At 38.9% G+C, this 144,179-nt stretch overlaps 7 protein-coding genes across 14 annotated transcripts; 5 read left to right on the top strand and 2 right to left on the bottom strand.

Annotated features, from left to right (window-relative positions):
• Positions 1-11,453: 11,453 nt before the first annotated feature.
• On the bottom strand, positions 11,454-39,790 carry baiap3 (BAI1 associated protein 3; the record flags this gene model as incomplete). The annotated part of the gene is made up of 33 exons (XM_079457417.1): positions 11,454-11,557; positions 12,477-12,682; positions 12,787-12,910; positions 13,006-13,126; positions 14,232-14,315; positions 14,395-14,466; positions 15,742-15,850; positions 16,052-16,131; positions 16,237-16,305; positions 17,906-18,121; positions 18,403-18,498; positions 18,664-18,807; positions 19,464-19,587; positions 19,780-19,931; positions 20,031-20,082; positions 20,464-20,561; positions 20,896-20,952; positions 21,298-21,388; positions 22,006-22,130; positions 23,124-23,241; positions 23,447-23,550; positions 23,634-23,726; positions 23,941-24,048; positions 24,135-24,240; positions 24,468-24,545; positions 24,648-24,692; positions 24,815-25,028; positions 25,402-25,468; positions 26,035-26,094; positions 27,560-27,667; positions 27,793-27,867; positions 31,217-31,304; positions 39,642-39,790. 33 exons carry the CDS (start codon positions 39,788-39,790, stop codon positions 11,454-11,456), a joined length of 3,537 nt encoding a protein of 1,178 aa, XP_079313543.1.
• A 12,317-nt stretch (positions 39,791-52,107) lies between these two features.
• Positions 52,108-57,348, bottom strand: ube2ia (ubiquitin-conjugating enzyme E2Ia). 3 transcript variants are annotated; one of them, XM_079456129.1, is made up of 8 exons: positions 57,266-57,336; positions 57,146-57,187; positions 55,973-56,068; positions 54,506-54,589; positions 54,269-54,341; positions 54,069-54,178; positions 53,031-53,110; positions 52,139-52,950 (listed from the first exon to the last, which is right to left on the bottom strand). In XM_079456129.1, exons 3-8 carry the CDS (start codon positions 56,036-56,038, stop codon positions 52,890-52,892), a joined length of 474 nt encoding a protein of 157 aa, XP_079312255.1. In that variant the 5' UTR covers positions 56,039-56,068; positions 57,146-57,187; positions 57,266-57,336; the 3' UTR covers positions 52,139-52,889. The 3 variants fall into 3 exon arrangements, 2 of the variants coding, with proteins under 2 accessions (XP_079312254.1, XP_079312255.1); XR_013786649.1 differs by having other exon boundaries at positions 52,141-52,366; positions 52,539-52,950; positions 57,146-57,308; XM_079456128.1 differs by having other exon boundaries at positions 52,108-52,950; positions 57,146-57,348.
• Positions 57,349-57,427: 79 nt separating this feature from the next.
• On the top strand, positions 57,428-65,522 carry il21r.1 (interleukin 21 receptor, tandem duplicate 1). Of its 2 annotated transcripts, none has more exons than XM_079455790.1 (8): positions 57,428-57,671; positions 58,580-58,692; positions 58,872-58,980; positions 59,134-59,321; positions 59,689-59,840; positions 59,946-60,196; positions 60,880-60,973; positions 62,701-65,500. In XM_079455790.1, exons 2-8 carry the CDS (start codon positions 58,635-58,637, stop codon positions 63,403-63,405), a joined length of 1,557 nt encoding a protein of 518 aa, XP_079311916.1. In that variant the 5' UTR covers positions 57,428-57,671; positions 58,580-58,634; the 3' UTR covers positions 63,406-65,500. The 2 variants fall into 2 exon arrangements, with proteins under 2 accessions (XP_079311916.1, XP_079311915.1); XM_079455789.1 differs by lacking the exon at positions 57,428-57,671 and adding an exon at positions 58,097-58,363 and having other exon boundaries at positions 62,701-65,522.
• A 251-nt stretch (positions 65,523-65,773) lies between these two features.
• Positions 65,774-69,152, top strand: il21r.2 (interleukin 21 receptor, tandem duplicate 2). 2 transcript variants are annotated; one of them, XM_079455521.1, is made up of 9 exons: positions 65,774-65,844; positions 66,019-66,120; positions 66,217-66,349; positions 66,424-66,590; positions 66,720-66,871; positions 67,038-67,203; positions 67,306-67,411; positions 67,490-67,574; positions 67,718-69,152. In XM_079455521.1, exons 2-9 carry the CDS (start codon positions 66,054-66,056, stop codon positions 68,243-68,245), a joined length of 1,404 nt encoding a protein of 467 aa, XP_079311647.1. In that variant the 5' UTR covers positions 65,774-65,844; positions 66,019-66,053; the 3' UTR covers positions 68,246-69,152. The 2 variants fall into 2 exon arrangements, with proteins under 2 accessions (XP_079311647.1, XP_079311646.1); XM_079455520.1 differs by having other exon boundaries at positions 67,035-67,203.
• A 441-nt stretch (positions 69,153-69,593) lies between these two features.
• On the top strand, positions 69,594-77,878 carry pdpk1a (3-phosphoinositide dependent protein kinase 1a). Of its 3 annotated transcripts, none has more exons than XM_079456908.1 (14): positions 69,594-69,738; positions 72,539-72,695; positions 72,843-72,885; positions 73,037-73,174; positions 73,263-73,407; positions 73,495-73,592; positions 73,823-73,898; positions 73,984-74,052; positions 74,470-74,566; positions 74,657-74,830; positions 75,370-75,587; positions 75,898-75,955; positions 76,105-76,257; positions 76,517-77,878. In XM_079456908.1, the coding sequence occupies exons 2-14, from the start codon at positions 72,576-72,578 to the stop codon at positions 76,631-76,633; spliced, it is 1,506 nt and encodes a 501-aa protein (XP_079313034.1). In that variant the 5' UTR covers positions 69,594-69,738; positions 72,539-72,575; the 3' UTR covers positions 76,634-77,878. The 3 variants fall into 3 exon arrangements, with proteins under 3 accessions (XP_079313034.1, XP_079313033.1, XP_079313035.1); XM_079456907.1 differs by having other exon boundaries at positions 69,599-69,738; positions 72,474-72,695; XM_079456909.1 differs by lacking the exon at positions 69,594-69,738 and adding an exon at positions 71,695-71,730 and having other exon boundaries at positions 72,474-72,695.
• A 759-nt stretch (positions 77,879-78,637) lies between these two features.
• Positions 78,638-86,732, top strand: kctd5a (potassium channel tetramerization domain containing 5a). Its single transcript, XM_079457205.1, has 6 exons — positions 78,638-79,055; positions 80,538-80,646; positions 80,793-80,884; positions 81,227-81,322; positions 83,626-83,751; positions 84,533-86,732. Exons 1-6 carry the CDS (start codon positions 78,834-78,836, stop codon positions 84,560-84,562), a joined length of 675 nt encoding a protein of 224 aa, XP_079313331.1. The 5' UTR covers positions 78,638-78,833; the 3' UTR covers positions 84,563-86,732.
• A 5,265-nt stretch (positions 86,733-91,997) lies between these two features.
• usp31 (ubiquitin specific peptidase 31) lies at positions 91,998-108,380 on the top strand. 2 transcript variants are annotated; one of them, XM_079456209.1, is made up of 17 exons: positions 91,998-93,616; positions 93,770-93,907; positions 95,154-95,248; positions 95,333-95,425; positions 97,681-97,816; positions 98,476-98,623; positions 98,809-98,983; positions 99,178-99,289; positions 99,439-99,533; positions 100,178-100,255; positions 101,200-101,329; positions 101,666-101,785; positions 101,958-102,183; positions 102,303-102,461; positions 103,697-103,849; positions 104,024-104,062; positions 104,149-108,380. In XM_079456209.1, the coding sequence occupies exons 1-17, from the start codon at positions 93,089-93,091 to the stop codon at positions 105,639-105,641; spliced, it is 3,918 nt and encodes a 1,305-aa protein (XP_079312335.1). In that variant the 5' UTR covers positions 91,998-93,088; the 3' UTR covers positions 105,642-108,380. The 2 variants fall into 2 exon arrangements, with proteins under 2 accessions (XP_079312335.1, XP_079312336.1); XM_079456210.1 differs by lacking the exon at positions 104,024-104,062.
• Positions 108,381-144,179: the final 35,799 nt, after the last annotated feature.

Raw genomic sequence — 144,179 nt, 5'->3', positions numbered from 1 at the left:
GGAAGCGTGATAGGAATGAAGTATAGATTACTGCAGTGCAGCGTCGGTGGGTCCTGGGGGGCACCGGTGTATTAGTTGAGCCACTGATGGTATTAGTGCGTCACAGGAGAGAGAACAGAGCGAGGGGCACACAAAGACGAACAAGTGTGGTGGTCCTTCACATTCAATTAAACCTTGCCCTGAGTAAGTCAGCACTTCTTGTTTACCAATGTACTTAGCTCAGACCGAAAGACGATGAAAGAGAGAAAGAGAGGTTGTGCTTAAAGGTGGTTTCCATTAGAAGAGACCAGTTCAAATGCTGGGGAGAGGCCAAAATACTTCTGAAATAAACTTGACTAATTCTGAGTCACGAAAATTATGCTTAAAATGGTTGATCGATTTTTCAAGATATGCTATCGGGTCAGTATATACCTTTGACTTGGGATTGAATTGAAAGTGTTTCAGTTGAAACCAAAATGACTCAAATATATCGCCATCTGAAACTGGTATTGCGTCATACCTTTACATGGATGATGCAATCACAACAAAGCTTACATCACTGTGCTGAACAAAATTGCTTTATATCATCAGCTCCAGCTTTTGAACAGTTTTTTTCATTAGCTTCTATATCAGCTCTAGAAATACAGTGTTGCAATATTGCGAAATAGTATGTGACTGTGTACCCAAAGTACTTGTAGTATGAACAGTGCAGATAACTTCAGTGCAGATAAGTGACTTCTCACTTTCAGGGAAAGTGGAGCCCACGGATTCTTGCAGACTTTTGCTAGACAATGACAAGAGATGGATTTGATCAATATTAACATGTACAGTATACACGCTTTTATCCAAGTGAATCTTCTCAATACATTTTATTTACAGTACATTTTGCTGATTTGTAAGCGTTACATAACAGGACATTTGTAAGCTGTTATATGCACAATATAGTTCGATATAATGTAAATACTAAAAATCTTGGAAGGTAAAAAAATATAAAGTATAGCTTGCACGTGGTAGTCAATCAGTTTTGATTTTCATATTTTTATTCAGCACATACATTTTTTTTTTCTAAAGCATTGTAGATCAGTGTATTTCTTATTATACTGTATAGTTACGCTGTGTCCGAAATCGCATACTGTGACAATACGTACTGAATTTGAGAAAGTACCTACCTATCGACCGTTAGAACGGTATGTTAGGCCTATAGTATGAATAGGATGTGAAAACAGGCATGTTTGACCCATGACGTTCAAATTTTTAATCACAAAGTCACTTCAGATCGTTCCAGGAAGTTATGTTTTTTCTATCAATTATTACTTAAAATATGTTATTTATTAAACGATTTACGTCTTTAAATGTGTTAAAATTTTACCTAAGTTAGTCTGTTCTGCCGCAGCTTGTGCGTTACTAACTTCCAGGATCTATTTGGAGGCTCCATGAAGTACCATTGCTGTGAAAAAACTGTTCAATTGGAGTCAACAGAGTTCGCTCTCAACGGCTCTGGGGATATCCAATAGTAGGTGTCTAACCAATGCACATTCACAAATCTCGGAGGAAGAGGTGGACCATTTCTTGCCTACAGTTTTTTGCATACTGGGCTTTCCCACATACTGTCTTATTATACAGGGTTAGACTTACATTTTTTGGTATGTGATTCTCTGACAGGAGTTGGAGAAGGAAGTTACGCTACACGTATATACTGTATAAAAACTGTAGCTTCCTCTGCACAATTTTTAACTGTATTTGTTTATAGGCAATGTTGGTGTTTACACTCATGTCACGTCCAGCAGCACTCGGGTTTGGCTCTACGGTGTTTTTTAATATCTACACGATTCTAATCAGATTCAGTGGGACATTAATAGAAAAGTTCTGGTCCACTTGTCACGCTTTGAGAGCGCTGAGGCAGTGATGTGCGTGTGAAGGGACTGCAGAAGAGCCAGGCAGAATGTCTCAGTATGCTAGGCATAAACATGTGGGCAAACCTCACCACAATAATGGACAAACCGCAGCTCCCCCTCTGCTCCACCCTGCAGAACAAACATCCACCGCATCAGAGTGCTCTCAAAATGCCCATCTCCGGCTTTAAAAACACTACCCAAAGTCTCCATTTTTGTCTTGAGGGCATCTGTATCTTTCTCCACACCATTGCGAGCAGAGCCCAAATTTATCTGAGGGTGGGGAAAACAAATCAGATTTTGTTTGATCGCGCTGAAGGAAGCGGGCCAGCGTTAGCTAATGAATTTCACAAGCTAAAGGCCCCTGAGACTATGAAACGTATGGGCTGCCTGGCTCCTCTCTACACCACTGGCTTAAAGCCATTCTGCTTCAGAAACAATATCAACTGCAGAAACACAACTCAGATCAGGCTCATGTGATCCCATGTCTTTGTGTATTTACACAACTATGCCAGACAAAAAGTCTATATGGATTACAGGGACCATGTGTTTATGGATGTAAATGCCCTGCAGCTTGATCCAGACAACATAATGTTTATATTCCAGACTGACTTGCTCCTCAAGCCTGAAGCTATGGAAGCTGTGTCAGCTGCTATTTGTCATTATCATCACGAGGGCTGAACAATATATATCTAGATATGACTGTGAGCTACAAACGTTAATAGGTATTCGTTACATACATACATATACTGTATAGTATGTATTATTTCCAATCTTTCCTCAAATGTACATTACAAATGCAATGTAATCTACAAAAAAGTAATATAATAGATGGTGTAGATACAAATTCTACGCGCAGGGGTGGGCCAAGTGGACCACGCTAACCATAAAACAAAGCTTAAAGGTATGGTTCACCAAAAATTACAATTCTGTCATTCATCATTTACATCCTCAAATTGTTCAAAACCTTTATACATTTCCTTTGTTATGTATAAAAAGATATTTTAAAGAATGTGAGAAACTAAACAGGTTTTACCATAGTGATTACCGTAGTAAACCTTTGTTCATACTATGGTAGTAAGTGGTGCTCCAGGAAGGATTGGGTACAAACATTATTCCAAATGTCTGTTCATCAGAACAAAGAAATTGATATTGATTTGGAATAACTCAAGGGTGAATAAATGATGTTTATTTTTGAGAGAACTGTCCCTTTAACACCTTGGCTTAAAATCATGACTGTAATTACTTTGTCACACTGGGAATGAAAGGTCAAGTTAAGCAAACCGTAATTAAATCATTCAGGTATTCAATACATTCTACCCTTTGACATGGCAAGAAGCGAATAGTTTTGTGTTGTGCACACAGGGTGATGAGCTAAAGTAGTGTGTACTTGGCTTTGTCTCAGTATTTGTCCTCAGAGGAGATTACAGGATTGGATCTGCACTTCAGCAGTCCTCTGAGCCGAGAGGGACATGGACGATGGAAAAGGTTGAGCCAAGCCCCCTAACACAGGCCCAGCTGCATTCCTCAGGGGTGAGCTGTCTAATATCATTCTGCTCCCTTTGACAGCAGCTCTGGCAACCACAAAGGAGTTGCTGTGCTGGCCCATCCTCACCCCAGCTCTACCGACCTTCCTTTCTGAAACTCCTAATTATCCCGACGCCACTGCCAATCTGCAGCCCACCTGTGGCCCCCCGCCAACAGGCATTTCAACAGGTGTCTCCGTCCAGCTTTTATCATCTCGCATCTAATTATGAACCCACATACAAAGCAAACGCTTTCACGTGTCATTTCTCTTAAAAGGACCCGCGAAGAACTTTATTTCATGTGGTACTCGGATCCATATGCTTTTCTCCACTTATTCATTAAACTGCAAAAACGTTTGCAATAAAATGTTTTGTTTTAATAGAAGATCACTTTTGTGTGGCTTTGAAGGAATATGTATTGTATTTCTCTCTCACACAAGGTTGGAAGTTCCCTGTTAGAGGAGTCCAGTTCCCCAAACTACAAGTTTTAACATGAGAGATGTAAAGTGAACCCTGTGGTTAATGACAGCCCAACACGTAAATCTCAAATAGAAACGTATCCCCTGTGATATCATTACTAAACCTGAGGTGTGGGCCGTTCAGATAGATCTGAGGATCTGAGGCTGCCCAGGTGTAATTGTGCGGCTTTGGGGGGTACAGTTGGCCTGCTATTGATGTAAGTCTTTACTGCTACATATTTGAGGGAGGATTATGAGTGTGTGAGAACAGATGTGGGACAGGGGATCAGAGCGCTGTTAAATGTACCTGCCAGAGCCAGATACAAAGCCGGGACCCACCCCTGAACGTGGCCCTCTGCCAGCATTCCTCCTCCCCAAAACACTGACACTAACAGAGAGACAGAGAGAGAGAGAGAGAGAGAGAGAGAGAGAGTTGCAGGAACTGATCATGTTATACATCACTCTTAAGTAAAAAGTATTAATAAATATACTTTTTATTTGTGTCACCAAAAGGAATTGAACAGACTCACAATCCTCCATAGATTGGGCCAAATTTACAGCTTTTTTGAATGTTGCTATGTTAAACCGTTACGTGTTTTGAGCAGTGTTTCCGTCTCCAAGCCTTAAATTGATGCCCCGGGAACCTGTGGTTTACATTGAATTTAGCAGTTAAACTGGTGTAATCCGGTCATGTATTGTCACAATCACACTAGACTCAGAAGGCATCTGGAAAGGTCATGTCATGGCACGTTGATCTTCTTTTGGTCACACGTTTCAAGTAATACGAATTCACAGGTCAAAGTTTGCCACAACGCAGTCAAATGTTTTTATTCTTGCGTTTCTGGTCTACCGCATTGACCTATGAATAGAAGTAAATGAAACAAAAAGTCTAGTGAGACTGTGGCATATGTTTCTAGAATTATTCACAGCGGTTTTGCACAGGGCTTAACCAATCAGAATGAAATGCCACAACCGTCCATTTTATAGGCCATTTGTCAAGACGTTAACAACGCTGGTCCAGAAGCACGTCCTGTTTCAGTTTTAAACACTAGATGTAGAACAAAATGATAACAAAACATTTAGAACTTAATTAAAGCTGTTTAACGGACATCTTTACGACTTAAAAACAACTATGAAAACAAAACAGGAAGTGCTTTTGTTTACGCCTTGCAAAACGATCCAAGCTATTCTAACAGACTCTTGTTAGGTGGTATGGTTTTGTTTTTTTAACAGCGCGAAAAAATCTGGTGCTGCGTGCTTTCCACCTATTTTTCCATTTACAAGTACGTTACTGTAATTGTGTTTTCAAACTAATGAACAAAAAGAGTTTCTGTGGTAATCATTAACATGTGTGGTAATGGATCAAGTTGTATTTAACCAGAATGTTCTTCTTCGAGGGGCGACGTCAAACTTTCTTTTAGTTTCTTTTAATCACAGAAAGACATGGATGAATGATCACCTAATTTCCTCCGCAAGCAAACAAACAAAAAGCATGCCGATGACAAAAAATATGATCATTTAGAAAATCCTGTTTCTCACAGCCCTGCAGTTCCTTTGCATAATTTAATAAGCAGCGAGTGGGCATTTATATCAGAGCATCCCATCTTTTCTACCTGCCCACTCATTCTATATAATATTTATGTAGGAGTGAAACATGGGCCAGTACACTCTGTTCTTCATTAGTCCTGCTTTGGAACAGTTTACATTGCGCTCGCTTCCCCACGAAGAGATCAGCATCCAGGACCGTGTCCTCACCGGCCCCTGAACAATTGCGCGGGGAGGGGGTGGGTGACACAGTCCCACAGTTTTCTTAACAGCGTTACATCCAGGATGGATGAGTATCATGTGTCCATCACAACCAACATACGTGAGACGTGGAAATGTAAGTAGCCCTTCCTCCAACACAATGCTAGCACTAGATCAATGTGGGTCACGGTTAGACCTTTTATATGTTAGTAATGTAAAATAATGGTTTTGACGACATCAGTTCCGGTATGTGATATCCGGGGAACATATCCGTATCCTCCCCCCAGAACACGTGAATGAGCATGTGAGTGAAGAAATGCATTAGTCAGTGAGTGCTCATAATAAATACCAAGAATTATTCATTTTTATGGCAACCATCCACTTACCTGCCATTTAGCGATAACATTATTTCACCTTATTAATATTCATGCGCCAAACAGGAAATAATGTGCCATCCATTTGCTTGTAATCTTCCAATCAAATATAAAAATGTAACTGATTTATTCGGATGTTTTCGATCTTAGAGGAACAGTTCACCTTAAAATTTAATTTGCCTATATTTTACTCATCCACAAGCCGTCCTCTTTCAGCTTATGAGAATATTAAAGGTACTATGTGTATTGTTTTGGGGATGATCTATTGACAGAAATTAAATATAATATACATAACTGTGTGTTCAGAGGTGTATAAAGAGCTTACAGGATGAAGTGTTATGATTTAAGGACCTTAGAATGAGCTATTTCTATCTACATACACCACGAGTCCCCTTGCATGGAATTCGCCATGTTGTTTCTACAGTAGCCCCAAACGGACAAACTGCTCGACAGAACACGTTTCGTAAATGTATTATCTCCTTCGGCAAAGAAACGAAAAACTCTTTGTCCTGTAGCAGCCACCAAAGTGCTTTAAAGGGGAGGGGTGAAGTGAGTTGTTTGCAATTCATAGCCTCGCCGCCAAATATTCTTACACAGGATCTTTAAATCATATCCGGGCCCTTTCCAGTTTAGTAATGGCGATGGATAGAGACCCAATTTTTTATGCTCCAAATAACGAGAAAAAAAAACAGTACGATCACACTTCTCCCTGAAAAGGGCAGCATGCAGGCTCAACGAATCTCATCTTTTGAGTCTCATCGGTTCTTGTGGTCACAAGGCACCCGACAACAAATGAGATCTAAAGATGAGATTCGTTGAGCCTGTGTGCCCACAATTTGAGTAAGCACAGTGCTAAATTAAATAGTTTGAGGCTAACTAATGCGATTATTAGAAATATGCATGTGCCACATTTGCCACTAAATGCATATTTTTATGAATGCCTTAATTCATTACATTTCAGGCAACCAAAGAAGCACAATTTTTCTGATCTCCTGATAATAAAATTGGTTATTATAGGTACTTTTTATGTCTCTTGTGTACTTTTCTTCCCCAAGAAGAGCATCCTTTGTAAAAACAAGGGCCACTTTATGACAGCTGCACCTGTGAGCAACACCCTGAAACAACACCCGTAAATCTGTTATTTTGTTACACCCAAAACTGAAAATAAGTAAACAGCATGCTAGGCCCATGTGTAATAGATCAATCACATCAGGTGTAATAGTCTATACAGAGCAAGACCGCCAGCAGGAGACACTTAGCGTGTAACAGCCCATGGGTGACTTTGAGACACAGGCAGGTCTCTTATGAGCAATATTGGGCAAGTTACTCTGAAAAAGTAATCCATTACTAGTTACTAATGACATATTCAATAGTGTAATTAGATGACTGCACAAATGACTCTCTCCAAATAGTATTTAATTACTTATTATGATAGCAAAGGATCTAGTACAAATTGAAATATCAGTACTGTATAGCACTTACATGTATAGTTATAAATATGTAGTAAAAATAAAGCAAAATAATATTTGCAATTAATGCATATTACATTAAGTGTATAATTTAAACACATGCATGTATTGATAAAGCTTTACAGTTTTAAGGTTTAATAGGTTAATGTTTGCACTACAGTAATGCTGGGATGCGTTGATATAAGAATATCATCGCATATTGTACAACAATTATGCAGTATCTTTCTTATTTCATATTGTTTGCTTTTGGTGGTGGGGGTGAACGATGACTGTTGTTGACATGCTTTGTGAGATTCACCCACTTGCTCTTCAAGTGAATGTGCGTTCAAGAAAAGCTCCACTTTTTCCTACGATCACAGTAGCTGCACAGCAGTGGTTTCACAATACACTTCAAAGTCACATCTCATTTAACAATGTGTAATTATACATTGCAAACAATATGCAAGACAATATTGCGTTCCAAACTTTGCGTCAGATGAGAAGTATAATAAGTATGTATAATAACTGGAGTTAATAAGCAGGTGTCTGTTTTGTTTAATTTTGCGCTCATAATTATGATGCTGCACCTGACACCTGTTCCAGTGGGCGTTTGCCATTGAAGAGCTCTTTAGAAATAAAGAGATAATGCCATCAGACACAAAGGTTTTAGAATAATTGATATTTTCTTAATGGATGAGAGGTGCATATAATTCTATGACCCTCATCACCCCTTGTTGCGCCATCTAGTGTTTGGTAAAAGTACTTCAGACAGGAATGTTGAAATCTATGAGGACATCTGGTGGTGACTCTTTTCTGCGTGTATTTTGACCTCGCATTAATAATTTATACATCCGTGGAAAAAATGTAAAGACATTTCCAGTCTGTTGAATTTCAACAAAAACAAACATAAATGACGTGAAGTCATCCGACAGCAATGTAAAAGACTGACGACACGACCAGACACATGAAGTGATAAAAATGTTCAAGGTTATCGCATAGAAAATTATTTTTGCATTTTTCCTAAATACAGGTAGAAATGTCACTGTAGAAGAGAATGTGAACTTGATTTACTTGCAGTATTTGAGGTGTGAAAAATACAGAGCATATTTTCTGCTATTTCGACCTGTTTATCCAGTTTTATTTTCTTATTTTGTTTTTGCAAATAAATGGAAATAGAAACAATACTTTTATTTGAGATTTGATGGAAATATTGTTAGCAGTTCACAGAATAAAACAGAAATAATAATTGTACCCAAACACATACAATATCTATAAAGATTAAATTCAGGAAAAACTGAAAAGAATAAGGAAACGGTCTCAAATACTTAGTTTGAAGACAATTTAAGAGGATTTTAAGTTTTGGTTGGTTCTGAAGAGTATAAAATGTGAGACACATTTGAATATAACATGTTGGGAATTCTGTGTTGAAAGATATGTTTTAAAATCTGCAATTCACAATTTTTAAAATTCTTAAAAATAAGCTGCCAATACTTTCAGCATCCCTTGAATTGAAATTCAGATTTCCAGAGGCTTCAACTGCTCCCACTTTAACCCATAATTATTGAGAAAAAATGTAAAACAAAGTAAATCTTTGCTTTGCATCTCCACACTGACCATGTTCAAATAAAGTTTTCACATTCAACAGATTTCTCTCAATAAGCACTTTCAACTCTTATTGTTTCTTTATTGAAATCAAGGTGCACGCAGCCACACACGTGCATGCACACACACAGCATATACACCATTGTTTGAGTCACAAAGAGGACAGAGAGCTGTTGTTGATATCACATTCTTTAGTATGTTTCAAGTAGAGCAGTAACATCACTGTTGCTGTGTGTTGCAGTATGTTTCACCAGCCTTCGGACTTCATTTGTTAACAAATGTGGTCTACGGGCTAATATCACGTGGTGTGAAGGTCAAAAAAGAGAAATGCTGGTGAAGAAATGTACCACACCAAGAGGTGATCTATTACCAGATAATATAGAGAAGAGATTAATGCCACGGCAATTCTTACAAGAGTCCAGCTTTTATCACAAGAATACCTAGACATTCAAAAGGTGGTGCTGAAAAGCTTTTGCGATGTGAAAATTGTAGTTACATTATAACCTCTTTTACTGCCAATGAAAACGATTAACTTTGGCAGCGAGAAACACAATAGAAGAGAACCATCTGAACACTCAACCCGTAACTCGAAAAACCACTTGGCAAATACATCCTTCAGGAAAGACAACATCTTACGGAAATGCTACGATTAAATCTCAACACAATCCAATGTGTGATTCAAGGACAAATACTTAACATTCACAGTTTAGCGACTTTTCTGTAGTATTTTCCTTGATACGAGAGAACAGAGAACACTTTCATTAATAATAAAGTAAACATTATCGTATCACTATCTGCTGTATGGTTATGTGAACAATTCACCACACTTTTCTTGACTTTCTTGCCTAGGCCAGGTATACACATGCTTTAGGAGTGAGAACTGCATTTATATTTGGGTGTGAATCCTCTATAGCAGTGGTTCACAAACTGTGGTAAGTACGAGTACCACTAGTGGTACCTGAAGAGACCCCTGGTGGTACGTGACACGACAGGAATTAAAATGCATCTACTCGAGGTTAAATCAATGAAGCGAGTGTTACAATTTGTTTTGACGCGCTACTTTAATACAAGGTGCCGCAGCAAAGTGTGAGTCACTGTTTGTTATACACAACTGTTCTCTAGATGTTTAAGTATACGTGTATTAATCTTCTGTGTTAAATAGGCCTATTCTTTAAACATTGTTTGTCTTTAATATAGGTTTGTAGTCTTTCTGCAAGTCCCCACAAAGTTAATAAATCCCCCTTGTGAAATATTGCAGCGTTTATTGCAAATAGTTTATCAGGTTATTCTCTTTTAAAAATGTGTGCCCTCATAATCTGTAGTTCAAATCTGAAGATGCATTTCCTTCCTGTAATAACTATCCATCTTAAATGGCGTATGTTAGACTGCTTGGGCGGAGCATCCATTAACTCCTCCCCTTCAACTGTCAGCCTGCTGCCAGTTACATTTCAAAATGCAACGGTTGCTTTTATCCATCCAATCGAATCGCAGAGAAAGACGGAAGCCACGTCCAAGGTTTATCTCATTCGAAATTCCATTTCACTCGGAAATGCTTCAAAATACAGAAGTAAAACCGATCGACCCTTCCGCTTCACGGGGACTTTAATAGTCATTTACAGAGCCCTGTTTACAGTGCACCACAGAAATGTGTTTCGTGTCCACCATTACTGCTGACTAACATGAAAAACATGGAAAAAAAACTTACTTTGTTTGAAAACAGCTGGTAAATAAAAAAGTGTTTGTATTATTAATAATACGTAAGAATCGGAGGACCAGGAGTAAAGATAAAGAGTCACTGCTCTACTATTAATTTGAGTCTTTATTCATTGTTTTCTATGGAGGTCATTAGGTTGTACTTGGAAAAACTTATTTCAGCTTAATCTGAAAAGTTTGAGAACCACTGCTCCATGGCATTATTTTGTGTGTGTTCATAATACAGAAGTCACTCTTGAATTTGCGAACGTTTAATACCATTACTTCTGTTTTGTCAGCTATTGTAAGTGACAAGTGTGTACATGGCCTCTTAAAACCAACGTATATTCAGAAAGTCTATTACTGTACTAGTTCAGCCTCCTCAAGTAAACATCTGTGTATAATGTCTCCACGCTGAGTATTTCAAGGCTCCAGGTTTTCTGAGTTCAAGTCTTAATCTACGTCTCCGGTAAACGTTAGAATACAAATCAAAAATCTTCCTTTCAAAATAGACCCTTCTACTACCAATCAAACAGTCTATTAACAACAAGCTCCATCAGGAGGGCTTTAACATTAAAACAGTGATAAAATACTGATCTTCAAACATGATCATTTACCTTTTTTGGACAACAGTGAAAAATACACATTTAAAATAGTTTGAACTTTAAGAGTAAACAGTACAACAGGTAAAAAAGACCACCAGCAGAAGTACAGTACGTGCACTACAGGGGAAATATTACTCTTCCTCCATTGACTTCTCGATCTCCTTCAGCTTCCGCACAAACTCTTGTGCCTCTCGGTCTCCTACTCTAGCCTCCAGCATCTTCATGATTGGCTTCTCTGTATGAAGAGAAACAGCACAGTCTCAAATGAATCCATCAAGAATGCTTGGGCGTCAGAGCTTCCAGTAGGGAATGACATGTGTAACTTAAAATATGTTGAGAAGGGCAAAAATGCATCGCATAGGCTAATAAGCGACAGATACTATATCAAGTAATGTCAAAACAATTGTGAATTATTATTATAAATATGAAGAGTTTGGTTCCAAAATGAGAAAACTCCTTTTCATTTTTAAATCATGTTTTTTATTTTGCATTCCAATTCATATAAATCAAACTGCAGTTGGTTTGTTTTGATTTAAGCCATAATAACAACAAAAAATACAGCTAACTAACAATAAAACACAATAAAAACATGATAACATATTAAAAACCATAAAAGTATTATGTACTTTTGGAACCAAACTCTTCATATTTTAAATGTTAAAGCAGCAATTCCCATGTTTGCCTCTTGACTAAACTAACCATTGACTTTTGATTAAAGGAAGGAGGCGGATTTTAGTAATTTAGTCTTCTTGATGTATATCATTTCATTTTTATGTACTTAATAAATATTTTTACTCATTATTATATTATAGTAAATAAATATAGTTTATTCTATGGTAAAATAACATCTTGTTTTATTATAATTAAATGATTTATTTATTTTTATGTATATATTTATTTCTACCTAAATAGTTACAAATAGCAGCTTTAATGTTACCACTCAATAGTAATTAAACCCCATGTCACAATAAACAATCTTTGAAAAAATTTCAAGCATAAATTGATGGTGCCCAAAAACCTCTGTTGGTCACTGGCCACTGTTTATATATTTTTGAGTTTCCCTTACACAGAAAATGTGAAAACCCAGAAGACAATTTCTATTGTTTAAGGAGGAACTGACTTGTTTAGTAGCTGAATAAAGCTGACAAACGTACCGCTCGGTTTTTGGCGGGACAGATGGAGGATGACAGGCTGAAGGGTCTTTCCAGCGGGCGTGGCGCCCAGTCTGCCCGGCCAGCAGAAGTCACTCAGTGGAGCTACAGCCTCGCCGGCAAAATCGTTGGTGGACAACCAGTCATAGTCCATCACAGTGAAGGTCAGACAGGCACATCTGTGTCTGTACTGCTCTGGGCTGACATGGCTGTCAGTGCAGAAGCAAAAGCTGGATCGCTCTGAGGCATTTCGTATTACAGATTCAATAACAACCATGTTACTACTACAACATATAAACACACTGACACTTACAAGTAAAAAAGCTCATCGAAAACTGGGTGCAGGGTTTTGAGCTTCACTTGAGTACGTTGACTGCGCGACGTGGGGAAGAGATGGTGAGGACAGAGCTCCACTATGACGAACGGATCGCTGAGCCCTAAATTCAGAGAAGAGAATTCACATCCAATTTAGACTCAGAGACTCGTGTCAGAGAAAAGAGAGAAGCGGAGCATTTCTAAAATTCATACGTACCGTTAGCATCCAGAGCAATGAGATCGGCTGCATGCAGTATCTCCACAGTTAGTCTTTGCTCAGGGGCGTCATAGTAACACTTCACACTGATACGACCGAACCGACTGTGCTTAAGGATTCTCTGTGAAACAAATGACAGGAGATTATAGCACATAATACACCTTAAAGATGTACCTTTAGTTTGACACGGCACACAAGATCTCTCCTTCTTGTGATTCAGCTGACTCATTTTCAACAGAGGCCCTCTAAAGCTAAGCTGCCTACCAAGATTATTTGGCATTATGCAGTATTGCATGTGCGCTCCAACATGAAGGTTGTTTTAAAAGTACACTTTGAAGGATATAATTTTCAGGCAAATTCACTTTGGCCAGTTTTAGTGTGTCCTTGTCCACACAAATACATTTTTGTTTGAAAGTGCATCTTCTCTTTATTTTGCGCTTCTGTCCAAACTGCGGTGAAGCTTTTTTTAATGGAATATAAGCTTTTGAAAATGAAGATCTATTCGAAAATGACATTTTTGCTGTAGTGTGGACTGTGAAAACAGATTCTTAGTGACTGATGCATTTTAGTCACGCAAAAAAGCAAGATGGTAGACGTAGCTGGACTACTTTCTAGTTTTAGTGTGGATGAGCAGCTATGGGAAAACGCAACCTGATCTCACAGGAATTCGTAGCTATTTTACAGAATTGTGCGATTATAAAAAAAACGCAATACTTAAACCCTTCCCCTTCTCACTGGCGTGAAAGCAAATCGTCCAAAAACATCCATTAACATACAAATTCTTGTGTATAGGCCACCTTACAATAGTTATAGTCCAATTCTTGTGGACAAAGAACTTCTTTTTGTGCAAATGCATCTGGATTAGTGTAGATGTCGCTTTAGCAACTGGTTTAGAAAGTTGAAACTTGTCAACCTCATTTTTAAGCACCAATGTAAATATATGCAAAGACAACACAGACAGAAGTTGTTTAATTTCAAGCATGTTTTGGTTTGGATTCTGTTAATGAAGACATCTGCCCATGTAGGCAGCAGACATTGAGTCGGCTCACCAAGTCTTGTGACACAGTCGGAGACTTCGCTCAAAATCTAGTCAAAGAGGAAATGACGGATGTAGACTTTTAATCATCAGAGGAAGGAATAATATCTGTGATGCTCCTAATCAACACCTCCTCTCTCTGCAGAGCAGGAGCTAAAAGCTGTGGCACCCCAGCGGGACTCCCACCCACCTGCTGGGAGATTTTCTCCAGGAAATACTGCTCGATCAGCTCAAAGGACGAGCATTTGTTCAAGCGCAGCTCCTCGTCCAGGGCCTGGTGGGAAGAGAGAAAGCAAAGCAGATGAAGCAATTCTTGTTTGTTTGGTCATTGGTCGGAGATGAGAGATTCATACCTTATAATCTCCACTTTTAAGATCCTCCAGGAGCAGCCCGTCTCCATCAGCGTGAAAAAAACGCACCAGTGCCTGTGTGAAAAAGGACTTGCTATTAATTGGCACCGAGGTGTCATGGTAATAGTTTGATTTAAAGTACCAAACTGAATGTCATTCTTTGTTTCTGCTGTGTGTTGACTTCATGGAGACCTGTACACATTATCCTAACGCATTTGAGATTTGCTATGCTAGGAGATCAACTATATGGCGGTTCATCTGTTGTGAGCCCTTGCCAGTTCCTTTTTTTGGGAATACTGGATCTCACATATTGTGATTCCTAAATTCTCTGTTGAGGTTCAGTCAGGAGCATTCATGAATATCTGATGTACTCCGATGATTTCGTGAGTGAAACCCATTACTGTAAGCTGAAGGAAATCAGGCAGGGAGATCGGCGCCCTTTAAAGTCAACTCGTAATGAATCTTTCATATTGACCAGCCTTGACTAAACCGATATGAAATCACAAAACAGTATGCTAATATGCTAATAGCATTTAAGACTAACACCCTGTATGCACTTACACAAGTGGCACGATGCAATGTGACAAAATACTGTAGAACCAAAGATTAAAAATGTATTCTGTCCCCACTGAATGTGGCACGATGTCATAGCAAACAAATTGTTCTTAATAGTTTGTAATGTATTTTGTCGTGTTGTCGCCACTCGCGTGCGGTCTGCAACCATATGTCTCATTTGCATTGTGAATCTAGGACTAAAGGGCCGTTCACACTATGACGTTAACAATAATGATGACTATAATTGTCTTAGCATGCACATCAACGGTTGATAATGTTATGTTACATTTTAAGCTAGCCGTTCTTACAGTCACAAAGACAGATGTACAGTAGGTGTACAGTCTGTTGCTTAAGACTTCGCAAAGAAAATAAATTATATGTTATTAAGACAAATTTCAACACACTTCTGTATGAGTCAATTTCAGCTTCAAGACATCAGAGAGAGCAAACAGCAGTTTACTCAGGAACCATGTGCCGGAATGTTTTGTCATTCATGAATTGAAAAAAAGGCTGTGAAAGTGAATATTGTTATAGTTGTGGCATTGACTCTACTATTCTCTTAGATTCTACATTTTTATATATCCTTATAGTTTCAACTATCTTAAACACTGTGAACGCCTCATTAACCAGTACAGACCACGTGTGGAAACAAATGCGACCATCAGTGGGCACTATAAATTCTTGCTGAAGTCCCCCCCCTAGTTGGCAATCGGCACCATTCTCAACACATCTAAGGAAACTGACAATGACTGGTAAACAGATCATGCCATGCTTTATGACCCTTTCTGTGCTGACCTCTACTGTGTACTGGAATCGTGTGTAGAATTCCACCTGGACGCCCCTGTTCTCTGCCACAGTGTCAAGGATCATCCGCAGGAGCAGCTCCCACAGGCTTTGCAGAACCCTGCGATACACGACAGCCAGAAAGATCACGGACAAGCTGACCTCCTTCACACAGCCATTTTCATCTTCATAGCGCTTAGGTTCACTTGGAGAACCTGCTACTACGTGTAAATCCCCATGTCATTACTGTAATGGCTACAACACATGCCTCTTAGGTCTGCCTTAGGTTGTTTCACTTCAATGAAGAAAGTACAATAATTACCTTGTTAGATTGTCTTTAACCAGTGACTCGTTGAGGATGACTAGAGTGTCATCAAGGAACTTCATCAGGGGAGCAACAGCCTGAAGCAGATCATCAGAAAGCACACGGACATTGATTTCAGTACACTTTAGAGCTGAATTAGGCATGACTGAATTATGCTAATATGAAATCATCCATTTACATACCTCATCAGTGTTAATGGAGTCTGGAGAAAGGCTGATGTGTTGAATGCATCTTCTGAGTTCAGGAAGCATCTGTGTAAAACGAGCATGACATTTATAGAACGTTCCGGGAACCTCATTTTCACCATTGCTCTCAGATAGGTTCTGTATGTCTACAACAAGCCCCACGCCCACTCACCCAATTTCTAAAAATCACTTGATTTCTGGTTGTTTTAGCTTATTTTAATGCGGGTTTCGTTTTTTATAATTTGAACTCTTGTTGAGCCCCCTACTGTAGTGGTCCTCAACACAGGGGCCATGGCCCACAACGGGCCTCAGCTGATTTCCAAGGAGCCTCGAGATTATAAAAATTGTAAAATTATACAACGTGAGCATTGAAATCCAAAAAAACAAGATATTTCTTATTATTTGGCCATTTTTGTAATAAATAAATTATATTTTCAGTTATAAAATGTGCTTGAGTTAACTCTTTATTTCAGTAAATCTTTTGTTTTTGTTGAGATTTTGTGAGTCGAAGGTGTTATATTGAATATTGTTATATTGAATATTGTTAAATCCAATGGGAGTCAATGGAGTCAAAAAGGTTGAGGACCCCTGGCCTACTGGGTGATGCTACAAGCATTTCTCGGTCACTTTCGGTTTCTACTTCTGTGTTGTTGCAACAGGTAACCAGGTACGACTCTGTTCGACGTACCCTCCATAATTTCATGTATCAACAAACAGTTCGTCTTCGCCATGGTACAACATACAGTTTTTGGCGTTTCATTTATTTTCTAGAATTGTTGGCATCTTTCTTGTTTCCAAAATGTCCTTTCTTGCTTGAAGCCATGTCTATACCGCACTTCGATAATGGGACTTAAACAGGGAGTACTCCACCCATCTTAATCCGATTTGTGTTTACTACGATGATGAGTTTAGACGGATTGAGCTAATCAAAAAGTTCTGTTTACATGGTCCATTCTTAATCAGAGTAATGTCTTAATCGTGTTAATGTCGGATTATTGTTGTCCATATAAATGTGGTCACTGATTACCATAGTAAGGACAATTATTGTCTTTTAAACACAAAAAGAAGATTTTTTTAACAATTTGGGAAAACAAACAGTTTTGGGGCACCTTTGACTACTATTTTATGACTATCCCAAAAATCTCAGTTGCTCACATTCTTCTACATATCTTTCAACAAACAACAAACATTTATATATGTTTGGAACTGCTTGAGGTTGAGTAATTCATGACAGAGTATCCCTTTCACATTGCTTACTAATAACACGTCACAATAGAACAACATGTTTTCCACAATCAAGTAAACCTGAAATCAACTGTTACATAAAATCAGTTTCTTAAGTACAAATGGCACCCAATTACGGCTTGATATTGTGCAACTATCAGCCATAACAATTATCTATTGGCTCTGTTACTGGAAGGCAGGACTTAGCGAAGGCAGGACCCCGCTAGACCTCCCGTATAGTGTTGCACTTTTCCACATTAACAGTAATAGAACTGTAAAATCGACAATCTTCTTTGGTTAGGGCCAGTCATTCAAGTGTGATTATGGAGCTACAGGAGGTTGTCTATCAGCAAAAAGCTTTAACACCTAAAAGTCACATTTTGCTTAAAACATAGCATTCACAGTAGCAGCTGTTTGACGTAACGTTTGTGTGTGCCCTTACCTTATCAGTAAGGTGCGTGATCTGACGTTTGGCCTCCCTCTGCAGGTCAATGTCAGCATTGTACAGCTGCCCGTTCAATGACTTGTTGACCTGTTCCTTCCCTTCCAACCCGCAAGACTCCTCCATGGCCTGTTCCACCCCCCGCCAGTCAAAGTCCCGCGGCAGACCCCCCAGAAACAGCCGCACATGCTCGGTGCTATTCAGAGCGATGCAAACCTGCACAAGAGCAGCAGCCGAGAAAATGAGGAGAAGGGGAGATTTGAAATTAGGTAAAAAGTGGGGAAGAAAGTAGGAAAAATAAAGAGGTCTAAACAGGGGGTGGGCAAGAGAGAAAGCATGTGATGCTAAATGAAAAGGGGGGGCTCTAGAGAGTTCAGACATGCAGCGACACAGAGGCGCCGCTGAGACGTCAGTGTTGTCAGGGAGAAGCACTCAACGCTGACATTTACTTCACTCGTAATAAAAGCCAATTCCCCCCTCCACCGCCCACCGTGTACCTGCACGATGAAGCTTTTGTGGTCTCTTTCCAGCTGGTCCCTCTCAATCTTGCGCTTTATCAGCTCGGCATAACACACCGCTTCGCTGCAGAAATTCTGCCGAGCACCAGAAAGAATTGCGTTATGTGGGTGAAACCATCAATTTTCCTTTCTATTACTAGTATGCTTTTTATTTGTAGTGTTTTTGACCATAGCTCCCCAGCTGCGCGAGTTTAAACTGCATGCTTATGGAAGTGGAGCTCGGAGCGTAGTGGCACTCACGTCCGTCAGCCGTGTGATGAAAATGAAGGCTCCCGCTGAATCGGGCCATGCCAGCTGGGCCCAGAACTCTCGCACCTGGGTGAAGCATTCTGTAACATCCACCGCCGAGGAGCTGTGTTTCGTCTGACTATGGATCGGCTCCAACTGTACATACACATTCAAATACACTTGTTCAAGTAAAACAAGTTACGCTTTGCTGCAGATGCACATTTACTTATGTATTTGTACTAGGGATGGGCATTTTTATCATATTTTATGTACTGAGTACTGGACAGGTTTGGAAAACAAGTACTTGGGGGCGTGGTATGATTGAGGGGCGGGGCGTGTGCGCCATGACGATAGTAAAAAGATTTGAATTACAACACTGATACGAAATTGTTGATAATACTATGGCAAGATTAAGTAAATAATTAAATCAACACTGTTAGGTTATTACAAATTCACCATGTGTTTTTATGAAAATACAGTAAACACAGAAATATCAGCATCATCTCTTGCCCTGTCATTTTTAATTGGTCAGGGTTAGTCATTTTAACTTTTCCTTAGTAACCACTGTGCCTTTTTAATGTAATTTGTCTTATCACTCCATCCTTTGCATGCCGTTTCGTCCCAATCGCATGTCAAGTACTCTATACTTTTCCATATTTCTGTAGTGGAACATGTAGCAAGGTTGCCGAGCCCCGATATTGAAAGCGTTATTATTGCCATCAGCCACCCTGCTGTCTTAGCCATCGGCATTGATCATCCCATACGAGTTATTCACAATTAGATTTACTTCAATGGTTTGACCCCCAGCTCACCTGATCCATTTCAACGGCTTTGCGGATTCTTTCAGTAGACCTTTCATGCACAATCTGCAACCATTTGTGAATAGAGGTCTTGAACCAGTTGTGAAATCCAGTCAGAGCCAACATCTTAGTATCTCTGAAATGACCACATTCAGATGAACACTTAGCAACACTCAGAGTTAAAACCATGCCACTTACACATACAATGATCTAACAACCCCCAACGAAAACGATCTCCCTCGCTCTATAAAAGCCTCTTTCCATAATAACCCAGAAAATGAAAAAGCACTCAACCCCCGCCGATGTTGAGAAGAACCCAGTAACTAACTTGAGAGGCAGGAACTCCCTGAAGCGCTTAAGGGTCTTCATAGACATGAAGAGCTCGAACAGGGTCTCTCCCATCGTCTGCGTGAGCCGGGAACTTTCCTGCTCCAGGTTCCCACAAACCCGCTCCATCGCGACGCTAACGTCATCTGCTACCTGGAGACGCGAGATTAAAGTTGAATTTCCATCGCCCGACCCAAGCAGGAATTATTTTTAACAGAGATCTGTGAGCATCCCCAGGGCTCTCAAACTTACAAGTTTCTCTAACTGCCGGTAAGAGATACTGAAGAAGTCGACTTTCACAGAGCTAAAAGAGAAGACAGAAACAAGGTGTAATTAAACCATAAATTGTTATTTTTTCAAAGATTGTTGTTGTAATTCAGCCCTGCATATTCAATGAAAACTGAAGCGTGTCGTTTTATGTTGAAATACGTTCAAATTTTTTTTTCTTTCTCAGCTTATTATGTGGATTGTTTAAGTTTGTAACACGTTTACTCTGTTACATTAGCCCAATATCATGAGAAATAAGTTTGCTTAATGCTCTGCTCAGCTAGCTCACCATAGCAATTTTGGTGTTTCTCATGATGACACTCAAGATGTCTCTACCACATAAGCTACAGGAATCCATTGTGCAATTTCATTCCGTGTCACCAAATAACCCATTTCAGCGTTAAACAACACAATTTACCTGTAATATAGTTTGTTGTACACATTTTGGCCTCTCTGAACATCAGCACATACTGCATCAACCACCAGAACCAAACTCCTCATCTGTTCCTCCAAAGTCTGTGAAGACATGCAGTCACGTGAGCTAGAAAACCCCGGCCTGACCAACGCTTGCTTCTTTGGTTAAACTAACAATTAAACTCCATGAGCCTTATCCACAGCACTGTGTCTTTTGCAGACATAACATCCCAAAAAAAAACCAAATAAAATCTAGACAAGCATTACAGAATGCTTGCTTTACGGTATATTCCATGCTGGCTAATATAACAAGTGATAAGAAGGAGGTTATAAGAAACTAGATGTGCATTTTCACAGTTTATGGTCTGCAATGGCTAAATAACTAAAATTATATTGAAAACACTTTGGATTGTATATAATAATCATAAATACTCACCCCTTCATCTGGTTTAATGTTTGATATTATTCCTTCATACCACTCAACGGTGCCTTTCTAAATTAAAGAATAAGAAAACAATATGTTATAAATGATAAACTGAATACTATACTGTATACAAATAAAGGTGCTTTAAAAGATTCTTCGATGCCGTAGAAGAACTATTTTTGTCTAAATGGTTCCATAAAGAACCTTTAACATCAGAGTATTCTTCAAATTATCAAAAGGAAGGAAAGCAATGGTTCTTCATAGAACCTTTGACTTAATGGTTCTTTGTGGAACCGAAAATGGCATTGCTGTGAAGCACCTTTTAAGCACCGTTATTTTTACAAGTGTACCATAATATCGAATTTTCTGTTTAATTGATCAAATGTTTCTCACTGCTGGTCTGGATTATCATACCTTTATAACTGTCGCTATTTCCAAGTGTAGTTCATTGCGGTTTGAACACACTGCTCTAAAAGCTGCCATGGACTGCATGTGACCGACACTCCTAAAACACAGAAACCATAGATCAATAACCAAAAAACATATAGTTTGAACTTCAATAAATGTATTGTACTGTGTGTCTCTAGGAACGTGTGTACTTGTAGTAGCAACACAGAAAACCCGTCAGGATGTCAATTTTTATGCATCCCGCTATCCAATCCAGATGGGTCGGAAAGGGCATATCACCACAAGCTCCTAGACACAGCTGCTGCAATTGACTGCAGAAATATTTGAATTCAAATGGATTTTGGTCGTTCGGTCACAAAATCGACCGTACGCATGTATTGTGCACAGTATGTGTGCACGTTTATGATTTTTTATAGGGTTGTTAACCTGGGTTAGTACAAATGAGAACAATCTAACTGGTCTAAATGGTTAAAATTTTCTTGTCAATATAATTTTTTATCAATATTTCCTGATTACCGATTTTACACGTGTCATCTAAAGGAAAGTGGTGAATGAAATGGGAAAACATCTGTGCGCTTTCTCTGTCTTACCCCAATATTTATTTTAAGTAGCATTGTTTGATAATGCTTCTGAATTTGCATGGTTTTGTGCATGCTCTCTACATACAGTTTAGCTTCACCAGGGTTTAAGAAATGATTGTGAATATAAATTTACCTGAGCATAAGCTCACAGCGTATGATGGCAGCTGCATTGTTGCAAGGGAACACTTGACGCATGCTCTTCATTTGAGACAGGCAGTAATCACAGTAAAGCCTGAAGCTTTCTGCCAAGAGACCCTCCTGCACTCAGAAACACATAATGACAGATTAGACCCAAATAAAAAGAATTCACTCCAAACTAGAGCCTTCAATGTTTCAAACTCCACAGCCTCTTTCTTCAGAGTCTTTCAGCAGAGCGCTAGAGTCATCACCACTCGCTGTGTAACAGCATGTGAATGTGACCTTCAGGGTCAGTGAACTGCAGTACTGTACTGTGAAAACAGCTAAAACAAATACTTATTTTACAATTCGTACAGGTGTTATATCATTTGCAGTATTGACAGTATACTTAAAACTACTTGGAGAAATGTAGTTAAAAATCTTATGACAGTTTAATATCGTTACTGCCCTTCTGAAACCTTCTATTTCCATATTTCAGGATTTTTATTATTTTTGCCATAAATCATTATTATTAGTCAACGTTTATGTTTGTCACTGGGTTTTGCAAATATCTAACCAATTGAATCATTTAAATAGTACAGGGTTTTTTCCATTTCATGGAAACAGCAAATATGGACATCCGAGGTTTTGGAAGGACTGCAACAATATAATGAGCTTATTTCTAAAAACAGTCCGTTTTTACAAATTTCCCAAAATCATTTTATTTATTTATTTAATCATCATGTTTTTATAGTCTTTTATTATGTTAGTCATGTGTATTTTTGGAGTTCATGCCTTTCATTGTGTTCATTAATCATATACTGTACATTGATCATACATTAACCGAGACATTTAACAATGATAAAAACAAAAATTTATTGTTTTATTAACAGTCTTCAAATTAATACTGAAAGTGTTACTTTTGTTGAAACTAGTAACTTTGTATTAGCACCTATTTTACTATTGCTCTTTGTATGATATATGGCTATTGCTCCCCGAACTCTTTTTTAAGTCGCTTTGGATAAAAGCGTCTTCTAAATGTAAATGTAAGTAGATAAATATTTTACTTTTGAATGAAAGAAATCAATTATCATAGGATCAAAGTCAACACTGGCAGCTCTAGTAAAAACCCACCAGCTCGCCCTGCACGCCGGCATCCTCCCACTCCGCCTCCACTGTTTTCAGCAGCCTGAGGAGCAGCGCGTAGCTCATCCGCTGAGAGCGGTGGTGACTGCTGTAACACTGCCAACGGCTGCAAACACACGCACAAACATGCGCTTTACACGCTAGTGTCAGTCTCACTGTTGGCAGGGACTTGTAGCTGTGGCATGCAGCGATTATCAGGATGGGTCTCGGTGTTACTGAACCAGCATTTGCTGTTTTCATGCTGTTTTGCTTAAGCTGTTAATAAACACATCATCAGGGATCTCACCACAGGTTTAACATTTGATACGCACATGATAGCCTGCTGTAGGGGAGAGAGGTCGGCCTGCACTGCATGATGGGAGAGCACGGTCCAAGCGGCCGCGCACACCTGCCCGTTCCAGTTAAAAGGCTCTTTCTGCAATTAGAATGGTTTATGGTCACAATAAAACACAAATGACATCACATGTCAGGCGATGGCGTATAAACAAAAAACGCAACCTTAATTTGATAATGTTCGTACTCCAGAATTTGGCTCAGCATCTTCTTGTGAATGCTTACGTTGGAGGCCATTTTACTCAGCGGTGTGTCTCTCTGTTAAGTCAAAGGACGTTTGGTGAATACATACTGTGGAGATGATATGAATATTAACCTTACTGAATACTTGAGTTGAAAATGAAAAATCTGCCATTATTTGTGCTTTTGAGAGCCTTCTCAAAATCTCCTTTTGCCTTCCATGAAAGAAATACAGTTTTGGCATAAAGGAGCGAAATTGTGAGCAGACGAGTGTTCAGGTTACAAGCAGGACCTGTGTGGTAAAGAGTCGAAGAATCAGGTGACATTCTCCTTGAACTTTAGAGGCGCTCGACCTCGGCTCCAACTTGAACCACTTATCATAACCAACAACCGGGATCTCCTGATGAGAGACAGAATGTGATATGAATGTAGATCTCATAAGAAAGAGTCGCCACCGCTGTAGGGATTTAAGCATGCTGAGCTCACATTCAATGGGATGTTGATGCAACCCAAGAAGTCGTCAGCATTCTCCTCACTTCCAGACGCAGCTGATCCGTTGGATCGCACTGATTTGGCAATTTGCTTGAAATACCTAAAAAACAGTTTTTAAGAAATTGATGAAGAAATTTTAAGTATGAATCTTTTTAGCAGTAAGAATTGAGCGGAGCATTATTGGTCAAGTAAGACTGCGTTTACTAAAAAGGAAAGTATTGCCAGTTTGCGATGTTCCAACAGTGCATATTTACACATATAGACGCTAGACTGTTGTGCCATACTGAACAAACACAGATATGTTTTAACATATCTAAGATAAGCTACCTTCCCATTCCTCTGAATCCACTGATTTCATTCAGTTTCTTACAGGCTTCTGCAACAGAAACATCGTCATCGTGATCCCTAGAGAGAAAAAATAACAAAAATCATTAGACGAGAAAAACAGATTGTAGTTTTAACGCCGAAAAACATTCTCGATCTGAAAGACACGTTGATTCATCTCACCATATGTCCAAATGCAGAAGGTCATTGTGAACATCGTCAATTTCGCTGTGAAAAACAAACACATTTACAAACGCTGTCACAATTCCAGTATAATTGGCAGAATTGTCATTTTTACTAGCATATCATTCAATCAAATATTTTCTAACTGTTGTTAGCAAGGTCCTTACAAGACAAAGTGTTCGTTCCACACTGGATTGAGGGTCTCGGGTTTGACGTCGGTCACTTGGATATCCCTTCCCGCAAGAACTTCTTTAACGCTGGAACGCTTGTCCAACTTTTCCCGTCTCTTACGAAAACTAAACTTCCTCTCTTTCTTCTCCTCTGTGTCTTTGGGCGATTGTCCCAGGAGAATTCCCAGCATGCAGTAGGGGTCACTGTAGCCTAGACGGCACCCGGTTCGCCACAGATAAACATGATGGTTAATTCAATAAAGGTTACGATAAAGTGTTCGGAGGTACAGAGAAACAAATGGCCTGCTTTATTAACCGAAGGGACCCATTCATTACAAACCCGCAAAAAAGACTAAAAGCCCTGCAGACTAAATAACGTCTAAAATGAATGCATAATTTCCATCATTCCTCTGGAAAAACTAATAAAATGTCCTTTGATGATTTTATGAGGGATTTACATATTACGTCTACATTTAGATATTATGTCTTTGCGACCTTTTGTTTTGTAAACGGCATCAAAAGGACACAATGTTAGAGGTTAAATAAACATACCGAACAAGTCATAAAAGGCATGAACATCTTACCATTGGCATCTTTTGCCATCAGATTCTTGCCTTTCATTACAGAGACCCTGAGAGAGAAGTTGGCTCTCTACAAAAGAACATTGAAGACATGGATTGGAGTGGCACCACAGCAATAATAAAAACTCAGAGCAAACATGTTTCGTTGGTCGGGGCCGCGGCCCCTCAGGTGAGCTCACAGTGAAATAAATGCAAGCGTGTCGCACTATAGCTCAAAGACCTGTCTGGAGCAGAGAAATCAATAGAATTTTCTTTCTCGTATGTCAGGTGTAAGTGTATTGTGCATGACACGAGCGGAGAGAGACCGCTGTGTAAATGATGGCTCGGATCATTGTAAAAAACATTCAGATAGCATTTCTCTATTCTCCTGGAGACCTTTCAAAGAAAGCAACGGGACCTGCTTTTACGGCGAGTTTTCAAGGTTTCTCAGACAGAACTAATCTGAAGACTTTCTGTCCTTGATCAAACGTCATGGTATAGTAAGAAAGAAAAACATGAAATCTGTCCATAAAGAAATAAGAATAGGGTACTTGAAGCTGGAACAGTTAACTCTGAATGCTGGGATTGTCATGGCCATAGTTTGAGCAGTGGTGCATTGTATGTTGTATGGCACAAAAACCTGTGTGAGACCCTCACCTTTGATTCTCGAACTCTCTGCAGGATGATGTCGTGTTCCTCTTGACCCATATCAAAGACCTGAGAGAGACCGTAGATGGTATGTGGTGGAGAAATAAAATGAAAGACCAGTAAGGGAAAGGGGATGTATGCAGGTATAACTGGAAAATGTCACATGTGAGGTGAAAGGCATCTTGAACATGCACGCTACTGTATCTGACAGTATTAGATGGACAAGATCCTGCAGACATTTAGTTTGAAAGATTGGTTTAAAAAAATAGATTATCTCTAATATTTTTACATAATAGAGATGATTTTCATAAATATTTACACTATTACTCATTACCCCCAAAGCCAAATGTTATTCAGCCCATAGCACAATATATCATGTCAGTCCCATGTGTTTTGTGTGGAGAAAGAGCATTGTTTTGGTTTGAGAGGCCATGCTCTCTCTCCGGTGTCGCATCCTTTAGCCCCGCCCCCTTGTGTCCCTGTTAGCGGCCCATTAGTGTTAGTCTTGTCACCAGCCCTGGTCCATCTTTCCCTTAGTGTTTCATTCCCCTCACCTGTCTCGTGCAATCCTCCTGTTAGCTTTCCTTTAGTGTTTCATCCATGTCACCTGCCGCCACTCTCCCTCTGTCATCAGTCCTTGTTAGTGTTTCCCTTTTTCAAGCCCCAGTTGCCCTCTGTCTCTTGTCGGTTCATTTTGCACATTTACTGATCCTAGTCTGTCTTTTGCATGTTTAAGTAGGTTCTACAAATATTTACCAGCTTTTCAAACTTATATTTTTACATTTATGTTGAGCTGTTTTTGCGTTTTATTTATAGATTTAATTCAAAATACCAAATAAGATTTTCAACCAGTACAGTCAAACCTGTTTTTGGGTATGATACTGCAAAACCTTAGAATTTTAGGTTGCCTTGTTTATGCATTGTTTATAAAAAAACGGTTTATGAGTTTATACCTGTTGTACAATTACAAATGTTCACTATTATTCTTGGCTGGATCTTTCATGTATGTGGTAGTGGTAGCGGTAGCAAAAGATTAGCGGCCACAGCAAAATTTCATCTCGTCTTCAGCAGAAACCTTTTCCACATCACACATTTCAAACATAAGACCTCCATATGAGAGGTCTCAGAATGGATTTGTGCTCCTCTGGAGTGAGAGGGGTTTCATGGGTGTAATATAAGCACCAAACATCAATCCCCATTGGACATGGGCTTTGATGTTTAATCATGTCTGAGACAAGAGCATCTGCTCCAACTCATAATACCAACTCCAAGTAAACAAACCCCCTCCACCCCCACCCAAACGCTACCGTCAATTCCTTCACAATCCCTTCAGGCCCACCTCCCTCCCTTCAAATATCAGGAGTGCTTTGAAAACAAAATGTGAACCAAACGTTTCTGTCTATTTCATTTCTTTTAGAGCAGACTGTGTTATTATCTGAAGTGTCACAGGACAAAGGATATGCACCCCTGAAGTGTTTGATCTTGTATGTGTATGAAGTGTATGTGATCTTTTAAGGAAGTAAAGTGTTTGCACCTTCTGTAGATAGTTGAAAATGTCCCCTTCATTGGTGACATACTCTGGCGATGGCACCCCAACCCGATTGACCACCGTATAGATCGCCTCCTCATACAACAAGTCGAGCTAAAAGACAACAATTTCTCATCATTGTGAAACCTCTTTAGAAAGGACATGTAACCCGTGTAAAAGTGATGCCACAAGATTGGTATTGCTTAAAAATCTTTTGTAAGTTGAAGTAGGAGACTCACCTCATCCCTGGTGGCTCTCTCTGGAACAATGACCTGATCCTTACACTCTGGGGGTGGAGGAGCACAGCTCTCCTCCTGTAAATGCATGAGGACGGGGAAACCAATGGAGACAAAGATGACAGGTGAGTTAATCAATGAAAAGCGGGGATATCATTATTTGTGTTTGACAATGAGCTCAGAAGAAGCTCGGTGTGCATGTAAATTTAAGAGCTTCAATGCATTGAGAGAGCAATGAGCCTGGGAAAGAGGATTCATGAGCCCTTTAGAATGATTTTTAATCAGACATTTGTAATTCGGCCTATTTTGTGAGTTCAAAGATGGTGTGAAGAGGATCTGAACAGTTAGAGCAATAAACTCATTGACAGACTGTGTTAGATATTGATACAACATTGACATTCTTTGGTAACGCTCATTTGGATCAAATGCACTAATCGATGGATTGGCATTAGGTATACGATTCTTGATAAAACTTAGATAAAAAATTACCACGTTACCAAAAGTACCACGGTTGACAATATTGGAAGTAAACTGAACATGCATATTGTAGTATCATCACTGTACCGTTGTAAATTTATCATCACTGTACGGTAAATTTAAATGGATAGTGGACCTAAAAATGAAAATGATGTCATTATTTACTCACCCTCTTGTTATTTCAGACTTTCTTACCTACAAAGAACACAAAAGAAGATATTTTGAAGAAAGTTGGTAACCAAACAGCGTTGGGACCCATTCAATTCTATCGTATGGACACAAAACCAATGCAAATCAATGGCCGTTACCAACGTTCTTCAAAATATCTTCTTTGTGTTCTGCAGAAGAGAGAAAGTCATACAGGTTTAAAATGACAAGAGGGTGAGCAAATGATGACTGGGTTAACTATCTCTTTAAGAGCCTAGAAATGTTGACAAAATTATGGCTACAGTCAACAGTGTCTTATTTCCAGATTGAGGCGAATGTGTAGAAACAGTGTCAAGAGACATTTGTTACTTTAAGCAAGACATTTTAGCCACAATCCATTTGGCCATGAACTGGATTAAGAATATTTCCGAATATCTCAAAGAAGCCCAAAATAACAGTGAACAATTTTCTAGCACCGACTCTTGTCAGTGTTCATAAATCTAGAGCTGAGAAAACATCGAGAAACTTATCGAGGTGGGATTCACAGCTCTCTGAGAACATTGCTGCTCTTTAATGTCACAGAAAACTAGAATCATCCAAACAGCTGCTGAAAAAGCATACCAGAGAAATGTGGTTAAAGATGGAAGAAAGAAAACTTAACAGCATTAATGAGCGACGTTATTTTCGCAGACAGCAAAATGGTGAATCCTGACATAGAAACCTCACACCAGACGTGCCATATGGTGGTGGGAGTATCATGATGTACAGCCTCAGAAATGGATAATGTAGCTTACTGTGATTGTGAGGATAATGAACTCTAATAGTGCTGTGTGTCACACAATAGAAGCGCTACACTAATGCTTTTTGTTAAATACTTTAAAAACCATTCATTCTGCATGGCATTTACTCTGCTTTACTCCCCCATTCGCATTTATTCTTTATTGTATGGCATCCAGTCTGGGTAAAGTCTGGTTTATTTTTCATACTCATACCATTTCGTTTGTAGCACCAAGCCCCTGATGGAGTTATATTTTGTTCTTACCGTGATGAAAAGCACAACGATAAATCTATCTTGACTCGTACAGCAAAATTTACAGGAGAATGTCAGGTTGGCTTTCCATGTGATGAATGTTAACTCTTTCCCACCAGGCGGCAACATTTTGATCATTTGCACAAAACTTTGAATATTTTCTACTATATGTGACCCTGGACCACAAAACCAGTCTTAGGTCACACGGGATATTTGTGGCAATAGCCAACAATACATTGTATGGGTCAAAATGATAGATTTCAAATTTATGCCGAAAAACATTAGAATATTTAGTAAAGATCATGTTCAATACAGATATTTGTCAATTTCCTACTGTAATATATATATATATATATATATATATATATATATGTGTATTTTTGTGAGTTGATGCAGCAAAATCGCAACAAAAAATGGCCGGAAGCACGCCTACAAACTTGCACTCGCTGCTGGCTGCTCTTTGGGAATGGGGTATATGCACACAGGACGATAAAGTACTTTCGCTAAAATATCTGCCAACTAGGTCACTTCAGCTCTCTTAGCACTAAGGGGATTTTTCACCAAGTGATAACCATTTGTTTAGTAAGAATACGTTTACAATTTGGCAATCCAACAGCACTACAGTTAATCGTTGTTAAATGCCTCTATGTTCTTGCCTGTAGTAAGTGCAAAAGTTCACTTTGCTTTTTTCCTATTTGTTGATGGCTCATGAAGAGGCCAAACCGTGATCCTAACCTTTATTTTCGTACCGAAATCCCCTATGGCCAGTCAGTGATTTATTTGCATAATTTGTTCAAATATTAATGTCAGAGATTCCATTAGGCTGGTGACTGTAGTGTACACATATGATTAATACAATATATCAAATGTGACCACTATTGTATGGAGATCTAAAGTATGGAAAGCAGGAAAAACGTGTCAAAAATGAGGAAGTGTTGTGTCATAAATGACTTAAAAATCTTTGGGTGTAGGTCAAAGGGCACAACATTAATGACCATGAGCATGACAGAAAATCTATATCAGAACAATGCAACGTGAAACTGTAGTACTTCCGAATGGCCAAGTCAAAGTCTTGACCTTTATTCGTAATGAAATGTTGTGGCGTGACCTCAGGTAAGTAATTCAAAGAAGCCTACAGACGTGAAGCGTTTTTTAAAATAGAAAAGCCTTAAAATTATTATCTGGGAATGATTACCACCCACACAAAGTCAATGGTGGATGTAATTGCTTCTGAAGAATGTGCCACGGCCCTTTAAATTTCAATGTTTACATCAATTCCTACAAAAACGATGAATGTTGGATCAATGAGTTCAATAAAAAATATATATTTTACATAATTTACTTGTAGATCTATTGGACTACAGTATACAATTCTGCAAAGTCTTTCAACTGTGAATGTACAATATGTACAGCTCTTTGCAAGTGGTAATGACATTTTTATCACCAAGAATAAGTCAACATTGATAGCTGCTTTTTCAACATTTAAAGCTAGAACAGTGGGAGAGGAAGCTCTTCAATAAACATCGAATTCAAGCACATTAAGTCTGATATTGCCTTAATATGAGGGAAGTGAGCGTGAATTGCTCTGCTCTATTGAAGGAAACATGTAATATCTGAACCACCAGCAGTCTATACAGTATGTCACTTCTGTGCAGAGAAACACGTAGATAAAAACGTTGATTCTTAATCACTTCAGATTATTTGGTGGTGTGGTGACCGTTGAACCCTGGTTAAAACAGAAATGTTCAGTCATCTTGTGAAGGATGTGGTTACCTCAGTTTGGGCAGCAGACAGCAGACTATCCTGTTTCTGGAGGATTTTATTCATGCGGTCAAAGAACTCCCCGTTTCCCCTGGCAACCCTGGAAATAGAGATGGATCAGTTCAGTCGTGAAACATCTCGCCCTTGTTTATTTTTAATTATACAATGTGCCTTCAAAAGGAGCTTCCCTGCCGACAGAATCGCAGGGTTTGGGTCCCTGATCTAATACGCTGTATTCAGTATCACACACTGAAAGCTCATCTGGAGGTTATACTCATTCGCACTATAATAAGATGAGCTGAGCAACACTGGGAGCTCATTGACAGGCATCTGGCAAATGCTTGTTTTGGTTGACATGCAATTACTTGAACATAGATAAATGTAGAAGTCAAAGCTGTCAAAATGTCAAATTTATGCTGAAACCGAGAGCGGTGTTGACATATACAATGCCAACAGTAAAAAAATATATTTTATTATTTATTCATATTAGGGATGCACAAAATATTATCTGCCATATCGGTACCGCCCGATAAACTATCGTTCTTAATGGCATTGTATCGCCAGATAATACAATTTAGGCCGATATATTATAGCCTATAAAATACTGTACAGGACTGTCTTTCTCCCGTGATCATTCACTTACTGCTATTAGCAAAACATTGTTGATGTAGGTACAGTATTTATTTATGTAAATTATAGGAACAAATTGATGAATTAGACTGCTGTCTGAATGCTTTCTGTCTAGAAACCTGTTGTTTTGGGTTGCTCGGGAAGAACATCTATAATTTGTTTGTTGAATAAAAAATATACCAGAAAAGTTTGAAGGTTATATAATCTTTTACTAGTGTAAGGTAGGCCTGGTACATGATTTTCAGGGGAAAAAAGAAAACTAACGGTTGCCTTGTTATCTGCAGTGAATGTTTTCATATAACAGCCGTTGTCCACTTTTTGCCTTTTTGAAAACAGCTGGTTGTGACTTAAAGCCTGTCGTATTGCCTTACAGAAGTCCTGCGCTTGCAAATAATAATAATAATATCATTCATTCTGTGCAATTATGCAAATGTGTTACTAATGACCTGTAATGGTTGTAATATAGTTAATGTCCTCTTTGTCGTATATCTGTATATTGGTCAATATATCGCATATCAAGAATCATCGGTTATCGTTATCAGCCAAAATGTACATATCGTCGCATCCTTAATTCATATAGTTTTTAAGCAATACAGTGACATTAAAACTACATTTACATTTATTCATTTGGCTTATCCTTAGCAACTTACAGATGAGGAAAACAACAAGCGATTCAAGGCAATAAACACGAAAAGTACCAGGAAATACAAAGCTACAAAAACAACACAGTCTAAAGGATGTAAAAGTGAACTTTAATATCCTACACTAACCATAATCTAGAAAAACTCATTTTAAAGAGTAGCCTTACCACTGACAAAGCATTGTTAAAAAGAAGACGACAGAGAGTGAGATCACTAGCTCCCTGACCACATCTCTGACATTTTTTATTAACATTCTTACTTTTTGTTGCTATGACATTGGAATTATTTGTTTATTTTTTCTTTGATATTTAATTCCAACATTTTTGGTTATTGTGTCTATGTCACTTAAACTGTAATTCTCACAAAAATGCCAAAATAATATATTTTCTGTACTGAGCAAATATTTAAAACTTTACTTTAGTTTTCGAAAAGAAAGACCAAAACTCTGCTCGAAGTTTCTCTCTCTCTAAAATTGTATTTTACTACAAAAGTAGTAAGTACTCAATACACCATATTTAGGTTAGCTATACATCAATTTGTGTGACAATAGTAGTAGTAGTTTAGATTTAACGTAACATTATCGTCTGTTGGTGTTGGACGCAAATATAGCCTATGTATAATTATTGTTACAGTTATCTCAAATCCTGAATTTATCTCTCGAATGCAGACCTTTCTGTCTTAAATCGGCATGTCATTTTTCCAGAAATTCTTCTCTATTCTCCCAGGGAGTGCACAAATTTACAGTGGGGTGCATGGCTGATACCAAAAGCTTGTCGGACAAAGCAACAGGAATGAAGGGGGCGGGGTTTTGCGAAGACGTTTAACGCCTTATTGTAGAGAACAGGTTTATTATTGTGTGTGGTGTTCCCTCCAGACATCTCTAGCAAGAGTTCCTTTATAAAGCGCACATTTAACCAGATAAATTTGACTAGCACAAGCTAAAACCATCAAAAATCCAACATAAACCAAGACGGAAAGCCATGCTGGTCGCCGCTGGTCTTTTCAGCAGGGTATGTAGGCTAATCCGTTACATTACACGTCTGAAAGAATGAGCTCAGAAAGCAGATCCCGTTCAGCCGAGCGCAACAAACAAACATGGTGAGGAACATTGAGAGCAGATTGCTGAATTTGTTGAGGACCTTGTTGCTTGGAGTTAATCTACAAAACGCCTGTTCTCACTGGGGATTGAGGTGACAGGCCAGCACGTTCCTCTGACAAGCCTCAAAATCAACAGCTTGAAGCACGCCTGAGAGAAACAGCCTCCGTGGAGATAAGAAAGATGATGGACATTTTCTGTCCTCATTAGAGCTACTGCCACACCGTTCAAATCATCAACAGTGCAACAAGTAAACAACCGCGTCCTGCCGCCTCCGATCGAGCCTCATCTTCACTGTTCAACTTCATTTATGGTATTGTGAGGCGGTCCGAAGGAGGGGGCGGGAGACGTGCTTCTCCAGCAGAGCCGGGTGAGCTCCTGGACCCTTGCCATTTGCTAATTTTCCAGACCCCGTCGTCATGGTGATGATAGCATGTTCAATGCGGGATTGGTTGGCAGACCGAAGCATCTAGGGAATATCGCCCATCTCCCCTGTTCTGCCCTGCCTGACTTCAGTGTCGAGGAATGAGGGAAGAATGCATTAGTATGGCCATACAGCTGTCAGACCCCCAGTGGTTCTCGAACCCCCGTCTCTCGATATTTATTCTCCCTAGGGCACTCCAATCCGTTTTCCTATCAACAGCATCAGAGCAGGTGCAGATTAGATACCTATGCCTCTACTCCCCACCTGCCCAGAAATCCAGCAGAGCTCTTATGGGATTCCCTCATGAGATGAATCAAGGGTGACACTTAGAGTATGCGTAAATATACACTAAATGAGACAGCATATTACATAATTGTCTGAATGGTCTGGGACTGTCTTGACTGATTTATTCAGCGCCGTAAAGAAATAATAATGACAAATGAGATCTCTTTAGCATCTTGAATTTTCTCCTAGATAGCACAGTGATTAAATAGAGTCAGGTGCAGTAAGCAGCTTAGATCATTTGCCATTTGGACTTTGACCACACCCTCTCTGTCAGCCAGTTTAATGTGAGCAAACCAAAATGCATAAAATGGATCACTAGAGCAATTCTGTTTCTGACTTGTTGTAATTCTGACTTGTTTTCTGAAAAAAAGAAAACAAATTTTAGGGCTGTCACAAAAAAAGTGTTTTTCCTCATAACACCTATTTGAGGGATAGACGCTTACAGCAAATTTTCCTGTTTGCCAGGTTTTTCTCATGAGAAAAAAGTCTTGACATCTTCAGAGTTCAGAAGAGGTCTCAAGAATGTTAAAAATGCTGCCATATTGTGCCATTTCAATGTGAATTCAATTTTAAACGTCCTTATCAACATTTATCCTTTTGGGGGGGGAGTTTTGGGGGTACTTTGACTCTTAAAAGGACAGTTCACACAAAAATGAAAATGCTGTCTTCATTTACTCACCGTCAAGTTGTTCAAAATCTGTATAAATGTTTTTGTTCTGAGAAACATAGAGAAAGATATTTGGAAGAATGCCGTCATATTGACTTTCCGCGTCCGCAGTGTTTCTTGAGCTAGCCCAATCGTGGATAACTGCGGATAGACGAGTTCGTCACATGCGTGGATTGAGTGGATTTGGGCTGCACACAGACAGGGTGTGCGGACAACCGCAGACACTCCTGATGACGAAAATGACGTCACGCAGGCAGCACACGGAGGCAGGCGGCCTGACTATACTTTTGCCTTTAGGGTGCTTGGAGTCAAAACCACTTGGTGCTTTTTTTAGATGTCCAATCAAAGCTTATTAAGATTTCTGTGCTATTATTTCTTGAAAAGTGATTGCATGGGAGGCACCGATTATTACAACTTCTCTGATTCTTACAAGTGCAAGTGACACACAAATACACACACATATACAAGCCCACAAACAGGCATAAAGCTTATTTGGTCGTCCACATTTATGTTGCTAGGAAACAGACTTTCCCTGAAGCTTTTTATTATTTTAGAAATACTGTTTATTTTCATTATTCAGACTTTAAAGCTCATACTGGAGAGCGAAAAAAAAGTTCTACTGACATCGCACACACAAACACTTCAGAGCATGAATGCTTGACTGTGGTCTAAACACACGCCTAAATACAGCTTGGCAATTACGAATCAGATGTATGCCATGGAAAATTTAATGTTAAGAATGCAATAACCATTCTTTGGTTGGGGCGACATTCAGAGAGAAAATATTCTGCAAAGTTCACGTAGAAAATAAAAATAAATCTTGACCATGTAATAGGAAAAAAAAATCCTGGATGGAGCTCATTACCTCTTATTCTATCCGGGCCCTTCAGGTCATACCGTATGTGATTACATTCATTTCTAATGCTGCCGCCAATCACTCACATTTCTCGTATTTCCCCAGTGCATCATAATACCAGATTTTACTCTTAACCAGGTCATTTAAATGTCTGTCACAGTCTTAGTTACACATCAAGGCTTCTACTGTTTTCCGTCTCACAACACTGATTTTCACATGAACATAAAACCAAACTACATCAGCTCCCTTGTGTCTTCAAAAGTAAATGTTTATGAATGATTAAGGTTGAAAAACACTTAACCTCAAATGTGTCGTTATTGTCTGGTTTTTGTTGTTTGTCATGTTCTGGTTGTTTCCAATTATTTGTACAGCTTCACAGACAGCGCAGTATTAGTTTGGTAATTGCTTTGCCGCAGACGTAAACCAGAGGAGTAAAATTACACTAATATGAAAACTTCAATATGAAGTATTACAATATTTACACTATTTATATTCAACTCGGCTATGGTAGCTAACAAGGGAAGATTCATTTATGCTTGCGTCACATGATCCACGAGGCAGGAGACTCAAATGCAGGGGATCAGAAATGTATTGACAACAAAAAACCTTCTGTGTCCAGGAGAAGAAAATCTCAGGAACTCACACAGGAGAGAGCCAGGCCCACACGGGGAGAGTTTGACCAACTGAGGAAGAACTGAATGCGGGGAGTGATGTGCCTGGGTGTAAAAGGCTTGGAGTTCGAGGAAGCCAACAATAAATACTGCGGGGCAGAGGGGGAGAAATTGCCCCAAACTGGGAACAAAACAAAATGAGGGGGAGGAAATTATCAGATCATCTTCTTTATTTGTATTTTACAGTTACCACTCTTATATAAACAAGATTTTAACTATTTAAATACTTGAACAGTTTAATGCACAGGTACTTCCAGTTTCCAATTGAACTGACAAGAGGAACTGTCATTTGCACCTGTCTGATCAGATTTTACACAGACTTTAACTTGGCAAATGACAGTGGTATCTGTGGGATAATCCACGGCTAGCCGTGCATTAAACAATTTTAATGCACTTTGTGTAGGCAACCAGGTTATTAGTCTCCACGTCGTGCACTAAAATCTTTTAATGCAAGGCTAGCCATGGATTACACCTTACTTAAATGACATTACATTTTATACTTATCAAGCTGCTTAACGTTGAACCTGCATTATGAGTCACACACAGTATTAACTGTTCCTAATTTCAAAGTTATTATTGTATTAATGTTCATTATAATACTATTAATGATAACCTTTTGGTGTTGCTAAGGGGTTACTGGAGCTCTGCGTACGGTGCTGTGGGGGTTCATAATACTGAAAAGGTTGGGAAACACTGCTATAGATCAATAGTGACAGACCGACCTACCTAGACGTACAAAAAATCACTTATTCAGTTAGGCTATATTAAAAGGTTATGGTGTGGCGCTAGTGATTTAGCGCCTCAAAAAATCCCCCACCTCCTTTTAAAACGATGACAAATCGCCCCCTCTGGATTTCACCGTGAGCCTGGGGTCTTATCCGCTGTGACGAAATACAAAATCAAATAAGCGTGCGTGATCAGACACTACCAAGACAAAAGCTATTACAACTTGTCTGATCTAATCAATAAATGACAGGAAACCCTGACTTTGGCAATACTATACCTCCTTGTTTCTTGCAAGCATCTTCCATAAGCTGTAATAAGAGTCACCTGTGAATACGGTTCACAGGAAAGGGAGGCTCTGCTTAGCATAATTTGCATAATATTAATGAGTGAGTGTCTGGGTTAGAAGTATTAGTTCTCTTCTGTGCTAATGAAGGAGACAAACAGCTTCCTGCAACCCTAATGATGGCAGTGATACAGCCGGAGGCAACGGTGGTTCACATTAGCTCTGAATCTCACAGGACTGAATCGGGGGGTGGGGGGTACATTCATTGACCACAGCTAGTTACATTTGGCCAGCAATCACTCTTTTATAAAAAAAACAATAATGAAGACGCGTACATCAAATCAAGCACAAAACAATCGCTTAGTTCTGCGCTGCACGTAACAGGTGTTTTTCCCTCCTGGACAGAAGAGGTGCAGTCATTAAAAATAAAGCAGCTCATATTTTAGGAGCAGCTGTGATAAACAGACGTGTTTCGGTTGCTATAGAAACACAAGGTGCATATGCCCATCATTACGTTTGGCTTTGAAATCAGTAGAAAAGGATTCAAAACGAGAAAGGCTGAGAAGAAGACTGCAATACAATCGACTTTGTTTCTGGACGCGAATCTTGCAAAGCTGTTGGTTCATGGACGTGACTTGCGTTGTGTACCTCTGATTGACTGCATGAACTAAAACAAGAAACAAGATCTATCCATGTAGCGGCGGCAGAGGAACACTTAAAACACGTTTGGCTGTGCTAAATTCGTAGCCTGTGGTATTACGACGCTCTGTGCCTTTCGTAAAGATCAAACTTTCATTCTCAATTAACCACAGAGACCGAATCACGTCTGTCTGTGGCTCGTGGAAATTGTCTGAAAACCAATCCTGAATGATTAGGAATAGTCTTGTAAAACTGCATTGAGCCAGAACAGTAATTGTTTCACGATCCACACAAAGGCCACTCTTGTACGTCATTCTTAACACAGATAAAATTGAAATGTGATAAGAGCAGCGTGTCAAGATTGAGTCATACTCAAAGTGTGAATGTAGTATAGATGTAGTAGGCGTTCGAGAGCATAATGAGTCACTGGCCTGTTCATAGACTGTCATTCCACCATCTGTTGAGATCTGCGGGAAGTTAATAGATCAATATAAAACTTCAATCGTTAAACACATTGAAACAGAAGGACTTCACTATATCGACTGTATCAATAAGGGAAAATACAAGTTCGTACAGGCACCTTGCAAGGGTTTGATGTGCAAAGGTTTCCTTAATGTGTTGACATTTTCTATTTCAATTGCCTTTAGTTTTACAGCCCGGTAACACTTGACAGTTTGACAAAACCATGGACGAAAGCATGACAAAAAGGAAGACACTCAAAATGTATAAATTCAAATTACTGACTTTGCATGTTCGGGAAGTGAAATAAAAGGTGAGTGTTTGTGTAACCCATAAACTGACGAATGAGCCCTGTGAAGCCTTGGTTTGATTTTATAATCACTGGTTTTAGCCACTTTCCAGTACCACAAGTGCCTCACGTGTTCTTATCAAGAACCATCTTTTGCACTGTACGGTTCTACAATTGGCTATTCTTATTTAGTACATCTCAAATGTCTTGAAGCTACTAGACAATTTGTTTAGATCAGCTGAAAAAGGGGAAAGAGTTTGAAAAATGACAGGATTGTTTTTTAAACTTAAGGGATTGCTACACAATCTTTTGGGAGAAAGTTAGCATTAACACACAACATTGCAGTTAACATGCAGTTGTCTCACACAAAGTTATAAAACATGGGAAAACATGTTTGTGAAAAAAACTGGTGGGTCTTGCAAAGGAAAACCCCTGCTGTATGGAAGATCATGGATTGGGTTAAATTACTTTTAAAACACTGAAATGATTAAAATGACTGGCAGTTTTTATCATCCGTGTAAGTAGCATATTTGGTCAAATAAAACAAAGCAGAAACTGATCATTTCCTCATATTTCCAGTGTGCTGTTAGTAATATCGATCGTGTGTGCTGCAACAATAAAAGTGCCCATAGTTAAATTGATTCTTTGTGGGCTGTAATCTAAAGCGTTTCCAAAAATCCTTTGTGAATCTTAAGAAGTGTCCTCCTACAACACCTGTGCAAGTTTTAGTTCAAACTTTTAGTTTTTGCTCTTAGTGTGTCCCTGACTCACCTGTGTATGGTGGTGCCAGAGCGCCGAACAAGCGTTGGGGGACTTCCATCACCGCTGGCCGCGGCAGGGGGCTCTCTCCTGGTCCTCAGAGACTGGCTCCTCTGCACCTGCCTCAGTACACTGCTCTTCAGATCCAGCAGTGTCGACATGATTGTTCACGACCTGCAGCAGAGACCACATACTGCATCAAATCCACGGCTGGAGAATGTAAAAAAACATCTCGAAAAGAAGGGTGTGGAAATTAAAAAGAGGAAACAATTAACCCAGCGTCCACCTCTCAGGCCGACCATTGGTTGTGCTTGGGGATGAGTAATTACAGGCATCATCCCTCCCCTTCGTAATCCAGTTATAAACACACTTTGCATAGGGTGCACGCTGCTCCTGTCCAGCATTAATTGACATGTGTGTCAGGCCCATTTGTCTGCGGCCGCGGCAAGCGGTCACTGGAGTGAGAAGCCCAGCCTGCAATTACTCTCAATGTCACAATGCCGGCAGATTTTTCACCTGACAACTCAAAAGTGGCACAGACGGCCGCCACAAGCTCTTAATTCCGATTGACTGGAATCAGAGGATTATGGCCGGTGCTCTTAACCTGAGGAGTTTGAGAGCCGTGAACAACAGCCACTTCATTCTGGGTTCGGAGTGAGCATGACTCACTAACATACAACACTTAGTCAATGAGAGAAAGGCAACTTCACTAGAGAAATTGTGGGGAAAAATGAGCATTGAAAGTCATGAGAGAAAGATTCAGAACAAGTGGTTGAAAATAATCTTGATTGAGATGCAGATGTGCAAACACTCCTTTCATCTCATGACAGATAGACCTCCTTTGTCAAATTTCTAAATGTTTCGAGGAGGAGTCTAGCCCACTGCTGTATCAGTTATCTATGGATCAACGCCATAAAATACAACAATGGCACAATGTTTTTCTTCTGATATGATCTAGCATGATTCTGGGGGATTATATTTAACACTGCAAATCAACTGGTCATTGATAATCTGGTCACTGACTGGTCTAGATTGTTTTCCAGGGTTCATGAAGCTCAAGCTCATGACTGACATCCCTCAGCGTGAATAACTCTGTGGGACAAGAGGAAAAGACATGTTTGCTTTTCACATCCCCATAATTTGACCAGACATGCATCGGGGGACCAGACAGTGGTTTTGCAGAAAAACAGCGTCTGTCCCCACACAGCGCACATACCACCGGTTGCCGTGCTGGAATCGAGTGCTGCGCATTGAAAGATGTGCGTTCACCTGAGCATACCGGTGGCGATTAGCACCAGGCCGGCAAACAGCTGCTTCCCAGAGGGACCATCTGAACTGGATGTCACTCCGTTTCAGTCATCAGCTCCCATGAAAGGTGAGAACTGACATGCTAACCGAAACAACGCAACAGCTGCCAAGGGACCACCGGCATCCCGACTGGTGGTCCCCGCTGAGCGCTCCGACCTTTCCATAGACTCTTGCTATGTGAGTGACACCGTTGCTCAATAGAGAGACAGTATACCTGGCAGTCAAAGGCTTCTCCGCTGGGGATAGAGGGGTCTCTATGGTAACGCGGGAGCGAGACGAGCCGCCAGCGCAGGTACACAGGATTCGACAAAAGCAGCACAAAGCATGCTCTTGTTTTTGGTTCCTTCACCTTTCATCAGTTAAGCCGGTGATGGTGACCAGGGGATTATGAGGAAAGAGTTAACATCTTTAAGTTTTGTTGGATGACACATTCCTGAACTCACAAGAAGTCAAAGTTAAAGAGGCTGTCACCAGATAAGCAATATTACATTTATGCTTCCATCTTTTGCTCTTCTCAGACATGCAGTGAAGGACTTTAATTTTAGACTTTATCGATTTCAATACCTCCAATTGTTACAAAATTGTTTTATTGATTTCATAATGTTCCTTCTTATACAGTCATTCATATACAGGGACTGAGCAGCTGATTTAACCTATAGATTTTCACTCACATTCATATAGATAAGTTAACCCAATGATTTTTGTCAAGTGAAATGAGGCGGGGTAGCTGTAATAATGCTTTCAATGGTCTGCCACACAAACTGCACCAGAGCCCCTTCCTCATCCCTTATTTACTTGTGCCAAATTCTTCCTACCAAGATATGCAGGTCAAGAAAGACTACAATGAGACATTCCTAGTATGTATATGTTGTATGTTAGATGTGTGCTGCACTAGGTCAGTAAGTAAATCATCTCATATGATTCTTTCATTATTCATTTATATGGAATAACTGTTTATAAAATCAATAAATGCAACAACAGCATATGGATTTGTGTTGAATAAAAACAAGTCCCGTCCTCTATAATTAGCATTTAATATTTCATTTCTCTCAGAAAATGTTGATTGTGACTTCCGGTTCACGACTTTAAAGGTTTTATACTGTATTCTCCCATGTATAAACTATATGATGGACGGTCACGTGACAAAAGTTGTGCTCCGTTTGGTAGACAGCTCTCCCTTACCTATTCACTGTTACCTATTTTTCATGTTGCTCTGAGCAAACCGTTTTTCATTATAATTTGTGATGGCAAACCCTGTGATTGTCATAGAGACATCTTCTCTCACAATGAAGTCTTTCTGGATAAGCACTATGAGACAGCCCATAACCGTGTCTCCAATATTTTCTAAATTGCAGAAATGTCAAGTGTCCTTCTCATTATGAAGCTCTGAATGTTGGGCTAAAGGTTGCCTGTAAGAGTGCCGTTTTCCACATCGGCAGTGAAACGATATACACACACATATTTAAATATTTTAACCTGCCAAGCCACAGTGTAATTCAATCAATGCAGTCCTTCGGCTTTATCAGACGCACAATTCTTTCTCGAAATATGCCAACACCATCGGTTGCGTGGGTGTGGAATAGCCCCAGCTTTTCCCCGGGGTGAGAGCATTCAGTGAAAGTGTGAGGCAACATCCCATCAGTTTTTGAACCTGACTGACAGCACAAAGACAGGCGCTCGTGAGTTCAGGGCTGATGCTGCAGGAATGTGACACAGGTTTTCTGGCGTTGTGCCGAAATAAAAGGTCTTCCACAGTGAATTCAGTCAGATGGGGGAGGTGTAAAGAGGGGAAACGGGGCACATATCATTACGATCCAGGTGCCGATAAGGGCCAATAATCCTCCAGGCTCTGATAAAGGTGTAGGGCCATAAGGGGAGATATGCCAGCTTATTTCCCACCAGGCCATTTTCTAAGAGCCGATCTGGAGTGTTGATCAACGTTAACGTCAGGCATAATACCGCACAAACATTTTGCAATTGCGATCGATCGAACGTGAAGAATAGGGCCGTAGTTTTGTTTTTCAAGGCGACGTTTGAGATGTTTACATGCTTTTACGCTCGCCATGTGATGGAACAAATTGGATAGACGTTAGATGACACAGTCTGTCCGTCCCTGTGAGGTTGTTGTGTAACTGAACACTGACAGTAAGGGAAATGTTTGCTTTGTTCCAAAAACTAAAGAGTTTTACCACTTAAAATCTGCAACCGAACCATCATGGCAACAAGAAATTGACTAGTTTTGAAATTAACATCTGCACAGAAGACTCAAATCACTAACTCATTTCAAGAGACAGATGTTAAAAGAATAGAAAATTTCACTTTGATATTCTAATACATTTTTCAACTTTTCAGTTTTGAATAAAATTGTTCTACTCATTTTTGTTCAATGTTCATCAAATCACACTCAGGTCAACAATCTCCATGCCGTGTAGGCAAGTTTATATATGTAACGGATAAATAACCAACATCTTTAACTATATCAGTGCAAAACTAGTTTGGGCTCAGGATCGTGAATGAGAAAGCTGCAATGAATTTTTATTAAACATAGAAAGTTGAAAATCTCTTACTGAAACCACGGTGAAATACTGAAGTCAACAGCAACTTTGAGAAAACTCAAATTAGACAGTGAAATGTCATTCGTTCAAATGTCGTACAAGTGTGCCGGTTGATTATTTGGTAAAATGAGGGGTAAATCATGTCGAGCCGTCGTAATTTTAAAGAGAAATGAGAAAGTCAACAGCTCTAATGGTTTGAGTCGAAGGACCCTTAACCTCAACAACATGGCATGACTTCAGCACATGAAATGCCGAGAGGTTTTTTTAAGTAATGCAAATCCACAAGTTTTTTCTATATCTCCAGAAAGGCATTTACAACCTACAACTGACAGAAGGAGTGCTGTCTTTCACATGTGGCAGGAATCTCTTTTCACACGCCTGCTTGAGCCCCATTAAGAACTGCACAGATTTAAACTGTCAATCAGGAAAGTCTGTACTTTCACATTGTGGGAGTCCAATTGAAGGACTGTTTTATTCTCTACGGTGAATGTAAAAGAAATGTAATGCCTCAACAATATTGAAATGTTCCTGAGAATTTAAACAACCACGAATAGGAAAGACAGACATGAAATTATTTGAATTTATTTCTCTCAGATCAACAAAGATGCAATTGTTTATTAAATAATGTTTTTGATGAATAATCCCACTTCATCAAACTACTTACGAAGTGGTGAAATATTAAAGTTTCAATGTTTCTTTTGACAACTGACATGTTTTTGCACTCTGAGCTGTGTTTAAATACATATCCATCACTTGATATATAATTCGCTTCTTGGATCGTCAACCTTGTCTTGTGTCTATATGTGCTGTTGTCTTGGCAACTAACTCCCTCGTGGACCATTGCGCCATCAAAGCGTCTCCCAGGGGAGAATAAAATACGCGTTAGCATTAAAATGAGCATTTTTCACCGTTTCTTATTTTTAGAGTGAAAACAATTCACTTCGTCTTAAAAAATGCAAGGTCTTAAAGAAAATGGCTATCATTTTAGTCTTATGCGCAATTCATTACTTTAATAACAATGAGCAAAGGCACTTGGTAGGAAACAGACCAACAAAACTTAACGATGTCGGTTACATTATAACGTATTCGACCACTTTTGTCAAATTGTTAATATTTACACAGGCTACTAAATGTGTTAAAAGCAACCTGATAGTTTTGTGTTAATGCAAATCGTTGTCAGCCATGCTAGAAAAAAAGTGCTTTTAACTGCGCCCTCCGAGCCCTACTTCAGCATCCATAACATCTGTTGCGACATGACTACAGGTGGCAAACTACTATAAAACATATGCACGACCAGTCAACAAAGGTTCACATTAGATCACATTGTTTAAAGAATGTTTTGAATGTCACAAAAATGGCGAAGAATTCACAACAAACCGACTAATAATAAAATAATGTAGGCTTGTTAAGATTTAATGCAAACAACGTGTTTTTTTAACTTGCGCACTTAGAAAACAGATAAAGCAAATAATACCTCGCATCTATTTGTATACAAAATGCATGCGTTATAAATGAAAACACATCCAGATCAATATGAAGCAGCTCACCTGTGGATCTCTCATTCACTGATGCGCGATGCTCGTGCGACTGTTTGTGTGCGCCTCAGACTTTTCTTCGCCCATGGAAATCTACGCGACTGCTCGCTGGTATACCCCTTTAAGATGGGAGATGTCAATTTAGCAATGAACGTTAATTTGTCCTCATCTGATGACAGGAAAACGTTTTAATTTCTCCAAGACTATTTCCTCTCCCCTCGCGCGCTCCGGTATAATCCATATATGGTCATGGGAAGTGGAAGACCACTTTGCATGCCTGGAGCAGTTGCCGAGGGGCTGTCAGCCCTGTGAAGAATAAAGAGCTCTGCCACGTTGTTTTGGAGTTAAAACAAGAGCATGTTTACACATTTGTTTGTGTGAAGACCCCAAAAGTAAACCTGTCTGAGGGCATTGTGATGAAACATAACATATACGTATGCTGGTATAAAAATATTTGCCATTTACCAAAGACAAACAGACTTCTGCATCTATAATGTACAGAAAGTGTGAATATTTTCACATTTACATCAAATGTGCATTTATTCAAACAGCAGATGCTTTATCCAAAGTGAGGGAGCATTCAACGTTTGGTCTAAAAAAGCAGTGGGAACAATCAGCATGTTTACATTAGTACTAATGCTAGTGTCGAACACAAAAAAGGAAGCTTTGCAGAAATTTGTCATTTCTCTTTATATGGAGCACAACAGACCCTGTGTGAGCTTCAGTATTGCCTGCCAATATCAAAGGCTGGACCGCTTTCAGTTTTATAAATCGTGATATGCTGAAGCTCAACAATTGAGCCTCCCTTTTTTGCCAGCATGTCAAAAATAGGGCGAATTTATGTGAAGAACCTCCGTGACACCTCTAAACTATCGTTTCACTGCTGTTCCACTGGAGCCCGTTGAAAAAAAACCCAACTGAGGCTTGGCATTTATGTAGGTCTCCTCTATTTTGTTCCAATTAGGCAAAACAGTAGGAGGAGGTGCTATCGTGCAGACAGTAGAACTGAGAGATTTATTAGCATGAGAAAAAAAACATGGTCCCGAGCTCTCAAACGTGCCAGTGCCTTGTTTTCAGACACATAGCCTACGTGAGAGAATAGGATGAAACGTGACGCTCACAGTCAGGGGGGCCAGAACAAGAACTGAACATTGCGGATTCTTTTCAAATGACTCCTCTGATATACCAGAGAAAAATGACCTGCACTCAAAGACCATCAAAAATATCATTTATTCTGGACTCTTTTAATAAGGACAAAAGGAGAGGGGGGTTCAAATTGATCCTCCAAGCATGATTTTTAAGCTGTTGTTGTAATTGATTATCGATTGAGTTATTGGTTAGACTCTCCTAGCGTGTGAAACTACACTGGCGAATGTTGACAAAGCTCAAAACACAGCACTGACAAGTCAATTAAAAAAATGAAAGCACAATCATTGGCAAACTGCGGCTGTTCATTGCATTTAATGTCCCACACCGGAGCATTTGGACTTAAGATGAGCATCAGGTTGTTTAATTACAGAGCCAATCCTTGGAGCTCGTGTGAAGTTCTTATAAATATATCTCAAACTTGATAAAACCGAAAGGCAAGAATCAAGTCATCTACGGAGGAAGCTTCAGAATTCCCGACTATGAGGCAACGCAAAGGTGTCACTGGCCCCCTGTCCTCGCTCCCTGCGCCACCAACAGCACCCCTCACCCATCCACACCACCCACGTCTCCATCGCCTTTCCTCGCTACTATAAATAGGCTCGGACACATTAATTACGTAGCTGCTGGGGTGAGGTGCCTCTCAACACTGAAATTATTCTTTACCACAGCCAATAAAACAAAGCACCAGCCAGGCATCTCGGCAGAGGGTTTCCAAATGGCTGGAAGATGCTGGTACCTGGGTAGAAAAAGATGTGGGATTGTTTACTTTCATTGGTTTCACGGGGATGCTTTGAAGCTTAAATAGCGGAAATGGACGAGGATTGGCATCAAGACTCTATGGCTCCAGAGTTATTATAGTTTTGGTTTTATTCATATTTTTAAATTAGCTTTTATTTTTTTATTAAATTTGAGTGTTAATTCTACGTTCAGTTTTAGCAATTTTAGCTTTTTGTCATTTTATAATTTATTGGAATATTTTTGATGCTGCTATATAAGATTAATTCAGATCCGCAGGTGTTATAATCCCACTATTTCAGTATAGTTGAATTGTCCAAAAGGACATTTCCCATACCTTATGCATGACAGAGGGAGCACTTAAGAATATGAATATAGGAAGAGGAGGTCTGAGGATTCACTGGGTCCGTCGGGTAGGCATCCATTCTAGAAATACATAATTTATCCCCCAAACACAGAGGAAGCCTACCCGCTATATAAGATTAATTCATTTTTATTTCGTTTTTGTTTATTATTGTAAGTTTATTTTTGAGGCAACATTTCAATTTTTCCTTGAGTCAAATTTTTCCAAACACTCTAGGTGAATATTTAATTTAATTTCCTTTTAAAAAGGAAGAGTTTGCATTTATCAAGCCATTGATCCATGTTCAAGGGCTACACACGAAGAAACAATTTGAGACTGTATCGTGCAAGGTTCATTCTCTCTGAATGCACATGAAGTGGCCAAATTTGAACGGGATGTTTTGTGTTGTGTTCCTGCAAATACTAAGTGCATATAATATGAAGAATTAAGGCCTGCACTTTATGAATAGTCGCTGTTTCCGCAAATTGATGGGTCCTTTGAAGCTCTTGAGGTTTCCACTTCCACCATCCCACTTGTGAAGCCGTGTACTGTTTTGTATTCAAATGCAACCCAGTTTTAAAGGATCAAATGAAAAGCTTTCCACACAGAACGCACTTCAAGCTTTTATGGGCAGAACTGCAATATACAGACATCATCTGTGTATAATTGCAATCATTCATAAGGTACTAAGGGTTTCTTTAATGCCATTAAAGCAATCATGACCAAGCCATACGAAACATTACATAATTGGAAGAAATACAATATGATGTCAGGTGTAAAAATAGGTTTTCTTTTAAAGATGTGCTTAAAAGGTTCTTCACAGCTATGCCATAGAAGAACCATTTTTATTTCCACCAAGAAGCATTCAGTCAATGGTTCTTTAAAGAACCCTCTCTCTCCTACCTTTTTATAATATTTTTTGTGAAACAGAAAGGTTCTTCATGGAACCATTTAGATGAAAAAAAGGTTATTCTATGGAGTGTAGGATGCTGAAAAGAATTAGAGAGTTATTTCCAAATGCTTCACAGTCATCAAACACATGCAAGTCAACAAACAACAGAGTGCTTGTAAACAGCCAGATACACCAACATCATCACGCTGGCAAATATTCATTTCGTAACCACAAATTGCAGAATTTTCAAACACAGCCACATGATATAGGCTATAAATTGTAAGGTGTGTTAGACCCCCTCGAGTTGGTTCACAGTTGTTTTTTGATCAGAGGAAACCGTTCACATTGTCTGTTTCCATGGGCACATCATTAGTGCACCGCCCCAGCTGCTTCAGACTATTTGAAGCGTCTGTTGCACAGCATCTTTAAAAAAACAACAGCTTTACTTTTAAGACCTGTTGCAGAAAGGTCCACCAGCAAGGCTTTTTGGTAGAAATGTGTTTTGAGAAGTTTGTGCATAAACAACCTGGGTTCAAATTCATTAAAATGTTGGTAATACGTTGAAATAACATTCTCTCAGGAAACTGTGTTAGTTTACTTAAAATGAGAGTGAACAATACCTCTAGTCTACAGCATTTATTCGTCTTAATTTTAACATTTAGGAATAAATGTCAGCTCACAGTCATGTTTTGTCAAGAGAAAAGACCGTATTTTCTCCCCCTTGGTCTCCTTATAATGATATTTAAACACCTGTGTAATTTCCCATTACGTTTAACAATGGATATTAAATGAGGCAACTATGGCTCCTAAACCTGTGAGGTGTTAGGGCTGGTGAAGAGGACTCCTGAGTCACATGTGTTTTATCATGCGAGTTATCTGCTTTTGTAAATTAATTCTTTACTTGTTGAATTAGTAACTTCGTGTATATTTGATCACCTTAATTTGAATACGGCAATCATTTTATATTAAAAAATTTGTTATGAATATGATGGGTCATGTGGACAGGTGGTGGGGTGGATGGGGAGAAGTTTGGTGACTTCAGTGTCAGTGGGGCGAAAGAGGAGAGATCAATGTTTGAAGTGAGGGTAGTTATTTGTTGCTCACGTGATGAAGAGTTGTTGTTGATTTTTTTGATAAAAGATTACCAGTGCAAATACATTTTTCTATAATAATGGTGTGCACGGAAAAATCGGATAAATAAGAGGAGGTTATGCGAAAACTCTATATTAACCCTGAAATGAGGGGAAACTCTGCGTTTTCCATTTCAGAATGCGAGGTATGTCAAACCCGAAAAAGCGGGGTAACTCGAGCACTTTTCTAAAAGAGAGGAAACTTATACTCAGAGTCAGCAGCCATAGTAACTAACTCTGTGAACCTAACCTGGTCGGGAGATGGTTTGGTAAAGCTAAGAGTTCATTTCGATCTTCTCCCACTTTTAAAGTGCAAGTGGTGTAACTCCTTCATAAATAGTCATTCATGGCACACATTTTGATCACACAGAGACAAATATGTCATATTTGCTTTTATAGATGATTCAGTATGAAGAGGCTGCATTCATTCATAGGGATGTACTTTGATTTCAGGAGAACAATTTAGGACCCGAGTAGGATACAGGTGTCCTATAAACCATGACGTCTAATTGGCATAATCAGAGGACTCAAGTGAGAACATATTTTTTTATTATTATTTCTGTTATTATATTCATTTAAGTATTAATTTATGTGTTTATCGGTACATTTCCTTTTCAGCACATCATTAAATCCACTGTATGCAGAGCAGAAAGTGCGCCTCGATCTCAAGTGCTTCCTGCCGCCATGTTGCTTTTTATGGTGCCGTTGCCATGGTCATCAGAGCTCCATTGATGATGTTTTTTTTTATAGTCATGGTGTACGCGCTTAAGCCAGGGTTAGCCTAACCGGAGAAAATTGAACTAAATCAAATTAGCTGTTCTGAGAACAAAAACTCAAGTTTCTTATTTCTAAGTAAATCAACTGAGTTCAAGGTTTAAGTTGGTTGGACCTCCTTATTGAAACAGGCCCCTTGACTCGAAATGGAAATCAGGCGGAGACGAATATCAACTTTTCTAAAGGGTTTATGATTGCATTGCAGAAGCATACTTTCCATTGTGTGTTAATCTAATTTAACCAGCTCAAAGATAGCAATTATTAAAACCCCTGGGGTTCATGCACAAATGACTTCAAAAGGTTCTGAGAATGTATTTTAAATTGCGCAGTTTGGAACCAGAGAACCATGCAGACACATTTGAGATTTTCTAGGAAATGTGATGTGTGCTTGTCCAAGCAAATGCTGTCATGTTGTGTATGGCTGCCAAGGCTTTACTGTGCAGTGACTGACTAAGGGGTTCAGAGTGGTTGGTAAAACAGTTCCCTGTGGATTTAAAAATAAAAACTAATAGCTTAATCGTAAACAAGTCAAATACCTGTGTAAAGATAGTCTTTATACAGCTCTGAACACAGTTACGTAAATCACCTTTAAATGTAGAAGACTTAAGTTTACATAAGTAACAGTGATTCATTAATTAGTAATAAAAAGCTTTACAAATTAATGATCCAGACTGAAATAGTGTTTAAAATCTAGTGGATTCAAATTGGTAAAAATCTTCTTACAAATTATGTTTTACACCAATTATTCCCTTCACTCCTTCAATTACCAGCCTAAAATCTGGCATCAGGTCTTTCTTTTACCCTCTACACACTGACAATATGCCTCACTAATAGTTTCTAGCTGGATTTCTTACAGATCAGAACGTGAAAATTGTGCTGAAAATATTCATAACTGCCAGGACACCCTCGAGTCTTGCATTTCATCAGTCTATCAGCAGTCTTAACAAGCTCACAGAGCAGAAAGCCGCTATTCCTGAAAACAAGCACAGCGAGAACACCATACCGAGTTAATGTCAGAACTATTAAACATTTCTTTTCTGAAGAATTCATCATTAGCATAGACATTGTCCAGCTTCAGCATTTTACTTCACTAAGTGCAGGGTTCAGGGCAAGATACTGTTTTACCCTTGATGGATATGTGGGACATTTTCGCATGGGCACAATACCTGGCTGTTAGATCCCTTCAAGACAAAAATCACAAACCACTGCCCTTTCTAGAAGGGGTCCATGCATCTTCTTAATCTGATGGGCTGATTAAATTGCATTTTACAACAAGTGAGATTTAGGTGCTACCCCATTGTCAAGCTGAAGTAGTGCTTTAATGAAATTACTCTCTTCTGCTTGCAACAAAACAACCTCAAATTTGGTCCACCATTAAGCAAATTGAAACTTGGCTGAGTGCGAGCTTAAAGACAGACCAACATACAGCACTTTGAGAAAAAAAAAAATCAATACTCAAGTCAAGATAAATGACACTTTTGCGAGACTCTCATCAGTCCCTCACTTCACTTGTCCTGACTGTCTGAAAGCACTTAAAATTGAGCTATCAGGCTGATTATCTATAAAGTGCTCAAAATTACAAGATGAATCTAGTGTTGGTGCCAGTAAGCAGATTGACCTTTAAGGTATAACTGAATATTTTGCCATTTTTGGTTTGCCTTGAAACCTACCATCTGTACAAAAAGACTAAAACTGAAAACAGTGGTCAAAGGGTCCACATCTTGAATTGCTGAAGTAATTAAGCAATAGTTTACATCACAGCTTTGTCATCGTCCACCTTGTTGTATAAAATCATTAAGACGTTTTTCCTGTGGAACACAAAAGATATTTTGAGAAATGTGATTGTGTCCATAAAATGGAAGTCAATCAGGCCAATGTTGTAAGGCTACCAACATTCTTCAAGATATCTTTTTCTGCAGAACATGAATGAAACTATTCAGGTTTGGAATGACAAGAGGGTAAACAAATGACAAATTTCGTTTTTGGGTAACCAGTCGATTTAGTACTGGGATAAAATGATAAGGTACTTACCTTTCAAAGCTGATTGGAAATGGATCCATTCATGATTTGACACTTGCGGCCACACAACTGGCTTTGTATAAACATTTTTATTTACTCTATACACTTACATGAACAAAACACCATATAAACACAAAGAGACTGATGCAGCGCTTAACTAATTTGCCATCCATTTGATTCAGAGGCCATTTTACTAAAGTCATTTTTTGTGGTACACAGACGGCCGAGGCAGCACAACGCTAGCATACTGAATGGTACATGCTTAGTACACTGCCTGCATCAGGAATGGAAATCTTCCTAAAGACACCAAGTTAAAGTAAAGAAAGTATAAAAGTATCATTTTACAGCAGTGGAAATACTGACAATAATAGCAAGTTTTAAACCATTAAAACCATTAAATAGACTAAGGAGGCCAGTCTGAAAGGAAAAAAAAAGATCAAGTGAAATGTAAGCAGTTTTAGGCTCATACCTCTGTCTGTGGAATATAACTTCTTCTGTATGTGGATGTCGTTTGTTGTGCCTTTTTGTTAAGCACTTTTACCAAAACCCCCCCCCGCCCACAAAAAAAAACCCTTAGACGGTCTAGCGTGATGCTCATTTGCTGTGGAGTCACAAAGCAAATTCTACATAAGTCCAAATTTCAAACTCCAAAGAGAGTTTGTCAGGATGAGCATCAGTGGATCAACAATGGCACGACACATTCATTTCTTTACACCCAGCAGGAAATTAGTATGAAGTGAATATTATTTGTAAAGGGGAAGTAACAGGGGGGAGGAGACCTGGTCAAAACCATTCCCATTACAGCAGAAAATCTTGATGTTTACGGCGAGAACTTTTTGGCTTGCGCTCTGACCCTTTTTTCATATTCCACTCTGTTTTGGCTGAAACAAATGTATCAAAATTCAAGAGATTCAGAAAATGCAATAAGCGTTACAGGATATATTGAATAGGAGGTGCATACCAGTAAATTGTGTACGCCTCAGCCTGTGCAGGGTCCTGGATATTTGGTTCGTTAAGGAGTTCTTGGATTCCTAACAAGATCTTAAGACACAACAACAAGATGGATAGAAAGAGAGATTCCATAAAGTGTGGCACTTTGTGGGATAATACTGCCCTCTTCAGGGATGGATTGTGTTCACCACTCGGATAAGCAATTTTGCAGAAAAACAATATATAGCTTAAACGCCACTTGCATTATACTTTTGAGGTAGAATTATGATTGTTGTATACGTTTTCGAATGTGAAAAACAATAATTGTATATAAATAATTTGCTTGTAAAGCGGTGACACGAGGAATACCATTTTCAGGTCCAAGCATCCATTCATTTCAAGTTGGGCTACAGCTTAAACAGCAGTTTAGGAGCGGTGTTTACTCATAATACACATTTAAGCGAAACATGTATTAACTCAAAAGTATACAGTACACTACAGTCACCAGGCTCGCAGACCTCCGACATCAATATTTGAATAAATTATGAAAAATCGAATCGCTGACTGGCCATTTCGGATTTCGCTATGAAGATAGATGTTAGATTTCCAATAGTTTTACAGGTCGCCATGAGCGTTTATTAGCATTTTTAGTTTTTGCCAAATAGCATTTTATTGAGCGTTTGGACCCGGAAACAGTCTATGACCTTCTATATATGGGGGTGCATGATGTCAGGCTTAACAAGCCCATATGTCCAACCATACATCTCTTTGCTCAGAGATTGTGGGGATTTAGCCAAATAGACATTTAAAAAAAAAACTGGGTGACAATTATTTAATGCCTTAATTATTATTACTAAAACCTAAACTATACCTGTCAAAAACATTCTAGATGTTAAAAATACACAAACACATATCAGTCACAGTAAAAGTAGAAAGAAAAACATCTGCATCTAACACCAACCTAATCGAAGCATTGACGGTCATTCTAAAACCGCTACTATCGCCCGATAACAAAAGTAAAACTCACATCGCTGCTTTTTAATGTGGCCCATCAATTTCCACGTCTTACCTGCTTGATTGTAATGGCAGGCCTCCAGTCTTTGTCTTCCTCTAAAATCGACAGGCATACAGTACCAGACGGATATACATTTGGGTGGAACAAAGGAGGTTCAAATTTACCTAGAGAAACAATTATCACAACGATCATCCCATCATGAACAGAACAAACTGAAGGCAAGTAATGAAGGTACAACAGAACATGAGATTTACACTTTGGCGGAGAGGAAGGGTAGTCGTCCTTGAAGAGCATCCGAAGTTTGAACAAGCCTCCCTCCCACGGCGTCTAAGAAAAAACAATGCCCTTTTTGATCAGGTATGCCAGTTGTCAACTGCACTACACAAACAAGGATAACTGTGTGTGCTCCATACTGTACACTTTAACCTCACAACATTATGGAACATTCAACAAGCAATAACTATAATCTTTTTTCCAAACTGGACCCATACCCCTTTTTTTCCAGGAATGGCACACTCCCAATTCATCAAGTTCATAGTTCCATCTGGGTTTTTTGTTGGTACAGCTACAAAACCCTGTAAAACGAAACAATGGGTGTCATTCATGAAACATTCGTAAATGTACAAGTATTTATTTGAGTGATTTGCACGTAGGACCTTCCTGAAAACGCTTCTCCAGGTTCACAAATACTTCGTAAACGTCAGATTTGATAGTAAAACCGATGCATGTTAATGAATTCCAATCATTCGTAAATAAGGCGTGCATGCACACTCACACAATTAGCATAATCCCCGCCTATGAATTACAGATATGCAATTAGGCATCTAGCAATGCTGTGGATTCCAATCTCAGGGACGCCATATTGCCGAACAATAAATTAACGTGTCCACCAAAGCATTTTAAATAATGCCTGGTGCTCTTCTGAAAATAACCAGCTGATGCTCTGCGCGTTTTTACAGAGACGCATTGGTTGCTATGATTAGGTATATCGATGGCAGTAACATGTTACAAGCTTCTGTTTTTGAAAATGATTACGGAATATAAAAATGCAATAACCAGCAATGTTAACTTCATCATTGTTTTGTTGTACAAGTGTGATGGTTGTTCAATGTATTGTTTGTCCCGCCTCTCCTCCACTGTGATTGGGTAAAACACAGACCTTTCCCTTTTAACACAACTGTCCAAAGTTAAAGAGTAAACTAAAAAAAGACATGGCCAAGGAAGTCGTGAAATATTGATACACAGTGCACGAAATGCAGTTTAATCCGTTTGTCAAAAGAAACAGAACATTTCAATGGTTTACACACCATTAACAAGTGGTAGGGAGCAGGTGTATATTTTTTCGTACCAACTAACATTTTTTATGAATCCAAAAATTTAAGTCAGAACAACTTTACGAACGATTTACATAAATTAGTTCTACTCGTTGTTCATGAATAAGGCCCAATGAACTGGAATTGTTTGAATAAAACCGTGGGTGGCTGCAAGATTGAAAACACCAGCCTTGTTGTATTTTTAAGCTGTACACCCCTACGGTTTCACTAATTAGATGAGATTCAACTTTATTGTCATTACACATTAACAAGTACAGTGTAACGAAATGTAGTTTAGGTCTAACCAGAAGTGCAGTTAGCAAGTGCAGGATATACAGTTAGAATAAATACAGAATACAATATTGATAAAATATTATACAGTTATGAAAATATTTTACAGTAGGTATGTACTATGAACAATATATAGAGATGACTATATACTATGAACATTAACACTATGAACATTAATGTACAGTGTTACATTAATGTACAATGTAATGATTTCTTGACTATAAAAAATATAGAGTGAAATCATACAATAATAGTTTCTCCACTACGGAAAGTACCCATTCGCATTTTTCACAAAAAAACAAACCCACAATTCCATGCAAAGCAAGTTCAACAACAAAAACACTTTTTACTTACAAAAGGATGGTCTTTCCGCCAAGCCTTTCGTTCTTGAGCGAGACGACTTAACGCTATACCAGACATGACTTGTGGGCCACCAAAGTGTACAGAAACCTGGAACACAACAACGGTTTTATTTTTAGTGAAGCAAGCTGCATAGTAAAGCCATTCGTATAGTACACAGGTAGATTTATCAGACATCGTGATCTGGATCAAACTGAAACCATAAAAATAGCATCACATAATATTTACTTTTTATTTATAGGGGGAATTCAGGTTGATTGGGACACTTTTAGCCATTGAGGAGTGTCAAAGTGTCCAAATCAACCTGAATTCACAATACATTATATTTGTAGCAACTGTAATATGTGCAAAGGCAAAACAAACGTTGCATTACATATTTAGCGTTATATGTAAAGCGTTATGTAATGCTGAACATCGTTAGTTAAATCATAACAGAAGAAATATAAAAGAGTGACTTTTTATTAATCTTTTAAAAACGGCTCGTTCAATAAACACGTCACGAAACGAGATGATATTAGTCAGTGCGCATATATTTCGGATGAGTATTTTCACACCGCATTGCAGAAAATAAAGCGTTGCGTTGAAACCATACTAAAGTGTAGTAATATAAAGCAGTTTAATTTCACAATTTTACGAATAGGTGTCAAGCCAGTCCTTATCAGTACACCAACCAAATAACCACAAATATTTGTTTGGAAGTTGTTCAGTAGTTCATTAGCAACGAGAATCGTACAGATTACTTGTAAAATTGGCTCTTCGCTGATCATTGGGGATCTTATGCATGAGATAAGTTTAATAAAGCGCAGTGAATAAATTGGACCGGTCAGGTGGAAAGCAATGTGCGCAGTTTCACAGCGATGCTGGACACCATCATCTTAACTGCGCACTTCTGCCGCTGAGTGAATTTGCGACAAAAGTGCTCGGATCATATAAATATAAAGACCATATAAATCCCCCAAAACGGCATATAGATCTAATCAGCGATCAGTTTATTAACACATATGCTTCGTGGTTTGTCATCCTTGTATCGCGTGCGATGTGTGATGGGTGTTAGCCTAGCACTGCTAGCTAGCAAAAGCCGCAAAGAAAACCAGCGCAAACTTCATGGGGTCTCCAGCCGCGTAAATGTTCGGATTGCGCTGTTTTTGTGTGGATGGACAGACGTACCTCTGATCCGTGAAGATGGGTGCTGATCTCTAAAACCAACGCCTTATAATTGAAAATTCGTGTTAAACTCAAAGCGAAAATCTAGCGAAGTTTCCCTCCTGGAAAAAAGAAAACATTTACCAGCGATAATTAGGACCCGGGAGCGCACACACGCATCTGCCTGAGCGAAATGTTCAACGATGTCCATATATACTGACCGGCTGAATGAAGTACTTGAAATAATTGCAGGTTAATGAATTACAAGCTATTTTGTATAAATACAGGTTAATGAATAACACCTGCACTGCTAATTTAATGTAAAAAAATCAACAATTAGTTTGTTTAACGAAACATTTTTAATTATTGCTTGATCGAAACATACGGATATGAATGTATGTTGATGGATTTGTGCAATAACAGGAATCGTACTTTTTGATTTGTAATTTATTTGATAGAATCCCACTAATTTAAGGTTTTTAATCAGGCATTTCTTGGACACCTATAGTTCCCAAGCCAGGTTACTGTTGATCATGTTCCACTTCTTATGGTTTATATGTAAAATGTATATAATTGTTTAATTCTCTTAACATTTCCCTCTATGTTTTTTCTACATCTGTCATGTGTAGTCTCAGTTTAAATGTTTTTTGATGTTGATGTTTTTATTGTATGTGTCTTGTTTGTGTGTGAGTTTATTTTTCTGGACATTGTTAAGCACTTTGGTCAAACAAAGTTGTTTTTGCATGTGCTAAAAATATCAAAATTAAAATGAAATTCAATGAAAATTCCCTCCTACGTTAAATGTAATTTTATTATAACATGAATTACATCAACCAAAACGAAAAATAACACATTATCACTGCTTTGCATTTTGCATTGACTTTATTTTTAGCCATACCAATCTATTTTAACATACAACACACAAACCACATCTGTCTGAATCTGATGACATTGCATTTCAATCTGGCCCCTCAAGTCAGCAACTACACAACAGGAAAGAGCCTTAATTGGCATCGCATGGGGTGGAGCGTTTGCAAATAAGCTTTTGTTAAAGCCACAACCACATCCTTAATGTAATACGTTCGTCATAAGCACTCTGACTGTGCATGTAGATCACAAGATAGGCACAGTGTAAATGTCAGGACGCGTACAATGTACTGGTTTATGACTTAGAGTTGCAGTAATTCATATTTTCATCTGAAGCGTATATTTTTGTGAACATTAAATGGCAGTATCATTACGGTAAGAATGTTTTAAAATCTCCCTTCTCCTTTTTAGTCACTTTCACCTGTCTACTTCTGTTTTTAACTCAGCGCCTCTCAACACAAGTTGTTTTGCTACAGCTTTTGCTGTTACAAAGTCTGATCTAGATTTCATAAACATTTGATTTCATCGGTATATTTAATTTTAGGATTTTAAAAAATACAAATGTATTAACATCTTTGTTTTTCATTGCAGTTTGTATGTGAGCTCTGTAAAAGGTGTTTGAGCAGAGCTGACCACAGATTCTTCCATGATGGCTCTATGGCAAGCCATAACCTTATTTATTGTTTGTGGACTTATAGAGTGCAGTAAGTTTTTGACATCAATTATTACAAACATCTTATGAAGTTTCCTTTATTATAGTTTAAAAATATCATACTATTAGAACTTTTTTGTCACAACAGTAAAATACCATGCATGCATGTTTTGCATTGTGAAGAAATGCTATTCTCAAATAAGTACATTTCCCCTGTCATACACTTTGCAGATGACAGCGTGTGCGATGTGACCTGCACTACAGACTTCATCTCCACATTGAACTGCTCTAATTCTGACTCGGCAGGAACAGCATCGTGTTACATTGTGGCCAACTGCAGGTACAGATCTAGCACATCGTGTTCTTACTTTGAGTCCTATCAATGTGGAATGACGTTCATAGATGCGTCATATAACATTGCCTTCAGTCTTTTCACTGTTTTATTATTATTGTTGTTTGTTATTAAGACGGCCTCTGTTGTCATGTTTTCCAGTGATGAATCTGGTCCTGTGGATGGAGACTGTAGCATGAAATCATCACAATCCTGGTGCACAATAGAATCAGAAGAACTGCAGATGGTTATGAACTATGATACCTCTTGCTCTATAACAGCAACACCGATGACCGAACAAGGCGGTGCAGAGACCTCAGTAACTAAAAACATACTTTTATACAAATCTAGTAAGTAAATCTATATTAATCAAAAAATTTAAGCATCATGCACATGAAGGGCCCAAAAGTCCCATATGCTATTTTCTTTACAAATTATATTAACAAAACAATTTGAGAGGAATTTTGAAAAAGGTCAAATTTATTGATGCATTTGCAAAGCTTCGTATTGTGCAAGGAAGTTAACTTGAGCAATGCCACTTTTATTTGCTTTTTTATTTAATTTAGTTTGCTTTTTACTTTTATCATACGGTAGCTGTGTTTGAAATACTTAAACTTTCTCTTTATTCCCAGTTTCAAGTAATGTCTGTATTTGTTAATGTGAAATCACACTGTAATATTATTTGCAGCATTCCCTGACGTGTTTCTTTTGTTACAGTTAAGCTTATACATCCTTACAACCTAAACGTTGAAAAAATGGATGGAGGTTTCAATCTGACATGGGACGTGGTTTATAGGCTTATCGAGCATCAACTGTATGAAAAATTATACTACAGAGTACGGTTACGTATCAAAGGGGACTCCATCGAAGTAAGCATTGAATTATATTTTCCATGGACACAAAAATATGACACCAATCTGATACATTTTGGATGGTCTTCCTGAAAAGTAAAATGTGTGCTGATTTTTCAACAGAAGGCGAACATTTTCACAGATCAAACCCAGCAATCAATGGTTATTGCCAGTGATAGACTTCTGCCGGGCCGTCGGTATGTGGCCGACGTCCAGGTTGCTGTGCATCCCAGTTGGTTTAAGTCCATGTGGAGTGAATGGAGCAGCAGTGTAGAATGGACGTGTGATTCTCCTGGATCAGAAGAATATTATTTCCTGCTGTTGATGGCAGTGCCTATTGTGGTATTGGTGGTGCTCTTGTACAACGGTAAACTGTGAGTATTCAGTTTGTGAGCTATAATGACAGCAATAAAACCAAATCGGACACCGAGGCCGCTTTTTGAAACTTTAGGGAATTATACAGTTTTCTCACATACCGATTTGTGGCATGTGGAGAAGTGAAGAAAACATTCTCCTTATGACTGAAAGTTTATTTATGAGTCATGTGAGACTCATAAAATAAGTCATATGTCAGCGGGACCTTTATTAACTTTTGCCTTTCTAAGAGGAAACCATTTTGATATCTTCAGTCATTCTTAAAAATCTGAAAGATAGTGTACCAAGAACTTGATAATCCACGGCAGCAGAAGGACTGAAAGCACACAGATAAATTGATAGCACCTCCTCTACAAGACGTTTCCAGTAATCGACATGACTCCTTTTACCGTATATGAATAGTCCCTCTCACCTCCCACATTGACAAAAACCACAAGAGAAGCAGACATGTTCATGCAGACAGTCTATTTTCATGTAGGTCAGAGAGTGGAGGAAGTCAAACCTACAAGGTTGCAAATGCATCGAAGTCGGCAGCTTCTCGATGCACAATGCGGTGCTCATGCTGTTTCATTTTTTTAGCACATTTACAGTGTGTGAAAGTGAACGCAAAATCACTCTGTTTTGAATGCATTCACCGAACTACACTTTCTGTCCTATAACAGTTTGTCTTTTTCACATACAGACGGGGAATCAAAAAGATGGCTTTATGGGAACACATCCCAAGTCCCCAAGACTACTTTAAACCACTTTACCATACATATCAGGGAGACTTTAAGGTATGCTTATTTTCAATTTTACTTTCAACCAGCTCGCTCTATACATTGTAAGGGGACTTTCGTGTCTCACCTCACTCGTGAGCGGGGAATGTGACATTTAGCGAATGAGTCACTCTGTAGGGTCTTCAAAGAACAGGGGCTCACTCATAAACATTTGGGTGAGACTTTGTGACATGTGCAAAACGAAAGCAGCTTTCCCCTCGAATGGAAAGTTCTATGAGTTCAAACTCAAACTCCGATATGGTGGGTAGATATAAATAGTTGTTTTTAACAAAAGGGGAAATTGGTGAATATTCCACTGGGTAAAGGGAGTTCTTGCTCAAAACAAAAATATAGTTGTGTTTGTGCTAAAGAGCGCATAAGTAAGATTTGTATAGCACCAGCATTGCTGGCATTGTGAAATTTGTCCGATTTGGGAACTAGTGAGATTCAAGGATTCGTTTTCTTTATCTCCGTTGACCGTTGTTACTGAGGAAATGGTGTCAGCTATTTGGCCTGTGAACTTGTTCAACTGTGAAGGCAAATTTGTTCCAGCAGGGGACAGTAACATGCTCTATTTGGAACTGCAAGTGACAGTGTCAAGTTAATAAAGTTTGCTAAATATTTGTACATAATTCTATTTAAATTGGAAATGAGTTCCCATAAAATAGGAAAATAAGTATTGCACAGGAAAAGAGTATTTTAAAATTTTCTTAATATGTGAATTGCTCCATGGCGCCTCACACTATGTCACCCTCACATTTCCAACACACCATAATCTAACATATATTTCAAAGAAAATTGCAGAATATTGATACACGCCTTTTAGCCGATAAAAATATATTTTCACTTTGTGTAATTGTGAAGTTTATCTTCTGTAATATCACTTAGCCAGTTTTCATTTTGTGTAACACCTCAAACTGTTTTATCATGTTTTACTGGTATTTTATTAAGACCTTCAAATGGCAACTAAACTTAGTATCTTTTTTTATGCTTATGCACTGAACATTTGCACTGAACATTTGCACTGTAGGTGGTGCAGTGTTTCAGTTGAAGAACACTGTCTGTGATCCTTACTAACAAAAATATATAATGAATATGTTGAAAATATTATATCATGGATGCAATATATGAAACAATACATTTCCATTTATAAGAACCAAGTGCTTGCTTATATTTTTCAATATTTGAAAATAGCAGTTTCTTATCTGTTGTTGAATATTTTGTAATATTCAAATATATTAAACATGTATTATTTTATATAATAAATGATATAGTAACATTTTTCTTTGCACAAGGGTGACCCTGCAAACTCCAATAGCTTCAATATATTTGATATCACAAAATGTACCTGGAAATGTAATGCTCCTAAACTTCAGAAAATATTTTAATTTTCATCTATCATAAATAGATTTTTAACAACAACAAGGAATTATACAGATTATGCAACTCCAGGATAGCTATAACTTGGCTTTGCAGACTCGATTTAGCTCGTTGACAAAATGTTAAATGTTCTTTCATTTGAAAAGTTGCTCTAGATAAAATAGTTTATATCTTCATAAACATAATATTCAATGCACAATATTGGCATATAATGCAAAACATTACTTAGTTAAATATCTAATCACTCAAGACTACAGTACAAAAAGTCAAACTTGACATCATGCTTCCCTTATTGTTCAGCTATGTGATTGTTTTCATGAAATAAAAACAATATTTACTCATATTTACTCCTCTGTTTTATTCAGAAATGGGTCGGACCAGTCCTAACCTTCAACAACTTTGATGTTCTGGAGAAGAGCACCACTTTGCTGGTCCTTAGTGACAGGCAGCAGACTGAAAGTTCAGACGAACCTGCTAACAACAGGAACGCTCAACAGCCAGACTCCAACTCGTTCAATGCCGCCAGTCAAAACTCATCTAAATTCTACTTCCACGGAAGCAGCAGTCATGTTTCCACTCACTCCGGTGGCCACATATCAATGGACACCGTTACAGTGTCTGGCCAGGAGGGCCTTGTGGCCGACTGGTCCGGTGAAAGTCACAGACGGAGCATTGATGACTTTATCGGGGCAGAAGCTGATCAGAGAGCGGTTGAGACGGCCGATGGCCGGCCGGGGGCTTTGTTACATGATGGCAGGGGGAGAATACAGGCTTTAGACTGTGATGATTGGCATATACACGACCACGAATTGGAGAATGTTGAACAGGTCTCCCTGTTCTCCTATAGTTCGAATGAGCACTCTGATGATGGTTACCCTCAGATGGGACTGGATTTAGACACCATAGATAGTGGCTTTCTGGAATCAGACTGTTCCAGCCCGTCGGGATTCGATGGGAAGGATCACACCGAGACTGAGTCACTAGACAGAGTGGGAGTCTTCGAGTCAAATTATGTCAAACAGTGGGTGACTTTCACAGCTGTCCAGGTTGATAACAGCACTGAAGACTAAAGGCTTGCACAAAAACACATTATGTTTGGACCTAATGAGCTCATAAAGTGCTGTTCTTGTGTTTGAACTGTGGCTCAAACAATTTGCCGACACAAAATCAGCTGTGTGCTCATTTCCAGGACAATGGTTTACATAGACGATCCTAAAGAACAATACAGACGAAAGAGGAATAGAAGTGTAACTAGGGACATTAAATAGTATGCCAAACATGTCTGTATGCATATGTTTCAATGTATCTTTTTGGGGGGGGGCTCATATCACCCACACACATCTTCTGTGGGAGTTTGGGACATTATCTTTGAACTTGTCAAGTCAAGGCAACATTATTTATATTTACAGGTCAAATATTAAACCGAATATAAATTCCTATATGCAATATTGATTAAGTAAAACTTAAAAATTCTTATTCTGAAACAGCCAAACTCCAATGAAGGAAAAAAAAACTCAGGAGAACCCAGGCCCCTCTGCACAAGCTTGACAAGGCTTGATAAAAATAAATAAAGTTAATAATGAAGTAAATAGATTTAAGATTATCATTAATAATCTAATAGCAGTTGAAATTTTGTAGTGAAGACGTGTCAAGTCGCTGCGTCCTTCTTTATCCAGCTATATCATTTTAGCTCTTGTCAGGTCGCCGCTTCCCATTTTCCACTCTACCATCAGGTCTGGGCATGAACTGCATCCTTCCCGCTGCGGTAATCTTGGAACAATGAGACAAGATGGCTGAGAGAAGAGTACTGTTCGGCACTCTTTGATGCGACAAGTACATCAGTTGTTATCGGAAATGTTCCTGGTTCTGGTTGATCTTACTAATGCAGCCTAAACCCCCAGAGGATTTATATGATGGAAGTGTGCAAGATTAAAAAGATGCGTCTTTAGTCTAGATTAAAACTGACAAGAGTGTGTTTGCATTGTACAGTTGTAAATATATGAACCTAAAGGTAAAGAAACTATTCCAGTCATAAATTTAGCTATACACTAGCATGCATGTGCCATCACAAACAGTAACTGACAAAGTGTTATGTAGTTGTTTTCTGTTTTACTGTATTCTCAAAAGTGTGTAATTATCCAGCACCAGCAAACTAGACCTAGATAGTGTGTGAAATAGGATACTGCCAATGCATTTTCAGTGTACTGGCTATGAGGTTAGAACACTGACTGGTTCATTTTTTTCAGAGAAATACATTTATTAATATGTCAGCTTGTGGTTATTCTGCTTGTGCACACAGTTTTGCAATTGTTATCATTTTTTGCTGGCTTGAGCTCACAGCAGAGCAAGATAAGGTTGTCTGAGAGCCATGCATAAAATGCCACCCTCCTGATAATACAACGGGTAATTCTACATATCTGATCTTTTGTACAAATGATATGCTGAACACAGCAATCCTAATGTCTTGTTGTTTTGTCTTGAAGTATTCGTTTTTGTTTTGTTGTGTGATGCATACAAATAGTGCATGTGGTATTTGTTCCTTTTATTTAATTTTTTTAATTAAATTTTATATTCCTCGATGCGTTAGTTTACCCCAAAATAAAATTGCAGTTAATTTACTCACCCCCAGACCATCCAAGATGTGGGTGGCATTGGTTTTTCAAGAAGATATGTATGTTGGTTTAATGAATGAAAGTAAAATGAATGAAAGTCAAAAACGCTAATACCTTCAATAAGAAATAATTGACGAGACACAGGTTTGAAATGACAAGACGGTGAATAAATGATGACAGAATTGTCACTTTATTATCCCTCACTTTTTTAAGGAAAATGGTTTCTTTACATTCTTTTAGTAAACTCATCTTATCCAGGTTTTCACTTTAACTGTTTTGTTCTTTTCAAGGCAATTGATTTGCTTGGATTTTGTCAATAATATAAACATGAATCTTGAAATGCAACCTCTCAAATTGAATCAAACCTGAGAAAAAAGTTCTCACACCAGATTTAGTGACGTATGAAGCCACTAATGAAACACACTGTGTGCGTGAAACTTTTACCAGTCTGTCACTGACGCCATTCAGAGAATACACCTTTGATGGAAGGGTAAATAAAGAATATCATTTCTGGTTTAAAACTTAACATATGTTTGATTGTTCTGTTGGTATTAAAAAAAATTACAGAATGAAGTTAACTGTCGAATTTTCATGACATGAACAGATACACTCTTTGACACATTGCTGTAGTTAAAGGTGAACCTTTCAGCACTTTTGAAACAGGTGATTGCTGCATTACATTAGTGTTAATATTTTTGATGTTGGTGAACCGGAGAACTGTGATGGCACCTTAACTGATCAGAGATTTTAGATAACTTCGAGGTTAAAATCTCCTACGTAAACAGGAACTGCCGTGTATATAAAGCCGGCGTGGTTTCTGTGTAATGCTCATCACTGTCTCAGATGTCACCTTTCAATATAATGTCATATTTCTCTAAAACTCCAGAATACATTTGGGTAAGTCGGCACAAGACTGTCTATTCTGGTGTATATCAAGCTTTAAACTCTCGCATTTATCTAAAAAAGAAGATTAGAAGATTCAGATGAAATATACAAATATATTTTATAAGTTGAAGATAAAAAATCTTGTCTTTAATTGTTAACATGATAGTAAGTTTTGTCAATGTATAGTCATTTAGAGAATCAGGCTGTACAGAACCAGAACAATGATGCACACTGGAATTCTTTGGATTTTCTGGACGTTCTCTCTGCAACCTAAAGCCAATTCACATGGTAAGTGATATATGTCGATTCCGCACAATTAATATAACGCATCTATTTCAGACTTGCATTTCCAAAGATAACCGTTTATCTGGTTTTGTATTTCAGCTTTCACAATTCAGCACACCTGTGATACAGATTACTGGTATTCCATCACCTGCTCTATCCAACTACCAGTCACACCCTCCGGAAATAAAAACATATCATATTGGCTGAAATTGGTCTTGAACGACGAAGACCAGTAGGCACACTGATTCAGTAATTCATCGATTTCATGCAGTGCGACCGAATGCTAAATGTGTTACTTTTCAACAGGATATTTACATGCCCACTTCAGATAGAACATAAAGTTCACAGATGTGTTTTAAATCGAGAAGATACATTCATGGATATAGATGATTTTACTGTTACACTTTATCATTCGGAAAATAGCCAGAATGATTCATATTTGTTGGATTCTTCCTTCATTCCAGCGAAAAGTAGTAAGTACATTTATAGAACACGTGCTATAAACATTTGTAATATGTTTGCTTTTGATTTGTTAACCATTTTATTTGTCGCATGTCATTTGTCGCATGTCAGACTTTTAAAAAGTCTCTCTCTTTTCTTAGTAAAACCAAATGCCCCATATAATATCACATTACAGTACGCAAATGGAATCTATAGTTTCAGTTGGGAAAATGGATATGAAGATCACGTGTACAAAAAGGCTCTTCTGTTTATATACAACTTCCTGTACTACAAGGATGGGCATCATGGCAATGTAAGATTTGTGAGATGATTTTTCTGGAGGTGTAAATGTCATTGGAAGAACCGACTCATTCTTCTAAGAGAACTTCCTCTGTCACAGCCACATCAAAGAAACAAATGTATCACTAGCTGTCGTTTTTTTGATGACTTGTCTTCTATGAATTTATTTTTTCAAGCAGACCAGTGTTCACCCGGATTCTAAATCAATTGAGATTGATGAAACACGTTTTGATCCTGATTCTGAGTACATTGCTATGGTAAGGACTAGGATAAAGGAAACTCATATTTATAAAGGAAAATGGAGTGAATGGAGCGTTGTGACTAAATGGACTACAAGATACAGAGGTATAGTGTATTATATAGATTCAATGAGTTCTAATATCTGTCTCGGTCGTCGTTGTAAGATCGAATCACTGCTAATTTGATTCTGTTTCTGTATTTTTCAAGATAAACCCAACCAGTCAACCGTAAGCCAAATCAACGTCACGGTTGCTGTTGGAACATGCGTGGTGCTTGGTCTAATTATTCTGGTTTTATATTTTCCTGCTGCAAGGTAACCATTTTTATTAATGGGGGTTGAAATATGGAAGAGAACTTGAATGAATACATAAATATATTTTATTATTTATAGAATGAAGATAAAAGAAATTGTGTGGGTGCCAACACCAGCAACATACTTTCAGCCCTTGTACACACATTACCAAGGCAATTTTCAGGTAAGATAATAATGAGAGAAAACAGCAAAAATGTAGCACATGTATTTTGACATATTTATTGTCAGGTTAAAATAACTAAAACAAGGCCCTAGTCTTCTTGTCGGTATCATTTGGATTCAAAATATAACCTGTTTTTTCCTAAGGGTTGGGTTTTGGCAAAAAGTCCTATGCAAGATGTTCATGTTCCAGAGGAATGTTCAACAATTGACAAGATCGCAGAGGTCATAACAATATTGCAGGATCAGGCAGAGAAATCAAACGCGTATCCCCTGGCGCAATGCCATACACCTTATGTGGGTCCCTCAACTGAGCTCTGGGCCCCATGCCAAACGTTTGATATGAGCAGCGAGACAAGTATCCTGTGTGAGGATTTTTCTTTGTTCTGTGAAGCACTGCCTGATAAAGTGGACAACCTCATGCAGAGCCTAACCACAGCATGCTTCGCTGAAGATGAACTCTCTCTGAAAGCTTCTGTACTTAGTCTCAAGAGTCTTGAGAGCCTTGGGAATGGTGAGCCGTCTGAAGCACCAGTCATTATTACTCCAACATCTGTGTGCTTCAAGCAGGATTACTGCACTCTCACGGACACTCCCACAGGCCCTGTCCCCACCTTCAACAGAGATGTAGAGCTGAATGGAGACCTGTCCAATGATTATTCACATACTCAATAGAGGACATTTCACATTTAAACGGAACGGACAATAGACACCTGTACGTAATCTGTCCGTCTGTGCTTTAATTGTTTTTCGTGTGAATGTAAAAAGTGTGGTGTTTCTTCTTGTGGGATCCCAAGAAGTGGAGATTTGTTGGTTGTATATAAAAAAGCATATTAAACACCTGCGGTGATTCCAATGATCTTAAACTGGCTAGTGCCTATAAGTGCAATACTTTTTCAAACTGTGGCCATGTGCCTCCAAACATGGACCACGGAACGCATCTGAACAAAGGGGGGCCATAATTTCAAGCCACCCGGGGGGGGGTTGGTCGTCCATATGCATTGAAACAGACAATATCACTGAAATATTAAATAACGTTGCGGAGCACTTTATTTTTTTCCGAGCTATTTAGAGCTCGTCGGAAGTCCGTGGTGGAGATGGACGCTCCGGGTCTGTTGTTGAGGCCACAGTGGAAGCTGGAGTAGTTTGCTCATTTTGTTTTGCCAGTTTATTTGTAAAAAATCTGATATTGACTTCTGTCTCTTCATTGTAATGCCGCCAGCGGTTAAACAGGTGCCCGCCGTTGTGGTGAATAGTATTGTTTGGCTCGTAAAAACACAGATACAACTTAGGCTTTTATTCATATAAGATAGTTTGTCAGAGTACAAAAGTTGCCCGGGCCGTGCCCCCCCCGGCCCCCCCAGTTCCGCGGTCTATGCCCCCTATAGACAGTAGAGGAATTTCTGGGTGGACACGGCCTAGTAAATATACTAGTGTAACAGCCTATAAAAGTTCTGTTACAATCTTTGCTGTCTGTTGTATATAGTATGCAGTGTCCTTCACCCAAACGGGATTTGCACATATTTGGTGCACTTAACATGAAACTCCTATGAACTGCTAATAAATGGTGATTTAAATGGTGATCATTTTGGGAAAAGATACAATCTTCTTATAATATAATGTATTTAAATTTCAATATTTCTTATTAAGATTTTACTACCAAGAATTGGGGCCTCGGAGCTCTTGGTGGGTCTTGACCTTCAAAAGTCCGGGAAGCTCGAGTGATTTAAATACGATTTTCGTAAACTTCATGCTTATTTAAACCACGCGTCATGTAAAGCTACTATATATTATGTGTAATGTTGTGTTTAATTACATCTCAGATTAATGTCAGGCCTAATTCAAGCAGGACAGCGCAGAAAGCCACCCTGGAAGTGGCTGCAAACCCTTTTTGTGGATATCAAAACGTGTTTGACTTGAACAAATAATTCAATAACTAAGAAATGAAATGGTGCCTTCGTGTTTTACATTCCCTGTGCTGCACGGCCCTCTGCTGTCAATAGTACGTACTGCGCGCGCTATCAAAACACTGCATGAGAGGTTGTTGTTGTGTGACGTCAGAGCTGGCAGGATCGAGGCAGCAACGGCCATCTACTACGGCTCTGTAATGACAACATTACTGACACATCTGCCTATAGACGTCCATGGCAAAGACCCAGAGTCAAGCAGTGAGTACTGTATACGATGACTTATATCACATGTATCCCGACTAACAGTATATGGCGAGGTGTTCACCGGAAGCGCACCTTCATTTACTGTTTTTAAATTAGCCAGCTCGCTATGTCCTTCTAGCTAAGCAGTTTGATGTTCTGTGGAGATGTTTAAACATTTACTTATTTTGATCCTTTCGCTAATTGAATCTAACTTATTTCTGTCGACTTTGGGTTTTTATGGAGTGTAACGTTAGATGGTACGCATTTTCACGCGTAAGCATAAAAACGTATTTTTTTTTAACATCAAAGTCGCAGTTTGTACGTTTTAACGTTGTTCGTGACGCCGTGTGTAGTGATTTGATTATGTAATTCAGCTTTTAATTGGCCGGTGTTGTTTTGACATGTAGTTTGTCAGCTGACAGGCTAAAAAAACAAACAGGAGCCCTCGCGAACATGCCAGAGGAAGTGACGCAGCAGCGTAGAGACGGTTATTGATGGACGGTCACCTAATGAAAGTGGTTTCACTAAACAACAATGTAAATACGTTTAACACGAGCTTGGCCAACGCAAATAAATTATACATTAATAATATTTATTATAATAAAAAACATATGTTGGTGCACTGCAAAATTATTCTGATGTCTGTTTTGGTAACGTACAATTCATTTCAACCTACTATCTTACGTATCTTTAACAGGTTTTCGTTATTATACATTTTAACTTATTTTTTATATCTTACATCAACACCACTCATTTACAACAATTTAAAAAAAGTACATTTTTCTTTTCTCACTGTTTCCATGTAAGATAGACGCGTTTAGTTCATAATGCAGCTCATAAATACGCTCATGGGAAATTCATTGAACAAAACCCTGTATTTTGAATGGCATTCGTGTTAATAAACCTTTACAAAAATTAACCTTACTACGAATGAAAAAAAAGGTAACCAACCATGCTTTGAAAATGACTACGATAACACCACGGATAGGGAATTTGTTTACTTTAAGTTGGTCCTGTACAATATACACGTGGTTGATTCTAAGGATATTTGTCTGATGCTCAAATGCAAAGATGTTTCTATTAAAGTATTTTTAAAATGCCATGATAATTCGTTCCTCGAAACTAACTTCATATGACAAATGCAACTGTACAATGAGCATTGTGTTTAAACACCTGCATCAGGATGTTGTTTATACGGCTACAGATTTTGATAATCAACCACAAGTACCTGAAGGAAATATGTGCCACGGTGCTTATACATGCAGACTACAGAATGAAATATTTAACTGAAAGCCAATGTGTGCTGAAATACATGATCTAAAATGGTTTGTCTTGTCACATATTAGGACACATTGTGTGTCCTGTTTATTGATAAAATGATAATAATAGACATTGTGTACATGTAGAGTCTATTATAGAGTCTCGTCTATGTTCTTCTATCTTAAAACAACCCTTGTATAACGTACAGCTTTGTAGCTTTCCTTTAGAGTCCTTTATGCCAAGCATTCATATTTAAACTGGCACCCTGTCCACCTTTACTATGCCACTGTCAATTTTTACTTCAAAGCAGCTGTTAAAGATCTTATGTTTACTTAGTACTGTATTTGCTTATGCAAAAGGAAATTATGAGATTATTATTTTAAGTACATTCCCCGTGACTCATATTGGGCATCCTTGTTCATATACAGTACTGTAAATGCATTGCCAGTATTTAAACTTGTGATCTTAAAAACCCTTTTAAAGGCTTAAATAAGTTTGGTTGCCACATTTAATGTGTGACTAGGCACGTGCCTATTTATGCATTAAGTAAATTATTATTATAACGATTTATTTCGTAAAAACAGAATATTCAAAAATATTTTTAAATGTATAAGAAAGAGGAGCAGCCAACTAGTGCATATCCTTTTGTGTTCTTTTAATGACGTTTAGTGAGTATCATTTTCAAGTGTTCATGTTTTTTGTTGATCACAGTGGTAAATGCAGACAGAGTTGACATCACTTCATTAGGTAATCGACTGATTTTGTTCTTAAAGCTTCTATAAAGTACAACATCCATTCCATTTGGTCTGTGTCAGTTACGGGAAGGGGGTAGGTCCTCTTTAGTTTCTGTGGTTATGTTTGTTTGGCAAAGTAGTGTTGGAGAAGTGCCCTGTGCGGCAGGTGTCTGGAAAGTACCAGGTTTTATACACTAATAACAGAACCTTTTAGAATAGGTTTTTTTTTCTCTCGCAAGTCGCAACACCTTTCATAGTAAACAAATAAGGAGTAATGAACTTGCTGTGGGGATGTAGATCCTCCTGTATTTGCATTGCTTTGTGTGTTATCTCAGAATTAAAGCTAAAGCTGACTTTAACTGATATACGCAGTAGACATCCTGGATGTAATAAATATATATATATATATATATATGTGTGTGTGTGTGTGTCTGTGTGAGCCTAAACCAGCTCAGATCTTTATTCTGTAACATGTGTTAAGATAATCTTGCAGTGATATGATATAATTATGTTACACTTTAACTTTAAGTTTTGGTGGATTAGTGTCACCAGCGTAAACAAAGGCAGGTCTGAGTGAATGAACGCGAGCACTCGTAATCCAGGGTGTAAACAAACGCAGCCCTCCCTCTGCGGAAGCTCTACTGTACTTTATCAGCTGCTCGCTGCCTCCAAGGTGGTTTTGTTCCTTATTGCACGTGCACCTGCGCGTCTCCGTTTGTGTCATGTTTGCTCTCTGTGCATGTTTTGCTTGTTTAGTACGATGCTGCTTCCATCCAGCCTAGCTTGATGTTGTGTTCCTGTGCTTCCTCATCAATGGTAAGGACCCAGCTGAACTCCAGCCTTCGTCACCGTCTCAGTATGGAGGTCAACAGCGGAGAGACAAGCCGGCCAAAGACGCCTTCGCTCACTTCTCCCCAATCGCGCAAGAAGGATGACTTCACATTTAGCAAAATTTTGGGAGAGGGGTCCTTCTCGACGGTGGGTACAATTTTTGAGCTGATTTTATGCTCAATACACCTGCTAACACACTATAGCGAGAGATACTTTTCGTCAGTAACATAGAATAGCATTGCATTGAAGGCGTATACATTTCTGGTAATTGCAGACAATATTTTATTTTTGCAGGTCGTACTTGCTAAAGAACTGTCCACAGGAAGGGAATATGCAAGTAATGGGCATCCTATGTTATTATACATATTATATAAACTAGAAAGTACATGCACAAAATACAAGCTCTCCTCGCAGTGTATTTATTAGGGATGTTAAACACATGACAACATAAAGTAAACATTTAATCTCATTTGAATTTTGTTTTTCAGTGAAGATTCTAGAGAAGAACCACATACGCAAAGAGAACAAAGCACACTATGTTATGCGGGAGAAAGATATATTGTCAAGCATTAATCATCCCTTTTTCGTAAAGCTGTACTTCACATTTCAAGATTCACATAAGTTATGTATCCTTTATATACGTTTGTTAAAAGATTCTGCTTTGGAAATGTGACACATGACCTGGTTTACATGTTCTTAACCTTGAATCTTCAGATTTTGCTCTCAGTTATGCTAAGAATGGAGAGCTTCTTCGGTACATACGTAAAATAGGCTCATTTGATGAGACTTGCACAAGATTCTACACTGCTGAGATAGTATGTGCACTTGAATATCTGCACTCAATAGGAATTATTCATAGGTATGTATTTTAAGTATCGATATGACTTAAATTGTATCAAATGTATAAATTGACATTTTTGACTTTGAGTTTACATTTCTTATTTAGGGATCTTAAACCAGAGAACATTTTACTGAATGAAGAGATGCACATTCAAATAACAGATTTCGGGACTGCAAAACAGTTGCTGTCGGACAGCACTCAAAGTAAAGTAGAAATGACAAATATTTCGTTTTTCCTTGTTATTCTTCTGGTTGTTGTTGCTGTTGTGTTGTTAACTTCCTTAACTCCTCTTGTTATCTGTAGATACACTTTTAACCGTCCTCAAGTAGCATAAATATGGGACGTCTACATTTTATGTTGATATTCACCATTCACGTACAGATATGAAAGATGTTTTTACTCGACTGTAACGTCAAGATTATTGTCTTTACAGAAAGAGCAAATTCTTTCGTTGGGACTGCACATTATGTTTCTCCAGAGCTGCTGACTGAAAAATCAGCTTGCAAAAGGTTGCCGGCATTCTGATTTGTTACTCTTACTTTTGAATGATATAATGCATTTAGTTCACGTTTCTTTTTTGTGGTACTCTTTAAGCTCGGACCTCTGGGCACTTGGTTGCATAATCTACCAGCTGGTGGCCGGATTACCTCCGTTTAGAGCCGGGTAAGTCACCGATCAGTGCACCTTCGGCTCCTAATAATGTAGCGGTGCATGTTTCAGCCTTGCACTTCAACTGATGTGCTGGTGGTTGATCACTGTTGTAATCGCAGTTTTAAAAACATGGTGTGAAATAACAGGAAGTGTTGGCTTTGCTGTTTATGACTTGTTTGTGTAGACAGTACAGAGGACTTCTGAGGAAACCCCAACCGCTATGTCACATGACCCTCCTGCCTTTTGGTTACATTACAACCAGTAAATTGGCTTGGACAGCCGTTTAAAAAAAACCCCACTGTATTGTATATCCACATGAATGTAAATGAACGCTTCTCTCACTCGATAAGAGTTCTCTTGCAAAGATGCCTCCAGATGATACTATACTATATTTAGCTCAACTGCTTGTTAACTGTTGTGTTTTAATAGGAACGAGTACTTGATTTTCCAGAAGATTCTAAAGCTGGAGTACAAGTTTCCTGAGAAGTTCTTCCCCAAAGCTAAAGATCTGGTGGAGCGGCTGCTGGTAATATTTTTTGTTTTCATCTCGAATCATTAGAAGAGAAGAAAGCATTCCGTTCAGTTTAATCTTATTGTTTTGTCTGTGGTTTCAAAGTGTTCGGACCACACAAAGAGACTGGGATGTGAGGAAATGGGTGGGTTCAATCCTCTGAAAAGCCACATGTTCTTCGTGACAGTCTCATGGGAGAACCTGCATGTTCAGACTCCACCCAAGCTGACTCCTTACTTGCCGGCCATGGCTGAAGATGATGAAGATTACTATGGAAATGTTAGTTTGCCGTTTATTTTGGATTATCCCTACAACTTCAAAAAACATTTTGAAAGAGTGAATTTATTTTAGTTTGATAATTTTATAAATTAAACTTTCAGAAGTTTCTTATAGATTTTTTAGCTCTCAACAGGGGTAAGAAATGACCTCAAGTTGTTCCAAATCTGTATAAATAATGATTAAAATGTTACAGTTATTGGGCACTTTTTACTATCATTGTCATTTTTCCTACTATGTTAGTCACTGGTGGACAAGAACTGTTTGGTTACAAATATCTATTTTATTTAAAGATTTGGAACAACTGGTGATTAAACGGGAATATTTTTTTTTAAGGTTGTGCGTTCTTGCAAAAAGATTGTTTATGGATTTATAGCTTTAAAGATCTTAAAATATTGCTTCCACTCAAGAAATACATTGTGTAATTCAAATGTTTTTCATATTGTATTTAAACTTGTAGTCCAAATGGTTTTGAAATGTAGTGCTGTGTCTGTTTTACTAAGACAAACACTGAAAATCTTCTTTTGGTTTGAATCCCACAGTATGAAGATCTTCTCAGCCAGTTTAGCAGCCTTCAGGTTGTTCCATCCAGGTCTTCCCAGGCCCTCTCAGTCCCGACCACTGTTCTACCCCAGAGATCCTGCAGCAACATTGAGCAATACATCCATGATCTGGACAGCAACTCATTTGAGTTGGACCTTCAGTTCTCCAGTGAGGAGAAACAACTTCTCCTTCAGAAGCAAAAGAGTGGCAACCCTTGGTATGTTTTTTTCATTTAAAAATGTGGTTTCTTGTTCATAAACATATATTTTGGTTAAATATTGAATAGTGCAGTGCGTGTCATAGCAGTATAGGGATATAAGAGATGCATGAATGCTATCTGTAATAACAAGGTTTTATTGCTGTGCAGGTGTGCGTGTGCTAATAATTATCCATTTTTATCTCCTTCTGCATTTCCTGTGGAATTTTTTATTGCATGCTGTTAAAGAAACTCAACATCATTATGGTTGTGTGGTTTCATTCAGAATAACTGTTTGTTATTCATCTGCATATTGTTTTCTCTTTTAAAGGCATCAATTCGTCGAAAATAATTTGATATATAAAATGGGACCAGTTGACAAAAGAAAGGTAACGTTTCCCTACCTTTTTCTTTTTTTATCTTTAATGGTTTCATTGGTAAACGCAGGTGCATGTTTATAGAAAAGTGAGAAAGCTTAAGGCGTCCCCTGCTGTCGGCTGTTGATAATGACAATGAATATTGTCTGTTTTTTTCACAGGGACTGTTTGCTAGACGCAGACAGCTTTTGCTGACTGAAGGACCACATCTATATTATGTGGACCCTGTGAATAAAGTACTAAAGGGGGAGATCCCATGGTCTCCAGAGTTGCGTCCTGAAGCCAAGAACTTTAAGACATTTTTCGTGCACACGGTAAAAATCCAAACATCCTAAAATACCTACTGTACAAGTATAGTATGCATTTAGTTTGTAGGTCATCCTTTTATAGATTTTTGGCTGATATTTCATTTCAACCCTGGTAATAAAATATGAATATACTGTACCGTTGAATTTACTGTATATGGTATTCTAAGGTCACGTGTCAATAATACCATATTGATACCCTAGTAATATAATTGCTTTGTCTGCTTAATGCTGCTGAATTTGATTTAATGGTTTTGCTTGTGTGCAGCCAAACAGGACATATTATCTAATGGATCCTAGTGGTAATGCAGACAAATGGTGTAAGAAAATCCAAGAGGTGTGGGGAACAATATACAGTACTACTAACATCAGACTCAAGGTATGACGGGGCATCAGAGGACAACCACAGTCAAGTCTTCATGGTCAGAGCCCTTCAGGTCAAGAACCAGAGAGAAACTTCTTTGTGTGCTTGTACAATTCCTAAGTCTATTGCACCAGTGTTCCTTTGTGAAAAGGGATGTTTTGCTCACTCGCTGTGTTTCTCATATAGCTGTCATGTAAAATCAATCAATACAGCAAATCTGTAAGTGGTATATTGTGTATGTTTATACATAGGAAATACCCTTTAAAGCTTGGGAAAACAGAAACAAATATGTTGCCTTGTAAAATAATTCCAATTGCTTTTGGCTGCTTCCCCGGTTGCTGTCATAGCTTTAGTGGACCAGAGACACTCAGATTATCCTGCAGGTCAAGTATATATTTAAATGAAATTGAAAAACATGAAAATATTATATTTATTCTTTTAGACATCATATTTACACGTGTAGGATCCACTGGTAGTTGAACAATGAATGCGCTTCTTTGCAGTTTTAGCATTCTTAATCATTATGATGCTGCATACTGTATTGAAAACTGCTGTAAAATGGGATTTATTTATATCGGTAAAGAATAATTGTTGAGTCATCATCGTACTTAAAATTTTGTAAAATTGCTTAAATCTACTGTTTATATTTGTTATTATATTTTGCTTAAAACACTTGTTTGAAAGTCTCAATAAGGTACCTTACACCACATACACTGCAAGAAAGCGACACAAACTAACAAACGTAGACCGTTCTCGCAACAAAAAAGCGACAGTTGATTGTAATGGGAGTGGTCTCATCTTGTAGTGTTGTGTTGAGTCGCTCACCGGGAGTGTAAACATGGTGTTATTCCTACAGGGACTGAGTTGTGAAGAGAATCGCAACTGTAAATAAGGGTCATGTTTAGAGATGCAGCTATTGTGTATACTAAAGGATGTTTGGTTCAAAACAGATCACGTGAGAGATGTGGGTTTGTTATATTGTCTATTTAAAAATCTACTAGGTTTGTCACCGAACACAACTGTGATGTACAGATGATGTATTATTCAGAGAGTAACACGGTGTTACTAGATTTGCACCTTGTATGTATAATTTTATTCTTATATGAAGTTATTTGCTGGCGGTGGCTCAGCCTGTAGTATCTTGTATTATTTAAATTCTAATATTCAGAGATTTTAATTGAACTCATGTTCAGGGGCCATCTTTTGTAAATATTGACATGTAAAGCCTTTGAATGTGAATAATCGCTAAATAAAGGGGAAAGTGTTTATGGTGTCGGGTATCTATGATTATTCCGAAGAATGTCCCGGAGAAATTCATGGTGAGTCTCATAATAATAAAAGCATATTTGAAGAGTAATATCTTTTTGTCAATAGCCTTTGGCAGCATGTGAAAAACAGCAGTGCCAAGACAACAGTTCCCAATAGACTTCCACTGTCTTAAACATTTCACAGTTGGATCTCTCATGCATGCATGCAGGCTGTTTACATTTCTCAACGTCCTGTAGAGCAGAATGACGTCATACTGAATAAACTCACTTTTGAGCTTGCAGGTCTAAAGATGTACAGTAATGTAATACCCACACAGGGTGCCCAAGACAGCAAAGACGCATAATTCCTGTGATTTACTGTATAAAGAATATCAACACTTGTTATCTTCACATCGTCTTGAGTAAATCAGGACATATATGACAAGGGCAGAATAATCTGTATTATTTTACTATTGTTTATTTAAATGTTATCTTAAAAGACATCAAATGAATCAACAGTGTAAATCAACTGAATTAGTCGACAACAGATTAAGTTTGTATTAACAGAGAGAACATGCACCACTTGAATGACTTTGAACTAAAGAATTAAAGCGACTCGAGCATTAATATCTTTGGCCTTTGCGTTTTATCACTTTATTAATGACAAATAACGATTTTGTTTTTGCATTAATTCCCCAAGCGAACAGACTTTCTCAGAAACCTACCGTACGACGACACGGAAGGAACACGACAAACCTAGTGAGCTGCCTATCTCGGAAGCATTTCCGGTCATAATAAACTCGTGCGGCAATTTTGCGTCTCATGTGCGCACTAGGAAGGCGGCTGGCGAGGTTTTGAGACGCGGCCTTTGTAGTGAGATGGGAGGGCACGGCAGCTGAAACTCCGCACACTTCCTGCTCTCGATCAGCTCTAGCATCAGTCAGTCAGTCAGGCAGCTGGAGATCAGAGGAGGGATGGCGGAGAAGAGCCCTGACCCGAGCGGCGCCAGCGGTCGGAGGTGTCCCGCCCTTTCTCCCGGAGAGAGGATGCAGTCGCCTGGAAGCGGTTCCTCCAAATGGGTACGGCTAAACGTCGGCGGCACGTACTTTCTCACGACGAGACAAACGCTGTGCAGAGACCCGAAGTCTTTCCTGTACCGACTGAGCCAGGCCGACCCCGACCTCGACTCTGACAAGGTAACGTAACGTTATTTCTACCGCGAGCTTACGCTTAGCCTCACCGTGAAATGAAATAACCGCGGATTTGTTTGATTTTGAGTCCAACTAACTTATCCACGTCAACGAGTCACCACAAACTAGGATCAGTGCCTCTGTGGTTTTATTAGGGTATCGCGACACATTTTGTATTAGTTTAGCTAGCCGGCTAACGTTAAGTTAGCTGGTAAAGTTACAGCGAGTAAATGGCGCTTTGCTCACTAGCTTAGCCTAAATAATAAGTCAACGTGGAGTGTAGTCTAATAAAGCGTAACGTTAGCTGTAGATGGTCATTCGTGGTTTTTTTCTGGTTTTTAGAGAAGTTTTACGCGTATTCTCAAGGTATTCATCTTGTAATGTGACATCACCTCGTCTTTCCAGCGGTAACAAACTTGCATGTCAACCGCAAACTGGTCCTTCCCATATATTTCTCTGACTAAATTATTGAAATGTTATCTTTCCTATGCATTTTCCCGACTGACGTCTAAAAACACGATACATAATACTTTAACACATTTGTAACTGCCTTAACGGTAGTATTATATACGCTTTTTATTGGCGTAGATCTGATTTAGCATGAAACTGCTCGATAAACGAGGACTAACACAATCTGAAATAGCCATTCGATAATTTGCCTGTTTGTATTACAAACATTAGGAGTTATCTACTAATTTAAGTGTTCATCCAAAAATACAAAACATCACAATGTCGTTCAAAACCTGTATTATGTGGAACACAAAATAAGATATTTGGAGATATGTTTTGTTAACATACAGTGGCATTCTGTGGGTGCCAGTGTTGTTCGGTCACTGAAATTCACCAAATCAATATGTACTTGTATTTATTTATTTGATTATTTTTAAGGAATTGATATTCTCATAAAATAGGGGGAATGAATAAACTAACGGAACGCTACCAAGTGTTACAATTTCCATCAATTGATTCAGAATATGTCATTTATATCTATTGGATTCTTGTCATGTGACATATGAAGAAATACGTTTGCCTGCATGCTTTTAAACTTTTAAAGGTCAGTATGCATCATTTATTAGGGTAACGATGGTTGAAAGCCGGCTAGACGACAAATCATTTCTTCTATCTCTCTTTATTAAAATGTAAAATTGTACGTTTTCAGTCTCAGGATCAAGTTGTGCATCTGTAAAACTGTGCTTTTCTATATGCTTTGCGTATAACCATTGCAGAATAAAGGCCATTTTCTGACCCCACTATTGATCCGCGGTAATGATGATGTGCTGGAGATAGATCGCGGTCCCTAAGGGCACTCCAGCTTATATGTTAAATGTCACATTTTATCCTTAGAGACTAGGCGACACATGCTGTTTATAATTATGCACAGGTTTTCTTGTGAATACGATTTAATAATCCAAGTGATGTTTATTATTAAGAAATGTCGTTGAGTATTCATGGGACTGACGATGCTTCATACAATTTGTTTTTCTGAAGGATGAAACGGGTGCATATTTGATAGACAGAGATCCTACTTATTTTGGTCCGGTGCTCAACTATCTGAGACACGGAAAGCTGGTGCTGAACCGAGGCCTGGCAGAGGAAGGTATGATGGGAATGCAATAAGACAGTTTCTGTTGGATGTATTGTGTGCCCCGGCAGCTTAGTTCTGTAACATGTTCTTAAATGGTATGGTCTTGTCATTAAAATGTTATAACCGTGATTCATAGATTTTTGATAAATGTCATTCAGGTGTGCTGGAAGAAGCTGAATTCTACAATATCACTTCATTGATTAAACTTGTAAAAGACAAGATCAGAGAGAGGGATTGCAAGACCGCCCAGGTAAGCTTCTCTCAGTTTTTCAAACTTGGTCTGTCTGAAATTTTCAGTCCTTTTTTAATCGACTGATGTCTGTGATGCACCTGGAGACATGAAAGTGCTGTGCAAGGCAAACATATGCAAAAGACCGCCCCTTTAAACCTGTCTTCTGCATGGGTTCGTCTCACAAAGATCATCCTTGTCCTATCAAAATGCATTTGCCGTATCGTATGACAAATGCACTCTCTGAAATCTGGCCTTTCAGCACCTTTGTCTTACCACATGCGTGGGTCTGCAGAACGGACAGAATCGTTTTGAAATTGAATCAGAGCGCTGATAGCACTCTTCGTGTTTTCTTTTCTTCAGCTTCCTGTAAAGCATGTCTACAGAGTCCTGCAGTGTCAAGAGGAGGAGTTGACACAGATGGTTTCTACCATGTCAGATGGCTGGAAGTTTGAACAGGTAATTGTAGGAACACAAGGGATTATGTTGTTGGTTGGTAACATCGTTGACGATTTTTGGAAGTCGTGTGAAGATCACGTGGTAGCAACACTACGAATCTCATGCAGATCTTGTCACTTATTTAAATGAATGGGCTTCTTTATTTTTCTCAAAGATGCGAGCCAGACCCGACAATTTACTGCAACAAGAACAAAATGCATTTTAGTGAATGGAGTTGATTGGTCTATATGTGGTGGAGAAGGTGGGGTTGGCCAGTTTATGAACTGTGTGGCGTATCAAGGGTTTTCCCCAGCTTTGTGGGTGGGTAAGATGTGTGCACACGTGACCTGGTTTTGGCTCATCCTGAACTCTTGCCTTGTATGGGCAGCAGTAAGGTGACAGAATGCCAGACATTCCGTGTAATGTAGGTTTGCCTTTCAGAACTGATTGTAGAAACTGCCATGGAGACGCTGTGTTTGTGTGTTGATACACTGTGTAGTAGGGCTGCACATTATATTGAAATATACATATTGCAATGGTTATAAAGTTGTCAATTATGTAAAACATGGCTGTTCACTTTTAGAAGTAATGATCTTTCTTTTCCAAAAAAAAGAATGTGACGCGTATGTTGGTTATATCATTTTAAAAGTTAAAAACATAGTTTAATATAATGCAAATTGGATTTTAGAAACTCAAAGCATTATTGTGTCGCACACCATATATCTAATATATTGCAGGTTATTGTACATTGCATTTTTCAAGATTGTGCAGCTCTACTGTTATTGGATGTCAGAACACTATATTAAAAGGCTAGTTCATACAAAAATTCTGTCACATGGATTGTAGAGTTATGTAATTTTTTATTTATTTAAAGAATTTGAAGATAAGTCAGCGACATAACAAAATGTGAATATAATGAAGGGGTATGAATACTTTTGCAAGGCACTGTACAAGGCTAGATTACTTAAAATAACTTAAGTCTTACTGTTTACTCGTGAAGTTATCTGGTAGTTAAAAAGTTAGCACAATCGGCCGATGCGATTTATAAAACAACCCCCAAATCGGCCCGATCAATCGGTTGACCTCTAGTTTACACACATAAAATATCTCCAAAGGTCTTTACCTGCATTTTCATGATGCATTTGTTCTTTTTTGCTCAAAAAACAATGTTATGTGCAATATATATAAGAGCTGTATGGTGTGACAGTACAGTGAGATGTCAACAGCTTGTTATTATGTTATAGAATTTATAGCCAAGTCTTGAAACTGTGTTTCAGATGTGCACTTATAGTTTAGACCGCTTTGCTGTCTATAATGGGAGTGATCTTGACACGTAACAGTATGTTTATTGCTACCAAGCAACACATCTTTATTATTGTGTAGTTCAACTGCGGCTGATGTGGTTGCGTGTATATCTGAAGTGTTGCTACAATAATGAGTGACACAAACAATCTTATTCATTATGCAGGCTATTGCTGTTTGCAACTTTAATGTTAAAAAAACTAATGAGAGTGCATTATTTACACATTTACAGTGGGCTAATTCATTCAGTAATGAGCCATTATTATGAGGTGACTCATTTTTGGGGTTGAATTAAGAATTTGGGTTAATATATAAGATTTAGATCACACTTTGTCCCCCCCCTAATTTAATCCTTTTTAGATCCACTTGTACAGGGGTGCTGCCTTAGAATAGGAAATATCAGAATCGGAGCATCTCATCTACTGTAGGAAGAGTGTAAACATGTTTTGGAAAGTTTAAATAACTTAAACAGTGTTCGGTTTGTTGCACATTTATACTTTCACTAGGGTAAGATGCAGAAACAAAGTGCAGTTTTTACGGGTGGATGGTTAAAGGGTAAGATGTCATTTGTGGCACAGAAGTGTTTAGTGTTGTAGTTGTAGGTGTGTATATAAGGAGCATCTGGTGTTTGTCTAATCATAACCTGGAAGGAAGTAGAGAGAGACAGAGCCATCAGTATTTTTCAGAGATGTTAACTCTGCTTTTCTCTTTCTAGATTGTGAATAATTCGTTTTTGATATTCTTTATCTGGCTTTGACGTGTGACATGCTTAGTAATGTTACTCAGGGCAATGGAGACACAATATAACAAAGGCAAGCTAACACTTGCTTAAGTTGCCTGTAAGGGTTAGAGGTGTGTGTGTGTGTTCACCATCCAAAGTAATAAACAAGTCGGTCTCACAAAGAATTGTGACAACAAATGTTTTTTGTTGTTGTTTCAGAAATGAAATTTTGTCAGTTTAAAATATAATAAAAGTTTTGAAATATCGTCATCACATGTTTTACTTTCCTCTTTCCTGACAGCTGGTTAGCATCGGTTCTTCGTACAACTATGGAAATGAGGATCAAGCCGAGTTCCTCTGCGTGGTCTCCAAGGAGCTGCACAATCAGTCATACGGCACAAACAGCGAGCCCAGTGAAAAGGCCAAGGTGAGGCTGGCAGAACCGCAACTGTCTCTCATGCTTTCTTCCTCTGTGCGCAGACAGAAACAGTCGCTTACGCACAAATCCTAAGCAAATATCCCACAGCTGTACTCTTCAGATGGTCACACGGCATAACAATAGTCAGAGTTGATTAACCAGATTAAATATGTTCATGCTTGAAGTGGTTTGTTTCTTTGCATGGCTTGCGTGGAAATCACGTTTTTTTTCTGTTTCTTGGTGAGGCATCAATTACATATCACTTAAGCTGATAGTTTGGTCTCTGCTGAATGCTGAAGGCAATGTCTCTCTCTCTCTCTCTTTATTTCTCTTCCTCTCTCTATCTATTCTGCTTTCTTCTCCCGGATAATGATTGAAATCCTGCTCAATATTTAATGCTTCCTAGTCAGCTGCTACACCCAGATTCATCCTGAAAATAGTCTATCGCTTCATCTCACTTACTTGATGGTTTTATGTATCAGGTCAAAGTTCAGAACATGTCATACATTTTTGCTCTACAGAGAGGGCCACGTTCTGTAAAAAAAATAACAAACATAGGATGAGATCACCAAGCCATTGTTTTACATTTCCTGTGAGGTCCATACAATTCCCTGTAAAAATAGCTCTTAAGTTTAGAGTTTTTTCAGCCATTTGATGATTTACACATTTGCTATGACGTGACTTAAAAGAGTGCATTTTGATTTTATTTCAAGGTCTGTTTTTCCTTAAATGAATAGAAGAATGATCCATCATGTCTACAGTTCATTTAACAATCATTGCTCTCTTGCAGATTCTTCAAGAACAAGGCTCTCGAATGTGAAACGGCTGTGTTTTATATTCCCCGATCCTGCCGTCGCTGGGCAAATCGAAACGCACCATATCACACAGAGAGAGAAAATTGTCAAGCGGGAAGACAAGCTATTTGGACCGGATGCTCTATTTTGTTTTAGATTAATTGACACTTGTTTGTGCCTGCACAGTAATACCGGACTGTGTTTTTTTGACGTTGGTGGATATATCTCAGTCTTTGCTTGAACGGTAGAAATATGCATGTCATTAGTAATCTGAGCAAAAAGGGCCTCAATCATGTCTGGTCCAATCATGTTTACTCAGGGTCTCTTATTGACTTTCACAATATGTAAATCATATCATATATGTGGTCCAGTGAGAAATTTTGTCAAACCATATTTAAAACTGTATAGTATGCCATACAGAAAGTTGTTAAAAGTGAAAGTAAAAAAACTCAAGAAGATTATAATTAGTATTTTTGGGGATTGAGATTACATTATTATGGTGGTTTACGTGTTATGTTGACTGGTAAAGGATAGGGTATTTTTATAGCAAGGATTTAATTTGAGCATGTTTGTAGGAACAAAGTTTTTTTCTTTTGACTTTCATAGTGTTAGTTGTTCCTGGGGGGTGGGGGGGCTGAAAGAACATCTGTAACAACCTCAAAAGTTACCTTACATGTTGTGAGGTTTTACTGTTTATGCCTTGAGTTGGCTAACAAGAGAACAGAAAAATATGTGTCTTCCATTCCTGGATTCAATCCAAGTGGTTTTGGGTAAACTGGAATTCTTTTTGAAGTTTTAACACTTTTGAGATCAATTACTAGTCGGATCTGTTTTGATTCCGTTGGAGAATGAAGGCAAGGCTACAAAAGCATTTGGTCTAATTCGTTTCGGCGATACCGTGGAGAGCAACACTTTACTTTCATGACGGCGACTGTTAATTTGTTGCTTATTTTTGTTTCACACAGATGGAATTAGTAAGGACGCTTCTAAAAGATTGTGTTTATTGGCTTACTAACATCCACACAGTTTAACACCGTTGACTCGCTTCACTTCAACTTTTCCAAAGTTGAATGTCGATTCCAAATATATACGTCATATATAGTTTGTTTCAAAAACATTTTGACAATGTTGCCTTTAAAGAACCTACACAAGATCTGAATTTCATTTGGAACTGTGGTCAGGGAATTAACACATCATTTTGCTAGGCAATATGTATTTAACAATGTATATAGACCAAGGAGCGTAATATTCCATGCATGTTGTTGTTTTTCATAATCCTCACACACAAAGGGCTTTTAATAGTGGAATACAAGCTATACTTTTTTGCAGAGATTCATCCGATCTCTCGTAATATTGCCTGATCGAGGCAAAGTTTACATGGCTAGTGTTTTATAAAGGACAATACTACACGTTTACTTACCTTGACTATGTGACACCACCCGCTATGTTTGGTTCCAAAACCTGTATGTTTACATATCCTCTCGATGACCTAGTTAGTACGTGTCAACCTTGTGTCTTAGCAACTAGAGAGGAGGTTTAAATTCTTTTCAGTGGAGTGTTAAGTTGCTTGCTCACGAAGTCAGTGTCTTGTGGTGAAATGTGCCTCTGAGGCTCCACAGTGCATGCTGTCCAGATAGTGCACTGAACATTGCCCCTCACTCACCGCCGATGTAAAGAGCGATGCTGGAGAGTGATAGTCATCACTGTGTAGGGCGCTGCAGTGCCGTCCCTAAATATGTTATTTTTCCAGATCTAAGCTAAGGATGTCTATCACACTTCTCCATTATGTCTACTGGACTCAGTCAGCCACTGTCTGCATTTCAGTTGCCTGTTTACGTAAACTTGTTTTTAAAGGGCACCGTTTTTTTTCTCTGCGTTAGGTGTAGGTGTCCTAGATGTTCTTCTGCTTCGGTTACTTCTCTTTGTCGTTTTAAAGCGTAAATCTGCAAACTGTATTTTTAAAACGGGCAGAAGCTGACTGAAACGTCTTTTGCCTCACTTTGTCACTGCTGTTCCTATATACTTATTATCCTATAACATGTTTTTTTTTATTTTTTTAAGCTTACAATATGTGTATTCACATAGTATAATATATATATATATATATATGTACTTGCAAGTTGCGACTGGGGAAAATGTATATGATGGTAATGCTAGAACCTGGTCAATCTAAATAATAAACACTTTTGAATTCCGAAAAGTAGTGTTTTTTTAAGATGAAATGAAATATGATGAAATATACATTTGAATTTCGATGAAAATTTCTATACATATATCATATATAAAGCTTGTGTAGATGTTTAAATACATAAAACACTGATGCCATCCTTCTGAAACCTCAGGTGTCCAAATCCGCTCTTTTGTAGGAAACATGAAAAAAATGCTGTTCTCTTTTTATCAGGTACATTGGCAAACTCAAGGACAAACAAGAGTAAATAATAATAATGATTGATGGCAACAAAAAATCACAAATATGCAGACATGAGGTTTCAGAAGGACATCAACTCGAGCAAGATAATACATTGCAGTGACATGGTTATCACAGCAGAGGGCGTTTTTAGAAATTCTGAAATAAATTACTCCAGCAGTTTATGTGGAGATTTACTAGAAAGTAAAATTTAGACAAGCTGAAAACATACATATAACAAATGTTTCCATACACTAGTGTGTAAATGTAAAAGAAGACTGTAGCTCAGCACTTCTAACAACATAGCTCAACAGCCTTAATTTCCTTCATTAGTGGTAAATACTATTTCTATTGCTCGTACTTGGGATTATGGGATTGCTCAAATTGTACATTTTTGTGTGTATTTGACATGGATTTGCAAATGTGTGGTTTATTGAGGTAAAGATAATTATTTTTCCAACAAATGGATTCACAGTTACTATCTAGTAGGCTAGAAAAGAGCTTGCAATAAAAAAGGACCCATCAGGTTTTTGGGGTATAGGCCATTTTGGCTTAGCCAGTACATAGAACACCCCACCAACATCTGAGACCACTGGATGGGAACACCGGTTGTTATCGCAGAATTGTTACACAGCTCCTTTGAATGCTTGATTCTGAATGGCCAGTCGCGACATTCCAAGGGCCCTTTCAATCTAATAACGCCCTGTATCCCGGATGCTGCAAATCATTTTGAGATGGGCAGCTTAATATTACACAAATTAATGTATGAAATATGTGATTTAATAACTTATATGACATTTTATTTACAAATTATTAAACCAATTTGCGTTACCCACTTTAAAACTAAACTAAAGGGCTTTTTCCTCGCGGAAGGTCTGCATTGGGTAAAAATGTTTTATGTCCAGGTTTTTTCCTCATGTGGCATGTAGCCGTGTTAAAAGCTGGATAATGTACATGAAGCCGGCTGTTATCGCAGAAATAAACCCCGACAGTGTGATCAGGACCCGATGCGAAGTGGCTGCCTGTACATTATCCCTTACATAAGCTCCGCTAAGCGGGGGTCCCGTATCACACTGAAGGGGCTTATTTGGCGATAACAGCTGGCTGCTTGTACATTATCCCGCTTATTACACGGCTACTTGCCATATGAAAAGAAAATAACTGGACACGAAATGTGAATTTGAAATATTTTATTAGCTCGTTTTTACCAAATGCAGACCTTATAGATATATACCAGATAGATATGCAAAATTCAATTTAAAAAAACTAAATTCAGTTCATCAGAATATATTTTGCCTTACTAATTACCCACAAACACTAAAGATGAGTTTATTTGAACCAATGTGCCCTTTCGTATGTTTTGAATGTGCACTAATGTATAACTGGGGAGCTTGGTACAGGTGCACTGAGGCAATTTCCCATGACATTTCAACAAGCTGGAACATGCTTTTCTGCCTTGTGTATATTTCTCCGCTTAACGGCGTCCATGCTGTATTCAGCAGTGTGGGAATGCCCAGTCCCTCGGATGAGTTACTGCATTTCAACTGTTAGCAACAAGCCAGCCAATCATTCGGTTCAACATGCGTGGAGCTCAGTTTTCTATTGGCCTATAAAGTCAGCTGTGATAGATTTGTTATGGTGACAGAGGAGCTAAGGATTATTAAAGAGAATTTGAATAGGCTTAATATTATGTAAGGTGTTTTCGAAAAACATAACAGTGTTTAAATGCAGCTGCATTTACATTTAAAGGTGTACTTCAGCCAAAATGAAAATTCTGTCTTTATTTACTCACCTTCGAGTGGTTCCAAATCTGTATATAGTCATTTATTCTAATGAACACAGAAAATATATGTGGAAGAATGCTTGTAACCAAACAGATCTTGCCCCCCATTGACTCCCATAGTAGGAAAAATACTTGATCCTGTTTTTGTTCTATTGAACACATAATAAGACATTTTGAAGAATGTAGGACAGCAAACGGTTCTGGGGCACTTTTGACTGCCATTGTATTTTTTTCCTGTGTGCAAATTCTGTCAGGTTATAAGGATTCTTCTAAATATCTTTCTCTGTGTTCATCAGAAGACATTTATACAGATTTGGAACAACTCGAAGGTGAGTAAATCATGACAGAATCTTTATTTTCGGGTGAAGTATCCCTTTAAGTAGCAGATACTTTTATCTAAAACGACTTGCATATGACACACCATTTTAGAAAAATTGTCTATGGAGCGTGCAACATAGATGAACAACATAGATGATACAGATGTAAACGTTATATGTGGGTATAATCTTGCTACATGATTTTGATCTTTGCAATAGATGAAATAACCCACCTCGTGATCTAAAAATAAAACCGAGGCAGAATTTACAAGACAAAAGGATAATGAAGAAGATCTCTGGTTGTCTGTTAATATAAATGAACAGTCATTACAGCTGATAAATATTTCATATGAGTTATGCTCAGTCGCATTTTGAGCATCCCAGCTATTATCATGCAAAGAGAACAGTTTTGTGTGTGGATGTGGTGTTACGCAGAATAGACGTATAAAGTGGTCCGCGGGTGAAGCACAGTAAGGTTTCTAGTTGCTGGAGATTATGCTCGTTTCATGTTTCGGCAGACCACAGTCAAATGACCTTGACTATCTAGTAACTGTCCCATCTGTGGCGCCAGGCCAAAACTCACGTCTGACTCTTACTGTGAATGTACCATGTTCTGTATCTTTGCATGTTCTTTATAAATATCATCATTTAATGATGACTGAAAGACATTTGTATGCTAAGTTTGACTCGCATCCACATGGCAGACAGAGAGCAGCATCTTATAAATGGCTTATAAATCTTATAAATATTACAGTAAATCTTATAAATTAACTGTAATAAAAATGTAACATGTTATAAAGATTACAAGAAATATTTTTCAGAAAATACTCTATTTGAAAAAACATTGGGTATTTTTACTGGTTATGCTAAACCATCTTTAGTTAAATTTCAGTTGGACTGAAATCCTGTCTGACAAGATTTTCAAATGACTTTAAAACAGGTTTCTGTGCCGTCTTTGTGAGTAACCTAACTGACAGAGCTTCAATAGCCCTTTTTTAAATCTCACACGCCATGTGTTGTTGTCTAAGCACATTGAAAAGCCTCAGTAGCTGCTAACGTCTAGTCCCATCCTTGCTGCGAACAAAGCAAAAATTGTCTTTGCATTTATCTTGTGGGTAATGGTTCATGTCGAGCTTCTATGATTTTTCCCCCTAGTTTGTTGGGACAAATAATGGTGCATTTTGGTTCTGGATAATATTGTGCAACTGTTGCACTTATATAATTTCCCGGGATAATCAGAGCAGAAACTACGTTTTCCAGAGCTGGGTAGTAACAGATTATATGTAATCTGTATTACGTAATCAGATTCCAGAAATCAAGTACTTGTTATTACATTAAACTATTTTAAAAAACTTGTAATCAGACTACAGTTACTTTTTACAGTTACAGTCATTTACATTAGTTTATCCAAAGAAGTCAGGGAGCAATGAGCGATATGTCATGAAAGAGCGATAGGTGCTTATACAAAGTTACTAGTTTCAACAAAAGCTAGACCAGAGAAAGAGAGAGGGTTAGTGTAAACTTTTTTTTCATTTGTCTGTCAAGTATTCACAGAAGAGGTGTGTTTTAAGTAGTTTTATGAAGGTTGTGAGAGATGTGGTTGACCGGACCGCATTGGGAAGAATGTTCCATCAGGAAGGAGTTTTTAAGGAGAATGAGGGGGAGATATTTAATGCCCTTTTGAGAAGGCAATACAAGACGTGGCTCATTTGCAGAACGCAGGGTTCTTGATGGGGTGTAGGAGGGAAAGTATGGTGAAAGTATGCCGGCGCAGATCCAGTGATAGTCCTGTAGGCGAGCATCAGAGACTTGAATCTGATCCGGGCTTCAACCGGTAGCCAGTGGAGAGAGATGAGAAGGGGTGTCACATGAGCCCCTTCACAGTCGAAGTTATATTATTCTGTTGTTTACTGTTCAGTGATTGTCCCCACATTTTTTGTAATAAACATACCTACCACTTATATATTTTTGTGATTCTTTTTAGTTATTTCCGGCATAGAGAGGGGTTTGAAATCGCACAGATATGCAAAATGGAGCGGCACTTAGCTTTTAATGGCTGGATGTATAGACACTAGCGGTGTGACAAAACACTTATCCCGCGAGATGAGACGAGAACAAGACAACTTTTTAACACAATTTTTAAGTAATCCTCAATGCTGTATCTAAATATATGAAATGCCTTAAATGACAAAAAGCTAAATATGTGCGTTTTGAAATTTTACCTTAAATGTATGTACTTCTACGTCTAGTTTTATCAATTATAATATGATTTTAACCTAATTTCACCATCAAACTCACAAGACCTTGACAAGAATCTTGCGAGATCTTGTGGCACGAGATCTTGTCGCACCCCTTTCAACAAATGATACGAGTGTTAGTATTTTGTCCGTACTGCACTTTAAAAAGATGCTGGGGCTCTTGTTGGTGATAAAGAATGGAAAATTTTTCCTCAATGCATTAGTCAAAATGGTACAACATGATCCTGCTTCAATATACGTAACATCATATAAGATTTAAATCAAAAGTAATCTGAATGTAATTCAAAAGTAGTCAGTTTACGTTATCAAAATGTGTAATCTAAGAGATTCAATTACCAACTACAAATTTTGTCTAACTGATTAGTAATCTACCTAAATAATATTCATTAAAATTGACTTAATGAGGAAAATGTGTCTGGTTGTGGTTGAACAGTGTACTCGACCCTACTGATAATGGGTCTGTAGGGATGCATGGGACAAAAAAAGGCTCTTTACCCCGTTATACTACTCTCCTGATTACAAAACAGTGTGCAATACGTCACAAGTAGCCTGACTAGGCAAATCAAAGCATTGTGACTCAGTTGAGGAAGAGGACACCCCCATCCCATTATCGCAGGTACAGCATCTACCAGAAACTACCTGCACGAGACCGCTGCCGGTCCGTGACGTCACGGCGCACCGCCGCCCTGCAGTGTCAGTGATTTTAGCAAAGAGCTGGAGGACGCGAGGCGGCCCACCAACAGACCGATGTCAGATTTGGGTCTGTCGGAAGCCATCGCATATTTCGAAACTGCACGGGCTTTGAGGCACCTCGAGGAAATATGACGGGCTTGTTTTCGGATATGCGGTTGAGGGGAATCGCGCGGTGAACTCTCCGCTCGACCGCGCGCCTCTCCTCCGGTAGCGTCGGGCTCGCCTCGGACGACCGTCGGTGCCATTGCTGGACATCTCCTCAAAACAGAAAAACAAACCAACGCATTTCTCGCGTTCCATACAGCGCGAGCTCCCGTGCTTGATATTTAGCTGTCGGGACGAAGCGTCATCTGGGTGGAGTTGCAGTGCGTCGTATAATTATGTATGCGCCCATTGGGAAATGAAGCAACTAGCGCGCTAGCGGCGCAAGCTAACCGCTGTCCCGTGTTATGACAGTGATCTGTAGCGTTTTACCACGGGATTGAGTTTGATGCTGGACGGGCACCCTTTACTCCCGAGACCCCCGGCAGATATTAACTCCCCCCTCGTTTTATTGACATGGCACGGTTAGCCCGGACAGGCCTAGCCTAGCCAGTGCGTTGGCTAGTATGAAATCAGTTCACTAGACAGCATGCGTACCCGCGACCACAATAATGGCTTGTTTTTATACTGTACGGGAAGTAACACCTGGGTCAGTGAGGTGATAGTAAAATATCGTATAGATATGGAGAGATTAGCTGTTTCGCGACTGGTTGTAATAACTTAACGGCGGGACATCTTATTACGGTCAACTTGACGTGACGTGTTTTTAATATACCACTAAAAGTGGCAGGCGCGCATGTTCCACCATGCATGTTTTCAAAGGTAACTCGGGCCGTGTCACTGAAGCAATCGCTCGGATAACAGAGGCACTGCCTCCGGCTAGCTAGCTAAGTTGTCTGACGTTAAAAACGGTAACATGCCAGTTTGATAATCGACGTTATGCTCTAAATAAGTCGCCGTTTACACGCATCTCACCTGTAATCGTAGCCCGTACACGACACACGGTTGACTGTCTGTCAGCGAGAGAGGGGAATGCCCTAAACAACCGAACCATGTCGAGCAAAGCATCCAGTAAAGAGAAGAAGTCCGGCTTCAGCAAGAAGCTCTTCCGCCGGGGCTCGGTGCGGTCCGTGGGAAGTTTTATGAGCCGAGTCCTGAAGACTCTCTCGACGCTTTCCCACTTCAGCTCGGAGTTACACGCACCGGGGGGCGAAAAGGACGACGGGGGGTTCACCGCCTTCAAGAGCGAGGGCAAGGGATCCGTCGCCTCGGATGAGAGCGACTGCGGGGGATTTCTACCCAGTGACAAAATCCCCGGGGTGTCCGGACTGAAAAACCACGGCAATACGTGTTTCATGAACGCTATTTTGCAATGCCTGAGCAACACGGAGCTCTTCGCGGAGTATTTGGCTTTGGAGCAGTACCGAGGGGACGAGACCGACGACGAGAAGCCCAAAACCAACGGCGTGGTGCAGGGGAAGGGCTGCCAGGCCAAGGGAGAGGTGACCGAGCAGCTGTCTGGACTGGTCCGTGCCCTGTGGACTTTTGAGTACACGCCGCAACACAGTCGAGACTTCAAAGTAAGTTGTATCGTCTGGGTTGCAGTTCACCATTGAACAATTGAAACCATCACAAAGTTCAATCACCGCATATAAGTTTTCATAGATCCTTTCTGAAACTGTATTATATTGCCGCCAAAGAATATTGACTTTTATGGGTGTGCATTTGTGCAGAGCGCTGTGGCAAGGAGTGCCATGCAGTACCGGGGAAATGCACAGCACGATGCCCAAGAGTTCCTCCTCTGGCTTCTCGATCGTGTCCATGAAGACCTAAACCATATTGTGCATCCCAACAGCAGACCCTCTGTAAAGGTATGACAGATCCTACAGACCACTTCGGAAGACGTAAACGACTCTGGTCCACGCACTTCCTCTCTCGGTTTTTTAACACTGCGGAAACGTTTGAACAGAACACAACCAACACAGCATATATATCATATCGGATCAAAATGCTAAACGAATATCTAAGATGTAATTATATATGCAAGATTAAAACATCTAAATAGAATCGTGAAACCGTGCCGAGGATGACATAGTGCTACTGCACCTCTGCCGACCCGTGTTTAAATCCAGACTCGATGTCCTTTGCCGATCCTACTCCCTACTTTCCACCCCACACTTTCCTGTCAGTCTCTACCATCCTGTGTAAAAATCATGAAAAAGGCAAAATAAATTGAACCGAAAGCACTGCCGGACCTTTGTTTACATCTTGCTAAGTGGTCTATAGAAGACAAACGTCTAATGTAAATGTGTCATGTGTCAACATCATGAAAGAAAAGAACAGAACTGAATGTTTTGTTGATGCCTAGTAAATAATAATAATAAGAATATAATACGTTCACCCCTTAAGATCAGCTGAAAATGAGACTGTGAAGCACTCTAACTGTTTACAAAGAACGAGGGTTTGTATTGGCATCTCCATAAAAGCTTGAGATTTCAATCGTTTAAATAGCGGAACAGGAGAAGAGCCAAACGTGGGTAGATTTGTAGAGCCATTCTGTCCTGGAATGACAGGTAGGAGTCTTATATCCGACATCAGTCTGACAACGATCAGGGCAAGAGAGTTTAGAAGATTTAAATCCTGCCGTAAATCAAATGCATGGAACTTTAAGTCGCTCGTCCCTTTATGCTCCCGGAGCTCCTCCGCGAGAGATGCGAGAGTTCCCTACCGGCTCTCGCCCCGCCTTGCTCACTACAGTCGCATCCTAGTGCCTTTTTTTGAAGGTGCCTCATTTGGTTTCTTTTTACAGTCTGCCGTGTCCCGCTGGGGGTCAGGCACCTGCATACTGGCATGAGGTCATTCAGATTGATTCTGATAAATGTGGTGGTTTCCTGTAGTTTGTGCCAAGAAGCACGACGATGACTGCTTGAACTACTCTGGAGAGGCAGAAGCTAAACTGGAATCAGATATTTACAAATGAACAGATCATGTTCCAGATCATTATTTATCACAGTGCTGGTGGTATTTATGGATCTGTTTACTGACTTATGATGCAGGCTGTGTATAATAATATATGTCTTCACTCTTAAATAATTCTTGGAAAATGTTCTACCATAGCCACCTATTGAGGAAGATGATGGAGCATTAGAGGGACCTTCACCTCCTCTTTCAGCTGGGTCATTTGTTCAAGAGCTCTTTCAAGCTCAATACAGGTATGATGAGTGTTTGCCTGTCTCTCGGTTGTATCGAGTTGTCTTATTGGGGTCATCGCTCACTGTGGCATCTCTTGCTTTCAGATCTTCGCTTACCTGTCCGCACTGTCAAAAACAGAGCAACACCTTTGATCCTTTTCTCTGTATCTCCCTCCCGATTCCATTACCTCACACACGGTAAGTGCTCACTGCCCAGCATCCACCACTGATGATGTCACTGTGCTTTACTGTCCATGCTGCGTGGTTTGATGACAACATCTGTATCTGTAGGCTGAGAAATCATTTCAGATTGAATCTCTGTGGAAGTTGTAGAGTGTGGATTAGGTGATTTAAATGCTTTTTATCATAATGATGTCAGTTTTGTCCACTATGGATGTTCGATTACCATTCATGCAAAGCTAATGGCTTTATTAATTCGTGAGCACGGTGGGGTGATCTGCATCACAGCCCATGACATGCCACTCGCCATGAAGCTTGTTATTGACCTTATTTATTCGTGTAGATACATATTCTTTGAGTAGAGTGTTACATCCATGTCTTCTTGATTTTGTTGTTATTAATGTAGTCCAAACATTTTCTGATTCATGTCAGTTTGATGTCATTTGACTTAAATTTAGGGCTGTTCAGTGATTCATCGCGATTAATCGTATAAAAGTTTGTTTTAACATAATATGTGCATATATATTCTGTATTTATAAATGCCTACACATGTACAGTATATATATTTATGAAATATTTGCATGTGTTTATTTATATATAATTTAAATGGTATTTATTACATTTTATTAATTATTTTATTTTCTTCAATATGTATGAGTGTGTGTTTATAAATAAAAATATAATATTCACAGTACACAGACATAAATGATGTATACACAAAATTAAAAATCGTTGAACAGCCCTAAATCAATGTAAATAGCAGAATGCAAAGGAATAATCAAGGTTATTTTAGCTTCCTAAAATTCAAACTTGGAAAACATTTCTGTTTATTGAAATCCAATAAAGTATTGACATGAATATTTTTGGAAAAACTTGACTAAAGGAAGAATTGAAATAAACAATTATTTCAGAAATAAACTGAAATGGATTTTAAGCACTTAAATTATAATAATAAACAAAAACTTTAATCATAAATGAATCGTATATAGCAACATAGAACATAAAAATTAGAAAAGAGCACATGCCAAAATTGCTAAAAAGTTAACTAAAATTAATCTAAAAACTTTTTTATGAATTAAACTATATATATAAGTATATAAAAAAACTAAATCAAAACTATAATAACTCGTAATAATCTGCAGGTTTATGTTTTAAACATTAAGGAATGGGCTGAAATGATTTTCTGTGATAACTGACAGCGTGCTCCAAATGCCATTATTAGTACTAGCTTGTATTTAACTGTAATATTCCCTTAAAGCCAGTTTAATAATTTAAATCCTTAAATAGTTGCTTTCACCTCGATGTAGGTGCTAAATATACTTTCCCTCATTATTTGAGATAGGAACATATCCAGAGCTCCTGTTCTCCTGAGGTTCTGTAATGCTATTTAAGGGAGACCATCACAGTAGTTGATCAAGTAGAGCAGTTGGTTTAATATAGAGCCGATTGTAAGGTGCTGAATTTATTAGATCACATGAATGATTAAAGAAGCCACACTGTTAGAAGAAAGAGTGATTTACAACACACCTGCCCCTCATAGTAGATACAAGTGAATAATAGCTCCTGGGAGAGATGCTGAGCAGGATTCAACTCTTGAATTATAACCCCACCAGTGATTTCTTATCATTCTTAATGCAAGATGTTCCACATCACAAAAGAGAAATGGGGATTTGTGACCCGTCCGCCCACAATGACTTTCTGCACTGTTGGCATCTCTCCGCTTTGAAAAACATTAGCACGGCAAAATAGTGGATTCAGAGGTTATGTTTTGCCAGTGTGAGGAATGACTGATCTGAGGATGAGAAAATGTGGGCTGGAAGTTCAGTGATGTGTGTTTTAAGATAGTTTCCGTGGCTTGATCTTCTCATAGTAGTTGAGCAGGATTTGACTTTAAGGTCTCTTACTCGTACAGAGCAATAACTCTACATTCTATGCACATGACTTCATAGACCTTTCAATCCTTACCCGTCCCATGATGTGCTCTTGATGTGGACAGATGTTGATCAAGAGGTGTTGAACAGTGGGTTCTTATCTAGGGCCAATGCACAGATGTTGATGTGTAGCTATTTGAGTTTGCTGGTTATAGCTCAGTGTTGCTAACCGTAATGTAAGTTCGAAAGGCGTAATTTTTGATCTTTTGCCTTTGGGACGGTGGCTGGTAACTCCAGGCTGTTTCCGAGGGATTGAATAATATGAGTTGCTATGCAATGAACACATTCATTTCATGACTTGCCTCTAACTCACAATGTTCAATATCACTTGACTTTCTTTAGGCCTCTGTATGTGACTGTGGTGTATCAAGGCAAGTACTCTCACTGCATGAGGATCGGTGTGGCCGTACCACTCAACAGCACTGTGTCCAGACTGCGAGAGGCCGTGTCACGTGAGACAAAGATACCACCAGACCAGGTGCAGTCCATAGAGTTTTTGTACGATGGCGTTAATATGGATTGAATGTGTGATAAAAGTATATCACTGGTTTATAATGGAGCATTAAACCCCATAGTCAGAAGAGTTATCTAGTATAACAGAATGAATGATATGGTAACAGAATTTAAGCAAATATGTTATCTTTGTTCTGTGGCTTTCTTAAAGTAATAAATATGTCATTCCGTTGATTCAGATTTTAATAAACTGATTCATCATATATGTCAATATTTTAGAAAAGCCACACACAGTCTTCACAATATATTGACAGCCCAAGTAATATTTAAAATTCAGCAGAAAGCGCGCAGTTTTGCCAATCCTTGGTTTAAAGAATAAAAGCATATTAAATCAGATTTCAGTCCTTTTTTTAAAATGGAAATTATTTTATTGAGTTTGATGTGGCGAAGATGAAACAAGCAAATCATCAATCCCACTTTGGAACAGAAAATCTTCACTGTTGCCCTTAATACAGTATCGATTCATCATATGTTGGACCTTATACAGAGGTGTGGTCTTAAACTGAGAGTAAATTGTTGTTTGTATGTTTGTCTTGCCATATATCATCATCAAACAAAGTTATTTCCTGTGTTTGTATTGAGTTTCAATCAGTCCTGACATTTGTATCTCTTATGTCTGTGCAGTTTGTCCTGACCGAAATGTATTACGATGGTTTCCACCGCTCCTTTTGTGACGATGACGACGATCTTGATATCATTCAAGAAAGTGACTCGATCTTTGCTTTTGAAACGCCTGAGACTTTTAGATTAGAAAACATTCGCTCTAAACGAGGTACTTTTTCTATGTATTGCACTTTGGTTTAGAGAAATTGGATATGTTGTTATTGAAAGATAAAAATGAAAAACTTAGATCCGGAGCCACTATTTAAGTATATTTGAGAGTTTAAGATGGAATCCAGCTGTTTTATCGTTTGTTTTGGCATTAATCGGCAGCAATTTTTTAAAAACTATTTCCAGGGAGCCTTCTCGCAAACCTGAATCAAAACAATTTAAAATACGGAGCAGAAAACAGCCGGACGCCATCGTTCATGCAGGGTGCGGTGAATCCAGCATCGCCCAACAAAAACAGTGGGTGTGAGAAAATGATTCTGCTGATCTGTAACCGAGCCTGCACTGGACATCAAGGACGAAGGTGAAAATAACTTCTTAAAATAAACAAATATTCAGATGATTGTCTCGCTGTTGGAGTAAAGAAACTCTATTGTAAAATTGAGATCATTAAATGACTTCTTTAAAGAAAAAAATAGAAAATATCTTTTAGGAAAATTACAAATCCAGGACAAATGTAGCACAAAGTAGAAAATCAATGCTGTATTTTTATTCTAGGTTTGGACTGCCTTTTGTACTTTATTTGGAGCGTTCTGCGACTTGGGATGTGTTACAGAAGGAAATTCTAGAGAAAATGCGACACCTACTAAGGCCAGGAGTTTACATTCAGGTCAGTGATGCCAAGAAATCGAACATAGTTTTATTGTAATGGTATGCTGGTGGGAACAATAAAACTTGCATGGCATTATATGTTTCAGCAATGTGAAATATTTTAAAGTGCTTCAACCTGATTGTAATAAAGTTGACTGATGACTTTAGGTGGGACCGTTTAGTCTGCGTGTGGTCGGTGTGGTTGGAATCACATACCTGTTGCCACAAGAGGATCAGCCACTGTGTCACCCCACTGTGGAAAGGTTTGTCTTATATAAATACTCTTTACTGAGCACATTGTGTTATTTTGGGCTGTTCTTATAAACCAAAGTACTTTAAAAGCAACGGTGTCACTATCTGTGCAAAAAAGTTTGCATGACATTGCCAATTTAATGACACCAAGAAGCAGCTTTTAAATGGAGCATCATGTTGGGTTTTGTGAAGAGGATGATTTCAGCTTTACAGCAGCTTAGTCTGCTCCACCTGTGCAGTTAGCAGAAAACTGAGAAGCTTTTCACTCCGGTCTGTGCTACAAACAGATATTTTAGAGGAGCGAATGTCAAGAGGAGAATTCAGTCCAGTAATTTGGCCAGTATTGTGATGGACTCTCTGACTGTAGGGATCTGTGTTTCACAGATGCTTGAGCGGCAGTTCTGTTTCTGATCTGTCATTTATCCAATTGAATGCTTGAAAAAGTACTATAGCAGTGGCTGTTTCATGTCATTGACCCCCGTACTCTTTTTATGTAGTTTAATCAAAACTTGTCATTGATGTGGTAATAAATCTTTGGTTGATTATGTCATCTGTACCACTATTTGAATCAAAGTGTTCATGACGGCAAGTATATTGTTTTATTTAAATAGTCAACCTCAGATTAAGTGAACAAACATGTTTCATTTTTTTGTAGAGCATATAAATCTTGTGGGCCAGGAGGACCTCCTCATGTTAAGATCGTCGTGGAGTGGGACAAAGAGACCAAGGAATGGTAAGTGAAAGTGAACAACAACTGCTAAAAGTTTGTTATTTTATACAGTGGCCATTAATATATAGTTGGACAGGCAAAACATTTCACAAAAAGAGATGGATTAGGGTCCGTTTCTATTAAACAAATATAATGGAATGTGTCCATACAGAATAAAATGAAATACACATGTATACATTTCTTTGATCTGCTGAACACAAAGGAAGATATTTGAAAGAACGTCAGTAACAAACCCCTTTGACTGTCATAGCATTTATTTTCTCTCCTGTGGCAGTCAATGGGGGATGAGATCAGTTTGCACACTGACATTCTTCCAAATATCTTCCTTTGTGTTCAGCAGATCAAAGAAATGTATACATGTGTATTTCATTTTATTCTGTATGGACACATTCCATTATATTTGTTTAATAGAAACGGACCCTAATCCATCTCTTTTTGTGAAATGTTTTGCCTGTCCAACTATATATTAACTTTATATGTATAGGTTTGGAACAACCTGGGGTGAGTAAATAATGACAGATTTTTTGGGGTGAAGAATCCCTTTAGGTGAACCAGCACCAGTTGAGTTTGGTATTTTGTATAATTTAGAGGCAATAAATATGGCCTTAGTGTTCCAGTATTCGTGGCCACTGTGCATTGGTAGTTCTTAGTGGTTTATTGTAAATGCAATCCAGACAGTAAGTAAATGTCTACAAGTCCCACTCAAAAGCTCAAAACTCAACAGCAACCGAACACATTTCTGTCCAACAACAAAAGAAAGATCTTTAAAAATGCTGTTTGAAGTTGAACATTACCAAATGCATTCATGCAATAAACTTTCTCGGGCTGAATATTTCAGAAAAAACGACAGTATTATAATAAATGTTGACGTCACGGTGGAAGCTAGCAAATGTGCCGTACTGCTCTGATGAGAGGTTTGTAAGCAGTGTGTGTTGTATTTTCTGTAGTCTGTTCGGACACACTGAGGAAGAATACATCCCTGACGCTGAGAGTGTGTATCTGCACAGAGAACAGCACCATCAGCCTCAGGCCTGCACCCTCGCCCAATGCTTCCAACTCTACACCAAAGAGGAGCAGGTAACTATCATCTCCCATCTCATCAGTTTTTTACCCCCGCAAAAAGTAGGCTATATACTCTTCTCCTGTCTCTCTTGTGCACAGACACGTCAAGGTTGCTGCATTTCTGCTGTCACTGCCTTTTTTAAATTGCCGGTTCTTTGTAAGCGCATCCTAAACCCTGGAAAGTCTCCACACAGAGTATAAATATACCCTTTGGTTATCCAGAACTGGCCTCGGTCAGAGCAGGGTTTGGAGCTACTCTCTGGAAAATGATGATGTAGCCAGATTTGCAAATGTTAAAACTCTTGGAACATTAGGGTTCTTCTTCATGGCTGCTTCCTGTATGTGTTCCAGTTGGCACCTGATGATGCCTGGCGCTGTCCCCACTGCAGACAGCTTCAACAGGGCCGGATCAAACTCAGCCTGTGGACCCTGCCTGATGTTCTCATACTACATCTCAAGAGATTTAGACAGGTACTGTTCTAGAACAACAAAATGGACCAAAATAGGGGTTTTAGCATGTTTACAAAATGTTTTAAAATGATGATATAGGTTTCCACACGTGCAATTGGATGGGTAAGGTTGTGACTACCAAGTTTGTTTCGCTTCGTCTCTAATACGTCTTAATCTCCATTATGTGTTCTAGGAAGGTGACAGGAGGGTGAAGATGCAGAACATGGTGAGGGTTCCTTTGATTGGCATGGATATGGCACCCCATGTGGTGAAGAGAAGCCAGAGTAGCTGGAGCCTGCCCTCCCATTGGTCACCATGGAGGCGACCTTATGGACTTGGCCGCAACCCTGACGACTACCTTTATGACCTGTATGCGGTTTGTAATCATCACGGCAACATGCACGGAGGACATTACACGGGTATAGTACAGGCTTTTACTTTTATACTGTATTGTGTGAGCGTTTTGATTTGTTGGATTTAATTATGGTGTGATTCCCCTCATTTACTTACCTACATGTATTTACATGACATTTTCCAGCTTACTGTAAGAACTCCATTGATGGGCAGTGGTATTGCTTTGATGACAGTGAAGTTCAGCCTGTAGCTGATGAGGACGTCTGCCAGCAGAGCGCATACATTCTGTTCTATCAAAGGAGGACAACAATTCCCTCCTGGTCGGCTAACAGCTCTGTAGCAGGTGACTCTCTTCTTATTTGTTTTTTTTATCTACATGTTTGCTGTTTTATTTGTGTTGTTAATGTGGAGGTGCTGGTAAATGAGAAATAGATTTATGATGGATTTAGTGGTTGTCTGCTAGCTTCAAGGAATCCGTATTCTGAAGCTTTAGTGTTCTCTTAAAAGTTGAGAAAAGTTTAGAGTGGGGAAGTGAACCAAAAATAGTGATGACTTGTATCCCACCCTTGGGGTTTATGCAAATTTAAGTCCAATAAAATGTTGTATAGCCTAGAAAATGTCTCCTCTCCCTATCACTAGGTGCCACAGACTAGCAATAACCAGTAGAAAGTCTTGATTTATGGCTGTAACATAAAATAAAGGACATTTGCTGAATAAAAAAAAAATTAGCGCTTTGATATCTCCAGAACAAAGTGGCGCCTTTTGATATACATTTTTTCTTCTCAAATACCTTTTTTCTTTTTACTACACATAAGTTCAATATTTTTGCACACATGGAAAATACTTAAGTGCACTACAGTATTTACTCATAACTAGTTGAGTGTGTTTTAACCTAAAAACAGGGTTTACCTATGCTAATATATATATATATTTGTAAGCCCACTGAAGTATGTGTCAACTATGTTTTAAATGTATATTTTTTATTTATTTTAATTTCCAAAGTTAATAATATAGGATAGTAAAATGTTTTATGTTGGTGTGTCATAGTTAATGGGGGTTCTCAACAGGGCCGCTTTCCCCAAGGGGGCCTCAAGATTACTAATAACTTAAAATTAGAGGATTGAAATACATGAGAAACGAAAAGCCAAACTATTTCTTATTATTTGGCCATTTTTATAATGAATAAACAATTGTCTAGTTAATGTCAAGCTCAAAATTACTTTATTGGGGAAAGAAATTATTTTTTTTTGAGAATTGTTGAATACAATGGCAGGCCTTGGAGTCAAAAAGGTTGAGAACCACTATTAAAAAGTGAGATGCAGACGTTAAGAACGCAAAAAACTTCATACTTACATAAAACCACGCCATTGGTTCACTTTTCAGATTTAAACGGCGGCTGAATAATTATTTATGATTTTCAGAGCACAATTAGAACTTTATTAGCTGTTCAGCGCTAGTTCCTGGTTTTTGCACAAACTTACAAAATATAAAATGGAAAGAAAACAGGAAAGAAAACTGCTTATCAGACCATTAAATTTTATTTTAGCAATGACCAAGATTACACTGTATCTGTCTCAGGTTCCACTAGCTCGTCTTTATGTGACCACTGGGTTAACCGGCTCCAGGGAAGCAGGCCACCCAGTCTGGCATCTGGAGCCTCTTCTAGACGCACATCCCTGATATCTTTGGCCGAGTCAGGGGAGTTTCCCGGTGACCGCAGCGAAGACGATGGTGAAGAACACTGTCACATCTCTTAATTCTAACCTCTATGTTCACCTTGTTTCTTTATGTATCCGTAGAAGCTAAGTAGTACCACATTTTGCCCTCTTCTTCTTGGTGTCTTTATTCTGTGTGCTGTGCCAGTATTTCACTCGTGCCTTTCTTTTATTGTCTTCTCTCTTGTAGCTTTAGCGCTTACTAACACAGGATCTCCCGCCTTGCTCAGTTAAGCGACAACTGCATGCTAATGCTCTTTTCATTGAGTCTGGTATCAGCGCATCGGTTTCAATCTCTCTGTCCTTGCCTTTTAGGAGGATTCTCAACGCGGCCCTTTGTGAGGAGCATTCAACGGCAGAGCCTGTCCTCCAGATCTTCGGTTACCAGTCCTCTAGCTTTTAGTGAAAACGGGATGAAACCTTCCTGGTCCCTGTCGACGAAACTCCAGATGAGATCCAACTCGCCCTCACGATTCTCTTTGGACTCCCGCTCTTCTCCTCCTCTGGAGAGGATTGGAGAAGCTTGTGACGACAAGGTGTCCACATCTTGTTTCGGTGGTTACAGCAGACATGAGCGTCAATCAAGTAGTAAAGCACCTCTGGCCATGATGGAGGGTAACGGTAGCGATGACAACGGGAAATGCATACTGGATGAAGCTTATTGTAGAGCTCCGGTACAGACTGACAAGAAGAGCTCCAAAGGTGAGCCTGTAGACAACAACAACCAGATTAATGCTGTGGATCAAAACACTCTTGGACCGCTTTCCAAAGAGCAGAAGCATAAGGTCTCGGGATCAGGACAGAAAGCGGAAGGGTCAGGCAGCAAAAAGAGCTCCACAAAACCTAAAGGCGATCAAGAGAAGTCCTCGAAGAAGCGGCAGAGCACCTCATCCATAACAAAGTCTTCATCTTCACAAGTGTCTTCCAGCCCTCAAACGAAGGGCACCAAATCGACCAATCTTAAAGAAAAGAGCGATTCTCCCAAGAGCACCAAGGGTACACCTTCAGGAACGCCCTCCAAAAGGAAAGTGTCCCAAGCGCAGGTGTCTCCAGTGTCAGGCGGCACAAAAGTCAAGCCGTCGCTTACTTCTACACCACAATCCTCTGCATCGCCATCACCCACAGCCAAGAAGAGCTCCTCGGTGGCTGAGAGGAACTCTATCTCCTGCAAGAAAAAGCTGGCGGAGAGGGGCTCTATCAAGGATTTGGCACCCACCAGTCCCCTAGCGGAGAAGTCCAAAGCCAACGCCCCCCTTCGGACATCCATGCCCAGAAGTGTTGAGGGAAGCCGGCTTGAGAGGAGGCCGATCAAAAGTTCCAGCAGTAGCTCCTCAGTCACCAGCCTGCGCTCCCCAAGCGTCTCCTCAAGAGACCTCCACCGCGGCAGCAAGTTGGAAGACAAGGGACTCTCGTTTTTCAAGAGCGCGCTTCGGCAGAAAGATACCCGACGGTCTACTGACCTGGGCAAGACCACGATTCTCGCCAAGAAGACTGCCGAGAGGACAGCCAGATCCAGCAGCCAGAATAAACTCAATAGCGTCGAAGACGGAGAAGGATCGGGGAGCTCCTCCAAGCAGGTCTCTCCGGAGCAGCGCTCCTGCAAGGCCACCATGGAGAAAGACTCCTCGAAAACATCGACCCCTGTCAAACGCTCTCTTTTACCAGTGGGCAAGTCGAAGTCTTCCAATTCGGAGACAAATGTTCAGTCTCCCGTCAACGGCAAGAGACCACTTGAAAAGATGGCATCCTCTAGAAAGCTTTCTTCCAGCATGCAATCCTCAGCACGGCCAACACAGACGCCTCAATGAAAATCCGAATAGCAGTTTCATTATTTTCTGTAATGCAGCTATTTTTGATGTGCCTAAGAAGAATATAAAGTATATAGTATATACCTGTATTTTACTTTTCTCAAAGAAAATATGTAAATTATCAGAAGCGCCTTTCTATCCTGCCGTGGAACCAAATCGTTGCCTCTGGCAAGGTACGGTATAAGAATCTACTACTGTTCACCAGTTAGGAATGTTTTAACTTAGCACTTTGTATATATTTTTCTCTCTCCAATAATGCTTAACTCTTAACGGAGGATATGTAAAATACTTTTTAACTTTCTTTCTTTGGTCGCATCTGAATTCCTCGGAGCGCTATACCGGCTTGCTCCACTTCTACACTTGGTGCTATTTAAAGTCCAGTGGTCCATGGGCACTGATACAGTAGCGATAAATCATGGAATTTTGCGACCTACTAGGGTTCGGCGATGACATTGGTACCTCTCCGAGCCTGTTCTCAAATCCCAACAGTTTTCTTTTTGTATCTGAGAGTAGCTACAAGTGTTCAAGTAGCATTACTGCCCTTACAAATGTGCGCAACAATGGTGACTCGACCGATAGCTGAAATGTTGCTGTGTGATCGAATAGCAAGTTAGTGGAGGACAATCTCTGAGCTGTTTATTCCTGCGGGATCTTTCATGGAGGAAGTGTAGGGCCTGCATGATTTCTTTTATATTTTAGGGGGGGTTATAATGTGAGACTCGCACGGTCATACTTGAACCATTTAATTTCTACCTATCAGCAGTTCGTTTTGCTTGCTTTGAATTTTCGTGTGAAAGCTTACCTTCATATTGATCTGCGGACAAGCTGTGTAATATTTTTTTTACACGTTGTAGGGGAGAATATATATTGACTAGAAACACATTGAACTTAATTGAAACGAATTTTAAAGGAAAATACTGTGCATATGCAATAGTAACGGAAGATATTTAATCAAAGCATCACAGACGGATTTTCAGGAATGTTCCGCCTCGCCATAATATGCCTCAGATGCATTTAACGGGTTTTTTTTGTGCCAAGGTTATGTGGTTTGTGCTGGGTTTTATTCCAGTTGCAATTTATTTTGTGTAACCGAAATATATTTCCTGTCTCCAGTAAGCTGGGACAAGTTCATCCAGACTAGTGCGAATGTTGTTTTTGATGGGAGGAATGTATAAGGTTAAGCACGTCATTCGAATATTGTGACATCTGCATAATGGTGTCATTACATCAGCCGGGCGGAAAGCTCGCTGGCCTGTAATTAAAACATTAATCCACGCAGTGCTGATGCAACTATTCGACACTTCTCAATTTCATGCTGCTTTTGGTCTTTGTGACGCACCCTTATCGCTCAAAACACGGATACTTTAGCAATGACCTTACTTATGTGTAGCAACCGTTTCAGTTTTTTTTCGTGCAACAAGCCCGTATTGTGTGCACTGAAGAAGTATTTGTACAAAAGCAGTATTGCATGATTAAACTGATGCATGACCTTAACTATGCAAGTGACCGTTGCTAAACAAGACTAGTCTGGTTATCGATGTCTGCTTTTTTCTTCCAACCGAGAGCATGAATCGTTTCTTTTCTTGCTTTTTTGCACACTTTTGTAGATTTTTTTTAACTGTAATATAAGAACATCAATTATTAGCTTTAACAGCTCACATCGGCATTGTATTTTCATGCTGTTTTCCATTTATACACTACCTTCTATTATTAACCCTGTTATTAGTTTAATTCATATAGGACTAGGTCACCTTCAAAATGAAAATTCTGTTATCATTTGACAGATGTCTTCTGCAAAAACGCTAAATGAAGTCAATGGGGACCAACAGTTTTTGGTCACCAACATTTTTCAAAATAACTTTTGTGTTCTGCATAAAATGAGCTATTCATTAAGTTGTCTAAGGGTAGGTCCTCTCTCAATGAGTTTAATATTTTTATAGTATATCTATAGTTTGATTTTGTTGGTCATCATGCTTTATGGTATGGTATATAGTATGTACGTTCATATCACCTGTGTTTCCTAACTATACTATAGGTATTAATTCGGTGCACACGATTCCCTGCAGTACCGGCACACTAAACGTCTTTCACGTCATTCCATGTCTTAAGTTATGAAGTTGTCGGACCACGACACATATGGTGCGAGCCATATGACAGACCTGTACAGAGATTTCTGAGAAGTGCTGTTACCTCTTTAGTCTTATTGCATATGGGATATTTTAAACAGCTCAAGGCTGGCTCAGATGAACAATATGAGATGGGATTATCGGGATAGGACAGATTATTTGATCATTATTATGGTATGATATGTGTGCTCTTATTTTAAACACTGGACTTGAGTGATTTCTTTATGTCCCAAAACAGTTCTCATGTATTGTTCATATACTGGTACCCACTCGGTGGGCCGATAACTGGGCTGCCATTTTATTATATTGACAACAGTCTGGGTCGACCAAAAGAGGAAAATACTATTTGTTTAAAACAAGAACCATGTAAAGGTTTGGTTACATGAGACTGTGTCAAATGCTTTAATTTATTTGTACGTTTTATGTGTGTTTGCACTTTTTTATTTTTTATATTGTTTTAAAGAATGCATTTCATTTGTATTCATAACATGTCTCCCCCATGTATGTTGGAGGTTGAATTATAATTAAAAGATGGACCTGCATTAAAGGTCTGAGCTCAGATTTGTGCTTGAAATTATTATTTTCATTCATTTGAATTTCCCTGCTGTCAGAGTCAAACCAAGCACATTCTTCCCTATAGATCATCAAAATGTGAACAAAATGTTTTTTCTTTAGTGATTTTATTTCTAAATATTTTGTGTAAATGTGATTGAAAAAACATTGCAGACATTTTATTATTCCACATCAAGAAGCAACTTTTAAAGTCACGGAAAAAAGCTATGGAAACTCTACATTCACTGCATTGTCCACAGTTGACCACTAGGTGGAGCATGTTTACTGTAAAAGGTTTAACTGTGATTTACTAAATGTTTTGGCTGCAGCAATTTACACTCAGCAAAGGTGTACGTTTCAAAGCCGTGAAATCCATGAATTATACTGTTTAAATTGAGTAAATGTAAGTAAAAAATTAAATTAATCTGAGTAACTCTAATATTAAAATATTAAGTGTATATTAAAAAGATAATGTATCACTTCAATAGTTATTTAATAATTATTTAAATTCATTAAATGAAAAAAAATATGTACATTGTTGAGAGATGAACTGCTGGATTAATACATTTTTAATACGTCCCACTAAAATGCTCTTAAAGATGCAGTGTGTGATTTTTTTGCAGTAAAATATCCAAAACACACTAGGCTCGTGTCATATATTTGGTTAATTTGAGTACTTGTAATATCTTTAATGTTTCCTGTAAATCAATTTAAGTGACACAGGCTCGTGTCTGGGAGTGGCCTGTCAATGGCATCATATCTGCTTTCCAAAGACACTATATGGTAAGCTCGCAACCTTTAGTCAAAAATCAAGGAATGCAGGAAAGCAAACTAGAGGTTTTTATATGAATGGCTGAGGCTCCCCTCACATGATTCGTGTAAGCCGTTACACTTTCTCCAGATCTTGCATCTCCCTGATAACAGTCTCTGGCGTGACCCTCGGTTTCTGCTTTAACTGCTGTAGAAACCATGACAACACAGTCTCATTTACAATGTGAAATTATTCGTTTTTGTAGAGTCTATCTAGCGCGGTCATTATGGAGAACGATTATTCTTTACTGATTGCAGCTGGATCTGTCAACAAAGACATGTCATGTATATATTATTTACTAAACCGGCAGTAATCGTTTTACATCATCTTACTAAATCGTAATACATTTTATGAATGACATCTATTTCATTATAATTAATATATGAATAGAATATATAATATATTTATTATAATGAAATAAAATCACGTCGTCAAATGCAACATTTATAAAACTTTACTACTTTACATCATCCATAAACGTGTTTTCGTACTCACGTCTGATTGATTATTAGCGGTGGATAGTTTCAGGCTCCTTATTAGCGTCATCAAGCTACGCCGTTCTTGTTGTTTTGAACATATCTGCTTTGAATGTGCGCCATCCGTGGCGGATTTTACAAATTGCGCCTTTAAATGGAAAATATTAAGTTAATAGCCGTTTGTTTTTGTGATATTTATTATGCCAATACATGTTTTTAGAGTAACCACATTGTAGATGGCACCCAAAAGGCATCTCCCGTTCTTTAATAATTTTTTTAGTTTATGACCAGTTCAAGATTTGTAACCGTAACCTCTCATACTCAAAGCAAAAGGTACACATGTTGATCAATGCATGTGTTCGTTTCAGTTCCGTGGGGCTAAGCTCTGCCAATGTTAAAACTGCTGCCCGTCTGTCCTTTAGTTTTTTCCACAGGACAGGAGTGGGTTGAAACCGTAATCTCTGCTTCTCATCCGAACCGCCTTGTTGTCCTGCATGATCATTTGAAAAGCAGCCAAAACGTTTGTGCATTGCAGAGAAAAGGAGGCTGTTTCTTCAATTGAGGCCTCAATATACGGCATAACCTGAACAAACATTTTTGAGGGCTCATCCCTCCCTCAGCATCCCTAACCCCAGGAGACAACTAGAATATTTATTGTTTGCTTTAAGCTTGACTGTTTTTACACTGCTCAGCAGAGGTGAAAGCCGTCGCTAAGCGAACTGCATTGATGGTGTTCGGAAGCACCACCAGACTTAAAACATTATCATGAACTTCATTTCAAACATTCTCTCTCTTCCGTTTCTGTTTGCCTTTTTTAAATACAGCCTCTTCAGCATCTCTCTCTTCCCCTTTGTTATACTGACAGCCTTTCGTGTTCGTGAACAGCCTGTTTTTTTTGTAGTGTTATCATTAGCAGCTATTTTTGAGGACTGGCAAGTGCTCTGGGTGTTGAGTGCAAACGCTCTGCTGAATATTTAGCATCTGCGATATTAATTTACACCCTCTAGAAGAGGCTCATCTAAAGCACTTCTTATAGTTTAATCCATAAATGATTTACAGATTGGATGAGTCTCATCGGTAACATTTCCATTCTTGGTGGCATTTTATGTTTGCCATTAGGTTAATAGCTTTCCTCTTTACTGTTAGTTTGAGATTTTTGTTGATCGGCAAACTGTGTTAATTTTGGCTGCGTGTCAAAACATACAGAACTTCCGAGCTAGATGTCATTTAAAACATGGGTTTCCCCGTTATAAAACAATTTCTCTCCTTCTTTTCCTGCCTGTGTCTGCAGTGAGATCACCGATTCATTCCCGGCCACACAAAGACTGCATTCCTCAGCACTATTCCTGATAGTATAAGCTAATTCTGACAGTTAGTTGTGGGACTGTAAGAGTCATTCACAGGCCATTAGAGCTCATCCCACAGGTGATATCATCTGTCACATCCTTTCACTCCCCTACAGTGTTACACTACTGTGTGTGTGGCATCAGTCCGCATCCCACAAGACCCGTGGACCGGAAGCCTTAAATCTGCCTTGTAAGCCCTGCGCACATGTTCGGGATATATTTTTTTGCCAAGATTGTCCACGAAATGAACAGCCCATTTTTAGAATGCCTCTAAAAAACGGTTTCACACCCAGCCTCAGCGAAGGCAGTGCGAATAAACAAGACCGTCAAATTATGCTTATTTACCTTTGAGATGCAAATTTTCCGTTTGTGCCGTGCCTTTAGTCAAGGGCAGAGGGACGCTGAAAGGAGGAAAAAATGTGTTGAATACCGATCAACGGAGGCCTCCTTTGTGTGCATGTTGACCTCTAGCTGTGATTGTGCTAAGAAAGATAATGGGTCTGTCTCATTAGAGGCATGGAAAAAGGAGAATCGGTTCAATACAATCAACAATAATTGCTGTATATTTATCCAAAAAAAACCCAGAGGGATTCTTAAAAGGTCAGTTTGGACAAAATGAAAATTTTGTCACTATTTACTCAGCCTCACGTTGTCTAAAGAGTTTATTTTGTGGAAAGTAAAAGGTGAGCATGAGCAGAATGGTCATGCTGAACGTTTTCGCACGGTCTAAATCAATGGGGACAATGTGTCAAGCTCTAAAAATGATACAGTGTATTTGTGTTCTATATTTTAAGTGTTCCTAAGCTTTACTTCACTTTTGAGGGAGGAACAGACAACGCAATTTACATTTACATTTAGTCATTTAGCAGATGCTTTTATCCAAAGCGACTTACAAAGAGTTCAGGGAGCAATAAGCGATATGCCGTACAAAGTTACTAGTTTCAACAAAAGCTAGACCACTACCTACTGAGAGAATAGGGTTAGTGTACTTTCTTTTTCATATGTCTGTAAAGTATTCACAGAAGAGGTGTGTTTTAAGTAGTTTTTTGAAGGCTGTGAGAGATGTGGTTGACCGGACAGCATTAGGAAGAATGTTCCACCAGGAAGGAGTAGTGAAGGAGAATGAGCGGCAGTGGCGGTTTTAGGCACGGGCGAACCAGGCAGTCGCCCGGGGCGGCATTTTTTCATGTCACGTGTGGGGCGGCACCGGCACGAGCAGTAAAAAAAACTCTGGGCCGCCGCAAATCGGTTATCTATTATCTATTCATTCATTGTGTGGGGAATTGGCAAATTGGCGCCCCTGTATGCTGAAAAGATAAAGGTATGCAACTATAATGTTCTCTCTGTGATATGATTACTGTATCCATGTTGCCCTGTTGTGTGAAATGACACTGCAGTGTTTTGCCTAGTCGTTAGAGCGCCCGACTCTCATTCAGACAGACGCCGGTTCGAGGCTCGCGCAGGGCAGGTAGAACCGACAACACTTATACAACAAATTTGATTTTAAGTCAACAAACACGAGATCTAATTTCACCATAATATCGTGCTTTGCAACAAAACTGTTACAAGTTCAGTTATTATTATTTATTTCCATCAGTTGGGTTAACGTAATGTCCCGTAATGAGCAAACAGAATTTTCCAATCTGTAGCTAGTTTCTAAGACGAACATAACCTTTGCTATTTATTTGCTACATCACACATGTCATGAATATGAAGGTTTTATGCATGTTTATGACAACTGTCATTATGTGTCATTCGCTCAATTATGACATTTTTAATGCAAATATTGTTTGTTTGAGTTCTTTGTTGACAACTTTACATTAACCAATACATCTTAACCTGTCATAATTGTCATAAAAACATGACATAGCAGATTAATAATTGAATGTAAGACACTACTTAGCTGGTGTTTCGGCATCTAACCATATTGCCTTAGAGACACTTCTGTACGCGTCAGAGTTGTTTTATTTGACAGAACAAACATTTTACTTGTACGGTCAACAGAAAGTTGGCCATCCCATCGCTCACCCCCTACCAACCACGACAAACAATATAACACACCGGATATAAAGGAAACGGAAGTGAACACAACAAAAAACCTTTTTTTCCAGTGGTACAAATTGAATGTCAGTAAAATATCATTAAGTGTTAATACTCTGTCAAATTGTTTTATAACAATGTCATGTATACTTTTCTTGACCTCAACTACAGTGGTACGATTACATTTTAATGACAAATTCAATTTGTACCACTGTAGTTTAGGTCAAGAAAAATATGACATAATTTAGTTTTTTCGAGGGGGGGGGGGCGCTCAAAGATGTTCTCGCCCGGGGTGCAATTCAATGTAGAACCGCCACTGATGAGCGGTTAAGGGATTTAGTGCCCTTGAGAAGGCATTACAATGCGCCACTTGTTTGCTGAACGCAGGTTTCTTGATGGGGTGTAGTAGGGTGTGAAAGTATGCCGGTGCAGATCCAGTGATAGTCCTGCATGCAAACATCATTGAGTTGAATCTGATCCGGGCTTCAACCAGTAGCCAGATGAGAAGATGAGTTATGTTTTTCACGGCAAAAGTTTGGCAAACTCGAATTTATTTTTTACGATCTCATTCGTAAATAGTTATACGATTGCTTTCTCGCCAGTGACATTAGGTTTAGGGGTGGCCATTCACTATTGCTTTTTTCTAGTAATCGTACATGTTTGTACGATTCACAACGTACGCATTCATGCAAATGAGCAGACTGTTTAAAACTCCAATGAGATAAGATTGAGTTATTAACTAAATATCTTGTGTTTATTTGTGCTCATACAGACTCAATACATTCAAATTGAATGCAAGTGAATGAGGTATAACTGTGTGTTCACATAGAGCGCGAATGAGGCGTCAAGCGCGAGTGATTTACATGTTAAGTCAATGCAAAGACGCGATAGACGCGCTTGCGGCGCGAATGAGGCGGCGCGAATGACGCGAATAGCGCGAATGAACACAAAATGTTCAAGCGTCCAACTACTCGCGAATAGCGCGTTTTTGACGCCTCATTTGCACTCTATGTGAACACACAGTAAGAGCTACATAAAGGCAGAAATACAACAATGCAGTGCTATCCAGTATCCTCAAAGCGGAGAAAAAAACACAATGTGCCAACAAAGATGACAGGTAAATGTCGCTTACATTAGCTTTCCGTATGTTTAAGTCTTAGAACAATTTAAAACTACATTCATTCGGGGCAAAAGCCTCCTAAGCAAACCACTTTCATAGCTTTTTAAATTCTGTAGAATTACAAAGATTTTGTGCATTAGAAAGTTTCCTTGAATGTTAAAGGTTCTTTACGGAACCACACAGCTTGACAATTAACCTTTTGGAAACCTTTAATTTATAGCTATTGTAAAATAATGTTAATGTCTGATATATTAATATCATTATAACCTTTTGTTGTTTATAGTGCATGGCAATATCTGTTTTGCTTGTTCTCGTACAGTCGTACAAAATGTCTGGAGGTCCTCCCGTGGCAACACCACAGGAGGTAGACAGTATCGATGCAGGCTCCACCACGACCAGTTGTTTAAAGTGCACGTGTATGACGCCATTTACGTGTGCCCACCTCGTCCACTGTGCCGTGTTCCTCTTGTTTGCAATCAATAATCTCAGTCTCCCTCAGTACAGCAGGTTGCCTCAGTAATTCACCAGTGGTTTTCATCCCCTTTGTCCCGTTCCTCGGACTCGGCCCTGGAGAGTGAACAGAACTTTGTAAGAAAATCAATAGTAATTGATTCCTCCAAGGCTAGACTTGAAGAGACACTATTCAGAGCTCGGCACGGGAGCATCGGCATGAGAGGCAGAAGACCTTGGGTTTAACATGAACGCAGCAAACACTGTTAAAGGTCATCAGTGTGATGAAGTTTACAGACGCCGATTATCAAAACAAATGGAGTATTTACAGCTTTGTGAAGACGAGTGCCAATTATAGAGAGGCTAGCTGTTTTCTAAAGGTTGTTTAAGGGCACGGTTAAGATCTTGAATAAGACAGCTTTGTTGCATGCTTAGTGTACTTGTTAAAAGTTTGCTGTTGGAACACTTTGTGTTACACTGGCTCACAGATATATTTCTCTATATTAGTAATGTATTTTTGAGCCATCAAAGTTTTACAAAAATAAATAATGTAGGGCGGGACTTTTAGCAGTTTTTATTTTAAATCAATGTATCCCATGAGAAGTAGGTGTTCATTACCCAATGGAGCCAATGCCAGGGTTGCCAGGTCCTAATTTTCCCACAGAATTGGTTGACTTTATTTTCTTCATCAGCTCTCATTTGTAAGGTAAGATGAAAACATTTATGAAAACAAACTGTGGTCATGATTACTACTATGCAGTGATAACCCAGAAAGAAAAAATTAGGAGACCATTTCAAATTCCATTTCGGTTTTTCTGAATATACTATTGATACTGTACAGTATGAGTTTAGGTAAAATTATCATTTTTGTCTTATTCTGTGAACAACTAACAAAATGTCTACCAAATTTCAAATAAAATATTGTTTCTATTTGCATTTATTTGGAGAATAACAGAAATAATAAATAACAGAAACAGCAAAATAACAGAAAAGATGTTCATATTCACTATACAACAGTAATAGTTCTGCATGTATTTAGGAAAAGTTTAAAATTAGATTTTTATGTGATAACCTCAATATGTGTCTTGTCATGCTGTAAGTCTTTCACGTTGTTGTTGGATGACTTTGGAAGACACTGGAATGGCCACAATAAATATAGAAATTAATTTATGGTCTCTTAATTTCACGGTTGTATATTTGGGCTGGTGTCATTGGGATAGCTGATATACGCCATTTTAATTTGTTAAGCAGATCTGGCAACCCTGACCAGAGCAAAATTTGGTCACTTGTAGAGAGCAGGACAAATAGAATCCAGAAACATTTATTGAATTCTCTGTCTGCTGGGAAACCAGGTGACCAGGACCTATAAATGTCAAGTATCAAGAGCAATTTGTCAAATGATAACTTGTAATCACTGTATTGGCATGATTTTCTATAGTCAATTCTACATACAACTGCAAATTTTTCGCCCGGTCCTTTCGAAAAAACATTTAAGACACTGGTAAAACGCATTTGGAATAAAGACTATGGGAACAAACATTAAATAAAACAATGTATTTTGTTAAATTGTACACAACATTCCTCTTCTCTGTTGATCTTAAACGTACACTCTTGATTTTTATTTCTAGTGTGTCAGTCTCTCTTTCCTCAGGCGATTCCGTCATTACATTCGTAGAGCGATGTGTGCAGACTGGAGTTACAACAGGCACAACGAACCCAGAGCACGGCTGCAGATAAAGAGGTATGAGATCTGTCAGGCCCGCAGTGCAATAAGGTCATCCGGGCGGACAGCTTTTCGATTGATGCAGGACATCGTCTTAGACCACTGCAGAGAAAGTGTTCAACAACACGAGCAGTAAATCGAGACCCCTGCGGGGATTTCTGGACACCAGACCCCCGCAGACTTTATGAGCCCCCCCCCTGCTTTAGAACCTCATCATCACCGCTGAAGATTGCTTCAGTACTCTCATCCTCCCGTGCACACTCAGAGAAGCCAATTGCATGCGTGCGGGAGAAAAACATATTCTCACAACCATTCTTCTCGTTTTGGAGATGACTTGCTTATAATTTCCTTTTCTTTCCTATCTGATGTTATCTTTGGAAACAAATACAGTTGATCTGGCATGGAAACAAAAGCACATGGGTTTGAGTGAGATCCTAATCGGAGCGACCCAAACCAAAGCTTGATTTTAATATAGATCTTTGGGGGATCATGGACTCATGCCATTAAGCAAAACTCAAATCACTCAATGTGTATCGGATCAGTTGCTTAAAGAGATTGTAAGTCAATCTGTGCTTCACTCTTAAAGTTTGGAAAGTTTCATTTTCAAATTCATTACCGTAATTCTTCATAGTTTTATTGATTAAGTCATGCCACAGTCTTAAGTAAGAGTGTTCACCATTGCGATGTATACTGGTACTGGCCATCTGTCCGGGGTGTATCAAGCGACATGGGATGTTGGGATAGGCAAAAAATATGTGTCCATTAATCGGCTTGACATACGCATAACTTTCAGAAAAGCGAAATGTAAATTCTATTCCATATAGTGGCATTTGAGAAACTGTGATCCAGCAGCAATGCCCCTGTACACAAATCAAGCTCTATAAAGAAATCATTTACCGACTCTGGTGTGGAAGAACACTTGACAAGCTGCACAAAGCTCAGACCTGAACCGAGCTGAACACTGACTGTGTGTCAGACCCCATCTCTCAACATCACCGCCTGACCTCACTGATGCTTCTGTGTCCTAATATCTATAGACATGTTCCAGTAAGTAGTAGAAAACTCTAGAAGAGTTGAAGCGGCAAATTATTCAAGGTGTTCATAGGTGATCTAAACAATTTCAGATTTTTCACAAAATGTTGTGAATATTTGCTATAGGTCTACTCTCTGTGTGTGTGCTTTGGCTTAAAAATAGACAAAGATTGCAAGAAAAGACAAAATGTAGAGGAATTTGGGCAATTCCAGCATTTTGGATGTGAATATTTCAGTCAAAACTTGAAATATTAATTCTAAGAGAATGCATTCAGTATATTACTAATATATTGATCTGTTTTTGTGCCTCTGATGGAAATGTAAAGACATTAGAAAAATATCAGTTTAAGCGAACGTTTTCTGTTTCAAAAGAGGCAAACATACATGTGATATATGGATGTGATAAAAAAGTATTCACATGTTTTTGAGAGACGACATATTTTTGGATTTCTGTTCATTCAAATGTTCAAACCAGAAGCAATAATACCGAACTAATAAAAACAGGATGACACTACGTCAAATAAAGTATAAAGTATCTAAACACACATTTTATATATAAAAAATATATTATTACACACACACACACACAGATTAAAAAACCTTATTTCAAGCCAATGATAAAACTTAATTTAGTTCAATTCAGTTTTTAATGATGCACAAAACCGGCATGTACAGAAGTGAGAATGTTCATGAAATGATCAATAAGTGTTCCCCCTCGCCTTCATTTATATGCTGGAAGGCACATGCATGTAAAATACAGAACATGCTGATCAAAGCTGATTCTTCATAGCCATGCAAACAATCACAGAATGTGTTTGTGAGCGTGCCAGAGATGGACTTGCTTTTGATCGCTATACATAAATATCACATTTCACTACTAATATATATCACGGCAGCGAGCTGCTGCGTATTCACTCATCATGACAGCACTTGCCTACTGCTTTGATTTACCTCTGACGCTTTTACTCATATTTAATGAAGTTTCTGCACTTGTCAATTAGGTCGCATACTTTCACACTTTGATTAATACAATCCCAAACAAAGGCTGATAGCTAGAGGTAAACAGATTTTCCTCTTTGGCTTCTTCCACCTCTCTAAACTTTGTCATGAATTATCTTCGGCATCTAATAGAGGTGATATGTGTTGCACTTCTCATAATGTCTCGACTAAACCCATGGTCGGGTAACTATACACCTGCAACATTGCAAAAATGTATTATTGCAGGAAAGGAAGAGGCTGAAAGCATCCGTCACGGTTTATGGTCCAAGTTTTATTTATTAAATCACGCAATGACTATACAAATATACAATTGTAATGAAAAACAAACACTACTTTACGTTCATATTATGTTGTATTTTCCTTAAGAGCACAGCAAAACCTTTCTCTCATTTCCACAATGCTTTGGTAATTGGAATGTTTCATTTTCCAGCAGTCATAATGGAAGTGGAATAGAGCTTTATCAGGATGCATAGCCCCTTGAGTGCTAATATGGGGCTGGGGAGCTAGATGCCCTCATAAGCAGTCCTAACCATTATTTATCTATGGACGAATACGTTCAGGCTCTTCTAATATTTCTCCAAGCTTAGCTGAAAGAGCTAATGGGCTTGCGAATCTTTGTTCTTGGTTTTTTAATGAACCCCCTTAACTAGGAATGAAGGTAAAGTTGAATTGGGTATTTTTCAGTTCTTCTCATTTATTTTACATTCACGGTGTAGAATTTTGCCATTTGTTTATTTTTGTCAATGGAAGAAGATTGTAAGGTGGAAAGTGTTTTGCTGAAAGGGGGGTCTCCAAAATATCAATATTTTTTCCTTAGTTGATTCGTCATCATATCATCATTTCTTATGTGTTTAGACAATTGAGTATGTGCATCTGGTTTTGGCTCATTTGTTGCAAATCGGAAAATGATGGACATGATAATAAAAATGGCCCATTCAGCTCATTTCCAGTTTTAAATAAACTTTTGTATTCTATATTTGCTTGTGTGTATGGTCGCAGACTTTTAACGTGCTTATTTTAAGCCTGTGAAGTGATAATATGCAAATGAGCGTCCTTGAATACAGCTGCCGTTTAAAAGCCTGCTGAAGTGAGAAAACTGTCTGTAAAGTCTTCGTTGCTTACGAAGCAAGCCAACATTACGGTCTACACCTTGTCATTAAAGGCCTTCTTTCGGCTCGGTCTGTAGGGAAATATAAAGGTAAAAGCTTAGGATGTCTAAAAATCATCTTTAAACCGAGACACTCAAAATGCAAATGCAGATACATTTACTGTTAATGACTTGGTTGTCAGCTCTGTCTCCCCCTCGTACATTTGCATCATAAATATCACCTACAGCAGCTCTGGAAAGTAAATTGGCGCTTTAATAGATTTGTCAGCTAGAGGGATTTCACATTCACATTTCACATCTATTAGGATGCAGCTGCTAAATTCTTCAGCACAAGACCTGCAATTAATATAACCTTAACACTTTGGCAGGTTGTTCGGTTGCCACATGAACTCAAACCCACATATAAATATCATGTTAATATAAATAAATAAAGTCCAGCAAAAGGTGCAGCCATGGAGATATTAAGTTTCAGGTTATATACAACTTAAGCTCAATTTGTACTTTTTGTAAAAACAAATAAAACATATGTACACTCATGCACTCACAATGCATCAGAGTTTCTAGAAGCAAAAATGTGAAACTTATAATGTTCACATGAATTTATTAAGTATTATTTGGCGACAATAACCCATTAAATCATCATATTTAGGTGGGACTAGTTTTCTTTGTCAAGAAACACGTTACTAAGTTATTACTAACTTCTATTATAACAACTTGTGGGTGGAGTTTTCTCTTTGGGAAATAAAAAGGCATCCTTTTTATCCACTTTCTCTGAATTACTTTAAATCCTACTGGAAGGATGAAAGCTTCATTTAGTGATTACAAATGAAACATTACTATGATTGTGAATAGCAAAGCCTCTGTCATAATCAGATTCATCATCAAATTCTCTGTTGTTGTTTGTTGTCTGATAAAACATATTTTTTATGTGAGGTGATTTGTGTGATTATGGGTCTGCTATGAGGCTACAATCGGATTGGCTGATTTACAGTATTCAATTAAAAGCTGCTGGAATCTGTTGATATGATACTGCGGGGTATTGCCTGGTAAATAACTGGAATGTGTTCAAATATAATAACAGCGTATTTTCAGAATTATAGTGGCCGCTTGGGTTATGTTTTAATCTTAATGCTTACGGTCTGGTGGGATTAGCTTTCACTATTTTACGGTTGGGTCCAATGATGTTCTTGCATAAAATAGTCATTTAGAAATGTACCTTCCTTCAGTGTTTAAATATAATCCATTTACCTAATAAAATCAATAACTCCGTTTATTTTATGTCAGAGCAACCCACCACGTCTAAACGAGTTTTCTTTAGTGCGATGACACCACGGACATCCTTGAAACGCCTAAGCACGTTGAACATGATTTAACCTGTTTGTTATGCTTCTGTTGTTCGAATAGGGCATTTGTGTCTCATTTCGCTGCTTGTCATGTAACAGATGCTTTCATGCAAAACATATTGCAGTAAACTAATTGCAGGAACAGTCCCGCCGGAGCCATCTTGAATTGAGTGCCCGGCTCCCAAACACACTGATGCTGAAATTCCCTCAAGAATTAAAGTTCACAGGGCTTCATACTATGGATTAACCCACAGATCTTTACAGCTCAAAGCATTAAAGTGGTAGTTCACCCAAAAATAAAGACTTTCTTTCTTCTGCAGAACACAAAAGAAGATATTTTGAAGAAAGCTGGTAACCGAACAGCAGCGACACCCTTTCACTTCTATTGTATGGACACAAAACCAATGCAAGTCAATGGGTTGAATGACTGTGAGGGTGAGTAAATGCTGACAGAATTGTATTTTTGGGTGAACTATCGCTTTAACTACATTACCATTAGTGCCAGATGTATTTATTAACATGCTTTCTATCTGCTCCTGTGGCATATAACAACGAAAATCCCTTTGGGCAGAGTGTTCTCCTACAACCAATGACCACCACAGATACTTAAACTTTATTCTAATCTCAGCATCAGACGTTGTTAAATTCTCACATCTGTATGCGTTTCACTGAATTCACTTGTTGGTGATCCCGTCTTCAGAAGATTGGCATCTCCATATGTTACTGTCAGTCTTGAAAGGTTCCTCAAGCTGTTATGCGCTGTGAATAATCTCATTTTAAGTTTATGAATTCGAAATATTCGTCAAAAGTGTAACTTTGTCATGCAGGCTTATTAGGGTAATTGACATTTAAAGAAAGAACACGCAACCGTTTACGACAGCCTCCTGCACTGTCCGGTTCCTCCAGCCGAGTGTCACAGGAATGATAATGAATGCAGAAAATGAATAATAGATCATGTTTTACTAGGGGAGAGTGAAGACTTTATTATGTGGGAACTGCTTTTGGCCATTAACCTGAATCCTCTTCTCTCATGACCAAGGTGGGGGCAAGTGCACGGTGAAGGAACACTGTAAGAAATGTTTCTCCTGAAGGTGAGCTTTGCTCTCTTTGTTGGCACTATGCAACAGTCTGTTGAATATACAACACATTTATTTGAACATAAGTGTTAACATGCATGGCACGGCACACAGACTCCTATTCGATTTACGTGCCACGCGGGTATCTGAATCGTATGGAAAGCATTAGTTAATGTTATCTTCCACTCATTTACACGTTAGAGTTGTCAACAGCTTCCTTGTAATCTCAGAATACCAGTTCCAAAATGAGCATAAACATTTAACCAGGCTGACTGGCGTCTGTATCTGAATCATCCGTTGGATTGTTTAGAAAAGCGTTTAGAAATTCCACCTTTATAATTAAACGAAACACCCGGGCGAATAAAACATCGGCCTATACTTACAATACATAAACTTTAAAACCCCTCAGCTACTTGCAAGGATTTTCTAAAGTTCTTCTTTTCATGTATTTTTAATTGGTTCTAACAAAAAAAGAAGCGTGAAAAAGTGAACTCCATACAAAGTCTTGACGTGCAATGCAGAGGCAATTTACGGCAATTTAGCGAGGCTGGAATTGAGCAGGCCCCTCAGGCACCTCTTTTATTTTCATACAGGATCTAGTGACAGTAATGAATCATAGTTAAGTGCATACTGCAGCGTAAGCTCCCAGTTTATTAAACAGTCAGCAGCTCATTGCTTTTGATCCTCTGGAGTGTCATAGGAACTGATTATGGCCAGACGTGCTGATGCTTCCCCTTTACCCATCCTGCCTTGTCCCTTCTGCCTTTCACCAAATTGACAGGAAGGAGACGTAACTAACAAACAAAGAAACAAACAAACACAAACAATCGAACAAACAAGTCGTTGGGCCGAGCTGTGGAGTATTTTGTGACCTTGCTGTATGCTCTCTCTTGTGTTTTGAGCCTGTGTGGCTGAAGGGGGAACTTTAATCATCTTGTCCTCTCCATTCTTACACAGGTTCACTTTGACTTTCTTGGGAAGGGCGATGGAGATGCCCTGAGAGAATGTTGTTGTTCGCTCGTATGCCTTTGGTGACCTTGCACTTAAGTTTAACGTGTTCACTTATTTCCCAAGAACCAAACTCAAGATATGTCTGTACATAAATCGTATGCAAAGACAGTCTTGAGGAGTTAGTGCTTATGGGAAACCTCAAAATGGAAAAATGCCCCTTTTATATAAAAAATATCAAAGCATATTCAAACAACTTGAATTTGCACAATATAACATTAGTAAAAATTGTGTTTGCGCTTGTTTTTAGAGAATACATTTGTCTTGTTTTAAGCTTAGATCTAATAGTATCTTGAGGCTTGTGCTTAAAGGCACAGTTTACCCAGAATAGATAGCTATTACATCATTTACCCATGTCATTTCAAACCTGTATGACTTTCTTTCTTTTGCAGAACACAAAAGAAGATATTTTGAAGAAAGTTGGTAAGCGAACAAGATTGTCCCACATTGACTTCCACTGTATAGACACAAAACCACATGGACATTTCTCAAAATATCTCCTTTTGTGTCATACACAAATATATTATAAGATTATTATACTACAGTAGAACTAAATACTTCTAAAATGCATTTTCCGTAGTGTACTTAAGAGACAGTTCACCCAAAAAGGATCAATCTCTCATCATTGTTTTTCCAAATTTGTAAAGATTTCTTTGTTGGGATGAACATAGAAAAATATATTTGTAATAATGCTTGTAAGCAAACAGTTTTTGACCACCATTGACTACCATGGAAATATGACAATGGTAGTCAAAAGTGCCCCAGAACGGTTTGCTTTCTTTAAAATGTAGGATTTTCAATCTTCAAAACAGATTAAAGAAATATATAAAGCAAATTTATTTCCTACTATGTTAGTCCATGGTGGCCAAGAACGGTTTGGTTACAGGCATTCTTCCAAATATCTCTCTCTGTGTAGATTTAGAACAACTTAAGGTTGAGTAAATGAAGACAGGGTGGACTGTCTGTCGCTTAAAGATTTTTCTAATTTAAGCGGACGTTTAGGTACAGCACAGTGCCACCGGTGCAGACGTCTGCAATATAATGGCGGCATTTGCATTATGTAACATGTCGGGTGCTTTGTGTGTTGTTCATGTTCAGTCTGTCGCCCGTGGCTGTATCACAAAACGTTGAGATAAAGACCCCCAACAGCAAAATAATGCTCAGGTGTTCCCTCTGTGTTCGCTACTTAGAGCTCCGTATCACCTGTGGTTTAAATGAGCAATTTCCATCTGCGCTGTGCGAAGTGTCACATCTGTTCCCGTCACCCTGAGATATATATGCTTGTCTGTCACATCCATTTAAGTAAAACGCTTGCAAGTTATGCAGATTTTGTGCGTGATATTTGGTTCATGTTAATTTAGTTTCATCCCAAGTTAAAGCTCATTCTACAAAAAGGCTCCCGTGTCTTTATCAAATGTTGGTGTAAATTATGACCATAGGTGAGAGTAGGAACGTACATGGGTCATGACCGAAAGGACAAGATCCCGGATACAGGCGGCTGAAATGAGCTTCCTCCGCAGGGTGGCTGGGCGATCCCTTAGAGATAGGGTGAGAAGCTCGGTCACCCGGGAGGAGCTCGGAGTAGAGCCGCTGCTCCTCCACATCGAGAGGGGTCAGCTGAGGTGGGTTGGGCATCTGTTACGGATGCCTACTGGACGCCTTCCCCGGAAGGTGCTCCGGGCCCGTCCGACCGGGAGGAGACCCCGGGGAAGACCTAGGACACGCTGGTGGGACTATGTCTCCCGGCTGGCCTGGGAACGCCTCGGTGTCCCCCCGGAAGAGCTAGAGGAAGTGTATAGGGTGAGGGATGTCTGGGCATCTCTGCTTAGACTGCTGCCCCCGCGACCCGGCCCCGGATAAGCGGTAGAAAATGAATGAATGAATGAATGGTGTAAATTATGATTTGAAAAATTAATGTAACCCCTGAGTTGTCAGTTACTGTGGTTTTGTTTAGTGGACATCTCAATTAGAATCGAGTTCTAGCATGTCTCTTTCTTATAGGGTTTTTGAAATTAAATACTAGTGAAAACAACCACACATATAGTATATGTTGTTCAGTCCTGGTGATCACAACTCTGGCATCAAAGGTTTAACTCATTATGTAATCCAGGCCTGTGAGAATTACTACCATGCTCCAGGCGCTAGACCTCATTTGTTGTTTATCATGTGTGAAATTAATTATGATTCATTGTAAGGAGGACACACGGTTGAGTCAAGGATCATCCCGTGGAGATACGGGTAGTGTCGAGGTAAATAAGTGCCAGTGTCCTTAAGCTCAGGGGGTGGGTGAGTTGATCCTCAGAGAGGGCATAAATGTTGGTAATATAACACTGTCATACCTAGTGTGCAAGCGAAACAGAGGGAAGGATGCATGCTGAAATGAACTGAGTTTGCTAGCTTTCACTTCTCACTAATGCAGCCTGCAGCTCGAGTTTCTCAGCCCCACGTAGCCTTTTTAATGTAACGTTTGATAGACGAGAGTGTGTCGGCCCGATTTCCTCTCAGATAGACGTCTTGCCACTGTATATCTATCTCTTTGAAAGAGTATCCGCTGTCTGCGATCCCAGAGCGGTACGGATATTAAAAATTATTGGAATGGGAATGAAATTGAGAAAATCATTTAGAGGATTAATAGACAAACATCCAGCGACCCTGATCATTTTATACGTTTGATACCCCAGAAACATTTTGAGTAAGAGTTTCTCAAGCATGGTTCCGATTATACATTTTCAGCAGAAGGTATAGCAGAGTCGAGCATTAGTCAATGTCAGGGCGAGAGCGCTATTCACGGGATGTTTTCATTTGGCGTTCGACAAAGCTTATCAAAAATGTACCTTGGTGGCTGGAGAGTGTGTTTAGTTATTTATTACCCACTGACATTCTCTTTCTCGCACATTGTTTTAACATTCACACGCATGGGCGAGGTTTGCCGCGAGTGGAATCAAAGAAGCGTGTATTTTGGGTTTTGACAGATGCTGGAGCGTTGAAGACAGAGGCTAATGGAGGTTAATTAGAGATGTATGCTTGAGCAGGTTCACTACCAATTTCTATCGGCAACAACTATTGATAAAATCAAGCGATATAAACGAAGTCCGCTGTATGATGTGTGAAATCGTCGAAACGTTTCTCCAATCGAAACCTTATCCGTCGGACCTTCTGACTTGGGTCGGGCAGATGTTTGTGTCATTTTCTATGTATGAGATTTTCATACGTATCATAACTCATGCAAATAGAGATCTGACTTTAAGTGCATCCATAAAAATTGGAAAATGGATCACCAGCCAGGGATCTCGGCGGGATGATGTATGTGCAGATTGTACAGATGTATTGAAGAATCGTGACCATGATCCCGGTGGAGTCGCCACGCTGGTGTTGACAGCGACGGAATGAAAATGCCACTTGATGCGAGGCAAAGCACTGCAATTTCTGTAGACAATGAAGGCAAATGAGTGAATGTTGTATAAAATGTAGCCTAGAGGGGAAAGAGCGAATCGACTGGAATCGGCTCTCAAGCGTAATTGCAGCCGTATATTGATTTAAATAAACCCTACAGAATCCATATGAAAAAGATTAAAAGCCAAACCCAGAACATTAGGACACGACGGGAATATTAATTGCCTCGGAAAAGTAAACAAGTGAAGCTAAGACATTCACGACATTCAAGACGTGTTTCTGTGTTTGAAAACAGATGGATCCATTTCAGTGGACTGAAACTGAATACACGGATCTTGTACATTTCCACAGTAGACCACGAGCAGGTCTGTCATATCTGAACAGAAGGAAAGTTATGACCGTCACTTCTATCCTGAGCTGTGATGGGAGAGGAAGACACAGGTGAAAAACAATGCTCTTAAGAGTGCTTCAAAAAAGGCAAGCCTCAAGTACCACTTTCATGGTTTTGTTAGTCCGGTAAAAAATGTCTCACCAAACCACACTTGTGAGTGAGCGAGACTGAGGCCTTTATACAGGACATGATCATGAGTTTTTAACTGCAGCTTGAAAGCAATAACTTGAGTTGTGTTAATGGACAGATCATCAAACACAAATGCTAAATGGATTGTCGGGGACTGTGGGCCACGACAATCCAGGCTATGCAGAAGTTATATTAAAGAACTTTATTTTCTTGAGCCAAGTGTTTTCAAACTGGGGTTCGGGGAGTCCCAGGGGGGCTCCAGAAGGTTCTTAGGGGTCCTCAGAACATTTCAGAGAAATTTATTTAAATTTTAAATTTTTATCAAGTGTATTACTCTTATTGCTTGCTACATACTGTACAATCCAGAATTTTGTTTCTTTATAATGAGAATTCTTACTGCATTTTCCTTTATCTCACGCACTGGGGTTTGTAAGGCAGTGTTCTTTTTAAGGCTGTCATGAAAATGGCAACAGAACTATTTTTATATGACACTATTTACCTAACATAGTACAAATGTTTCTTTATACAAATAAATTTGTCACCCTGGATCACAGAACCAGTCATTAGACATAAAAGTAAAGATAATGTCACATGAAGATATTTTGTAAATTTCCTACGTATAAAAAACAAAATTTTTGTGGACTATTTATTGGTCAAATATTGTCTAATTTATTCAGATATCAGATGATTTAACCTGAAACTTTGAAATATTGACACATACTTTTTTTTTGACCAGGGTCTCATATTGTATGTATATGGATATGTATTCTAGTAAGGGGGTCCTTACAAGAAGTTCATCGGATTTGAGGGTCTCTGACATCATAACGTTTGAAAACCCCTGTCTTAAAGGAAAAGTTAATCCCAAAATCAAAATTGTGTTATGTTTTACTCACCCACATGACGTTAAACATGTTTTAAGACCTCCCGGCATCATCGGAGCACAATAAAATATATTTTAGGTGACATCCTAGAGATTTCGATGCCTCCTCATGGACATCATGGTTACAGTTGTTGTCAAGGTCCAGAAAAGTACTAAAGACATTGTTAAATTGGTCCATCCGGTCATAGTGGCTCAGTAGAATTTTTGACAAGAATGCTTTATGTGCGAAAACAAACCAAAATACCCACTTTAAGCGATATATTCTCCTCTGTCCTGTCAGTCTATGGTGCCCCTTCACTACTAGCAGAAGTGAACAGGTCCACACTAACCAGCCTGACCTTTTGTTAGCAACAGTGGAACACATCTGTTTAGTGCTTGTTTACATAAATCAGTTTAAAGTTGGCACAGAGAGTCACAGGATTGCATTTTATCGCATTTGAAATGCAAAGCGGAAGAAAACATTCAGATTCTGTTACAAAAAGAGATGTGTTTTTGATATGACGTCTGCGTTCGACAGTGAAGCCAATTCAACAGGCCTGTTCCATTCCGACAGTGTTGACACATGCCAGAATTCACTGAAGTGTTGCGGTTTCCCTCAAAATGATATGCAGCCAACAAGCACCTGTTTTTCGGCTGAATTCCATTATTCTGTCAGATCCGTCTTATGTGCTTATAATTCATCAACCCTGCTTGAAACGCCCCGGGCGTAATGTGAACTCTACCCCTTTCTCAAACCAAGAACAAGGTAATAGGAGCTGAAAGCGATAAACACTTTTATTTTGAGACTGTCTGCCCGGGAGTCAGATGCTTTTTCCCTCCGAGCTGCTGATTGATATTGATGCTATAATTACAATATGAGACGTAGGCATCTGAGAGATGAAAACATGAGGTGTCGGATCTTCGGCTCATTTTCTTTGTACCGTTCCGTGGCCTTTCCCCTCAAATATTTTCTTCGGGTTCGCATCTCTCCTCGCCGTTTTGAAGTGGCTTTAGACTCGCTACACTCCAGCATCTGCCAAACAGCCAGAGTAGATAACGTCAGATGCCTCTCCGCAGAAGGCTACCTCTCGCAGAAAGCTTTACAAGAACGCAGTCACAAAAGCAACCTTCTCTGGGCCTGTGATAGAGTCATGAGAATCTGTGTGATACTTCGCAAAAAGCTGATCAAATAACGCATGCTGTGTTCTACGAATGGTGAGCTCAATTTGTACGGAGAAATATTAGCTTTCTGTGACGCCGTGTGTAGGGGAAGTTCTCAAATCTTTTTAAAGCCTGCTTGCGCGTTTCTGTTTTTCTGCAGGAAACTTGGGTGTAATTGGGTGGGAGCTGGCACAAATGTTTAATTTGGCTGGAGTTTGGGGGTCCGCAAAACGCTCGGGCGACTTTTTGTAATCATTTCTGGTCCACCTCCAAGGCCAGTGGTGGAATATTGATTCTCATGCTTTTGATTTGGCTAAACAATCCCATGCGGCACACAATAAGGTGAAGCATAATAAGCGATAAGGTTTTTATGGAAACGTGTTCAAGCTGTCTTGTGGTTTATCATCAATTGTTTCTTCATGTGGAAACGAACCCACAAAGCTCTGCACCTCAAACACTCCACCGCCGCTCTGCGCAAAGAGAACGGGTGGCTTCCAAGATTTGTTGGAACAGCTCGGCTGAGAAACAACTCTTTTTTTCTCCGTCTTTCTCTTCAAGGCGCATCACCGTCGCCTGTGTTTTCACACCAAAGGTATTCAGAAGAAACGCGATGCGATTTTAGAGACCTGGAGATTCTTGCTTCTATTTTAACTTGTCTGTTGATGAAAAGTGACGTTTGGGATGCTGATGTACTGTGTGTATCTTCAGCAGCTTCTTGAAAACTGCACGTGGTGGAGAAAGTGCAGGGAAACTGCATTAAAGGATCACTTGAGAGTAAGCTGGTCTGGATACCGGCCTTATAATATGATACTGATCTTTTTCATATTTGAATCAAGAGCATTAGAAATGTTTAAGGGGCATTCTCAGGAAATGCTGCTGTTTGTGTTAAAGCTCTCTCACATCTGTTAAATGAATAGAACAAAAATAAGTGTAAGTAACTTTTTACATTTTAATTTGTTGGTAACACTTTTATTTTACGGTGCCCTTGTTACAAGTATTTACTATCAATTGCATTTGATAACAATAACAAAATGACATTTAAAAAACAAATCTGTTTTTATTAGACACTTTACTGCTAATTATTTCATTATGTAGGCTAAATCCCAGAAAATAAATATGGCTATTCTGAGACATGAGGACCAATGCATAAAGCTGGCATGCTCTCTCTCATCTCTGTATCATGTCTATATATTCTCTATATAGTATACAGTATATATATATATATATATATAGTATATAATGCAGCTTATATTTACCAAATACGCTCAAAGCATTTATTGTTTTTACTCAAAAATATTAAAATGACTCAAATTGTGTCCAGCAGAAGAAAGTCATACACCTGATAGCATTAGGGTAAATATTGAACTTTACCTTTAACATGTCGGTCAAAACATGCTAAACAGAAAGAAAATAAAGATTTCTGATATTATCCGTACCACTATGCTTAAATGAAGCAGGGCATTTAATTCCACTGGAAACTTTGACAAATAAAGTGAAGAGCATCTCACCATATGATGTTCATAGTATGTCTCTTTAGGATTAACAAATCTTCTCTTGACTCATTGCGTTTGCTAAAACGCTTTCCAAGTAATTTGATTAAAATAGCGGTATACCGTAAAGATGCAGTTTTGATCTCGTCACCTCTTCATGTTTAAAAGTCATGATCTATTTTTGATTCGCACCCTGGTCGTCCATCACAGAAGTGATGCATGCCTGCTTTCATGTTTGAGATGGGTGCGATTAAACTTTTACTATTGTTTGCCTTTGTTATTTATTGAAGATGTTCGACTTTGTTTTGATGAACTCATTCATCCTTCATAGTAAATGTGGAGTTGGAATGGTGGGACTGTGATTGAAATAGGAAGGTGATTCCGGTCCTTTCATCTACCAGAAGGAAATGAGTCATGCTTCACTGTCCAACCTCTATAATGATGACAATACTTTATTCTAAACTGCCGATAAAGACTATACGGGCAGGAGATCAAGATCACCATTCAGCAGTTGACTTTCTGGGATTCATATGGATGAGTCTGTTTAATAGCTGTTAATTTGTGAGTTGTTTGGGGTGAATTAAGGTATTCTACACTTTGAAGTGTGATAGTGTCAAGGGATTTTTCTATAGTGCCATCTAGTGTTGAATAGATGTTCGTGTACGTAATGGGTTGTAATTGGGACATTCTCTTCAAGTTTTCGGGGTCTCTACCATTATGGTCTCTGACACCAAGACACTTTATGGCAACAAGTATGCACCTTGTGTGCTTGGACGCCTAACTACTTAAACCAATGTACTCATTATTCATTTAAAGCACCAAATCCCTGTATCCCTAGATGAACATCCCTAGATGGTTGTGTCACATTGATGACCTTCGCAGAAAACTCTTGGCAAGTTTTCTGATACAGCAATGAGTTTAAACGGCTGTCTAAAAAAAGGATTTTTTAAAACCTTGAATGAAGTTTCAGCATTTTTGTCTGTTTTATTTCATGAATAGCACAAGCATCATCAGATACATTTGAAACATCATTTTCTTTATTGCAGATTTATGTCCTTAGTCGGAGCCTTGTCAAAATGTAATGTCACTGATCATTAGGTTATTTTATACCTGGAGTTTGACAATTTCTCCGCCCTCCTAAGTGACATTAGGAGCATGGTTGACATCTCATGCATGAATACCAGTGTGAATATGATAATGTTAAAGGGATAGTTCACCCCCAAATAAAATATCTGTCATGATTTACTCATTTCCCCTTTTTTCATTTCAAACCTGTATGGATTTTTTTTTTTGAGAACAAAACATAATATATTTTGAAAAACTTTGGTAAAAGAAAACCAATGTTGCCTATTGACTTTGTTTGTTTTGTCTCCATACAATAGAAGTCATTGGGCACCGGTTTTCCCTTACAAGCATTTTTCAAAATATTTGATTTTTTGTTTTGCAGAATAAAAAAGTCATACAGGTTCAAAATGACAATAGGGTGAGTAAATGATGACAGAGTTTCCATGTTGGGGTGAGCTATCCCTAAAACATAGTGTTACTTACAGCAGGTGATGCTTACATAAGATCTCGGGAGTCCCACGTTATACTCGTTCACCTGATGAGCAGTATAAATGATGAAGCAGAGTCATTTAGTTTTACATGCCTTTGAGTCCGGTTGCAGGATATATGCTAATGATGGATATTATGACCGAAATGATCCCTGCCCTTATGTAATCTCGCTTCAGTGAGCAGAGCCCAGTCGATGCTGATGGGATGGCGGGCAGGTCTATACTTCGGCTGCAGACAGTCCAATGCAAACAACATTTCCATCCCATTTGTCCTGATGGGAACACCTTGCATGCCAAACCCATAAAAGTGATAGAATACGGCTGTTAGAAGGAAAGTTCATCAATCCTCCTGTATATGGTCCTTCGGACACTTTCAGAAGCGTCGGCTCGTAAAGGACCATTTCCTGCCACTTTACACTAGAAATGAATGCGTTTTTGAACGCACCTCGCAGGTGCTTCTGTTTTGCAGTGTTCAGATACTTCAAAAAAATTCTCTGGTTTTGTTTTCGTAGGAACATCTGTTAAAAAAATACAAGTCTTCAAGTCAACACTGCCTGTCTCCATTTCTGTGCTTTTCTATTCGTCTCACAGCTTGCCATTAATAAATAAACAAATAGACTTATAGATCACAGGGAAAAATAAATGGACTAGAGGGAATGCAACAGATTTATCCATAAAATCTGGTGTTGAGCAAAGTTTTTGGTTTCTCCCTTTTTCAAAGTGGCGAGGCAATTTCCTCACTTGTGATACTGTCACAAACACTGTTGACACTTTTTCATCTTCTTGTGTTTACCTGAGACAAGAAAGTCAGGAATAATACTTAAACTCCGGGTTGTTAAAAATCACATGCATAGCGTCTGTGTGTCATCATCCAGATACATGTCTGATACATGTTCTAAACAACATACAATTATGACTCAAAAGTATGCCCATTATTTATTTTTTGCTCTGATATGCTGTATTATTTTTGCTAAATAATTTAGCGGAATAATACCTTCAGTTTTGTGTTGTCACCTATTTGTAGCACACACCTCATATTTTGATTATTTATATAATTTATTCTAACCTGAGAGGGAATTAAAAACAAATATTGCACAAATATGCCTTGTCACTTTTGGCTGCTTCTGTTGCATACACATTGAGAATATAGTACATTGATATAGTTCCTTATACTTCCTAAATATATACTTTTCAGCATATATTTAAAAGGTTGAGACATCATAATTTCAAACAAATCACATTGCTGGCCACAAAGTGTACTGGGTCTCAGCCGGTGATCCAGCCGGCGTCCCAGCCGCTCCTCCAGTTGGCCATCCAGCTGGTCTTCCAGCCGGCGTCCTAGTCAGCCGTCCAACCGTCATCGCCCCAAGCACATTTTCCCCTTGGACACTCTCCCCAGTCTTCCCCAGGCACGTCAGGCTCTTCCTGTCCTTCCCGTCCCACAACCCCCCACTTTGAAAAAAGTACCCAATCAACGTCAGTCCCTTCCCGTCCGGTCCCTTCGTCACCTCCCTCCTCGAAGAGATGAGCCCCAGCTCCTCCCAAGTTCCCTCCCCCATCCCGCCCATACCCAGTTTACCCAATTTTGGCCTGCCCATTCCTCCTCCTGCCTTCTCATTAATGTTTATTTTGTTGTCCAACCCCTTCTTTGTTACTTCTATACTGACCCTAGTTTGTTCAGTTCTATGTTTATGGTGTCTGTCCTCGTGTCCGGCTGGCAGAGTTTTCTCCCATGGGCCGTCAAGGGTCGGCTCTTGGGGTGGGGGTACTGTCATGATCCTGTCCTTCTTGTCAGTAGTTTCCTAGCTCTGTGGACAGGGTCGTGACAGTATCATGCCTTTTGTGTTTGTTGTGTTTTGTGTGGAGACACGTGGCCTTTGTTTTCACTTTGCACCACTTGTCCTCCGGTCACGTCTCTTAGCCCCGCCCTCATGTTCTTCGCTCATGCTTGTCCCATTAGTGTATCATCCCCCTCACCTGCCCCACGTTATCTCCTTGTTAGTTTCCCATTAGTGTTCATTCCCTTAACCTGCCTGTCACCTGCCCTGTATTATTATCCTTGTTAGTGTCCCTTGTTAGTTCCCTTTTCATTATTGTCTCGTGTTGGTTCATTGCATTATCCACGCCTTATCGTGTCTTCGTTTTGGATTACCTTGTTCCTGTTTGCCGTTTGATTTGGACTTTTTTATCCTGGATCTTCATTGTTTTGCCCCCTTGAGGAAAGTTGTCTGTTTAAGTCTTGTTTTAGTTTTTTGTTTGCCCCATCGTGGTTCCGTTATATAATTAAAGTCTGTTTTATTTTCAACTGCTGCCTGTGTTTGGGTTCTGCTTTCCACATATCCTGACAAAATCATTCAGACAGCAGACTGATTCTAACAATATTCTTTTGTTTATGTAATAGACATATTCATAAATATCTCCATCAACAATGCTTTTCTAATAGCATTAAGTCAATTATCACGACAGGAAGACAGTACTATACTGTATTTTTAAAAGAACGTTTACCCAAACATAAAAATGTTGACATAATTTACTCACCCTCAAGTTCTTGGACAGTTCTTGGATCACATTGACTACCATCTTTCTGTTGAACCCACATGAAGATATTCTAAAGAATCTAGGACAGCAAACACTTTTGGACTACCATTGATATTATTCCTAATATGGTAGTCAATGGGGTCCAAGAACTTTTTGGTTACTGACATTCATCCAAATATCTTTCTCTGTGTTCATCAGAACAAAGGTCGAGACGATAACATTGAAAATGGCCATTTATCGTCCGTGAGGTGCAGTGACAGCTGCCCATTGCTCTGTGTGTGTGTTCACATTTCGGTTATGGGTCACCATAACAGACAAATAGGTCACTTTCACTTTCAAAACGTGCAATCTCTTACTTCAACCAAAACGAATCAACATTTTCATATCATTATGCACTCCAGTTTCTTTTTTTCTGACCAATCAAAAGTTCTCTGAATCTAAAGAATCTATGCCTTTTAGTGGGTCTTTAAATTATGTATATCTAGTGGTCAGAAATTAGGTTTCATCTAGTCTGCAGTGTCCCCTAACCGTTTTTTAATTGCATGTGTAATGCTGAATTTCCAATACTCAATAGTCCAACAGGTAATATTGGCCCGGTTTCACAGACAAGGCTTAAGGCTAGACCCGGACTTAAATGAACGTTTGAGCTGTCGCAACTGAAAATAACTTTCCCTAACATGTCGTCAATATGTCAGCGCCATTGTTTCGTCTAAAAACCATAAAACCATCAAGATGCTGACGCGTTCAATATTGTGATATGTCAGCAACCAATTCACAAGTTATATTCTTCATTCCCAAGATTCATGGAGTATCACTGTTTAATCTTTGTTTACTGCGTAAAATAACCTTGAGTTCAGTTTTGTCTGTCTGTCTCTCTGCTTGCTCTTGTCTTCAGAAGACCGCTTGTCTAATAACAGAGCTGTCTGTTGTGTGTTGGGCCTTTGAGTCGTGATCGGTGTGGAAATCTATGAAGGAACTGACAGGTCACTTTGATGGATTCCTCAATAGCACTGAATGAAGGGTGAGAAGTTAACATGATATTTATAGTCCCTTTGCATTTACGATGCAGGCAGTAATGGTTATAAATGCCGCTGTGTGAATGAGGCCCGGCTCTATTGAGTTTAGTCACTCACTTGTGACACACATTTCTCTGAAAAGTAAGCATTTCCATCCAGCCTGAGACAGAGTGCTGTGAAATTGCTATAATCAATTTTAAGTAGACTTAACGTGCACTAGATAGTGTTTTAACCAAACCTTTCTCTTTTATAACAAGAAAAAATAACTCCCTGTTGCTAAAACAATCCCATAAAAAGCCATTTAACTCCCGAGGTTTGATCGCGAATATTTATAGCAATTTGTCCGCCGTAAATCTAACTTTTTATTTGACTCTTTCCATTCCGCCCTGTTATGACAACATTTAATTGGCCATACGACGTGTTTTATGAGACAGCCCTTAGTTAAAACCAAGAACGTGATCGTCTGTTCATATCTGCACAAGAATGCAATTAAACCTCCCGTGTCATCAGTTCAGAGCAGATATCTGTGTACAGTCGTGCGCTTTGTGCCTCTAATTTTCCTGGAGCTATATGCGTAAAGCGCCCTGTGTGGTTGAGAATGTTCTCAATGCTGATTTTCATACCACGCTCGTGGATCTGAGGTTCCTCTGTGGCATCATGTTGTTTACACTTTACTTTATTTAACGGATGCATCATATGACTAACAACATGATCTCGGTCTTCTGCATCTCGTGAGATCTGCAAGCTGCTGGATACAAAGTTCCTCTCTAATGATCATTAAGTCAATGTCACATTATATTGAATTGCTGCTGGCTGGAAATGAGATTGTCTGCACAGTTGTGTAATTATGGTTTTAATTATAAAGCCCTGAGTTAAGTGAGCACTGTGTTATCAGGAAAGATAAGACCAAGGAAATTATCATAGTCTTAAATGCGCGCACACACGCACGCACGCACGCACGCACGCACGCACACACACACACACACACACACACACACACACACACACACACACACAGGTTACAGACATGATTCTATAAGCTTAATTTCACTTTTTCAGTTTTTTGTGGCATCCATCCTTTTTAAAAGAAGGCATAGTTCATAATAATGTTTTATTTATTCATTTAATTTGCTTTCAAGGTGCTGTGTGTAATTTTGTGGAGTAGTGCTTCGGAAAGCTGGGGTGGAGTGAGCTGTTGGTTGCAATTCGCAACCTCACCGCTAGATGCAGCTTAATTCCATACACTGGACCTTTAAAGGAATAGTTTACAGAAATAAGAAAAAAGCCTCATAATTTGCTCACCCTGATGCCATCCCAGATGCATATGATTTATTTGCTTAGTAAAAAACTGGAGTTGTATTAAATAACATCATGGCTCTTCCTAGCTTTGTAAGTTCATTTCATGGGGTCCATTATTTTGAAGCAAAAAACACATCATTAAAGCAATCCAAAGGACTCCGGTGGGTTAATAGATGTCTTTTAAAGCAAAATGCTATGTTTGTGAGAGAAAACTATTCATATTTTAAGCTTAATTATCAAGCATCATGTTGTGGACATAGCAGTATGTCTATAATGTTAAATCTTTTTGGTTCTCCGTGCCTCATGACACGGCTGCATGATTATGACACGACATTTATCACAATTATTTTGCCAGATAATGAGATCACAATTATTTAACACGATGACTTACTGATTTTGGAAACAAAGTCAAGATATATTATTCATGTGAATAGCTTGTCATATTAACACTAGAACTTAAAATAGATCCAAATAGATCAAATAAAGTATGAACATTAAAACAAATAATAAACCCCTTAATACTGCTTATAAGGTAGTTTTTAGGTTTAGGTATTGGGGAGGATTAAGGAATGTAGAATAAGGCAATGCAGAATAAGGCATAAATATGTGCTTTATGCATACTAATGTACAACCAATATGCATGTTAATAAGCAAGTAGTTAATGATGGATTTGTGTACCTTAATATTAAGTATAAACGAATAATCACACAGCACTACGGCCCCATGTTTTGGTGAGTTTTTCACAGTGGGGTCTTAAAGTCTGAGACCAAATGTAAATAATCAATACTTTTTAAATAGTAAGAAACTTTTTTTTTAATCCTTCCCCATTTCACCAATCAAACACAAGCAATTTTGTGACACTGACCATTTTAGCTTAGATCAAGATTCCAGACACCATTCCTGAAGGTAATACATCTATGGTAATAATATAGAAACATGTAAAACAGAAGTCTTCTCATAAGTGGTCTCAGAGGTTTTGTTTCCCCCTATTTATTTCATATTTTGTCAGTAGTAGGGATTAAGAATGATCTGTCAGCGAATTCATCCCATGAATGTTTTCACGCATCTATCAATGCACTGCATGGTCTGGAGCCTCTCATACACACAGTAACGCATTCCCATATTCACATTCATTCCACACCGCCGGCGAGCCTGCGCTCCGTCAGTGAAGTGTGCCATCAGACTCATACATCTACATTGCGGGATGGAGCTGCTAGCCGTTGTTCGTGCCTGTCACACACCGCGCCAGATGTTAAACCAGAGTGTGAAATAAATTCCACCCGAGTGCTGACCTCTGCCAGTCACGGGCCTCATCAGCTTGTTAAGTGTCATTCCGCTCTGATGGTATAGTATGCAAAGCAGCGTAGTGTGGATGAAACCGTTCCGCGTCTCTCCTACCACGAGCACGCGCTCTGAATGTTGAAAAACTATCGGTGGATCCCGCTGCTTCCCTCGACAGGCCCCCCTCCGTTTACATGATTGATAATCTCTTTGAATCTACAAAGAAAACATACTGATAACTGGACGAGCCGAGATGAAGGAAAAGCTGTAGTTACGTAGGGTTCTTATGAATTTGCGTCGGGGGAGGTAAGCGTGTGCGTGGCACTCGTGCAATCAGGGAGATGGAGAAAGAGCTAATGACACGATTGCTTGTGCACTTAGAGCTTCACCCTCCCAAAGGAGGAGGATGCTGAGCAGGATGCTGAGTGATTTCTCAAGTGACAGTGTGTTGCTGTTCTGCGGCAATATGCATGGAAAAGTGTGGCCATCGGGTCTTGATTCGGTCACAAACCGGTCAGAGCTAATAATTATGAGGCTTTTAGCGCCGACGATGTATTTGAATGCCACTTCTTACGTCCATGTAGATGGATAGTCTGTTTGACTCTTTTCAAAACAGCAGGAGATTGTATGGAAGATGGTTACGGTCAAGCTTGTTATTACAGATGGTCAGATTGATGGCTGTAACTTATTGATCCCTGAGGGGGGGAACTGTGGGCCGGACATCAAAAGTCCACAAATACACTATACAGTCTAAAGGCAATTACAGTAGAAAGTTCAAACCGTGAAGGAGTTTAAAGAAAAACTGTCCATGAGCAATGTTACAAAAGGCTCTAAAAGACAACAGTTTGTGCAATTTCCTCCGTTTCGGATGTGACTCGTAAAACCTTTTTGATCTAATACAAGCATTCGGAGGATATCGAAACTACACGAGGAGATAAAAGAACGTGTCAGGAGTTTTGGCACAGACTCTGCACTGCATGTCTTGATTCTCTCTGTAGGAATATGTGCTTGCGCCGTATATTGTGATCGATGCGCTTTGGTGTCGCAATTACATCCTGATTGAATTATTTCAGTCATTCCGATGCAGCCAGACCTGGTGGAGGTGATGGAGTTGTTTGTCAACAGGCTGCCGGGCGCAACGCATTTACCTGAACGTGCTTCGGCACGCTTTACCCAAATACATCATTTCATCCTGAAGTCATCATGTGGAGATGTCGATCCCGTGCATTCGATTCGCATGTAGAAACATAATCACCATTTCATGAGGGCATTTGTTTATCTAATCATTAGAGAAATTAACGTCTAATGGAATAGCACTGTATCATTGGAAACAATGATAATGGCCTCTATTAAAAAGCCATCACATGGATTTTGTGTAAGTAAATAGATTTATCCCTCGCACTTGCCAAAACGCTTATCACGTTTATGCGAGTCTCGCTCGAGGGAGTTCAAAGTGTAGATGTATAAATAGAATAATGCTAATAACGTCGCTGCGTCGAATTTCGCACAGGAAGTAGGCCACTCTGCATCAACACATATTTTAGTGTCACAACGCCCCGGCCTCTCCTAATGCGACTTCTATCAGCGTTTTTGCTGTTTTAAATAATTAATGCGGCCATTAGGTCAGAGCACACTGACTAAATAGTGATGTGGGGTGCACTCTAGAATGCATGCAGCTGGTATTTCACAGCTAAGACACGAGTCTGAGTTATGCCAGATGTGTACGAGTGGAGAAACTGACAGCTTCAATTTAAATCATCATGTTGGATCTTTATCGCAGCATATAAAGAGCAGTTGTGCTAAGGGGGACAGAGGTGTCGATCTGGCCCATGTCAGGTTTAGATCTCACCACTTCCTGTCTGTCCATCACGGTTCAATGTGATAGTTCCCCAAAAATGAACATTCTGTCTTCAGTTGTTCCAAACCTGTATATATTACTTTGTTCTACTCATTAAATTTTCAGTTCTGGGACATCATTGACTACCATAGTAGGAAAAATGACAATGGAAGTCAAAGGTGCCCCGGAACTGTTTACTTTCCTACAATCTTTAAAATATCTTCTTTTGTGTTAAACAGATCCCAAAAAATATACAATACTTTTCTCTACTATGGTAGTAAAATGACAGAAAACAATAATTACTAACATTCTTTCAAATATCTTTCTTTGTGTTGAACATAGATTTTTAAAAATTTGAGGGTGAGTAAATGGTGTCAGAATTAAAATGTATGGGTAAACTGTCCATTTAATATAGACCAGTTTGCAATGTAAACCCTTTTCCAGATGCAAATCCATTTTAATTTGTATTTCTTTTATTTTGAAATCTAACATACGTAATTAAATCTTGATTTGTTTATAAATGTCCTGTTGGTTTTAATGTTTGTGTAGTGTTAAAAAACGTAAACAGGAAGTTCTTCTGGTGTTGAACCAGCATTGAACCATGTTGTCCAAACAACATAAAGTATATAAATAGAATATAATGTAAAAATGTTTAAAACAAAAAACTTATGTTTTTGGTTAGTGTTTGGATACTGAGCGGATTGTAATTGCAATAATGAGTCCTATTGTGAGGGATTGGATTCCACTTCTCGGGAGATAAAAGTTTATGGTACAATAAAATCGTACCGTTAGAACTTCTTCCACCATGAAAAATGACATTTTGTTATAACTGTAAAAAACGTTTTTTTGTACTTCCCCATTCTACTGAAGACAAACAGTGATCTCAGTATTAGACACAGTGATACAACTGCAATCTGTATTTGTTGGCTCTCTTTCGCCATCTCTTTTTCAAATAAAATTGAAGGTTGCTTTCTAGGTTGGTGATTTCTAGGTACGGCATATTTGTAAAATACAGGTTCTATTAAACCACCAGATAAAGTGTGTGGAACAAAATTGACAAAACACTATTTATTGGACAAAATAATTTGGCCAAAAAGCTAAACGGAGCATGTTGGGGAATATGGGTCTTAATCTAATACAATTGCATGAAAAAAACAAAAAGCTTGCAGGTAATAAAGTGACCATTGACTGCATTTTTATCTGTTGTTAATATTTGTTGCTTGGAGTTTGTAATATTTCGTAGTCATTCTCCTGGGCTATGTCTGCGTAAACTTTGCATGTGTTGAGTGTGTTTTTTTGTTGTTGTTGCGAAAATATGATTCTCAATACTGAGCTTCAGTTTACACCCCCAGTAACTTTTTGCAGCCTGAATACAGTTTTTAAACATATGTTTAATAAAATATTTCAGTAAAAAGCAAAGACACCAATTGTCCAGAATTGGAGATCCGTTTCCCCAGGACTGTTTTCGTGGATTGAATAGTCAAACTGACATTTCTGCATAATTGTAGCCTGACTGCTCAAATGATAAATCATTATTATAATCTTTCCTTTATGAAACAGGTCCATATGAAATTTAGCGATGGCTCAACCAATGGCTCACCCCACCGCTCCCTTTCGAAGCACATTTTCGTTTCTTTGCCGAATGAATGCCAAATATGACATAATAAACAGCATTTTGCTCTACGTTATCCTCCTCTGCTCATTATTGTGTGTCTTGAGAATGTTCTTACAGCTGGACTTGAGTTGGGGACAAAAGTGGTAAAATCAACAAACATCCACAAACGTGACAGCGCCTCACTTTGGGGCAGGGCGGTGATAATTATCCACTCCGCAGAGACATTGATGGCACAATCACTTTCTCCTGGAGAGAAGCCTACTGATGGATGCTTGCATCGCCTGTAGCGAGCTGGGGAGTTAAAGCATGAATATTCTCAGAAGCTTTAACATCCGTTGTGTGATCAGAAAAACGACTGATTCGCTTTGAAGCTGACAGACACTGTGCATGGATCCACGTGACTTAAGTTTGTAGGCCGGGATATATGTAATGTTAACGGAAGATGTTTTCAACTAATGTAGAAAGCCATGCTCCACACACACACACACACACTTTTTATTTTCTGTATGTGTAGCTATTTGGATATAGACGTTTGTTGCGAGGTGAGAATTTAAAATTGTTTTGCGGTATAATAATACCTTTTTAGTATTCTAAGAGTCTGCAAACGCGGAATAGCAATGTCAGCACTCCACCATAAGACCATAAGCAGGTCCTATCAGGGCTGTGTTTTTGTGGCAGGCTAGATAAAAAAAGTACAATACGTTACTTACCAGACAGCGTTGGCCCGCTCTTATAAAAATTTTATATATTTGCCGAGCACAACTCGACGGCAGCTGCAGAGCCGGGCGGGTGTGAGCCGGGTGATATAGGGGAAGTTTCAGTCATGATTTCGGATGAACTAAAATTCCATTTGCAGTGATGGCACCCGCGCGGCATTAAAAGTGCTGGCCCATATCTCTCCATATACTGTCAGTGGACTCTTGTCAGGAGCTTCTTACAGTAATGCCAGTGACCTTTACATGATGAAGCGCTGAGAGTCTCAGCCGTGGCATGTCTCTCTGTCTTACAAATGTGTGGCAGGAAGTTGTTCTGACCCTCCCCAGTGCAAGGATGCATGACAGATATCAGGGGGGCATCGCAAAGGCCACTATTTATCTTTGTTAGACCTTCTCTCCGATTAGAAAGGGTTCCAGTGGCATATAGAGAACATAACTTCTTCTGTGACAGCTTTGGAAGGATCATTGAGGTTTTCAGTTGGCACTAATTTTATCCATTACTGAAGTGGACTTATAGGATTGATTCTTTGTTATACTCAATTGTCAACTAAAGTCTATTTATATAATCGATTGTAATGTCCTCGCCTTGGAATTGTGAGGTTTATCCATACTCTCTGAGCAATTTTGAGATATTGAGCTTCACATTTTTTGCATTACACTTGGCTTTGTGGATAATATATTTTTTGTTCTTTAGAAAAACATCACAATGAAAACAAGGTGTCACAGAAGAATATGTGAATAACTATAAGATATTCACCTTATTGACAACACGTCAAAGGATTATAATCGATAATATGTGGGTCAAAGACGAAAAAGGGTTTAAGCATAAAAACAAAAAAAAGTGTAGTTTTGCTTTAAATTGTTGCTGTTGAAAAAGTTTTTATGTTTAATTTAATTAATATTTTTGCACAAATAAATATCATACATTTTCCCCTGATTTACAGAAGACACCCACTAAAATGTCATTCAGTGTAACAATCTTGTCAGGCATATTTACAACAAAAACAATTCATGATATATTAAAAGACACACATACGAAATTGCCATAATCCTAGGTTTTGCTCATTTGAAGCACGGTAAAATGTAATATGCTCCCTTATTCTTTTATTTATTTTAATATGTACAAGTCAGAATAAGCATGTTGTTTGAATTTGTACATAAATATTGTGTATGACAATGTATTGTGTATGACACTGAATGACAATGTTACATTATTACAACCAAATTTTGACATTTTTTTATCCAAAATCTTAGTTGAAACCGTAAAGAAGACATTTTATTTCTATGGACATGGTTCCTATCACTTATATTGATAGGAACATCTTAATGTCTTTTGACCAATGTATGCAACACGACATCCCAACACATTTGAAAATTGCCATATTTTACATGTTATTTCCAAGTTTTGTCCTATCTGGCAATTGTTTTTACTGTGTTGTGATGTCCCGTCTGTCTATGTAACCGATTCGGTTGACGCATCATTCCAGCTCTTATGTATAATACATTTGTGAATTGTGATTGGTCCATAGTTTTGGTCCAACAATTTTAATCCATGTATTTATGGCAATACATGGACTAATGTACATCCAGCATGTTAAACACAACACATTTAAATCCATTCATTGTAATGTTACCGATCAGGGTTTATTTAGCAATAATCACCGACTGACTTGCACATCGTCAGTCACGTATTAGATTTATATTTCTTGCGCAACAGTAAATGTGAAATGAATGACATATCAACCCAAAACTCACAGCTTTTTAAAAGCACAAGCGGTTTCGTTGAACCTTAAAGCACTTCCATGGAGTTTAGTCTACAAAAAAGAATAAAGTTTTTGATGTAGTCCTTTCGATCTGAAGTGTCCTTGAAGTAAAAGGAGGAGAAAAGAAAATAGATGGGATGTGGATCTTTTCAGTATAGAGATTCTGCATCCCACTCAGACATTATTTCAGCCTTGGAAGCACTTGACCAGTTTTACTTCTTCACAAGCTTCTATGAAACGTTCTTCTGATGAAATGCGTCTCGGTGAACGCTGCTCATTCCCCAACT

Source organism: Barbatula barbatula (genome assembly GCF_947034865.1).
Source record: "Barbatula barbatula genome assembly, chromosome: 5".
Classification (NCBI taxonomy): domain Eukaryota; kingdom Metazoa; phylum Chordata; class Actinopteri; order Cypriniformes; family Nemacheilidae; genus Barbatula; species Barbatula barbatula.
This window is presented reverse-complemented; position numbering and strand designations above follow the sequence as displayed.

Coding starts and splice junctions, on each gene's coding strand:
- ube2ia (XM_079456128.1), bottom strand. CDS start 56,038: ATGTCTGGTATAGCGTTAAGTCGTCTCGCTCAAGAACGAAAGGCTTGG. Junction 54,590..55,972: donor GGCGGAAAGACCATCCTTTT/GTAAGTAAAAAG, acceptor TTCGTTTTACAG/GGTTTTGTAGCTGTACCAAC. Junction 52,951..53,030: donor GAGGCGTACACAATTTACTG/GTATGCACCTCC, acceptor CATTTGTTTCAG/CCAAAACAGAGTGGAATATG.
- il21r.1 (XM_079455789.1), top strand. CDS start 58,635: ATGATGGCTCTATGGCAAGCCATAACCTTATTTATTGTTTGTGGACTT. Junction 58,981..59,133: donor TACATTGTGGCCAACTGCAG/GTACAGATCTAG, acceptor CATGTTTTCCAG/TGATGAATCTGGTCCTGTGG. Junction 60,974..62,700: donor CATATCAGGGAGACTTTAAG/GTATGCTTATTT, acceptor TGTTTTATTCAG/AAATGGGTCGGACCAGTCCT.
- il21r.2 (XM_079455520.1), top strand. CDS start 66,054: ATGATGCACACTGGAATTCTTTGGATTTTCTGGACGTTCTCTCTGCAA. Junction 66,872..67,034: donor AGGATGGGCATCATGGCAAT/GTAAGATTTGTG, acceptor TATTTTTTCAAG/CAGACCAGTGTTCACCCGGA. Junction 67,204..67,305: donor ATGGACTACAAGATACAGAG/GTATAGTGTATT, acceptor GTATTTTTCAAG/ATAAACCCAACCAGTCAACC.
- pdpk1a (XM_079456907.1), top strand. CDS start 69,715: ATGGCAAAGACCCAGAGTCAAGCA. Junction 69,739..72,473: donor CAAAGACCCAGAGTCAAGCA/GTGAGTACTGTA, acceptor TTGCTTGTTTAG/TACGATGCTGCTTCCATCCA. Junction 73,593..73,822: donor GCTGTCGGACAGCACTCAAA/GTAAAGTAGAAA, acceptor TTGTCTTTACAG/AAAGAGCAAATTCTTTCGTT.
- kctd5a (XM_079457205.1), top strand. CDS start 78,834: ATGGCGGAGAAGAGCCCTGACCCGAGCGGCGCCAGCGGTCGGAGGTGT. Junction 80,885..81,226: donor GGGATTGCAAGACCGCCCAG/GTAAGCTTCTCT, acceptor TCTTTTCTTCAG/CTTCCTGTAAAGCATGTCTA. Junction 81,323..83,625: donor ATGGCTGGAAGTTTGAACAG/GTAATTGTAGGA, acceptor CTTTCCTGACAG/CTGGTTAGCATCGGTTCTTC.
- usp31 (XM_079456209.1), top strand. CDS start 93,089: ATGTCGAGCAAAGCATCCAGTAAAGAGAAGAAGTCCGGCTTCAGCAAG. Junction 102,184..102,302: donor GCACGGAGGACATTACACGG/GTATAGTACAGG, acceptor GACATTTTCCAG/CTTACTGTAAGAACTCCATT. Junction 103,850..104,023: donor TGACCGCAGCGAAGACGATG/GTGAAGAACACT, acceptor TCTCTCTTGTAG/CTTTAGCGCTTACTAACACA.